Source organism: Delphinus delphis, chromosome 5 (genome assembly GCF_949987515.2).
Source record: "Delphinus delphis chromosome 5, mDelDel1.2, whole genome shotgun sequence".
Classification (NCBI taxonomy): domain Eukaryota; kingdom Metazoa; phylum Chordata; class Mammalia; order Artiodactyla; family Delphinidae; genus Delphinus; species Delphinus delphis.
In genome coordinates, this window is record NC_082687.1 from 123,922,132 (window position 1) to 124,066,310 (window position 144,179).

Consider the following 144,179-nt stretch of genomic DNA (forward strand, 5'->3'; position numbering starts at 1 on the left):
AGAAGGCAGAAACTGGTGAGCGGTAAACACACTGGCAGAAGGACATGAACAGCACTTGTCAAGTTTCCCATGTTTACAACTTTTTTCCTGAGGGAAGCTGCAGTCACCTCTGTGAAGACCAAATCTTTGATAGAAGCCTGATCTCTTACAGGCTTGAGGAGTCAGAGGAAAGACTTTGGGCCCCCTACAGCAGCTGCAAAGGGGAGGGGGAAATCCCAGGAGAAAGCAAGAGCGGCTGAGCCCGCGTGTCTAGCTGGTGCCTGAACCACGCATGCGCTGGCATGGTCCAGCCAGCCTAGCTAAGGTGAAAGAAGGAAGGGACCGTAGATTTCAGCTGCTGCCCATTGCAGGAGAGCGCGATTTGGAATTTAAGTTCGGTCAAGTTAACTGCCTGCTAAAACAAAAAAATCAGCACTGTTTTGGCCTGGGATTTATATTCATTACAAAAATGTCTCTGAAGAAGCAGCATTTATGTTGATACGTGAGATCTGTAGGAGCTAGGATGTTTATTCCGGAGAGAAGAAAAGCATGTGTGAATGTCCAATACTAGGAAACCTTAGCACATTTTGAAACACAACAAACACCAGTGTGGCTGATGCATAATAGAAAGGGAAGGAGAGGGTGGCAGGAGATAAATTTCTAATATTAAGCAGGGGGCAAACAATGTGGGGTCTTGTATGTCATGTTTACTTATTTTTACTTTATTCCAAGCACTTCCAAAGCCTTCAAAGGGTTTTAAGCAGGGTAATGGCATGATCAAATTTTGTTTCTAAAAGATCATTCTGGCTACAAGACGGAAAAAATATTGCTAGAGGGCAGAAGTGTATAAAGAAAAAAGAGTCTCTCGAAATTTTCCAGCTAAGGTGTGAGCTAGAGTAGAATAGAGAGACTTACACCCAGGTTTCTGGCCTGAATACTGGTAGTGCTGTTATCAAGATACAGAAAATTAGACGTGGAGAAAACTTGGGGAAAAGATTAAGAATTGGACATTTAACATGTTAATGATGTCACTTGACTAAGTCGGCTTAGTAATATAAATTTGGAAGTCATCAATGCAGAAATGGTATTTGAAGCCATGAAAGTAGAAGAGGGTGTCGTGGGAAAGTGGAAAGCAAGACACGAAGTGGACCCAAGCTCAATCCCTGAGTAACTTCAAATGATAATGAAGAATTCGGAGGTTCAGGGGAAAAAGGAGATGGCTTGCGGAGTGCGGTGTCACAAAAGCTAGGGGAAGACAGGGTTTCACAAAGGAGGGAGGAAGTCTGGCAGAGTAGTTGGTTGAATGCTCCTTCCTACAGATGACAATTATAAATTATTGACAATCTTTCTTAAAAATGTGACGGCGCTGGGAAGAAGCCCACTTCTGGAGGAGTCTATCCACAAAAGGCAGGGACTAAGCCTGTGAAAGGTGAATGATGAGCTCAAGACAGTCTACCATATTCTGATTACCTTACGTCTTTGAAGTTTTCAGTTATTTGTATATTTTTATGCATTTATACATTATTTTTAAAGATGGAATTATCTCATTATGTTTAAAAGCTGACTGAATTGATCCCTAGAGCATTGAGTTGAAATGGAGGAGAAAGAGGGAATAATGGATGTTCCCAGAAGAGTGAGGGTGCTAGCTAACTGGATTCTATCACGCAATGATTAGACAATACTTGTTAAAACACTGTATTTCTATTTACATTAAATTTACAAACTACAGGTGTCAACATATCAGCCAACTATCCAAAGGGAGCCCATAAAATTGGGTTAAAAAACCATAATAGCAACAACATAGGAAAGCTTGATGCAGTGTACAATGCAAACAGCAAAATTTCAGAGATTTATCGCAATTCTTTCACATATAAATATATAAAAATAAATGTTTATAGAGGATCATCCAGAGTAAGAAACTAAATAGCACTATCCTTAGGGATATCACCTGGGCAAATTACTTAACCTCTCAAGGTATCAATTTATTTCTAAAATTGTAATACTGCTAGCGCTTACCCACCTCCCAAGGCTTTTTCAATCTGAAATAATCTATCCAAATGCCTGATCATCGTGTTTAATAGACACTTCAGTGATGTTGAAGGTAACTGATAATGATAGCTCTGAGATAAAACAACAATTAAAAGGAAGATATTTCAAAATGCACACACACACACACACACACACACACACACATATACACTTGTACACACATATACTCACACACAAAAGACTGGGAGTGATAAGTAGCCCTGAAATAATCTGTTGAAGAAGCAATTATTTCCTTCTTGAGTTTGAAAAGAGTATAAAATAATGCCTAGTAAATAAAAGTAGTTTATGACTTAAATGACATTTAATTTGAACTTCAAGTCCATAATAATTAAATATTTGAGCTCTGGAAACCATCTTCCCAGCTTTAACACTCAGCTCTGCCATTTTCTCTTTGTAAAACCTGGGATGTGTATAAAACTCTGTGTGGCTCAGTTTTCTCATCTGTAAAATGGGGATAGTAATAGTGTCTATGTTGTGAGAATTAAACAAATAAATATTAATGTGGCACAGACTAGCTTAATATTCACCAACCCTATTCTTTCTTCAGAGGCTCTGAAGAATATTACACATCTCAGCTTCCCTTTCATTTAGGTTGGGGCAACACCACTGTGCTCCTGCCAGAGGAGTGTGATTTGAAGTGATGTATGCCCCTTCCAGGTCTTGCCATAATACCTTTGGTGTGATCTTTGTTCTCTCACTTTGCTTCTTGCCCATTTCCAGCAGAGTTGGAAAGAGCCAGCATCTTTGATCACCATGTGAAAGACCACCTCCTGAAAACCCAGTTAAACTATGACATGAACGAGAAACACACCTTTGTTGTTTTAAGTCACTGAGATTTGGCAATTGCTTTTTACAGCACTAGAAATAATATCCCCAAGTAATACCACAGCACTTAGAGCAGTAGCTAGCTAGCACATAGTAAGTGTTCAATAATTGCTAGCATTTAAAATATTGCTGGACTTCCAGGAAGCCAAAGGTCAGAAAATAGATTGACTATGGAAACGATACTTCAAATATCCAAAGTAAGATTTCTTAATTCTGAAAACAAAATTTGACCTTAAAACCGAGCATGGAAAATATTGGGTTGGCCAAACAGTTAATTCGGTTTTTTCCGTAAGATGGCTCTAGTTGGGCTTAGTCGTCTTTAACTTCATTTGAAACAATTTTGTTAGACTGTATTGTGACTGCTGTCATATCAGCATGCATTAAAAAAAAAAACCTATCAAAATTGGTGAATTTTTGTGTAGCCATTTTAATATTGAAGATGGAAGGAAAAAAGCAACATTTTCAACATATTATGCTTTATTATTTCAAGAAAGGTAAAAACATAACTGAAACGCAAATAAAAGATTTGTGCAGGGTATGAAGACAGTGCTGTGACTGACTGAACATAGTTTGCGAAGTTTCGTGCTGGAGATTTCTCACTGGATGGTGCTCCACAGTCCGGTAGACCAGTTGAAGTCGATAGTGATCAAATCGAGACATTAATTGAGAACAATCAACATTATACCACATGGGGCATAGCCGGCATGTTCAAAATATCCAAGTCAAACGGTGAAAATCATTTGCACCAGCTTCGTTATGTTCATTGCTTTGATGTTTGGGCTCCACATAAGTTGAGCAAAAAAAACCTTCTTGACTATATTTCTGCGTGCAATTTGCTACTTATATGTAATGAAAATGTTCCATTTTTAAAACAAATTGTGACTGGCGATGAAAAGTGGATACTGTACAATAATGTGGAACGGAAGAGATCGTGGGGCGAGTGGAATGAACCACCACCACCACCACCGCAGGCCGGTCTTCATCCAAAGAAGGTGATGTTGTGTACATGGTTGGATTGGAAGGGAGTCCTCTATTATGAGCTCCTTCCGGGAAACCAAACGATTAATTCCAACAAGTACTGCTCCCAGTTAGACCAACTGAAAGCAGCACTCGATGGAAAGTGTAGGAATTAATCTACAGAAAACGCATAATCTTCCATCAGGATAACCACGTGTTTCTTTGATGACCAGGCAAAAACTATTACAGCTTGGCTGGGAAGTTTTGATTCATCCGCCGTGCTCACCAGACATCGCACCTTCGGATTTCCATTTATTTCGGTCTTTACAAAATTCTCTTAATGGAAAAAAATTCTATTTCCTGGAAGACTGTAAAAGGCACCTGGAAGAGTTCTTTGCTCAAAAAGATAAAAAGTTTTGGGAAGACGGAATTATGAGGTGCCTGAAAAATGACAGAAGGTAGTGGAACAAAAGGGTGAATACATTGTTCAATAAAGTTCTTGGTGGAAGTGAAAAATGTGTCTTTTATTTTTACTTAAAAACCGAAGGAAATTTTTGGCCAACCCAACCTGTCATATCAGTAGCAGATTATTTCATTAAATCAAGGTTCCAATCACAGAGAAGTAAGCTTAAAAGCTAGTATTGTTAGATAATTTTGTGGCCTCTAAATGTTTTATTCTGTACGGTATGCTATATCACCTATTCTGTAGATTATCATCAATTTAGCAGCACTCTAGGCTACACATTTCGACTAGACAGTATTACCAATTCACTCATTTCTTTTCTGTTTGTCCAGGTGGAAGGAATATGTTTTCCATATATTTTATAAGCACTGAAAATTGTATTACATGCATGTATAAGTTACACATATATATGAAGATATAACAAAACACTGAAAAATGTGCTTGTTTGTACCATATTTAAAGAAAACATATTATGGTAGAAGGTCAGATATTTAAAAATAAAAATAATTACTCCACTTGGTATCATCCAACATCTTCCAAAGCAGCATATAAATTTTAAATAAACAGCTTGAACAGAAACTTTCAACTAGAACAGGGCTACACAAATACTTATATTTTTTCCATATGGGAAAAAATTATCTACATTACAGCCATTTTATTGTTCATTGCAGAGGGTTATGTGAAGCAGATTGCATTGAACTTTTTTATTTCCTTTAGAAAACCAAACCTAGAGTATTTTTCTGCAGAAACTGCATATAGATTTAGCACGTTCGCTGAATCCTGTTACAGGCATTTTTAAACCAGAGCCAATAACTGTGTACCTTTCCTAATCGTTCACTGACTACATGGTGTGTGTCAACACGAGAGACACAGAAGCCATAAAGGAAATCACCCCCAGCTGTCCATGACCTTGATATTCAGATATCCATGTTTCCATACCCTTTCCCAAAGCAGGGGTTCACATGTGGTTTTTATTCTTTTGTGTGGAAGCATCCAAACCAGTAACAGGATCTTAGAGTGATGTTCAGGTAATCATCAACTTCCTCATTAAAAGGGATCCCTCCTAGTGTTATATGTATTTCCATTCCATTTTGGTCTTTTTCTCCCAGATGAACATGTTGGAAGTATTCTAAGCACAGAGGAAAACCAGTCCTGAGTAATTCTACCTCAGAATCTCTGAGTTAAGCAATTTTTAATGACATCCCGTTACCTCAGTATGTTTTCCCCAATTCTAAAACAAAGGTTAGCAACAATGATAGGAAAAAATAAACCACAGGACCAGAATTAAATGTCCTTTACCTTTTCTCAAATATATGTCTGTGTACTGTATAAAAGTTTAAGTATTATTCACTTAATTTACTCCATTATTGAGTATGAATATCCTTCATATTTGGCTGCTCTATTAGGTACAAAAAACACAAATGTGAAAGACAGAATTCTGACCTTTATGGAGCTCACATTTGAATCAGGAAAAAACAGATGAAGAAATCAGTGGTGATTAATACTATTGGTTAATTAATAATGTATGATGAGAGTTATAATAAACATATATATATACATACATTTACTTTCTCTTCTGATAAGAGGAAACAAGAGGTCAGATAACAGTGATTCTTCAGATTTAAATTGGAGAAGAGAAAGGCATTATAAGTAGAAATAGAACAGCATGTGCGAATGCATGACAACAGGAATTGGAATGACACTCAATCCTGAAATCAGTATGGCTGGGTTAGAGTAGAGTGTAAGCAATGGGAAATAGGAAGAGGGGGTCTTACATGACATATGAGCATTCAAATTTAGATAAAAGAGATTTTCCTGAATGACTCATATTCATCCTGCTTTAAAGGAAACAAAAACAAAGGAACAAAGGAAGAAAACAAAGATATACCATATTTCTCTGGATAGAGCCTATTCTAGAAAAAGGAAGGAATGAGACAGAAACAGCAATTCTATTGGCTGGAATGATCCAAGGAAGAAATATTGGACTAGATACAAGGGAAATAGCATCCATTCCTGAGAACAGTGATAGAGGTAAAACAATATCTTTTAAAAGAATTTTGTATTCCTCTATTTCTCTGGGATTATGATAGTGTAAAGAGATCATCTGTGTGCATTGTTTTTAATTCCTTATAAAAAATGGGTTACATTTATTGCTTATTTCCATACATGACTTGTATTCCTTAGATTGCCACTGATGGGCTATACCTGCTCGAAACCAAAGGAGCTGACCTTTATGGAGCTCACAGTTGAATCAGGAAAAAACAGATGAAGAAATCAGTGGAGATTAATACTATTGGCTAATAATCAATAATGTTTGATGAGAGTTATAATAAACATATATATATATACACATACATATATTTTCAGCTTCTCCAGCTCTCATTTGGAGTCCAAGGCACACAAAGAAATATGGCCACTGGAAACTCCTCTCACATATTCAATTTATTAGCTTAAGTCTTTGTAAAATAAAGCAACCTGGGATGAAAACCATTTTCTCAAATTAATTTTACTACTATTTCTAGAGGTTTATATTAATGGGTTTACCTTATAATAAGAGAATGAAATAAAAACTAATTATGGTTATACTTCAGTGTGAAAGGTACTAAAGTGTCCTTTCACACGTTGCCTTAATAAACCTTCCCAAGCTGAGTTCATTTCCAGTCACTCAGCAGATTCCTCCAAACCAAGTCAAAAATCATGATGCTCATTTGCCGTGACTGTCCATGGAACAAGCATGGTAAGCAGTACAACTGTAGAAACCACAAAGAATGTTGATAAAAGGAGTTATTTGCTCAGTAATCTTTCAGAAAATAAATCTGGAACAAAATATGTAATACTCTACAAATATTTTTTCTTTCTTTTATCCTATTATATAGGGTGCCAGTCCTTTGAGAATTTTAAGGAGTTTTACCAAAGATGATTTGTGAAATAGGTATTATTATACCAGTGTTGGGAGAGGGCAGAGCATGCTTCTTAAAAATGTATAGAATTATAGTGCCGGAAGGAACATGAAATGTACTGGGTTCAAGTTCACTTTTATACACATGAGAAAACTGGCTATGAAAGTGAAATGACTTGCTCCAAGTCACAGAGCCAGCAAGCAGAGACAGTCATAGAACTCAGGTATCCAGGCCCCTAGTGCTATGTTCTTTATGTGTCACTAAATATTCAGAAGAAAATATAAATTAAAACACACGCACACAAACACACACATGACTATCTATACCCTAACCAATTTGAACTATTTTTCATACATAAAAGCATCTACCTAGGTCATAGAAACCATCTCTAAGGCATATACTTGCCCACAAATAGGCAGTTCCCAAAGTAGGATATTTTGCACAGTTGAAGAAATAATTATACCTTCAGATGGTTTCACCTGCATGAATTTAAGAGATTACCTTTAAAATTACTGAACAAAGACTGACTTCTGTTTCTTCTGATGACACAAAAGCATTCCAAAATTTAGCTTCTAGTGTCAGAGCATAGGATTGGAAGAAAATATGTTAGATTCCATGGAACTAAGTCATTTCATTTTACATATGAAAAAACTGAGGTCATTAAAATATAAGTGACTAGCACACGATCATATACTTATTAGCGAAATTATGCTTGACAAATAATCCTTATAAAGTATTCATGTAGCATAGATCTCTTGGACCTTAATCCAATGATTATTCCTCCAGGGAGTCACCAGTTGTTTCCCATCCTCCCACTTCCACAGAGAAAACATGAGAATGAAAATGAATGTAATTATTCAAGTGGAATTTAATCAAATCTAAATCAATTTTTAACAGGTGAAAATTAAATAGTTTTAGACATTTGCCCCTTGAAGCTTATTATACAATGACTTCTCTGCATGTTTGGTTACATTTTCCAGACTCAGCATGTTTTTTTCTGACAATCAGCAGCATTTCTAGAGTTCCCATGATATATAACACTTTAGGAATGCAGAAAACACACAATCACACACAGATACACACAAACCTAAGCAACTGAAATTAAACACACACACAGAGCAATTTCAAGAATGGAATTTGATTCTCTCCTAATTTGATGGGTAAATTAATCTCCCTGAATAATAATAACAACAACACTAAGGGGGGAGGAGGAAGAGGTAGAAGGGGGAAGAAGGGGAAGGGGAAGAAGAAGAAGTGAAGAAGCAGGAGGCCAAGAAATAATCCTAGAGTAGGCCAGTTGAGTTTCACTAATTTTCCCAAAATGTATTGAGAGAAACAAGATCTGTTTCTAAGAGCAATTACTTAAGATGTTCCTCAAAAATATTTCATGAGCAAATAACTTCACATTATATCAACTGTTTTGGAAATCCACAGTGAATTAGAATATCTGGGAAGTCACACATTGATAATAATGATGAATAAAAATTCTGTTTTTTTTTTTTTAAACTAACAGTTTCCTCAAATTTACTTTACCACAGAATGCTCTTCCTTAAACCTGTCATGAGACACCAATTGTGCCGTGGAGATTGTGACTGATAGAGGACATGGGCAATGCTACTCAATGAGAATGTCATACACTTGAAATTATACAAATGTCATACATTATGAAAACTTGACTTTGTAAAGAGTATTTCTCAAGTCTCTTTAACTTTTCCCTAAATCCTGTAATAAGACACAGGTAAGTGTCAACCATAGTTAACCAAATGTCTGATTGACAGAATTCCTAACCCATATGCAACGTAAAACAAAACACCTCAACTTGGATATTTAGGAAAAGATTAGGTGAAATAAGTGAAGGTGTGCATTTATTAATATTTGATTTGAGTATTAAGCTATTATGGGGTGATATTAAATCAGTTAAATAGAAGTCACTAAATAACATTTGAAGTGACACATAACAAAATATTACACTTCAGGGAGAACTGCAAGCATGGATTTAATTTAAATCTTAACTAGCTATACAGATTCAGATCCAAGTAAAAGAATTTCTTAGTCAATTTTGCCATTTTACATAACTGTGCTACATTCCATGAGAATTATAAAGAGATAAATTTTCAAACATTAAGTACACATCCAGATCATTAAATACCTAAAAAGGAAAACTATGCATTGACTAGATTACAAATATGATACAAATTATATATATATATATATATATATGTTATAGACACACACACACACACACACACACACACACACACACACACACCCAGTAAATCGCAAGTCTCCCAACTCTTCTATGGTATAAGCAGTAGAAGGATTAGAAGAAAGCAATCTGAAAACTGTAATGCAATAACTTCTTTAAAAACAAATACTTTTAAATTATACTTTCTCCTAAAGCAATCTATGCCTAAGTAGGATTGCTTACTCAGGACCTACTATGTTCTGGGCACTAGAGAAGGAAAGACAGAAAGATACAAAATACAGAATTTGATATAATACTCTAATTGACAAGTTCAAAAATGGATGAATAAACACCCTATAATGTGAAATATAAGAGAATCATTTGAAACAACTGCACAGGTGCACAGAGGTAGACGTCACTATGGTAGACTACGGAGGTAGAGAAGCTGCACAGGCATTGATATTTGAAGTGGGAGTTGAAGGCTGAGGACCCAAGTGAACAGAAGCTTTGAAGTGTAGTGATATTAGAAAGGAATTCTTTGTAGAGAGACTATCATTCCAGGAAAGATGGAAACAAAGATGGAACAAAGATCTGTGACAAATTCAGGGAACAGAAAGTGGTTGTGTGTGGCTAAAGTAGGTGAAACACCAGGGGATGAGGCTGCAAACACAGGATGGAGCCAGCTAAGAAAGAATGTGCCAGGCGAAGGAGATCTATATAGAGAAGCTAAGGACACTTTGTTTATAACCAATCAACTGCCCTTTCTTGGTAACACTACTAGAATGTTTCAGAGATCTGGGAATTTCAGATTTAGGTTGATGCTACTTTCCCAGATATCTCCTCTGTTTTTCTTTCCACCCTAGCATTATCCAAAATCTATTATAGATGATATGGAATAGGTGTCACATCCTTTCTATGCTTTTCAGTCATCAGAAATATCTTAACATCACTCTGAATAGTGTATTGAACTTTTGCCTTCCCTGAAAGATTAGAAAATCGAATTCTTTTTTAAAAGAAGTACAGTAATTGTCATCAAAGTCTAATACTTCAATGTTAATAGCTAATAGGTTGCAGGAAAAAGAAAATAATACCTCTTTCTTCATTTAGATTTTAGAAGTCAATTCTTGGGTTTTAGGAATGGAAAAGTTAGCCTGTATCATTTTGTCAAGCTTATTTAAGGCTCTTGAAAAAGCTATAAATGTCTTTAATTCCTCCTGAAATTTTCTTACTTAGCTGCAATGATACACAGTCTTAGACTTTTATATTTTAACTATTGCTAGATTCAGTTCGTCCCTGCTACTTTAAATTTTACCAAGTCTTTTGGGGCTAGATCTGGCTAAAGTCCCATAAAATGTCTTTACATGTATTTGCATTACTCTTTCACAGCTTTATATTAAGTTCTGCTCCTTTAAATCTGGGCAGGGAGACTGAATTCTAAGAAACATGGGGACAACTGTATGAATCTGGCATGACGTTAACAAGCAAACCAAGCTAGTCCCAGTTCCTCAAGTGGCAATATCTCTTCAGCTCAATAGCACAGGGCCTAGCTTAGGTCTTTGGCCTCAGAATCCTGTCCAATATATGAATAACTCAGACAGACATTCATGTGTACTCATTTTAATAAAGCAACTAAAATTAGAAGAAAAAAAATAACAGCTTTGTAATGGAAGATGATATAAAGCATCCTGTATCATGTGATTACTGATACTGACATGCAGATTTTGTTTTATATGGTATCTGGTCTTACACATATCATGAAATTCAAATGCTGTGCTCATTCTTTGCAAATATAGTGTGTAATTACATAATGGGCTTTGCTTGTTTTGAATTAACTAGAATTTTGCATTGAATATTTTAAAGAGAAACTGAAAAATTAAAAGCAAATAAAATTCAGAAGCTTTATACATTTGCATTTAGTCATTCACCATGATGGATGACTCATGACTCATGAGATATTTTAAAATACAAAACACTATAAGCCACACTGGTAAAAGGTACACTTCTCAGGTTGTTTCTCAGATTACTATTCCTTTTCTATAAATGTGAAAATAACTTGGGGTAATCTCTCTAAGAGAGCTTCAAATATTAAAATCTATCCTACAATTATTCAGTTTTGATAACTAATTATCATGCTCTCATGCTAGAGTAATTTTTGCCTCACTGATCAGAGAATAAGTGAGACCTCAACAGCAATAATCTCTATATTCATATATATATGAATATATATATATGAATATATACACACAGATATATATTATATATACATATATACAATATTCAACACACATATGAGAGCCACTATGTATAGATATCAGACAGATTTATAATACCTGTAGATTCAAGTTTGTTTTTCTGAGACTCTGCTTTTTGTTTTACAGTGTGTTTACCTCTTATCACTGAGGGTTGATGAGATCCAGTGCAGGAGACAGAAGTGGGAGAGGACTATGGAAGAGAATTGGCTGCTGCCTTCCCTGCATTCTCAGGATTACTATAATAGCAAGGTTCTTTGGGTAAATTAGTGAAGGGGCCTGGTTTAGAGTCAATAGACTTATATTGGAGAACTGCTTTTACCACTGACAAATTGTGTAATGCTGAGGAAATTTAATAGCCTCCTTGATCTTTATTTATTGCTTGAGAAATAAAGCATTTCTATAAGAGTCTATTGAAAATAATGCCTCCTAGTCACATGTTATATTGTTTTGATTATTGAAGCTTGGTACTATTTTCTGAGACAATAATTTCAGAGAGAACAGTTACCTTACTTTTAAAATTCTTCTGTTGAATCATCAAAAGCCAGAATTTTACCAAAATGCTGTGCTAGTCATATAAATTTCTCAGGCTATGAACTGCATATGAGTGTACAGCTGAAGACAAGTACAATAGGTGGAGTTCAGTTTCCTGCTACTTGGGAGGTGACATAACTGCGATTCAAGTGTTCTGGGTGGCCTTGTCTTACTCCATAGACTATTCTGTTTAACTATCAGGAAGTACAGTTGACAGACTTTTATTGAGTATTTAAAATAAACAGTGCACTGGCCTGAAGACTGAAATTTTCACAAGATCTACTATCATTCACTTGAAGAATTTATAATATTTCTAACAGAAAACTCTATACAAATCTGGAAAAGGTAGACTTCCATGCATCCATTCATTGAAATTATTTGTTCAGCAAATATTTCTTGAGGATCTTTCATATACCTGGCATGTGGAAAATAAAAATGAGAAAGAGAAAAGAGAGAAAGACATGTCCCTCTCCTCAAGAACATGGAGTTTCATGGGAAAGCTAGCAGGTAATGTAACAAATATAGACTAGCAAGAAGAGGCATTTTCAACAGAGTAATTATTTAGATAAGGACTGGATCCGTGAGGTCTCTTCCAATTCCAAGGTACACCCCTATTTGAATTACAGTTCAATGTTACTTCAGAATTTCTTATCCAAATTCCAAATTAAGTTTACGGTAAGCTGATGTACCCCCTCACGTGGCTCTCTACATAGAGAAAAAGTAGTAACGAAAACAAAGACATGACTTTGAATCACTTTATGTTTCTTATGCCTTGAAGTATGAATTTCTCTTTCTAGTTTCAAAATTAGTTTCATTATTTTTCTGATTATAAAAGTAATACATACACAAATATAAGTATTTCAATCTATTAAAATTTCAATACTCAAAATATTTCAGTATAAATACATTGAAAAATGAAAAGAAAAATAGCTGTCATCCATATGTCTAGTACCTAGAAACAATCACTGTGCATATTTTATATATATCCTTTCAGTCATACACACATACACACATGCCCCCCACACATTGCTAAATTGGAATGACTGTGTTATTTGGCCTAGACCTAAGGTACATGAGGGAGGGCAGAACTGCATGTTTGTAAGAAAAATATAGTAAAATTTCTCTGTCTTCCCTCTCCAAACCTGCTTATTAACACCATATTAAGAAAAGTTACAAAAGGGAAAAGTACCAATTTTTTTCTCTCACCCCCAACATGTATGAAAGTTGTTGGGGGGGGGGGCGGGTTTAACACTAATCTCAAGAGTAATACTACACATAACATGGTCCTGTTTACTGGGCAACTGATCATAATTTTATTTGGCCCCTTTTTATTTCTAGTCCAGCAAAAATTGCATAGATTTCTGGCAGATATCTGTGGTCAGCAAGTTTATACAGAAATATTTTGTTTTATGATCTGAAATAAATATATTTGACACATTTATTAAGCATGTAACCCCTTATCCCTTTTGGAAAGAGTCTAGGTTTAAACAAAAAGGATCAAAGTAAAACAGTGAAAAATGTATATCTCACTGGTCAATGTCAATGAATAAAAGAGAGTTTCCAGTAATTTCCCAAAGCAGGCCTGACCAACGACTGTGTCCGCTCTTTCAAAAGATCCATATTGAAATAACAATATTACAAATGAGTCTACTGTTGTCATTTGCTAGTGATGCACAAATGTAAAGGAGAAAAACAGATTAATGTTTTATAAAAACTGAACTTGAAAGAAACCTCAGCAGCATGAATTTAACCTGAACATCCTGGAGGTCAGACAAGCAGGAGAGAGAAAATAAAGAATTATTATTGCCCAGATGTTTTTTTCCAACCACAAATAGGCTTTAAGGTATATAGACCAGGACTTTAATCCCTATCAGCCCAAAATACAATGAGGTACAATTTTTCCAAGTAAACATGTAAAGCACATTAAAAGGTACCAATTATTTTTGTGAGGAATCTTTAATGATATACTTCCAGAAATATGTGTGTATACACACACACACACACATATAATAAACACACAAAAACAAGATAAATTATAACCTTCTCACAATGTTTTGGAATAAACTATCAGATTGAAATGGACTTTTGGAATAGAACCAACTGAAAGGTATAATCATAATTATCAGGATTAGCACATTATTAGTTATAAGGCTAGAGTAATCAACTTGTTACAAATGAGAGCTATAGTTAGTCTGACTAATTCAGCAACAAGACCAGATCTTTCAGCACAATCATTGATCCAAAGACAAGGTTCAATACAAGGTCTGGAAACATGAGATTTATCTGAGAGGAACCTGATCAAAATGAAAATATTGCATTGAGAATACATGCAGAGCACAAATGTAGGTAATTTAACCCCAAAATCCAGAGGCTAAGGAAATCCAGTAGAGAAAGGAGCAACAGATATGAAACAAAGCTACTTTGGGGAATGAGTAAATAAATTTATATTAAATTATGGGACACTAAGAAAATTCAGAGTTGGTTTGAAAGCTCACATTCTACCATCAAGGATAGAATAAAGGTCCTGAAAAGAGCTGTTGCAAAATGAGATGGAACAATAACCCAGAAAAAGGAACACATAACCCAACACATAACCAATGGGGCTATCAAATGTTGAGTTGTTTATAAGAGGTAGGTTGATATTACTAAGTACACATGTATAAATTATGATTGTTAAATGGTTAAATGATCTAACATTTTTAAATGCCTCGGCAAACTAAAATCAATCATGAAATCACACTAAAAATTAATTGAGTACATATATTTACATATCTGGGTATCAACAGTTTTTACACTAAAAAAATACACAAGGTTGGGTTTAGCAGATACAAACTACTATATATAAAATAGATAAACAACAAAGTCCTACTTGTATAACACAGGGAACTATATTCAATATCTTTTACTAAACTATAATGGAAAAGAAAAAATATACAAGGTGTATTTGTGTTCTTAGATTCATCCAGACAAGTTCCTGCTGAAACGTTTCCAAGGCACTAACCTTCTCTCTTACTACCTCTAATGTCCAATTCTTCTCAGACATTGTTTCTCAGATCCCTAAAATTTATCATCAAGCATCCAGAAATGACCACACTACAGTGAACTGATTTCAACATCATTCTTCAGATATCATCATGATATATTTCCAGACTATTCCGCTAGGGGAGGGGAAGCAGTCATAACACATAAAACTTTCAATCCTAAACTAGTTAGTTAGTAGCTTAGTTTGTCTCAAAAGCCTTCTCAAAAAGTCCACGACTGGTAAGACATTTCCTAAATTACTCCCCTTAAATATGGGTTTAAATTGCAATAGAATCTTATATAATGAAATATCAGAAAAATAAACGAAAGAAGTCAAGAGACACAGTACACTGTTTTGGAGATGTTAATGCACTTCTGTGCCTTTATCTCTGATTATGACATTATCCAGAAGTACCAAGGATTATACAGATTGCCAACTTTTTAAATGCTACGCCCTAGTGCAAAGGAAATGTGTTTTCCATACAAAACCACTATATTCAGATACACTGAGCCACATTTCCAGATACCCTTTACCGGCCCTACACTTTGGCTTAGTACTAAAACAAAATTTACTTAGAGGCCCCACAAATAATAGCCCTCCAGTGTCCAATTATTGCTTTACAATTCAAGGAAACATCTACTTATGAAAAGGCACTGGGCCAATCGCAAGTTCAAGTAATAGCCTTTGAAAATTCAGTCCTATATTTTGTTAGTTTTCCTATAAAAACATTCAGCAGGACACTATATATGTGTTTAAAAGTTGCACTGTTGTGTGCCAAAAAAATAAGTTTTAGCCACCTAAAACTCAGTGTCAATACTTCTAATATGTGTATGTGTATACACAATCATATATATATATATTGTGTGTATATATATATCATTGTATATAAACATACACACAGTGATAACTAACTGATAATGAGTTCTTGGAAGATGTGTTAAAATGAAACCTATGGACCTGGCTTCTAGCTCCTGACAAATGGAAAAATAGCTTGAGTTGCTGCCTCTCTCCTTAAAAATTAATCACAGAGAAATGTAAATGAATCAAAGGCATGAAGGCAGCATGGATTTGAGGAACAAATAAGAAAAACTGTGAGTATCCATCTGAAAAGGAAAGTCTAATTTTGAATTTGAAGGGATAAATGCATGCAGTTAACAGCATGGCCCAAAAAATAGTGTCAAAGAAGAAATAAACATATCAATACAATCACAGGCATTTAATAAACCACTCATTAAATGGCAGAACAAGCAGGCAATAAATAAGTTATATAGAATAGTTAAATAACATGATTAGTATACTTGATCTAGTTGACAGACAACCCAATAAATGTAAATGTTCTTTTCAAATGCATATAGATTTATAACATATTTCCCCGTAAGCTGAGTCATAATGCAAATCTCAAAAAAAACTCAGTATACTTAAATCACACAGAATATGCTCTCTAAACACCATGGAGTTCAACTAGGAAACAAAAGAAAATCAGAAAATCCTGTACATGTGGAAATTAAGGAAGGCAGTTCTTAAAGTAGAAGCTTAGATTATTGATTTGAGGTCTTGTTCTATTTTAACTGCATCCCACAAATTTTGATATGTTCAATTTTCATTTTCTGTTTAATATATATATTTTTTGTTTATTTCTCCTGAGACTTCCTCTTTGACCTATACGTTATTTAGATATGTACCTTTTTAATCTCCAAATATCCAGGAAGTTTTCAGATATGTTTCTGTTACTGATTTCTAATCAAATTTTATTAACATAGCTTTGTATCCTTTTCATTCTTTTATATTTAAGATTTGTTTTATAGCACAGAATATTACCTATCTTGGTGAAAATTCTACGTGCATTTAAGAATAGTGTTTTCTGTTTTGTTGGGTGTGTATTGGTCTATAAATATTAATTACATCAGTTGATTGATAGTGTTATTCAAGTCCTCTATATGCTTACTAATTTTCTATATACTTGTTCTATCAATTAATGATGGTGGAATGCTGAAGTCTCTAACTGTACATTTGTCAATTTTTTTTCAGTTTTATCTTTTCTTTTAGTATATTTTGAAGCTCTGTTGTTAGGTGCAAACCACTTAAGACTGCTATGTCTTCTTGGAAAATTGACCCCTTTATCATTATACAGTGACCCTATTTATCCCTGACAATATGTTTTGTTCTAAAATCTATTTTATCTAATATTAAAATAAGTACACCAGTTTTACTTTGACTAGGGCTTACATGGTGCAATCTTTTGCCATCCTTTCAACTTTTATCCTATCTATATCTTCACATTTAAAGATGATTTCTTGTGGATATTATATAGTCTGATCTCTTCTTATTTTAATACAATCTGACAATCTATCTTTTAATAGGTATGTTTAGGCCATTAACATTTAATATCATTATTGACATAGTTGGTTAAGATCTACCATGTTGAGAGTTGTATTCTATTTGTTCCATCTGGCTTTTTTTTTCCTTTATTTTCTGTTTTCCTTTTGGACTGATTGAGCAATATATATGATTCCATTTTATCACCTCTATTGACTTATCATTCTCTTTAAGAAAATTTAGTGGCTGACTTCACTTTTAAATAATATTTATACTGCTTCTCAAGTAGTGTAAAGATGTAAAGAAATTTTAAACCTTTGTTATAGAGCACGCCTGTAGCAGTAAATTCTATTAGTATCTGTCTGAAAATATCTCCCCTATCCTCATTTCTAAAAGATATTTTCCCTGGGCATAGAATTCTGACTTGACAGTATACATATATTGTTTCCTTTCAGCGTTTTATAAATGTTACTTCATTGCCTTCTAACTTAGAGGTCTTTTGGGGAAAAGAAGGTCATGTATTTTAAATAAGACATGGATCAATGGCCCAATGACTGAGTATTTAGTTGATGATGTATGAAAACTGGCTTACTGTATGGAGAAAACAAAACTGGATTTCTATCCCACTTCAAAGAAAAAAGGATACACCCCAAAGAATCAAAGATCAAATTGTGAAAGATAATTCTATGAAGTTATTAGAGGTTAACAAAAGGTTACAGAGATGAAAAGCTCATGGCTTCTACAGCATCTAATGGAGGCTCTGTGTCAATAAAAGGATATGATGGAGAAAGTTAATAGACTAATTGTTTATTATCCACAGAAAACACCTGCAATATTTATTACCAACAAAGGTCTAATATCTAGAATATACAAAGAACTCTTGCTAATCCACAGTGAAAATACAAGTCAAAATAAGAAAAAAATGGGCAAATGATGTGAACAAGCATTTCACAGGAGGAAAGACTCAAAGGATGGTCACTAAGACAAAGACATAATTTGAACTTCTTATAGTGAAAAGTACTAGAAAACTGGATAATGCAAGTGTTGCTGGGGAAGTGGAAATACAAAAAAATCTCATAAAATGCTTGTGGGAGTTTATGGCCCACAATGACATGGACCAGCCATTCCAGAAAGTAATGTGACAGTTTTAAGTTAAATTCAGTGTAGGTACACGCGATGATCTAGATAAAGTCATATCCTGGATGTATATCCCAGAGCAATTCTTGCCTAACTATGAAAAAGTATATATGAATGCTCATCCCAGTGTTGTTTTTAGTAGAAGCAACTTGAATGCAATCCAGGTGTTCTTCACTGGGAGGAGTGGACAATAAAATGTGGCACATGAACGTGACATAATACTGTGCAGCAGTTAGAAAAAGACTAGATCTAAACACAGATACATTAATAGATCTTTAAAAAATGGAGCTGGGTGGAAAAGAAATAGGATGAGTTTATAACAATAACAATTATGTAAATTAAATGTATGTGCACATAAAACAAAACATATGCAAATCAATTATGTATATCAAGTGTACCAGAATGATTACTAATGGTGGGAGAGGAATGTAAGGGGAAGGATTAGATGAGAAGGCAGGAAGGAGAAAAGGAAGAAAGGATGGGTTGAAGGAAAGGGGGAAACAAGGGAAGGCCTTGCATAAATCTCTAATAACAATGTCCTAAGAACTTGAGATTATGATTAATCAAACACTCCATCACAAGTTCCAAAATAAGTATCTATGAGTCCTTCTATTAATTTAAGTAGGTCTGTAGGTAAATAAGAGGTAGATCAATACATGTACTGGTAGGTAGGTAGGTAGATAAGAGAGAAAGAGAGGAGGGAGGGGTGGGTTGATGGAAGATTGATTGATGGATGGTAGGAAGGAAGGAAGAAAAACACATACCAGGAGATAAAAAGGAGACAAAACCTTCCTTGAAATTATATGCCCAAGTTAAAGGGAAAACGTAGTAAAACTTATTTTTTGAGGTATAAAGCATAGTAAAACTTGATGAATTGTGTCACTTATTGACATTTCTAAAATGTAAAATTTATTTGAAATATACATTCATTTAGAGCACTATGGGATAATTTCTCTCTAAAGGCTCAAGAATGCGTTTTTCAAGTAGGAGGTAAATTTCCTCCTTTATAACATTCCCATATTCCACCCTGCGTTCCACAAACTAACTCTTGAACAACTGGCTACAGCTTTTATCTACAAGTTGCTAGCATAAACCCTTCCTGGGACAAATACCAGTCCTTCAAAGAACAGCTTGACAATGTACATTTTGTAAACAAAAGAAAAACACTAAGTAATTCAACAAGTTGTATTTAGGGGACTTCCCTGGTGGCACAGTGGTTAAGAATCTGCCTGCCAATGCAAGGGACACGGGTTCGAGCCCTGCCCGGAAGATCCCACATGGCGCAGAGCAACTAAGCCCATGCACCACAACTACTGAGCCTGTGCTCTAGAGCCCATGAGCCACAACTAATGAGCCCATGTGCTGCAACTACTGAAGCGTGCTCACCTAGAGGCCATTCTCTGCAACAAGAGAAGCCACCGCAATGAGAAGCCGGTGCACCACAATGAAGAGTAGCCCCCACTCACCGCAACTAGAGAAAGCCCATATGCAGCAACAAAGACCCAACAAAGCCAAAAATAAAATAAATTTATTTAAAAAAATTAACTTGTATCTACACATGTTGCCTCAAGTGACCCTTCCAATGGCCTACCAAAATAGAAAGGCTTTATTTATTTATTTATTTATTTATTTTGCGGTACGCGGGCCTCTCACTGTTGTGGCCTCTCCCGTTGCCGAGCACAGGCTCCAGACGCGCAGGCTCAACGGCCATGGCTCACGGGCCCAGCTGCTCCGCGGCACGTGGGATCTTCCCCGACCGGGGCACAAACCCGTGTCCCCTGCATCGGCAGGTGGACTCTCAACCACTGCGCCACCAGGGAAGCCCGAAAGCCTTTATCTTTTCATTAAGAATATACTGTTTATCACCAATTTATATATGAAGATAGATTATTGTGGTATTTATAAGAAATGACTACTTTACTATATTGCCTTTATTATTCTTTCCCTTTGCCATGTTGGACAAATATTCAATTATTAAATATAAACATTATGAACATCTTATAAAGTTTCAACATATGTGAATATATTAATCATATGGATGATATAGAAAATTCTAATTCACAAAATTCCTTTTCTCCATAATGCCAGAGTCCCAAGTTTAACCAAAAATATTGTTGGATTATCCTGGTAAAATTACTTTAACAATGACTGTTCCAATTAATGCTACTTGTATTTTCTTTCAATGTGTTTTGTTTCTCTTTTCCTGTGCTGAACAAAACAAAATGATCCAATTTGAGCTGCCTGCCTGTTTAGCTAAATAAGATTATTCAGTGGTCTAGTTAATCTTGAGCCATTGCAGAGAGTGAAGTAATATATTCTGTCCCCACTAGCTTAGTCCTTTTAATTTTTTTCCAAAGAAGAAAGGTTTATGTTGTGGGAGAGGCAGAAGGTCTTAGATCATAACCATGAAGCGCTAGGGTAATAGGGGAGACTAGCCCGTCTGTATGTGTGAATGTGAAATCCTATCTGTGCAGGTCACTGCCAGCATTGAAGGAGACAGGGGCATGGAGTTTGTGCATGAACTTCACGTTTTACTTCATCCAAGTGAGGAAAGAAGGAGTAACCATTATGAACAATGCTACACATAAAATCATTGGTATTTTACTAATCTTTCTGCTGTGCAGATGCATTTTCCTTGACCAGCCAACAGGCTTTTAATGGTCATGCCATCTCCCTTCAAATCTCTTTCAAACTGTTAAAAATGTAGCCAGCATACTGCTTCCTATAATCGTCCCACCCCCCTTCTCATACCTTTATTCCTGATGAAAGCTAAATTTTAAGGGTTTCCTTAGTCAAGGGACAGTGCTTTCACGAAATACACACTGGCCTATATATGCATTTGATAAAAAACATTTGAAATGTGTACAAAAGCAGCCAAGTCAGAAAAAGAAAAGGACAGTTACATAAAGATGTCATAGCTATAAAAGAGTTAGTTGTAAAAAGCTTTGGTTAACTGGTTAAGTTAAACAAAGCACAATTATGGCTCTCCTGTACTCTTTCCCATTCCTTTCTCTCTATTTATGCACATTAAACTCACTAATTAGCATTGCATCATTGTTCTAAATTCTAATTTCACTTCATTTTCCTGACAATCCTGCTTTCGTGTCTGCTGATATAGGAAAAAAACTAATTTTAGAGTTCTTCCACTTTTCAAAATATTTTACCTACTCTTCTTCCAATGGTGTGCATTTTCACTATGAATAAATATAGAAAAATACACATTATATACCATAACATTGTTCTTCCTCAAAGAATTCACTGAGTTTTTAAAATGGGAAATCCAAAGATATTCAGAGATTGCTTTGAATAACTAATGACAGACTTACCATAAGTTATAATTTAGATATAAGCCGAAAGCAGCATTGTTCAACATTCTCTAGGTTTAAAAGGAGCAAACAAAACAAAACAATAATAGTTTAGCTAATTTGTCCATGAATGCCTTAAGGTCATATTACATTGCCTACTTGTGCATTCTAATCACTGACACACTCATTAGAGTAGCAATGGGCTATGTAGCATGCCAATCCCAAGGCAACAAGGAAGCATAAAAGTCTAGGTAGAATATCAGCAATTAAACACAATGAAGTATAAGAAGGAAAATACCAGTGGTAAGGCAAGATGTGATATAATAAGGTAACGCACATACTGATCAACAAGAAAAACACCTGGACCACCCATGTTAGGAAACCAAAGCACAAAAGCAATACAAGGGAATGACCTTGAGATCCAGTCAGTAAGGTCTCTAAATCTCAGTTGCTGCTGGACTCCTCTTTCTCCTGGTGAAAAACAATTCTGAATGACTAGCCATAAGCCTCTGTGAGAATGAGGGTAGATGGCTGGTAAGAGAATGGGTTTAGAAAGGTTTCTAGAAGGATTTCTCTAAAAAGAGTAATTAATATTGATTTCCAATATTTTAATTGGAGAAAGTTGAATACATAGAAGTTTTATAACACTCAGAGATTAAGGATATATTTGTATAAAATCTGTGAGTAAAATAATTATATACCCAAGATTTTCTCTCTCTCTCATTTATCTATCTATATAATTACTGTTAATTCAGTTTATTTTGAAAGGAATTCAGCAAATTTATGGGAAAAATAGCTCAAGAACAGAAATTATATGACTGTTTTATTTTATTATTCATATCATTAGCTCATATAACAGTTGAAAAAGACACATCGATGTGAGCACACAAAACACAGTTTCTATTCTTCTCCCAGTCTTATTCATGAAGATTTGATAGTGTCTCTAGTAAATCATCAAGTGACATTTAAATGTATAATCATTTTTATGTAGTTTTATTACTGTTTTTAATGTATATAAAATATTAACTCTATATTAAATATTTTAATGTCATATATAATGTAACCAGGTACATTGTGAAAACATGATAATATAATGTTTGCATTGTTCATTTGTGATAACAAATATTAAACCTTTTGAACGGACACTTAGTAAGCACTGGTGTTTCCTTTTATCTTCAATTTTTCATGTGTAGTTTTGCTTTGCTCTTAAGGAATATAATGTAAATTAGCTCTATCTTTTATTTCATTATTAAATATTAGAACAGTTAGTTAATTGGCTAATTACTATAAATGTAAAAATTTGGTTTCTAACAATATTAGGTTAGATGGTTAATCCATTTATTTTTCTATAATTGAGAAGAAATGTTATATTTATTTTTAATGATTTAAATAGTCTCTAAAATGCAAGAGTATTTGAATTATGTAAATTTTTCAAGGACTTAGGGGTTTTGATTAACATTTATAACTTATAAAATGATTTTTATTAAAATAATTAAAATCAAAGTTGTCTTCTCTCCTATTTGAGTCCTTTGGAGTTTTGGAGGTCTTACAGTGCCTTGGGGTTATCATTTGCTCCATCTTACAGTCTTATTTAGCATATGAGGTTTAATGTATGTTGACCAATAAATCTCTGCTACAGAGGTTTATTTTTCCAAAGTTGTATCTCTCTGGTAAAGAGAATGTCTGTGTCTGTACATGCACATACTAATGTATGCATAACCACCCTTATTCATATTTAGAGACAGAGATAATTTATGTCCTGGTTAGTTGGTTTCTAGATAAAAAAGGATTTACACTTGTACATCTTCTAATTGTATGTTATATACACCATCTACAACTATCATCGGATTTTTCCTAATTATGTACAAGCATACCTTGGAGATACTGTGGGTTCAGTTCCAGACTACAACAATAAAGTCAATAACACAACAAAGCAAGTCATGTGAATTTTTTGGTTTCCCAGTACATATAAAAGTTATATTTACAATATAGTCTACTTAGTGTGCAATAGCATTATGTCTAAAAAGGAAATGTACATTACTTAATTAAAAAATACTTTATTGCTAAAAATATGCTAACCATCATATGAGCCTTCAACAAGTCCTAATCTTTTTGTTGGTGCAGGATCTTGTCTCCATGTTGATGGCTACTAACCCATCATGGTGGTGGATGCTGAAGGTTGGTGGAGCAGTTTTTATTTCTTAAAATAAGACAGCAGTGAAGTTTTCCACATCAACTGATTTTTCCTTTCACAAATGATTTCTCTGTAGCACGCGATGCTGTTTGACAGCAATTTACCCACAGTAGAACTTTAAAAACTGAAGTCAATCCTTTCAAAACCTGCTGCTGCTTTATCAAATAAATTTATGTAATATTCTAAGTCCATTGTTGTCATTTCAACAATCTTCACAGCATCTTCACCAGGAGTAGATTCTATCTCAAGAAACTTTCTTTGCTCATCCATAGGAAGAAACTCCTCAACCATTTAAGTTTTATCATGAGATTGCAGCAATTCAGTCACATCTTCAGGCTCCAATTCTAATTCTAGTTCTCTTGCTATTTCCACCACATCTGCAGTTCCTTCCTCCACTGAAGTCTTGACTCCCTCAAAGTTAACCATGAGGATTAGAATCACCTTGTTCCAAACTCATGTTAATGTTGATATTTTGACTTCTTCCCATGAATCACAAATGTTCTTACTGGCATCTAAAATGGTGAATCCTTTCCAGAAGGTTTTCCATTTATTTTGCCCAGATCCATCAGAGGAATTACCTTCTTTGGCAGCAATAGCCTTACAAAATGTATTTCTTATGTAATAAGATTTGACAGTTGAAATGACTCCTTGATCCATGGGCCACAGAATGGATGTTGTGTTGGCAGGCATATAAACAACATGAATCTTGTTGTACATCTCCATCAGAGCTCTTGACCAGGTGCATTGTCAATGAGTAGCAATATTTTCAAAGGAATATTTTTTTTCTGAGCAGTAGGTCTTTACACTGGGCTTAAAATATTCAGTAAACCATTCTGTAAACAGATGTTATTGTTTTTTATTGTTCCATTTATAGATCACAGGAAGAGTTGACTTGACATCAGTCTTTAAGGGCCCTGGGTTTTTCAGAATGGTAAATGAACATTGGCTTCAAATTAAAGTCACCAGTTGCATAAGCCCCTAACAAGAGAATCAGCCTGTCCTTTAAAGCTTTGAAGCCAGGCATTGACTTCTCCTCTTTAGCTATGAAAGTACTAGATAGTATCTTCTTTCACTATAAGGCAGTTTCCTGTACATTGAAAATCTGTTGTTTAGTGCAGGCACCTACATTAACTATCTTGGTTAGATCTGGATAACTTGCTTCAGCTTCTACATCAGCACTTGTTTCTTCCTTTGCACTTTTTATGTTATGGAGATGGCTTCTTTCCTTAAACCTCATGAACCAACATCTGCTAGCTTCAAAGTTTTTTCTGCTGCTTCCTCACCCCTCTCAGCTTTCACAGAATTAAAGAAATGTTGTAGTTGTTTTGATCTTCTATCCAGACCACTGAAACTTTCTGCATATCAGCAATATGGTTGTTTCACTTTCTTATCATTCCTTTGTTCACTGGAGTAGTACTTTTAATTTCCTTGAAGAACTTTTGCTTTGTATTTGGTGCAAGAGGTCCAGCTTTTGGCCTATCTAGGCTTTAGACATGGCTTCCTCACTAAACTTAATCATTCCTAGCTTCTGATTTAAAATGAGAGACATGCGACTCTTCCTTCCCTTGAACACTCAGAGGCCAGTGCAGGATTATTCATGGGCCTAATTTCAATATCGTTGTGTCTCAGGGATAGGGAGGCTTGAGGAGAGGGAGAGAGATGGGCAGAGTTGCTCTGTGGTACATCAAAACAGTTACAATGTAGCACCAAAGATCACTCATCATAGAACACCATAACAAATATAATAAGTAAAAAGTTTGAACTATTGAGAGAATACCAAAATGCGACAAAGAGACAGGAAGTGAGCAAATGCTGTTAGAAAAATGGCACCAATAGACCTGATCTACACAGGGTTGCTGCCAACCTTCAATTTGTAAAAAATGCAGTATCTTCAAAACACAGTAAAACAAAGTGCAATAAAACGAGGTATGCCTGTACTACTGGTCTGATTCTAAGCAATCACCATATAGACTTTCCAGGTACCAAATAGTTGGTTTCATTCAAGAATCATAAAATGATCCCATGAATTAATAATGGTTGAATTAATGCTGTAAGCTACCTAGGATTTTTTCATTTTATATTCTGAATACTGAATGGGGAAAACTGATGCCCAGTCCTAGTTGGTGGTCACTTCTCTGTTGAGTTCAGGCTGGATTAAGTGATCACTATACTTGAGAGTTTTTCTTTTACTCATTTGTATTCTATATTTCAGAGAGTTTGTGATTTAAACTGTTAAACTTAATTATCCAAATTTAGTGATTTGAACTGCTTTCAATTAAAAAAATTTTAAGTATATGTGAACACATACATTATTCTTATAAAGTTCTAATATCACATTCATAATAGTTATTTTTAATTACTTCTTGTGCACCACTTTAAGAAGGAAAATAATCCTCTTGAGTTAACTCTATAGCTTGCTAAATAGTACTGGATAAAAATTAAAACTACACTGAAAAACCTCTGAGTGTCAGGCAAATACCTGGAAGGTCTGTCACCCCTATCTAGTGAGTGCCTTTGACAGATATCAACAAGCAGTTGCCACAGTTTTTGCCACAGAGTATATACTCAGCCTAAGGATCTGTCTCAACACTTTGCTACAGAAAATTACTATCAACTGAAAGCCCTTGGCATGGGATGTGAAACTTGATGGTCACCCAAGACACAGCAATTATGACTTCTGTGATGTGACCTCTTCTTAACTTTACAGATATAACATATCTCCAAGCTTGTTTCCATTATACCAAGTGTCTTACAGCCTCTTAGCACCCACCTCATGTTCAATGGCATATTACTTACAAAGCCTATACAGGTAAAGCCATTTACTACCTTGTTCTATTAATTAGTCATCTAACTCCCCAACTATACAATGAGCCTAGAAGGCACATATTATGAGAACCATTAAGTGAATGAAAAAGTTAATAACTAAATGGCATCTAATTTTCTTAAATTTAGGTAGGAGCTCTAGATTTATAATTTCCAGATAATGAAATTATGAGAACTTGAACTGAGTTTGATTAATTAAGAACATACTAATGAATTGTAGCATAACTACTACAAAAAATAATGTATATGTGAACAAACACATCCTTTGCTTCTACTAAGAAAAGCTATAGTTTTATTATAAAAGGAATAAACGAGGATTGTACCAGTTCCAATAAGAAAGAGATACAAATGAAAAGTTAATATTCCCCACTACAATTATACTTTTCTAAGGAAGCTTCTGTTAATAGTTCAGAGTGTATGATTCTATACATATATAATATATTCTTGTTTATCTGGTTATTTAAAAGTAGGAGATAGGTATATATATCTTCATTATATTGTAGTTATATTTTCCAGAGAATACATACATATAGAGAAGTCTCCTTTTTTTGGTTTGTTTTTTAACATTTTTATTGGAGTTTAATTGTTTTACAATGTTGTCTTAGTTTCTGCTGTATAACAAAGTGAATCAGCTATATGTATACATATATCCTCACATCCTCTCCCTCTTGTATCTCCCTCCCATCCTCCCTAACCCACCCCTCTAGGTGGTCACAAAGCACCAAGCTGATCTCCCTGTGCTATGTGGCTGCTTCCCACTAGCTATCTATTTTACATTTAGTGGTATATATTAGTCCATGCTACTCTCTCACTTCGTCCCAGCTTACCCTTCCCCCTCCCCGTGCCCTCAAGTCCATTCCCTACATCTGTGTCTTTATTCCTGTCCTGCCCTTAGGTTCTTCACAACCACTTTTTTTTTTTTTTTTTTTTTTAGATTCCATATATATGTGTTAGCATACGGTATTTGTTTTTCTCTTTCTGACTTACTTCACTCTGTATGACAGACTCTAGGTTCAGCCACCTCTATAATGGAGACTCTACGGACAAGTATCACAATTCCCTCAACCATTACACCTTGTTGAATATTGAGGTAGCTTGTTTTAGTTATTATAGGTTTTACTGTGTAATGACTATTACAAAAAAAGCAGCAATGACACGCTTCCATTTTGTAAGTGACACACTTCCATTTTGAAAGTGACACACTTCCATTTTGCTTTCATTTCTACTGAATAAATTCCTAGAAATGAGTTTGAAACACCAAAGAATATGTGCATACTAACATTTCAATAGTTACTGACTGAGAGTGCCCGTTCACATTTCCACTAAAATTATGTGGATTTGATTCCCAGACCTTGACAATTCCTGAATGCATTAATATTTTTTGTGTGGGAAGGGTATGTTTTTAATTTAATAAGTTTTAAAAATTTTAGAACAGTTTTAGATTTACCGAATTCTTGCAAAGATAGTACTGAGATTTACCCAGTTTTCCCTAATATTAACGTCTTATATTAGCACGGTATACTTGTTACAATTAATGAACCAATATTTTATATTATCATTAACTAAAATCCATATTTTATTTATATTTCCACAGTTCTTCCCGAATGTATTTTTTCAGTTCCAGAATCCCATCCAGGATATCACATCACATTTAGTTATGTCTCCTTAGGCAACTCTTGGCTATGAGAATTTCTCAGACTTCGTTTTTGTCATAAGTCCTTCATGATACATAAATGATGAGTAAGTAAATTAGGAAAAATAAACAAATCTCCTGTACAGAATTCCTTGTAATTTATGTAGACATTCTACCATCAAGTAAGAAGACCATAACTCCCTACACTTTCAGCATGGGCTTTTTCCAAAAAGGACTATGAAAAGGAAGGGAGGAAAAAAAAGGAAAAGAGTAACTTTACTGTGGTAAACTTGACAACAGTAAAGTTAGGTGATAAAAGGTAACATAAACAGTGATAAGTCATACTGATAGTATGTACCTTTGATATGATGTGATGAGAATGGCACTTTACCTCTGTAGCCTCCCCCCAAACCCATAACCGCAGCTTAATCATGAGGAAAAAATCAGACAAATCCCCACTGAGGGACATCATATGAAATGCCTGACCAGCAATCCTCAAACTGACAAATATTTTTAATGTTCCCTAATCTGATTAATGAAAAATGATGATGTTTTACTAAAGCACTTTCAATTTCCTAAAGCACTTAAGATCTGATAATTGGATTATTTATTCTCACAGTACTTTGTACATTGTATGAGCTGAAAATAATTGAATGAATGAATGAATGAATAAGCTGTTGCTTAGTGCTACTTAAGGAGCCCATATCTAAGGTTGTCAATTTGTAATGTTTCTTTTCTCATGTTACACCTGAACTTTTCTAGGTCCTTTAAGAAACAACCATTGGGGGAGAGGTGCTGCTCTTCATCCTAAAGGTTGTACACTTGATTCCCTTTTAATGGTAGCTGTGATATTTGGAACACTTTTTCATAAACTTCAAATTTTTATATCTATTTGGATATTTACGGGCTGTTCTAAATACAAGATACTTTGCTTAAGATCATGCACACATATTAAAAATCCCATAAACAAAATTTTCCAGTTTTACACATACCAAGACAAACAAAAATATCACATATGGGGTAACAAATGGAAAGAGCTTTTGCCAATGCCTGGAGTCTTTGGCAATATTAATACTTGGGACAATCTTTTGAAGAATTCCATAGCGTGTGACAAACTGTTCCCATACACATGTTACAGTCAGGGACAAAGCCGTACTGTAATGATGCATCACCTGAAATACATGTAACTCTGAACCAAGGTTTGGAAAGACCTGATTCCCCTCCTAACTCTTCTGATTTGCTAAGCAACTAGCAATCTTCCCTCCAATCTCCACTCAAATATCCTTCCATGAAAAGGATATTATAAAGATGAGTGAAATCTTTTCTGCAAAGTACTTGCACAAATACAGCACACTGCTATGTCCAAAGTCTCCAGCAAGTCACTAGCCAGATTCCATTGTAATATTTAAAACTTATATTTGACATAAGTTACACCACACTTCCCACCATCATAAACATGAGCTAGTCACTTATTTTTCAATATTATAAAGCCAAGCTTGTGCTCTATGCTAACATTTATACATTCATGAAAACAGTAACAAGCTTTTTGGTAAAGCATGCGCTGAAGAACTCTTTTTGTCACTTTGGCAGTTTCTAAGAGTTGCAAGTGGCTAACTTTCACTAGAACTTAATTGAAAACCGACTCTTTAGTCATGCATTGTGTGTGAACAACAATAACAAAAACAAACAAAAGACAAATGTTTAAACATGCTGCATAGAGGAATTTTAAAAGACAAGAGCTGTTTCCAGCATTTTCAAGAGTTAAAAATGATCTCTTTCGACTTGATGAAAACATCATTAATGGTTTTATAATTTTAGTAAAAACACATCCTACATAGTTGCTTCTTCCTTTTTTTCTTCTATTAGTTTGAAGAAAAGCCAAAGAAAATCTAGAAGCATAAGCCTATCATTGCTTTAAAATATGAAAAAGCATCTATTTCAGTTTAATGTCTTGAAGGTTTCTGTGCCAGAGAATAAATATACTGCCAGTTGGACAGTGAAGAAAAAGAAGATGTGCAAAGTTATGCTGAGTTTTTGTCTCTCTCAAAGGCCAGAATTGTGGAGTACAAGAAAGAGCTGAAGAAGATGAAGAATATAATTACATTTGATCAGATGACCATTGGGGACTTGAATAAAGTCTTTCCGGAAACTAAATTAGACAAGTAGAAGTATCTCTACTGACCTCACAAGCCAATTGAGAATTTATAAACTTCAGTCTGGGAGAAAGCTCTGGCCCTTATATTATATGTTTTAGACATTAAAATAATTATAAAGAAAATACATATATATTGCAAAATTATTACCACAATAAAGTTAGCTAACACATTCAGCTTAGTGTTGGAGGTTTTTCTCTTTTTTTTTCCTTTTTTTTTTTTTGAACAACATGAGGGATTCAGGGCCTGTTCCAGGTGGAGTTATGAGGTTTCCCAGGTAGTCAAACAGGGTGCAGCTGGAGCCTGCAGGGACACTATGTGACTTTGGGTGTGTGGAGAAAGTAAGTGTGGGTACTGATGGAGGGACAGATAAAGAATGAGCTCGAACCCCAGTGTTGGCTGAAAAATGGTGGGATCATCTCCTAGGCACTGTAGCCGTCACTACTCATTCCAGAGGAAGCTCAGTCTCATGGGATGTGGGGAATTTGAATAGATACCAATGGATCAGGATTAAGTTTCAAATAACACCTAAGATTCTTTAACCAATAAATTGAAGATGGCATGCTGAGTAATACAATCCATCTTAATCAGTAAATCACAATACTGTACCTGTGAAGACTATCCAGCATCACTGACAGATAAAGGAAGATGGTGTACTATAGAGTCTTTATGGTGACTGGATTCATAGTCTGTCTTTAACATGGAATAGCTCTCCACTTTCAACACCTTTTTTCTAACTACTAAAAACAAATGTTTTCAATAGTATTTCCATCCATGTTAGAGGCATTTGAGGGCATATAAGAAGATTACAAGCAGACCTGTATTAGTTCTGTGATCAATAAATTTGTTCATGATTCGTTTTCTCAATATGAACACCTCTATTCATCCTGTTAGTTGTTACCATTATTCATTTATATAATTCTCAGGCATATACCATGCAATTTTATTTCATAGTTATCTATTGCTTAAATGTTTAAAGCTAAAAATATAAGAAACAGTAATAAATGATTACTAGTTAATGAAAAAAATTAAAAAGTATTTTGAAAACTTAATCTCAAGATACTCTTCCATTCATACTACGTTCATGTAGTCAAAAATTTTATGCACTTAATGCATCAACTTACAAGGTGGAAATGGTAAACCTATATTTTCATAACTCTAAGTGTATTTTTATTTTGAATAAACAGAAAGAAGTTTCGGATTTCTATTTTTTTCTCTCCCTGACTCAAAGTGCATTGCCATTTCAAATAGCCTCTTTCTAAATATATGCTAGGGTTAAATTTGGTATAACACATAAAAATGTTTCTAGTATTTCAAAAGAACAAATGTAAATCTGAGCCAGAACAATTAGTCAAGAAAAAGAAATAAAAGGCACCCAAATTAAAAAGGAAGAGGTAAAATCCTCTGTCTTTAAGTGACATAATCTTATAAATAGAAAATCTGAAAGACTCCACCAAAAATACTGTTAGAACTAAAAAATTCAGTAAAGTTTCAGGGTACAAATCATATGAAAACGATTTGCATTTCTAAGTACAAACAATAAGCTACTCACAGAGGAAATTAAGAAAACAATACCATTTATCATAGGATCAAAAATAACATAATACTTCAGAATAAACATAACCAAGGAATAAAAGACTTGTATGCTGAAAACTAAATACATTGATGAAACAATTGACACAAATAAGCGTTGGAAGACTTAACATTGTTAAAACACACATACTGCCCAAAGCAATCTACAGATTCAATGCTATTCCCATAAAAATTCCAGTGGCATTTTTTACAGAAATAGAAAAAAAAATCTAAAAAGAACAAATCTGGAGGCATCACGCTTCCTGATTTCAATTTATAATGCAAAGCTACAGTAACTAAAACAGTATAGTACTGGCACAAAGATGGATATATAGGCCAATGGAACAGAATTGAAGGCCCAGAAATAAACCTATGTATATATGGGTCAACTGATCTTCAACAAGTGTGCCAAGAATACATAATGGAGAAAGGATAGTCTCTTCAACAAATGGTGCTCGAAAAACTGGATATCCCCATATAAAAGAATGAAATTGGACCTTTCTCACTCCATATGCAAAAAACAACTCAAAATGGATTAAAGATGCAAATGTAAGACCCTCACATTGTAAAACTCCAAGAAGAAAACATTGGGGGGAAAACTTTACAACATTGGTCTTGGCAATCCATGAAATCATGGATATGTCACCAAAAGAACAGGTAAGAAAAGTAAAAATAAACAAGTGGGACTGCATCAAACTAAAAAGCTTCTGTGCAGCAAAGGAAACTAACAGAGTGAAAAGGAAACTTGCAGAATGGGAGAAAATATTTGCAAACCGTATATCTGACAAGGGGTTAATATGAAAAAAATATATGGAACTCCTACAATTCAATAGCAAAAAAACCCCAAAAAACACAATTTAAATTGGGCAAAGGATTTGAATAGACATTTCTCCAAATAAGACATATAATGACCAAAAGGTATATGAAAAGATACCAAACATTACTAATCATCAGGAAAATGAAAATCAAACCCACAATGAGATATCACCTCACACCTGTCAGGATGATTATTATATATATATAAAAAAAAAGAAGAAGAAAAATTGGGACAAGTTTGTGGAAAATTGGGAATACTTTCACAAATGTTGCATCCTTTTCCATTTTAGTTATTTTTTGAAACTCTTGCTATTTTAATGTTGGACTCCTTGAATTAATAATATCTATGTTTTATATTTTCTCTCATATTTATTGTTGTGGCTTATTTTTGTTTGTTTTAATTGCAACATTCACTTGTTTATTTTCCATGAAGCTTCTCTAATTCTCTGATATTCTCTTTAGAGCATTCTGGGGTTTTCTTTAGGGAGAATCTCACTTAAAATCTCACTTAAAAATGAGACTAATTAGAGAACATTTAATATTTTTAAGAATTTTTGTTATTGTTCTCTTTTCTGTTATCTTAATAGTGTCTTCCTAAAATATCTGCTTCCTCCAGGTCATATTTCCCTATTTCTTTATCTTGATCATTCTCTCTTATGTTCCTAATTTCTTCAAATGAGTGGTTATCCTAAGTTGTTGATTCATATGTAATAATAAAGCAATAAAAATAAATGTGTATACATAATTTTGCCTTGTTTGCTGGTGGACATTACTTACTACTGGAAGTGTATAAGAATCTGCCCTCAATTCTGGTAGATTCCTAAATAAGACAACACTGAATTTTACTTTGGCCATTAAATAGTTGCACTAGATTTTACTAAAGTGTTAATAATTTTAAATGGAGAAGCATCTCTATTTGGATTTAGTTTCCATTTCTTCCACTTTTTTGTCTGAGGGGCAGTCTGCAAGCAGACGTGGGGGTCAACTATTCCTCAGACAGATTTTTCCAAAGACAATGTATTTTTCTTCGGTCTCGTGCATCATTTCCACTCCTCATATCTGAGAGCTCTGACACTTGAAAGCCTCCTGGGTTCTTTAGGACACATTAACTCCCTGCCCTCTCAGGCTTATAAGTGAGAGGGTAGTGCAGAACTTTTATGCCCTCTCAGAGCAGATCACCCTTGATGTGTTCACCAACTCAGAAACTCCCTGAACCCTAACATTTAGAGCTTTTATGAAGGTTTCATTATATAGGCATGATTGTCCATCAGTTACTAACCTCAAGTTTAGTCCTTCTTCCCTCCCTGGGGAGAGGACTGAAAGTTCTAGTCTGCTAATCATGGCTTACTTGGTCTTTCTGGTGACCAGCCTCCATCCTGAAGCTATCTAGAGGTCCAGTCACCAGTCATCTCATTAGCACACCAAAAAAAGAAAAAACAAAACTCATCATTCAGAAAATTCCAGGGCTTTTAGGAGCTCTGTGCCAGGGACAGGGGGGAAAGACCAAATATTTATTTTTTATAATACCAAAACATATATACACTCTTGAAGCAAAACTCAGATCAAGATATAAAATATTTTGGGGATTTGATTTCCTGATGTGGTGATAACTCTTTCAAGCCTGCTTCTCTCCCAGCTCCAACATCAACAATCCCAGTGGACCTATCAAGGATTCCCCTGACAACGCCAGACTGAGATTCTAGTGACAATTCAAAGACAAATTTGTGAGATGTTTGATCTATAAAACATCCTATAATATACACCCAATCTCCAAAAGATCTTTAGTTGTCTATATTTATCAGACCAAAGAGAATAACAAGAGAGATGTCTAAACCTGAGTTTACCCATTGTTAAGAAACAATCATTCTACACAAATATAAGAGCAGTGCAAAAGAACACTTGTCAACCAAAGATTTCAACCTTATCTCTTCAAGGCAAGTTGTTAAAGAGATATTTTTAAGCTTTCTCAAAGTTCTCTAGAATATTTTCTAAATATACTAAGATTTCCAAATATGTCAGATTCCCCAACCACTCTCCACTGGTCTCTTGAAGAAACTGAGGCTCTGATAATAATCCGTAAGGCATCCTTTCTCTCTCAGGTCAAACCATGAAAAAATTAACAGAAACCTCAATTAAGTAGAGTTGAGACACCAGAAAGGGGGAGCTCTCGTGCCCTATGAAGACAGCAGAATCCAGCAGGAAGAAGAAAGACTCCCTCTTCTTGCCTGGCAAGAGCTCAGCCAAGGAGAGATAGTCACAAGTCAACCAATGAAAAGCCTTGAACTCTTTGTTTACTCTAGTCCTCCTAACTCCTTTCTTCCCTCTTTAAAAGAGTTCTTCTCTCCATTTTTGCTGAGGAGTTGCACATGGCTTGCCATGGCTGCAGACCCCGAACTGCAATTATTTGTTTATCCCAAATAAGCCCACTTTTGCTAGAGAAATAACTGTCAGTCTCTCTGTTTTAGGTCAACAACCTAGAAAGGAAAATATTATTTTTAGTCAGACTTATCTGATAATATTCCCTCCACAGTCCCCATTGTGACTTTTAACATATTTGAGGATCCTAGAATTTGGGACAAACTGTTTCTATCAATCATGATCCCTTTTGTTCTCTATTACTATAGTACTTAATTCTTCATTTTTCCCCTGATTCATTCTCCACCTTTTGTTTTTGGCCTGCTCTGTGACTCGAGATGAGGAGGAGATAAACTTAAAGACTACTTCTCCCCAGTTTCACTGCCCTTGGACTTCTAGTTGGGTTCAGCTAATGAAAGTTTTGGCAGAGGATAAGAGAACAGATGAAAGAAGCCATGAGGGTTCCCTTAAATTGCTTGAGCTTTCATAGGCTCTAGTAACTTCTTTCCTTGTACTGTAATTTTAGTCTTAGTAATGGGTTTCCACTGTTGCTATTTCCTTGGTGTGTCAACTTCTTTTATTGGTTCCCTTAGCCCTTCCCAAATCTCTTTAAATAAAGCTAAATGTAACTTCTGTTTCCTGTGAGGAAACTGATGAATAGTTTAGCATACATTCAATTTTTTTCAAATTTCTTATACATCAACATAAGAAGAAATATTAATGAACCCTAAAACCAAGATAAAATGTCATTGATTAAGAGTTCCTTAACATGTCCCCTTATATCACTGGTTCTCAGAATGTTCTCTACAGAATTATACCCAAAGGTTCATGGATCCTGTAACTCAATCTGCTTCTCATTCTCAAAATCCACATCCCACTCGTAAAGAGGAAAAACTTTTCTCTTTCCTTGTGCCTTTTAACTTGTCTCTGCTTAGTGTGCTGTGTCCTCTCCTTTATGGCCCTAATTACTGAGGGAAGTCTGTGGGTGACTTCCTGGGCTTCCTGGTTTCCATCTCATGGGAAGCATAAACATAGAGAAAACTGCTTTCAATTAGTGAAACTATGCTGGACAGGATCTCTTAGATCCAACACATTCTTGCAACAAAACCAACTACCTTTCTGATCCTGACAACTGCCTTTGAAAATGTCTTCTCTGTGTTCAATTTACTGTTTGAATTTTTCCTCCCTCTCACAGGTTGTACATGCTTGGATAAGATTCCAGTCCTTGGTATGTTAACAACCAGCGCAGGTTGACTTCGTGTCAAATTAATGCACTATACCTTGGGATGGTGCATTTGATTCACAAGTTGACCAAGTCATATCAATTTCATCGTTGCTTATTATAAGGGCAAAGAGTTACCTAATGATTTTTCTGTAAACTCAGTGTATTACATTGTGAATTATATTATTTTGTTAGCCTAAGGAAGAGTGCATATAAACTGTTGTGTTGTTAAGTAGTTTTATTTCAGAATTCTTCCATGATAAGTAAGAGAGATCAAAGATTCTGTTACTGTAGAAAATAAACACAAAGTGACTGCTTGCAGGATGTCATGCACCTAAGCTTTCACATTTTTAGATAATGATTTATTTAACACATTGGAGGCTGAGGTTGCTTGGGACTGTGATGGACACAAAAGGATAGTGGGATAGGAATTGTGGCTGTTCTAATCTGCATAGAAGCTAAATATGACTGACATTTTTGCTGTATATTATTACCAGTTTATTTGAATGATAAATATAAATGGGTGAAAATATGTTTTCAGTATAACCCCTAGGCATCTTCCTCTCTCCATTAAAATTCAATTAGATGATTAGTAATGTAACTAAGAACTCACAATGACATTTTCTTTCCCATTGCGCTTATATTCTAAAACAAATTCTCGTTGCATTAAAAAATTGTGTTTTTTATAACTGAAACAGACATGCCTTCAGTATCCAAAAATGATAAGCCAGACCCAATATGAGGGGGAAAATGCAGAGCTACAGTGTAATGTGTAACTAACAAATGAGTAAAACATCCATCAACACGGGTTTTAGCTTTCTGTGTCAAAACTCTTCGGAATGTGTATTCATACAAACAATCTGAATTTCCAGTCCAAATGAAGTAGTTCACCAAGACTCTAGCCCAGGCACCTGTGACCCAGATAAGTCAAAGACAGTGTCCGACCAACACTGGACCTAATTTCAATGATTCCATGAGTCAATATTTTATCATTTCCAGTCTTCTTTTGGCTATTTTTTCCAAAGCAATCTGAAAGAGAGCTGCCTATGTTTATGAGATGGGTATGGATTAGCTCTTGCTAATTAATATGGTATGCAACAGTATTCTATGCACAGGGAAGACAGTAACATTAGAACTTTTCATGAGGGCAAGAATGTTGCCTCAGAAACTGTACTCATAACTAACGAATCTCAACAGGTAGAATACACTTGTGTTTAAATAACATTTCATTTTCTCTAAGAAATCAATGTCTTATAAGGTTGGCATATTTTAAGAACATAAAGTATATTATATATTTTAGAAAAATGTGTCACCACACATTCATGCTGAAACAAACTCTAATAATTTTTCATCCACTCGTTATTTCTTATTAGTTGTTTTCTCTTTTGGAACACTATTTCATTTTTCTCCACATGATTGTTCTACAGATTGCCTCAGAGCAAGAGAACCTTGAAGTAGTAAAGGACATAGTGAAATTTAAGCTCTATCCTAAAATAGTCAGCCAACCATACCATGGAGGGGGTCTTGGAATTCTTTCTCAAAGTTGTGTTTTAGAACTCCTTTGGGAACCCTTTAAGCAACTTGACACTAAACTAACTTTTATTTATTAATTTTCCAAGATTTTGTGGATCATGTTTTAATATAATACTTTCTATGGTTAGAATAGACCACAGAACCAGAATTCTAGGTCTGTTGTTTCACATCCTAGTGATCTCTAAATATGTGTAGAACTTATCCTATGAATTTTTCTAGCTGTAAGCCTAGGTTTAAGAATGCTGGCTGGGCTTCCCTGGTGGCACAGTGGTTGAGAGTCCGCCTGCTGATGCGGGGGATGTGGGTTCGTGCCCCGGTCCGGGAAGATCCCACATGCCACGGAGCGGCTAGGCCCGTGAGCCATGGCTGCTGAGCCTGCGCGTCCGGAGCCTGTGCTCCGCAACGGGAGAGGCCACGACAGTGAGAGGCCCGTGTACCGCAAAAAAAAAAAAAAAGAATGCTGGCTAACATCTGCTAAGCACTCACTACACTATGTGTCAGGCTCTGTTATAAGTGTTTATTTAACCCTCACAACAACTCTAGGAGATTACTACTATTATCACATACATTTTATAAGTAAGAAAACTGAAGATTCTTAGCTAGTAAATGTATAGCCAGACTCACGATCATGTAATCTTGTCCAGGATTGTAAACCACTACCCTCTCTAATTACATAAGTTTCTGGACAAGTAAAAATGTTATTATATCTAAGATTTTCTGGGGTATTCAAATAAAAATAATAAATATAAAAATATAAGTTTTAGTATTTATTTGTTATTTCTGACATAGCATGAGTCATTTCTTTCAGCCACTTTTTCAGAGTACATAATTCCAGATGGAAAAGTATGCATTACACTGTACCAACACATTCAGAAATACAGCAAGTAAAATTATTTAAACACATTGTATTCAGAAGAGACTAAAGCATTTATGGGCCAAGAATTTCCCATCATACAGTTTGGTTCATACCAGCTTTTCCAAGCTGTCTTGTCCATTGAAAAAGTATCTGTGAATAGTACATAGTGAATAGAAAATATTTTTGCAGATGTTCAGTGGTGTTCATAAGTTCCTGCAAACACCCGCAGACACCCACAAATTTTCCCCTGAGTCTTGGTTAATTTTCACTTCATAGATCTGTGAAATATTTTAAAATAAAAGAAGCATGTCAGGAAATCTTTGATTGTCTGGTTCCTTTCTTCTTGGCTCCTGGTATTTTATCTCTTACCCTGTTTTTCTGTACTTTTGTGCAAAAAATATGTATATATTCAATTTATTCAACATTTTCTCATGAAAAAAATTCCAACACACAAGAAAGTCAAAAGAATTTTAGAGGGAATATCCTTAAATTCTTCATCATATTCTGCCGTTAACATTTTATTATATTTGTTTCATCACATTTTTTTCATCTATCTGTCCATCTATTCATCAATCTTTTTTTTGATGCAAAGTAAACTATAGGTATATGTAGCTTGTCTCTAAATATTTCAGTATGCATATTATTAATTATAATTCAATATTATTTATAAAGTTTTTCATTTTATGTAAAATTTACATCCAATAAATGCAGAAATCTGAATTGTATACTTGCTTAAGTTTTGACAATACATACATTTGCACATTCCGAAATTCTATCAAGAAAGAGATCATTGCCTTCACCCTACGTTCAATATCTTTTAAATAATTTTAACCTATATTCTTTTCTGTCTGCCTTGTAGGGCCTATAACTAATAACTCTTAGATAATCTATGATCCTCTTTTGTCAACTTTAGAATACTGTGCCTAATCAAATTGAGAATTATCTTAAGAATTCTATTGTTTCTCATATAGAAAGTTATTCAAAGAAATATGAAGACTAAGTTTTTTGTTTTGGGGCAGTTTCCAACTTACAGAAAAGAAGGGAGTATCCAAATGCTGCTCACTGGTCTCACCAATCAGAGGAAAAAGAGACATTAGAGGTGTGAAGAACAAAGTGACTAGGATTTGTGTGGCAAGAAAGCAGGGAGTTACAGAGATAGTGAGAGCTCCAGGAATCTGCAGAGAGGTCCAACCAATCATTTGGTGGAGTACTAATCTGTACATATATGAGAGAAAAATTCCCAAGACTGTGAAAAGAACCAGTGAAAAATAATAAGCTGAATAATTCTAGGAGTTCACTAGGGTAGAGAATACCTTCTTTTCCCACCAGTCAGAATAGAAAGATTTTCCAATACATCAGGCATGAAGTAGGAGTCTCAGAAGGGTATCACCTTACTAGCTCAGCTAAATCAGCCTGAGACTAAAGGCTGCTCTAGGCTCATCTTAACAAAGCTAAAAGACAAGTCATGAAAAGGGTCAAACTGATCTCAAGTAATTTAAACTCTATTCCAGAAAAGAAAATTATTTAAATAAACAAAATCCAGCACCTAACATCTTAAATTTATAATGTTTGGCATACAATTAAAAATCATCATTCATGCACAGAAACATAACCAAGAGAAAAAAACTCAACCAATTGAAACGAAACCAGAAATGACAAAGATGGTGGAAATAGGAGAAAAAGACATTAGAACAGCTATTATAAATATGTTCCATATGATCAAGAAGGTTGAAGAAATTCTGGATATAATAAAAGAAATGAAATACATCAACAGAGCCCAAATAAAATTTATGGAGATGAAAAATACAATATATGAAAAAAAAATACTGGATGCGATTAAGAGCAGATAAGACAATGCAAAAAAAAAAAGATCAGTGAACTTAAAGACATTGCAATGGGACTATTCAAAATAATGCCCAGCAAGGATAAAAAGGTTGAATAGAAAATGAACAGTATATCAGAGACCTGTGTGCTAGTATTATGTGTAATATAATTAATACCTGTAACTGAAATTCTAGAACCATGGAAGAGCTCAAGTTTAATTTTTGGTCTTTTTGCTGTTGTTGTTAGAAAATATTTAATCCTCATTGACTAGTGACCTCAGATAAAGCCACTTCATGGCTCTGAGTATCAATTTCCCTATTTGAGTTGAGACTGTCATTAATGATCTCATTTAGTCTTCACAAATGACTCTGCCTAAAGTGAAATAAACATTCAATGAGGGAGACAAGATAGCAGAGTAGAAAGACCTTGAGCTCACCTCCCCTTATGAGCACACCAAAATCACAACTAACTGTTGCATAACCATTGATTAAAAAAAGACTGAAACCTACCAAAAAAGATATGCTACATCCAAATACATAAAGAAGAAACCACAATGAGATGGTAAGAGGGGTGCACACGTGATATAATCAAATCCCATAACACTCAGGTGGATGACCCACAAACTGAAGAATAATTATATTGCAGAAGTTTTCCCACAAGAGTGAGAGCTCTGAGCCCCATGTCAGGCACCCTAACCTAGGGGTCCAGCATTGGGAGTAGGAACCCCCAGAGCATGTGGCTTTGAAGGCCAGTGGGGTTTGATTTCAGGAGCCCCACAGGACTGGGGGAACTAGAGACTCCACTGTTGGAGGGTGCACACAAGTTCTCACGTGCACTGGGACCCAGAGAAAAATCAGTGACTTCATAGGAGCCTGGTCCAGACATGCCTGCTGGTCTTGGAGGGTCTCCTGGGTAGGTGAGGGGTGGCTGTGACTCACACTGGGGATTTGGACACTGGTGGTGGAGATATCAGGGAGTGTTCATTACTTGAACTCTTGATGGACGCATACATCTTGCTTGGGTCACTAGCACTAAGACCTGCCCCCACCTAACAGCCTGTAGGCTTCAGTGCTGGGATGCCTCAGTCCAAACAACTAACAGGGTAGGAACACAACTCCACCCATCAGCACACAGTCTGCCTGAAGACTTCCTGAGCCTACAGTCAATTCTAGGTATGCCCCTTAACACGACACTGTCCCCCAGAGGGCCAAGACCCAGCTCCACACACAAGTGGGCAATCAACAGCCCCTACCACCAGGAAGCCTGCACAAGCCTCTAGGTCAGCCTCACCCACCAAGGGGCAGACATCAGAAACAAGAAAACTACAATCCCACAGCCTTCAGAACTGAGTCCAAAAACACAGGTCAGAACATACTCTGGGACCAGCTGGTCCCTGGCCCTTGGGTGATGAGAGGGGAGTGTAGTGCTGTGATACATAGGACATCCCCTACAGAGGGCCACTTCTCCATGGTTGAGAAATGTAACTAATCTAATACATACATAAAAATACAAATAGAAATTTAAACAAAATGAGACAGCAAAGGAATATGTTCCAGGTGAAGAAACAAGATAAAATCCCAGAATAACAACTGTGAAGTGGAGATAGACAATCTACCCGAGAAAGAGTTCAGAGTAATGATCATAAAGATGATCCAAGAACTCAGGAAAAGAATGGATGCACCAACATTCATATTACAGGGGTCTCAGATGGAGGAGAGAGAGAAAAAGGGCCTGAGAAAACATTTGAAGAGCTAATAGCTGAAAACTTCCCTAACATGGAAAAGAAAACAGTCACCCAAGTCCAGGAAGCACAGAGAGTCCCATACAGGACTAACCCAAGGAGGAACACACTGAGACACATGGTAATCAAATTGACAAAAGTTAAAGACAAAGAAAACATTAAAAGCAACAAGGGAAAAGCAACAAATAACATACAAGGGAATCCCCATGAGATGAGGGGACTATCAGCCAATTCTTCAGCAGAAACTCTGCAGGGCAGAAGGAAGTGGCACTATATATTTAAAGTGATGAAAGGGAAAACCCTACAACCCAGAAAGACTCTCATTCACATTTGATGGGGAAATCAAAAGCTTTACAGACAAGCAAAAGGTAAAAGATTCAGCACCACAAAACTTTACAAAAATGCTTTACAGCAAATGCTAAAGGAACTTACGCAGGCAGAAAAGAAAAGGCTACAACTATAAACAAGAAAATTATGAAATGGGAAAGTTCACCAATAAAGGCAAACAAACAGTAAAGATAGGAAATCATCCACACACAAATATGATATCAAACCCAGTAACTGTGACAGGAGGAGAGTACAAATAAAGAATATCTAAAATGCATTTGAAATTAAGAGATCAGCAACTTAAAACAATCATGTATATACAGACCGCTATACAAATCTCATGGTAACCACAAAGCAAAAATCTATATTATAGATACACACACACACACACACACACACACACACAAAGGAATCCAAACACAACACTAAAGATATTCACCAAATCATAAGAGAAGAGAACATAAGAGGTAAGGAAGAAAAAGACCTACAAAAGCAAATCCAAAATTATTAACAAAGTGACAGTAAGGCCATACATACCGGTAATTACCTCAAATGTAAATAGATTAAATGTTCCAACCAAAAGACACAAACTGGCTGAATGGATACAAAAATAAGACCCATATATATGCTGTCTACAAGAGACCCACTTCAGATTTAGAGACACATACAGACTGAAAGTGAGGGGCTAGAAAATGGTATTCTATGCAGATAGAAATCAGAAGAAAGCTGGAGTATTAATACTCATATTGGACAAAATAGACTTTAAAGTAAAGACAAGAGGCAAAGAAGGACACTACATAATTATCAAAGGGTCAAATCAAGAAGAAGGTAAAACAATTATAAATACATATGTGCTCAACATAGGAACAACTCAATATATAAGGCAAATGTTAACAGACATAAAAGGAGAAATCAGTAGTAATACAATAATCGTAGGGGATTTTAACACCCTGATTACATCCATGGAAAGATCATTCAGAAAGAAAATCAATAAGGAAACTCAGAGCTTTATATAACACATTAGGCCTAATGGCCTTAATTGATACTCATAGAGCATTCCATCTGAAAGCAGAATACACATTCTTGTCAAGTTCACATGGAACACTCTCCAGGATAGATCACATGCTAGGCTACAAAAGAGCCTAAATTTAAGAAAATTGAAATCATATCCAGTATCTTTTCCAACCACAACACTATGAGACTAGAAATCAACTACAAGAAAAAAACTGCAAAAAACACAAACATGTGGGGCCTGAACAACATGCTACTAAAACAACCAACCAATCACTGAATAAGTCAAAGAGGAAGTCAAATGAAAATATGACAATCCAAAACCTATGGGATGCAGCAAAAGAAGTTCTAAGAGGGAAGTTTATAGCAATAAAAGCTTACCTCAAGAAACAAGAAAAATTTCAAATAAACAGTCTAACTCTACACCTAAAGCAACTAGAGAAAGAAGGAAAAGGGAAAAGGCCCAAATCAACAAAATTAGAAATGAAAAAGGAGAAGTTACAACTGACATCACAGAAATACAAAGGACCATAAGAGAATACTATAAGCAACTGTATGCCAATAAAATGGACAATCTAGAAGAAATGGACAAATTCTTAGGAAGGTACAATCTCCCAAGACTGAACCAGGAAGAAATAGAAAATATGAACAAACCAATTACAAGTACTGAAATTGAAACTGTGATTTAAAAACTCCCAACAAACAGAAGTCTAGGACCAGATAGCTTCACAGGCAAATTCTACCAAACATTTAGAGAAGAGTTAATACCTATCCTTCTGAAACTATTCCAAAGTTACAGAGGAAGAAACACTTCCAAACTCATTCTATGCCACCATCGCCCTAATACCAAACCAAAGATATCACAAGAAAAAGAAAATTACAGGACAATATCACTGATGAACATAGTTGCAAAAATTCTTAACAAAATACTAGCAAACCAAATCCAACAACACATTAAAAGGATCATACACCATGATTGAGTGGGATTTATCCCAGGAGGCAAGGATTTATCAATATCCACAATTCAATGAGTGATTGACTGTCACATTATCAAATTGAATGAAAACTATATGATTATCTCAGTAGATGCAGAGAAAGCTTTTGATAAAATCAACACCAATTTATGATAAAATCCCTTCAGAAAGTAAGTATAGAGGGAACACACCTCAACATAATAAAAGCCATATATGACAAACCCATGGCTAACATCATACTCAACAGTGAAAAGCTGAAAGCATTTCCCCTAAGATCAGGAATAAGAAAAGAATGCTCACTCTCACCACTTTTATTCAGTCCTACCCACAACAATCAGAGAAGAAAAAGAAATAAAGGAATCCAAATTGGAAAAGAAGAAAAACTGTCACTGTTTGCAGATGACATGATAATATACATAGAAAATCCTAAAGACGCAACCAGAAAACTACTAGAGCTCATCAATGAATCTGGAAAAGTTGCAGCATACAAAATTAATACACAGAAATCTGTTGCATTTCTATACACTAACAACAAAAGATCAGAAACAGAAATTAAGGAAACAATCCCATTTACCATCACATCAGAAATAAAATACCTAGAAATAAACCTACTTAAGGAGGCAAAAGACCTGTACTCTGAAAACTAGAAGACAATGAAGAAAGAAATCAAAGAAGACACAAACAGATAGAAAGATATACCATGCTCTTGGATTGGAAGAATCAATACTGTCAAAATGACTAAACTACCCAAGGGAATCTACAGATTCAATGCAATCCCAATCAAATTACCAATGGCATTTTTCACAGAATTAGAACAAAACATCATAAAATTTGTATGGAGACACAAAAGAATCTGAATAGCCAAAGCAATCTTGAGAAAAAAAAATGGAGCTGGAGGAATCAGGCTCCCTGACTTCAGACTATACTACAAAGTTACAGTAATCAAAACAGTATGGTATGGGCACAAAAACAAAAATATAAATCAATGGAACAGGATAGAAAGCCCAGAAATAAACTCATGCACCTATGGTCAAATAATCTATGACAAAAGAGCCAAGAATATACAATGGAGAAAAGACAGTCTCTTCAATAAGTGGTGCTGGGAAAACTGGACAGCTACATGTAAAAGAATGAAATTAGAACATTCTCTAATACCATACACAAAAATAAACTCAAAAGGGATCAAAGATCTCAATGTAAGGTCGGACACTATAAAACTTAGAGGAAAATATAGGCAGAACACACTTTGAAATAAATCGCAGCAATATCTTTTTTGATCCACCTCCTAGAGTAATGGAAATAAAAACAAAAATAAACAAATGGGACCTAATTAAACTTAAAACTTTTGCACAGAAAAGGAAACTACAAACAAATGAAAAGACAACCCACACAGTGGGAGAAAATATTTGCAAATGATGCAACCAACAAGGGATTAATTTCTAAAATATACAAACAACTCACTTACATGTATAATCTGAAAAAGCTGAACTGTAGAAACAGAGAGTAAAATGGTGCTTGCCAAGGGCAGTGGGGTGGTAGAATTAGGAGATAATATTGGTCAAAGGACACACACTTGCAGTTATAAGAGGAGTAAGTTCTGGAGCTCTAATGCACAACATTGTGATTATAGTCAACAGTACTGTATTATACACTTCAAGCTGCTAAGAGACTAGATTTTAAATGTTCTTACCACCAGAAAGAAATGTTAATTATGTGGGGTAATGGAGGTGTTAGCTAATATTACAGTGGTAATCATATTGTAATATATGAATGTATCAAATCAACGTGTTGTACACCTTAGACTTACACAACTTTATGTCAATTGGATTTCAATTTTTTAAAAACTTCCATTATCTAAACAAAATTATAAATAATAAAATTCAAAAATTCAATGGGTTAGGAACACTATAAATATTTAATAAACCTTAGTTTTTTCAGAGTCACCAGTGTTTCCATCATTAACTTATTTTAATTTTAACAGTATCAGTTAAGCTCAAATGCATTACAGTATTATACTTTGAGATGGGAAATCCTTGCTCATATAGATACCAAAGTCCCATAATTTCTATACATTATAATATATTACATTTTTTTTTCAAATGGTAGAAAGAAAAAGTCTATGGTTTACTTTCCCAGTACCTAGAAGGGGACTATATATAGCAATGTATCATTTATATTGATTTTGCCTTTAAAAAACAAGATCCTTGAATTTTAAATTATAAATATCTATTGTCATGCTTTTTTACTGTATCTCATATTCAAGTTATGAAAGAGAATTGTCCTGACACTTTAAACTCATTTCTCCACTTAATAAGGTAATTGCATAAGATACTTTGAGGACATGTATAAATGATAAAAGCAAGTTTTACTGGGGAAATGTTAAAATAATGAGAAATCATTCTGTATTTTAAACAAAATCTTATTGCTCCTAGAATAGGAAATGAATTGTCTGTAGAAAATGTATACTATTTGAAAATAAACAACAAAGTTAAATATTTATTATTTTAATTTGAAATAATTTCAAAAATTATTTAAATAGCACCAAAAATTTTCCCTAAGGTTGTGACAAATATTGAAAGTTATCAACCTGTACAAGACATAAAAATCGTAGTTAAACCATTAATATTAAATTTTTGACTATCACATACCAACCTTATTCAAAAACTAGTTTTCACATATTTAGTTCATTATTTTTAGCATATTAAATTTTAATAATAAAAGTAGGGCACAAATAACCTTCTTGTATCTCTAAATGGTTCCTCAACTTCAGCTACGATAGACTCTAATTACAATGCCACATACTAGGATTAAAATCTTTTTTGCAAGATTTATTGGATAATAGAAGTGAATTATGGTGTTCTGTTCAGTCTCACTTATCTGTGCTTCCCTTGGTCATGAATAATGGTTATCAGTCATTGCAAGCAAAATGCTCCAAGTACTACTTCTGGTGTGCTTGGCTTTAGAGAAGAACAACCCCACTACATAGCTGTACCATGATGAATGAGGAAAGTTCTTTCAGTGCTTGCTTTTCTCACACCTTCTCTACCCCTAGAAGTGTTCCCACATGTAATAATTTCATACAAGTGACCTGAACCCAAGAGTTGTATTATTTTCCAGGATGACTATAATTTTATAATTGTCAAAATTGATTTTAGAAATCAAAACAAAAACTGGAAAACAAATTACAACAAAACATTGAAGTGGTTTTAATTTTAAAATATTTATTCTAAGATTTTGCTGTTGTTATATTAAAAAAAAAAAAAACACAGGTTTTCACATAAATGCAATTTTTCTACCAAGCAAATTGCAAAGGAGACATCTCTGTGTGGGACTGCCATCTAGTGGGAAGTCCAGTGGGGCTATCTAATGATAGTAGTGAACTTGGTTTGATATTGATGAGCCAAGCCAGTTTGTTCCACAAGTATTTACTGAGCACCTGCTACAGTAAGGCACTTTCTTATAAAGTTGTGGGAGATTTTTTTAATGATTAAAATGTAAAATTTTAGACCCTGAGTTTCTGTCCTGTATAATTTTAAAGCCACAACGTGCCACAGTCCCATTTAATCTCAATGACTTGATTGTATTTTAAAGGTCCTAGTTGCCTTCTCAATCCTATCCCCTCCTCCTATCACCCAGTCTGTTATGAATATAAAGGAAATTATGAAAGAATATATGATGAGTTGTTTTGAATCAAGTCAGAGCTTTGGAGAATCTATTTGTAATGAAAATGCTATAAATACTGTAATTTCTACTAGTACCTTTTGTTAACAGCTAGCAAATTTCCTCAAGAAAAGTTAGTTTTCCCTAAGCAACAAAATCATATATGACATTTATTGTGTAGGCTCAAGATTCATTTTATCTATTGAGTTTAAATGATGTTTTAAAGAAAACTCAAATTAGACCACTCTGTATGAAAATGTATAAACTTTGTAAGGTTAGTAAAAGCTAAAAGGTAAAATAGGTGTATAAATGAATTCCACATAAATGATAATAATGTTGAAGAACCATTAAAAAGCTTTTGTTTAAGCTAATATTTTAGAGAAAATAGTATCACCAGTGGTTTTTATAATAGTTTGCTAAAATTAAAAAACTAAAATTTTAAAGAGGCATAGACATTTATTTTAAAATTAACCTAATTATGAAAACAGTATGACATACCCTTGTACACCTTAATTTTATTTGTTGCAGAATTGGCAACAAATAAACTGGCAATTGCAAAAACAAAACCCCAAAACTCTTTAAGACTAAAACAAGAACATTTAGAGGACTCAGAATGAATAATTTAAAATTCTTACAATTATTTATGGGATTATAATGATATATTTCTGAGGTCATTAGAAAAACAATTTCTAGTATCTTTCAATATCACAGTTAACTAAAAATAATGGTTGCAATTTGAATAGTGCTTTGCAGTGCATAAAAGGTTTGATTCTACAGACATTTTATTCATACATCTGTGAGCAGATAACTTGTCTCCAATTTGACACATGAGGTGCTTAGATTTCACAAAGTTGGCAGACAGGTAATTCTGTCTAGTCAATCACACGCTTTTATTTTGAAAACTGTTGTGAGATTTTCTGTGACTAGAAGACATGATCAATCCTCTTTTTAGTGTAGTCAAAGAACTTAAGAATCAGAGGGAAAATCCAAATTTAATTTTAAGTGCATTTTTCTACTATATATTTGATAGGAACCCATACTTTACTGTCCTAAGTTGTACATATTGTACAGAAGAGGAAAGTTAGCTTTGGGGATGATTTACTTCTTATTGCAAATCCCTCTTTCATCTTTATTTAGTCCGATGTGTGGCTAAAAGATGTTTTGTTTTGTTTTGTTTTGCGGTACGTGGGCCTCTCACTGTTGCGGCCTCTCCCGCTGCGGAGCACAGGCTCTGGACGCGCAGGCTCCGGACGCGCAGGCTCAGCGGCCATGGCTCACGGGCCCAGCCGCTCCGTGGCATGTGGGATCTTCCCGGACCGGGGCACGAACCCGTGTCCCCTGCATCGGCAGGCGGACTCTCAACCACTGCGCCACCAGGGAAGCCCTAAAAGATTTTTATAAATACATTTCACCTGAATTTCCTGACATACTTTTGTCATTCCAAACTTACTAAGTCTCTCCTTTGAAAGACTTTGTTTGCAATTCAAGTCCATGCACAGTTAAATCCAGCACATCAAATAGCATTAGTTTTCTAACATACACCTACATTTGTTTTGTTTTTTTTAGGGTTTCGGGCTTTTTTGTTTCTTGGGTTTTTGGGGGTTTTTTTGTTGTTTTTTTTTCCCAGTTTTCTGCATGTTCCAGCATGAATTTTAGGTGGTACATGATCGTGCATGGTTTTTCTAGTATACTAGCAGTTAGTGTTTCCACATCACTACCACTATCACTAGAAAACTACAAGTTTTATGAAAACACTGTAAAAGACTTTAGTTTATGTTAAAGTTCTTTCAGATATGAATACAGTGATAGTAACACAGTATTTTCTTTGCCATTTAAAACATCCTGGCACTGTTTAATCGAGTTAAAAAAGTTTGGTGTCTGGAGATGTTCTCACTGTCTGTGTGGTTTATTTTAAGTCATTTTTAGCTCTGCTAGTCACAGGTCCCTCATTTATGAATAGAAGATAAAACATTGGATTTATATGAGATAAAATTGAAAAACTGTTTTAATGCATATAATAAAGCATAAAATAATATACAAAATTCACCCTTACAAGATAAGTTTATATAAGACATTGCATATTGTTCAGAAAGCTTTACTATTTGTGCACACAATTAATTTGCTCAGTTTATGTTACCCTTCAAGGTAAATTATTTAACACAAATAACAAACATTGTATAATTTGTGAAAATATTTATGACACTTGCATTGTGATTTCGGAAAGAAATGGAGTTTCAAGTTTATGTGTATATAGCCTTTACTTTGGTTCTTTTGAATTATTCTTAAGGTATAATGATTTCTTCTTAATAATCAAGCATTCCTTTCTTCTTGCTCAAAAATGATAGTCTACTTTGAAAGTAAAGAGTTATATAGCAAACTCTTCATTTAAACCTTACGTAAGGAAATAAAATCTCTATGTCCACACATTTTGAGTTTCTACCTTCATGCATTTATTGTGTGTTACATTTCCCAGCTTTATCATATTTAATGTTTTATGACCTGTTCTCCAGATTCAGTAGTAAAAGGTTAGAAGTTACATTTAAATAGACAGAAGGGGTGAAGAAATATATATTTTAATTAAAAATAGCTTGGAATAGAAATCTTTGCCCAGTTTCAATATAGGTTGCACCAAAAGCTAATGAGCAAGTAGGAGATCTGATCTGTTCTCCAATGAAGCCTGGTTATGGTATGCATGTACTGTTGCATATTGACCTAAAAATGTGGAATTCAGATAAATTCAGCAGTTTTCCATTTACATAAAGGAAAAACAGTGAAAGCAAAATATAACTCAAGCCAGTATGTTAGGATGAACAAAGTAAGACTGAACACTGGAAGAAAAAATTCTGAAAAATCTTTAGCAGAAGTTATATATTGCATCAGTTCATTCTCTTCTTTAACATATTAGCCTTCTTCTCTACTCAGATATCTTTTGGCAAGTTTCACAGGTGATTGCACAAACAAATGAGAAGTGTGTCTCAGAATGGGTACAGAACTAGATAGTTTATATGCCCTGGCCCATATTTACCTGTATTAGATGCTTAGAGACCAAAATATTAGGTATTTAATTGCTCCTGTCACATGCGCGTAGCCATTCCTCTACTGATATTATGAAGTTATAGCCTCTCCATCATATTAATGATTTGGGGCTGTCTAGTATATGAAGTTAAGCCATTTTAATAGGAAACTATATCACATTTTGGGTAATTACTCCAAACCTCCTGCAAGGATGTCTCCTGTCCTGAGAGATGGGTTGGTGACTCACTAATGGGAGATTAGATAGCCAGCAAGTTCAAGTGGAGTATATAATAGGCTTGTTGTTTGAATGTTGTTTGAATAAAAGCTTGGGATTTGAGGGCAGCCATTTTATGCCCTGTGAACCAAGTAATAGAGAAAACTCATCCGCAGAGAGAAAATTAAGCAGTAATGCACGAGAGAGAAGAATAGAGGAAAGTCACAGGGTGTATATTTTATATCCCATGTGGGTTTTTTGTTCCTGTTCCTGGTTCTACTTCCTGTCAATTATGCCCAGTTGCACTTCTGTACTTGAGTTCCACTTAAAAACTACAAACAAAAACTGCATCCTTAAAGCATATTTCTTTGTTGGTATGTTTGTTTAAGCTAGCTTGAGTTGATCTCTTCTATTTTCAGTGAAAAAAACTTTATACACAAAAACATGAAATGGAATTGTGAAGGTCTGGGGAATTAAATAGTCTATTCTAGAATTTAAAATTCCTTTGTAAAAGTAAATCATCTGTAGCATAAGGAATTTTAAAGAACACAAGGTTTTCTCAAGAAATTCATATTAGTTTGAGATCCTTCTTCCAACTACAGTTGTAGTTTTTCTTTTTTACCCTCTGTAAAGGCTCCACTTTCTTCTCATTCTTATCCCACCAAAATCCCATTTAACATTTCTACTTTGTAAGTAGTACATTTTAAATTATTAAGTAGATGACCAATATTAATTATTAATATAATATTATATCAATTTGGGTTAAACAGAGCAAATTATTCACTTACTCGACTGCTAATATTAGCAAATATTTTGGCATCTGTGTGACCTGTGTAGTAGCTAGATAGTACTAGAAGTACTGGCTTTTGCAGACCCAGGAATATGATCTGGCAATATTGCATAAAGCAATCTTTTGTGAAAGGACATTCAAAAGTAATGGAATTTACTTGAACTTAATGCCCAAGAAAACTGAATACCCAGTATACTAAGGCTCGATATTTACATTTTTGTTTTAATCCAAATGAACATCAATTATACATGTGTCTTGTGCACTGTCAAACTTAATTGAAGAATGTGCATCATTTATTATAACATTTAGATTTTTCAAATGACTGAAATTTCCAATAATATAATTCACCTTCAAGAAATATAAAGCCTTCTTTTATTTAAAAACATCACTACAGCTATATCATCTGGCAAGAGAAATTCTGTCCTATTCTTTATGTAGAACATTAGATTTTTTTTTTCAAATAATCAAGAATTCTAGAAACATTCTGGGAAACAATCCTATTGCTTAAGTTTGCCTTCCAGTATACGTGTATATTTTTTCATTGAATTTAATTATTTCAATCTTGTCTTCTACAATTGTCCCTTTTTAGTGTTAAAATCTAAATTTGGGAAGTCCAGATTTCAAAATATGCATTTAAAAATAAATTTTAGACAATGGGGTTTTCAGTAATGTGCTTTCACATACAGAAATACATACAGATACAAATATTTTTTATTGTCGAAATAAATTTGATGTAATATGAGTATTTGTTTTCATATTCATCAAAAATGTGTCAGGAAAACTATTGATTCTGGAGCAGTGGATTCTATATTCAATAATAAATGCATATTTCACATAAAAAAGCAAACTTTTATTCATGGAATCTCATTTGAAAATTGGTCTTACATAGCACTCTCTAATAGAATTTTCTGTGATGATGGAAATTTTCTATATCTGCACAGTCTAATATAGTAGCTGTTAGCCACATGTAGTTATTGAGCATTTAAAATGTCTAGTGTGGCTGATTAATTTTATATCTAAATTATTTAAAATTATGTGAAATTAAAAATTCAGTTTAATAGATACAATTTAATGAGAATTGGGAACATGGAGAGAATACAGAAAATGCGATCAATAATTTTAGATCATTCAAAGACAAATAAAAAGTTTGGAAAGAACTTTGGAAGGAAAGCAAGGCCCGTGGTCTATAAAATTTATGTGTGTGTATGAAAGATAATTATATTTATAATGTTTAGAGGAGAGAAGAATATAAAAGAATCCATTAGAAGGAAATAAAAAATATTGTATGTATAAAAGACACTATATTCCTAATGTGGCAAAAATCTAGAGTTGCCAGGAAGCAACAGATTCTACAGTAAAATAAGATTTTCCCTTGGAATCGTCTGAATTCTTCTTCCTTAATGCATGAACAGTAAGAATAAAAAGATTATGGCATGAGTTTTTTAAGATAGAGGGAAGGTAGTGGAGGAGAATTCATGTTGGATACTTCTAGCTTCTTCTAAGATTGAGGAAACTAAGACTGGCATCAACAATTTAAGAACTGCATTCAATAAACCTGTTAGTGTCTATATTCTGGGGATTGTACCTGGGTGTGGAAGATAAAGAAAGCCTTCTTATTGCTATTCAGCGACTCATGGTTCAATGATGAGACAGATAAACAGCAAAATACATTGAGAATAACTATAGTAAAAGCACATATAAAGTGTGATATGGGCACAGAAGAAGATGTAACTTTCCTTTGGGGAAATGAAATTAGGTTGATGGTTAGGATTAAGAAAGTTTGACAGAAGAGGTGACATAAAGCTTCCTTGAAAGACAAATCAATAACAATTCTTATACTAGTATTAAATAACATGCACAAGGCATTGTACAAAGATTCTTAAATTTTGTGTAACAAGAAGTATCTGTAGAGGTTGTGCCCAAATGTTCTATACATAAAACAATCATTCAAATTTCAGAACATAAAAGAGGTCAACCATGGGTCCGAATATTCATGGTGTAGAAAGTTTGACTTAAGGAAGACTTAAAATCAGTGGACTTTAGGTAGGCTGATAAATTCAGGCAGGTCATTTTATTCACTGAGAGTAATTATGACAATGATAGCCATAAAGAAACTGGTTTGGTAAAAATAACTGGTTATTTAGAACCTAAAATACATACACACAAAATAACAGAAGAAAATTTGGGGTTGATAGATTGAGCACAGATTGTGAGGTGCTTTGAATGTAAGGCTGAAGAATTATGACATCTTCCAATCACACATAAGCACAGAGACCAAAATCTTAAAGCCATAGTTACAACACATTTTTTCAAAGAGTGTGTTTAGTTAGAGATAACTCAATATTAGGGATAAACAAATATTATTGGAAGTATATACTAACTTTGGTGCACTGCCCATTTCCAATCTCCAAGCAGTCTATACTCTAATTCTTCGCCTGCCTACTGTCTACAGAACCTGTGACTGAGGGCTTTTTCTGACAACTGATCTTTTCTGGCCTTCACATGGAGTAGGCCAGGAGGTCAAGGAGTGAACTCCTTGTAAATCAATTACAGAAAGAAATTGGTAGATGAAAATCCCAGCTTCTATAACCCTCAGGAGGAACAATTTTGAACTGTATTCAGTACATTTTCAACAGAAAGACCCAGATCAATGGATGCTTTAATGCTCACCGTGGTAACCTGCTCAATAATGTACCCTGTATTGGACTTCAACCCTAAACTATCACACTTCCTCAACCCCATCTAGGTGCCTTCTGAGACAAACTACAATATGAACTGTTTTCACTCAAACTCTTACCTCATGGCCAGCTTCTAGGGGAACTGAGCCTACCACTTATTACCAGAAGTGGTTCTAAGAAGCAGATTCTAATGACAGGATTGTGGAACTGGACCCACTTATCGCTCATACAGCCACAAGTACCCAATTGCTGGTGATAAGTGGGGTAGAAAACACAGAGACAATGTGTTTTAACCATCTCTATTAAGTCATTGAGGATTTCACACCAGCCATTTTGTATAGAACCTTACGTATTAGTCAAGTTAGGCTAGATTTTGCTATGGTAACAGGCAATCCCAACTCGCAGTGATTTAAAGCAGCCAAACTTAATTTTCCACTCCTGCTACATCTATAGCAGGACATCGTTTTGGCAATAGAGTGATAAGGCATTCAGTATCACAAGGTTGCTGGTCACCATGACAGAGGGAAAGAAAGAGTAGAGAAATACTTGGTGGCTTTTACAGCTTTCTCTTAGAAATAAGAAATGTCAGTTGTTCTCACATTTCATTGACCAAATTAATTCATCTGCCCATACTTAACTTCAGGAAGGTATGAAAGTACAGTCCTATTAGGTGCCCTGTGGAAGAATCAAAACTATTTTTTGGATGGCACCAGTGACCATAATGCCTCACCCCTGACTTCACGATATTTTTCTTTTGTTTAATCCCACCTTGCCTCTGTTTAATCATTTACCTCTTCTTTTATATCATTAACAATTTAAAAATCTTTAACGTATTATTTTCAGTCATTTTCCAATTGGGGTTTAATTCTTTCCAAAATGAGGCTTGGTGAAGAAAACATAGAAAGATGTCAAACATATCACTTTGATATTCATCTAGTTTTCCCATGTATTAACAAGCAAAGATAATATTTACCTACTTGTTTTCTTTCTCTATACATTTCACTTCAAATTCTTTTTCCAACTCCAATCTTGAGCAGTAAATGTAAGAGGTTATTTTTCTCCTAGGAATTGACCTCCTCAGTAAGAAGGTATCAAGCAGTGATGCTAGCACAATGGTTATATCACAGAGTTAGGGCTTGTTCACATAATTTGACAATCTCTTGTCATACATATTGAGATCTATTAACCAGCAACTTTTTATTTACAGGCCTTGCTCAATACAGAAATAAAATGTTTAGATGTATGTTTCTAAAAGTAATAATGGGATGATTTGCATTTGTGTCAATAATGAATACATTACCTGAGGGAAAGAGACAGGCAGTCTTTTTGATTTTGCTTTGTTGTTTTGCTTTTGTTTTATTGTTCACTTGGACTCCATTTTATTCATCTTTACTAAAGGAATTCAAATGCAAATTTTAAATTGCAGCTCTTTCTATTAAAAGCTGGCTTGACTCCATGCTTAGGTTAATAAAGAACTTGGGGTGATAAATACACAAAAATTTAGAGTACTTGCTATGATGGGTTGGAGTTGATTATTTCATTTTACCCTTAAGACATATGAGGTGGGCACTGGTAAATGGTGGAACCAGGATTCAAACCAATGTTATGACTCCTGCTTCTCAAATTCACAGCATTTTCCCTCACCATTTAGGTAGTTCTCAAGGCAGGATGTAATTTGTTGTCCATATACTACTGGGGTAATACACTCATATAATTCTCTATTCTTTAGTAAAGCACTTCTAATAATAAATAATAGTAGGAAGAGAAGCGAAAACATGATAGATAAAAGCACAATATAAATTGCCAAAGTTATTCATAGTTTAAGATTTAAATGATAAAATAGAGGGAAAATTTTGCTCTGCAGATGTTTTATAAGTTTTATAATTTCATTACTGCCTTATGCTAACAGGATGATTGCAAGGACTGTAGTTATCATTCAAAGGGTAAATGAACACATATGATAGGACTGAGTGTATATGGTGACAATTACAAAACGTGTGTGTTGGATTGGGGTGTAGCTGAGGAGTTAGAAATAAGCAATCAAGGAACCAATGCATTATGTTGACAGTAATGGCAAGAGTTTGAAGCTTCAAAAGAACATATTTTGCCAGAACTTACAAATGCACATAAGCACTGATGTTTACCAATCAGCTGATTAAACAATAAGCACATGAAGACAAGTAATAGAGAAAGGGGAGCTCCCAAATTCTGACAAGGCTCTCAGACATAAAAGAAAAGTAAGTATTCCAGAAAACTAATTTCAAATTATATTTTAGTATTTTAGTTTTGATCCACAATTTTGTTCTCAAGCATTGTATAGGAATTTTCAGTTCACCCACTATGGGATACAATTATGTTCAGCTAGATCACAGTGAAAAACAAATGAAAATGGCTGTTGGTATTTCACAGGCAAATTCAAGGTCCAAAGGGAGCCAGCTGTGTAACAGGAACATTATGTTCTCAAGAGAATGGAACTTCTACCGCATTTAGGTGTCCAAGTAGTGTGCATAACATTTAAATGAAAGAAGAAACCAGGTTTCTTTTTAAGGTTCAATGTTCAGGATATCCCATTTTTGCTGAAGATGTCAAGAATCCCTTCATGTCTTCAGAGTAGTTTCATATTATGTTTCATCGCTTACTAAAATGAGTCTTCAAAAGAAAAAATTATTTGTATAACAACACTTTATGTTAATCTTATGGCTTTTACAGCATCTTATCTTTCCCTTGTGAATGAGGCACATATGGGAAACTCAAATGCAAGTAATTATTTAAATAACATCATATACATACATTATTCATTATTGTCTTAGCTATTATGCATAATATTTCTTCACTGATTACACTTCCTCTTGTCTTTTAGATTCACACATACCTAATTTCTAGCAAAGATGTTTTAACACATATGGCAATCTGTCTACTATAGTTAGGGTCTTTCCAGGCCTCCAGAGAAATTTTAATAATGGCATTTTAAAATTAAAATTTATGCCATAAGATTCTGCAACATTTTTAGAAAAACAGGATATCTGTTGATGGATACTCTTCTAAAGTCTCAGTGAGGTAGTTTTGTGAATTCTAAAAAAGCCAATCAAAAGTCAGCTATAAATATAGTCTTGGAGCTGGTGAGTCAAGTGTGTGTGTGTGTGTGTTCTTAACTTATGAAAATTTAATGGAGAACTCTGGATGTACGCATTGAAGGCATTAACTCTGTTCTGGTTTGGTTTGGCCTTGCTAACTACCTCCCCATCTGCATTTCTTCAGTGAGCTCCCATGGGCTAACATCCTATACCTTCAGACTTTTAAAAGCTGACAAAGCCTCTGCTGCCCACTACAAAAAGAGAAAATATGTTCAGTTTGCTCTTCCTCTCTGGCATTCCTATACACTAACAATGAAAAATCAGAAAAAGAAATTAAGGAAACAATCCCATTTACCAGTACAACAAAAAGAATAAAATACCTAGGAAAAAACCTACCTAAGGAGGTGAAGACTTGTACTCAGAAAACTAAAGAACACTGAAGAAAGAAATCAAAGATGACATAAACAGATGGAGAAATATACCATGTTCTTGGATTAGAAGAATCAATATTATAAAAATGACTATACTACCCAAAGCAATCTACAGATTCAGTGCAATCCCTATCAAACTACCAATGGCATTCATCACAGATATGAACAAAAAAATTTACAATTTGTATGAAAACACAAAGACCCCAAATAGCCAAAGCAATCTTGAGAAAGAAAAATGGAGCTGGAGGAATCAGGTTCACCAAATTCAAACTATACTACAAAGCTACAGTAATCAAGACAGTATGGTACTGGCACAAAAAAACAGAAATATAGGTCAATGGTACAGGATAGAAATCCCAGAGGTAAACCCACACACATATAGTCACCTAATTTATGACAAAGGAGGCAAGAACATACAATGGAGAAAAGACAGCCCCTGCAATAAGTGGTGCTGGGACAACTGGACAGCTACATGTAAAAGAATGAAATTAGAACACTCCGTAACACCATACAGGAAAATAAACTCCAAATGAATTAAATACCTAAATGTAAGACCATACACTATAAAAGTCTTAGAGGAAAACGTAGGAAAAACACTCTTTGACATAAACCACAGCAAGATCTTTTTTGACCCACCTCCTAGAGTAATGAAAATAAAAACAAAAATAAACAAATGGGACCTAATTAAACTTAAAAGCTTTTGTACAGCAAAGGAAACCATAAATAAGACAAAAAGACAACCCTCAGAATGGGAGAAAATAATTGCAAATGAAACAACTGACAAGGGATTAATCTCCAAAATACACAAACAGCTGATGGAGCTCAATATCAAAAAAAATCCAACCCAATTAAAAAATGGGCAGAAGACCTAAGTAGACATTTCTCCAAAGAAGACATGAAAAGATGCTCAACATCTGTAATTATTAGAGAAATGCAAATCAAGACTACAATGAGGTATCACCTCACACCAGTCAGAATGGCCATCATCAAAAAATCTACAAACAATAAATGCTGGAAAGGGTGTGGAGAAAAGGGAACCCTCTTGCACTGCTGGTGGGAATGTAAATTGATACAACCACTATGGAGAACAGTATGGATGTTCCTTAAAAAACTAAAAATAGAACTACCATACGACCCAGCAATCCCACTACTGGGCATATACCCTGAGAAAACCATAATTCAAAAAGATTCATGTACCAAAATGTTCATTGTAGCTCTATTCACAATAGCCAGGATATGGAAGCAACCTAAGTGTCCATCAACAGGTGAATGGATAAAGAAGATGTGGCACATATATACAATGGAATATTACTCAGCCATAAAAAGAAATGAAATTGAGTTATTTGTAGTGAGGTGGATGGACCTAGAGTCTGTCATACAGAGTGAAGTAAGTCAGAAAGAGAAAAGCAAATACCATAGGCTAATGCATATATATTGAATCTAAAAAAAAAATGGTACTGATGAAACTAGTGGCAGGGCAGGAATAAAGACATAGATGTAGAGAATGGACTTGAGGTCATGGACAGGGCAGGGGGAAGCTAGGGCAAAGTGAGAGTGGCATCGACACATATACACTACCAAATGTAAAATAGCTAGCTAGTGAGAAGTAGCAGCATAGCACAGGGAGATCAGCTCAGTGCTTTGTGACAACCTAGAGGGCTGGGATAGGGAGGGCGGGAGGGAGGCTCACGAGGGAGGGGATATGGGGATATATGTATGCATATGGTTGATTCACTTTGTTGTACAACAGAAACTAACATAGCATTGTGAAGCAATTATACTCCAATAAAGATGTATTAAGAAAAAAAGAGAAAAGATGTTCAGTTTGCTCCTCCCTGCTGAAAAACTATGCAAAGACCAAGGACTGAACACATCCTCTTTTCATCTGAAGTTACATACTGGTTTACGTAGTTATAAAATGTAAAGCCCTCAAAAAATGCTTGGTGCATTACTGTTAAACATTTTGTCTATTATTAAAGTCACTGTACCTAGGTTAAAAAAGTCAATCCTTTGGGAATTAAACTGGTGAAGTTCTCCCCAATACACAACTGCATATTATCTCTACCACATGCTGTCTCTTCTCAGGGCTGGTAGAGTCCCAACAAATCCTCATGGTTGTTAACAGTGATACTTCATGGTAATATCGCGTTTCCCTCATCTCAACCTTCACCAGAAGGTGGTGAGGAGAAATTTCTTTGCTGCTCTCCAGATTGTTCCAGGTATGCAAAGAGAAATTGGCTGCTATTTCCACAGGCCTATCCCAAAATTCATGACAATGTGTAGCAAAAGTGTCCTTTATATTACCGTATGAGTCCACCTATGAAATGTTCAAAAACAGGCAAAGGAAACCCATATTTTTTAGTGATGTATACATAGATATTAAACTATTTTTAAAATAAAATGAGTTTTTACAGGAGTCAGTATAAGAGCTGGGATCCTAAAGACTTTTGAGGCTCTTCTAAGTATTTTTAACTTGGGTAGTATTTAGGGAGGTATTTTCTCTATAATTTTTCTTTTAAGTATATATATATGTTCCATGAAGTCTTCAATTTCTATGTTACATTTCACAGTAAAAAAGTAATAATGTGGAAAAAAATATTACTTAATCACCACTTCTCTCTCAAATCCTACTTGCTAGAAAGATTAGACAATCTGTCTCCGTGGACCCATACTCTTTGTCCATGCTCCAACCACAAAACTCTCACCTTACACTGTAATTCATTCTCTTTTCATTAGACTGTGAGCTTCTCCTAGGAAATATTCTATTTGGGCACCTTCCTAACTCAGCAGCCAAGGGCAGAGAATGGTATATTGTAGTTCCTAAACAATTGCATCCTGTTAAGTACATTAGTCGACCAAGAAATCATTCAGTTTAAAGGACACAGAGTGATCACAGGTTAGTGAAAAGATCTGAGAGTCAATTCTTCCCACCACCTCTATCACAATTAACCCCAAATTCTGAGCAGCTTTTGGCAAGTTATTTATCTTCTGAGGCTAGCTTTTCTCACAAGTAAAATATATGTAGTAACGACTGACTCATCAAGTCTAGCATTTTCAAATGACTGTATAGTCACCCTATTTTTGAATGTTATTTTTTATCCATATCAGGACACTTTTGATGGTAAAGGGGACGACTGAAACAATTATAATATTTTGAAATATTTATTAAAATATTTAGTATAGTTGTTTTATAATATAGTTATATTCAGAAACTATTTTTAAAATAAAAATTGTATGCATCCATGCACATTAAAGTAAAATTTTAAGACCTATTTTTATTTTCTATCACAAAATAACGTAAGGAGAATACTTATCCCTTGTAATATATTTATTTATTTTAATAAGTTTCTTAGCCGCCTGTCTTTAATACTGTCACTAACATTATTTTGAAAATGCATTACTTCCTAGTAGGACAAGTGTCATTTTTATCAGATAATATGTATGCATTTTAATATAACTAATATTCATTGGGCACTTAGTATTTTCTTTTGATGAAGGGTAATTTGCATACAGGAAATGTGCAAATATTAATTGTACAGCTCAATATGGACATATGTATACAACATATGTACCCTCCTCCACATCAAGATACAGAATATTCCCATCACTCTCTTTGCCTCTGTCTAGTCAATCTCCCTTTCAAACCAGAGTTTGACACTATTCTGATTTATTTGTATCACCAGAGATTAGTGCTTTCTGTTCTTGAGCTTCATAACAATGGAATCATACTCTTTCATGTCTATATTTATGTACTCTTTTATGTTTGGCTCCGTTCACCCAGGATTATGTCTATGATATTTACCCATATTGTTACTTCTCTCATTCACTCACCATTTTTTTAATTGCAGAGAGGAATTTCTATGTCTGATGTACCACACTTTTATTTTTACCCATTCTTTTGCTGATAGACACTTAGGTTGTTTGCAGTTTCAGCTCTTATGAATAAAGTTGTTGTTTTGAAAGTCTTTTGGGTAACATATCACACTCCCTCATTTCTCTTAGATATACACTCAGAATGGAATTGCTGGGTCATAGGGCAGGTATTTGTTTAACATTGTTAGAAACTACAAACAATTTTTTACAAAGAGGTTGGATCATTTTATACTTCACAAATAATGTATGAGTGCCAGTTGCTCCACATTTTTCAAACTATGCTTACCAAAATCATATTTAGTCTGAATATTTATATAACAGTATTGATGCATTTTGACAAGTAGAGTTGTTTTTGACTGGTAGACTATTATAACTTGTTTGGCAAAAATTATGAATTTTGTGCTCAACAAAACCAACTCCAAGTTTTCCAATTTAGTAAGAACATGATTTTCACTCTAATGCCATGCTCTGCCATATATGTATTTATATGATCACTGCAAACACATATAATTTATACTAATGTTAAATCTTTAATTGAATTTTAATGGCATACACAATAATGTCAAATGTTTTACCTTCAGTAGAATGATACAGTAAAAGGAAAGCTTTAATTCTATGATTTGGAATGGGAAAAATTTAATTATTCTTTGAAATAATTATCTGATTTGCTATTGGAAGCACCTGATGATGCAGATATAAAACTGTTTGCAAGTTCTTTTTTTAATAAGTGCACAGTTATTGAATCAATTTCTGTACATCCATGTACACACAAAAAAACCAAATAGAAAATGAATAAAACTAATTCGTAGAAAGTCACTTGATATACACCAAAAATCATGCAGACAGAATGCTATTTAAATATAGCTTCTGTAGCATGCCATGTCAAATTATTGTTATGCCTGTCTAAAAGTAATTACTAACATTTAAAGTACTGGCTGATGCTTTTTCGGCACTACACTGATTTTTATGTTGTTTATTCAGCCCATATATTTGTTGATTAATGTCAGTGAATATTTTATCAAGTTATACAAATCATCATCAACTCCCTTGAAAAACTGAATTCTGACTATTAAGTTTTTCATTAAATGTGCACTTTTGATTTTGTGCATCTTATTATGGAAAGGGTGTATTACAACATTAAGAAACATTACTAAGTTTCATTATATATGTCACAAATACATATAATTCTAGGTCTACCTTATTCAATATATAACTACACGACTATAGCTCAAAGTATTCTTTGTAAGCTCAACAGCAGAACTGCTGAACCCCCATTTATCACACCTATTTCATACATATTTAATCTAAAATTTCTCATGTTTCCCAATCACTCTGATTACTGGCAAACTGACAGCTTCATGATCCCTTATGCAACGGCACACACTCATACTCTCAGGAAATGCCTTTACACCATATTCTTTAGAAATTTAAAACTGAGTGTCATGGCAGCCCTGGTCCCCTTCATCTTGGATCTTTGGTGACTGTGGAGTGTACTGGCTTCTTCTCCCCAGGCATCTGGATGGGCCTTTGCTCATGTTCCCCTACACCCTTCATATGATCCTCAGCCTCTAGATTAGGGACTGTTTTAATGACCAGAAAGGCCTCACCATTGCTTTGACCCAGATAGTGTAACCCTGTGCCAGGGGATTAAGGTATGTGCTGATGTCCATCCAGGCTGTCCCTTTCTCACCTTGGGTCACAGGGTACCAAAGGGCAACCAGGCCAGCTTCTAGTCTGGTTTCCAATCTTCCTACAGTAGTACAAATTCCATACACACACTACTACATATAAGGTATATAACCAACAAGGACATACTGTATAGCACAGGGAACGCTAACGACATGTTAAAATAACTCTGTTTACTGCCCATGCATGTCATATACTACCAGTCAAAACTATAACAGAAGCTCAAAGCACAGTTTGGGAGTCGCCAAGCTTATCTAAGTTTACTTCAATACAAATTAATACTTTATTAAAGTTGAAAAATTTAGGACAAATGATAAACCAAATACCAGGAAGGATGACTGGCAAAAATAGCTGTGACCAGGGCAAACATAGTTTTAAAGTTACCCTATACATAGAGCATCTAGCATCTGCCTGGTAAAAAGCTAGTAGTGCTCTCTTTCTGTTTTCTATAGGTACATAAAATAGTCCTCATTAATGAAAACCTATGTTGACTAGCTCCCCTAATGCGCCAGAGAAAAAGGTACTAGTATGTTAAATAACTTGCTTTAAAAAATATATCTTGAATTAATGTGACTAAGAAATGAAAAGTCTAAATAGCCAGTTTAATATCTGACCATTGTAATGGAATGGAGGGGTGGATGCATGCATGAACAGTCTTAGAGCCAGATTAAAAACTAATCACAGGTTGTTGCTCTGTTTGAAAATGGCCCAGATACAGCACATGAACTGTCCAGAATGGGAGGTCCATGAAGACTAGAGGTGGAATGATCTCTGGCAATTTTCAACATGAGCCTGGACCACATAAGCCTTTTCTGTTGAACAGAGCCACAAAGCAAAGTTTACCATTTGCCAGAAGTTACACCCATTGGGAATATCATTCTGAATGTTCTAACGTTGCGAGGAATCTGTTGTATTTTTTTTAAAGTTATTTTCAACTAGTCCTTCCAACTGGCCAAGGAGATCTGTGATGCATCAGAGCTTCCCCATCATGTTCAGGATGTGCAGACAGCTCTCCACAAATCTTTGGCAGCAGCCTGTGAATCTGTGCTGAAGGGGGGTTTGTTGTATAAGTAGGTGTCTCTTTATATTTGTTGTTGTCTCTCCAAATACTCAGTTTGCAGCCGCATCTGCTATCTCAGCCCAGACAGTCCAAACAGATGTGCCATTACCTCATGTGATGAGCAAGCCCCTTGAACAAAGTGCTGTTCCTCCTTGGCAGGTAGTCCTAGACGCTTTATTTAAACCCAGTTGTAAAAATAGCCTGAATCCACCAGGGAATGGGAACTAATGAGAGGCAATTTCTCTGCAAACTTGGTGAGGCGGATAATGGACTCCTTCTGAGTCCCCAGTTTTATTAGTATTTCCATTTCAGCAAAATGTGCTTTTGACACAGCTTTCAAATTATCACTGAATTTATCAAGCCCATTTTACTTGATGTTAATGCTCTTGGTGAAGCAGATCAGGACATGATGACTTCAACGTTTCTAAATACATAGTAAGTGTGAAGCGCGAGCATTCAAACTGTGGTGTCTTCAGCCTCCGTGTCCTGTTGCATAAAGTAAGCAAGCAAGCAAGCAGGGCCCCAGACACATGCACTGGTCACAGGAAGCAACTTGACACTAAAGGCGCTGCGTTGCTCATAGAATTCTGCGCCTCATGCCAGAGAAGGGCATGTAAACAAGCACAATGACAGGTTTTCACTTGTACTAACTGTTGAAGAAATAATCTATTACCAGCATGTTTTCTCCTATCTGGGTGTGAGCCTTTCTCACAAAGTTCCTCAGTATACTAGGAAGATAAACCTATTGGCTCATCCTTTCGAAGGCGGGGTAGTTGGACTCGGGCATTATGAGAAGATGGTTTACTCTCGGTAGGCAAGGTATTTGTGGCTTTATACGCACTTTCTCATGTAAATTTTATACAACCTAAGTTATATATTAGTATCTGAAGTTTACTGATGTGAAAACTGATATTAAGCATCATCTACAAGTTCACATATAGAAATTGGCAGAGAAATATTAAAACTCGGTTATATCTCATTCCAAGTTATATTTTCTTTCTCCTGAGCCAAGCAAATAACTTTTGGCATATTACTTACAAACTGAGCTTCAGTTTTGTGTCTCCATAAACTGGCTATTTTATAGACTGAAAGAAAATGCAAACACACACAAACACACGCACACACAAATGCAGAAACCACAGGCTGACACTCATGCATATGCTCATATTGCATATTATAGAGTCCAGAGCATAAGTGATCAATACATGGTACTTGACTTCCTTTTTATAATATTTGGCAAGTGTTAATAACTATTAACTGCTTAACACTTATCCATCCTAAGGGTTATCTGAACTTAAAGCAAGTGGCCTAGAACGAGCATTATTCACCCTAAATGATACCTTAATGATGGTCTCTCTGAACACTTGATAATTGAGTGCATAAGTTTTTTGGAATAGGAATGCTTCCCTCTACAGGGCCAATAGGATACATCACCACAATGGCCTTCACACTGACAGAGCACCAACAAGGGCCTTACACACTGAGGCTCATTCTGGATGTGTTAATGGAGGCTGCCTCAGGTCGATGATATGGTAGATAACTTATTTTCTGCTTTGTTTGTCTAGCATGGTGATTTTGATCATGCGCTCCAAAGCAATTTAGGTGCTCTATAATCTTGAGAAAGTTATTTAACCATGCTAACTCAAAGCTCCTCCTTTTTAAATAGATGAAATAATTATTTGCCCATATTAAATGTCTAACATAACAGTACCTCAAAAAATAATAAGTATTCAATAAATGTTTGCTACTACCTTTGTTTACTAATTCTATTATCACTACTACTAATGATATAACTATTATTTTGATTTCAATGATATTTTTTCCTCTTACAGCTGTGAAAATTTCAAAGCAGATCAAATATTTATAATAATTAACTAAAAACTGCCTAAAAAAGACAGAAATAAATTTTTTTTACAGCAATCAATTGAGACATATAATGTTATGTCTGCTTATACTGTTTTAAAATTATATATCCTGTGGAAAAAGGCAGGGTCAAAGGTTAAACACTGTTGGAAGCAACAGATAAAAATCACATCATAGCACATATATTCAAGAGTGAGAATCTTTTAAATTAAAGTTATTATATGTGGGGATTTTCCCCTTCAGTTGTCCTGTTTCATAGAGGGAAAGGAAAGAGTAACGGAGGAAGGAGAGAAAGAAGTAGAGAAAGGAGGAAAAAAAAATCTGTAAATAAACTTCTCTTTTCTTCATATTTCTTTGATGTTTGCTTGACAATGTGTTCTGAATGATTTGCAGCTGAGTCTTCTAGAACTTTAGAATTGGAAGGTGTCTGAATAATAATACATTTCAAGACAGTTTGTTTGTGAAAATATGACACAACTGAAGCTTAAGGAACTAATTGATTAGCCAAAGGTATTTGTTTAGGGGACGGGAAAGAGAAAGAGACATTTATCAGGGTGAAGACATTTGGGGTGAGTCTAATTTTTTAGATGACTTTCAAAGCCATATGCGGATTTTTGTGTCTTCATTATCAGAGGAAAGAGTGACATGCATAGCCAGTTTGAATGTAAATTGTCATACAGACACTGCTGAGATCATTGGAGTTCAACTGAAAAAATACAGGGTTTGGGTTTTTTTTTTCAGATTAAGATAATAGGATACTTATCCCTGCCAATAATTCCATTCAGTGCAGAGACTAGCGCAAAACCAATGTTTTGGGTTTTGTTTTACAACGTCTCTGGGGCAGGTTTTTTTCCATATACAATAATTTAAAATATTGTCAAAATTTGTCAGGGGCCAGCAGACAATTTCACACATCAAAAAGATTTTTTACTTAAAGCATTTTCCCCAGTTGAATACACCCAGTTATCCCTTTTCTAGCCACAGTGGTATGCAGATTTATGGACATGGAGCATAATCACAATGTTTATAAAATGACTGTGTTCAATGAAGCATATCATACAAAGCACCTGTTTTTCTTCATTGTGGTATGCAAAGTCTGCCATCCCCTTCAGAAATAAATAAGAGAAAAAGAATTGACCAATAATATGTTTTTTTACAAAGAATCCTAATATAAAGAAATGGTTTTACCAAGATGTATTTCATGAAGACTTTTTAAGTTGATTTTTTTTAATTTTATTTATTTTTTTATACAGCAGGTTCTTATTAGTCATCAATTTTGTATACATCAGTGTATACATGTCAGTCCCAATCACCCATTCATCACACCACCACCACCACCCCTTGCCGCTTTCCCCCCTTGGTGTACATACGTTTGTTCTCTACATCTGTGTCTCAATTTCAGCCCTGCAAACCAGTTCATCTGTACCATTTTTCTAGGTTCCACATATATGTGTTAATATATGATATTTCTTTTTCTCCTTCTGACTTACTTCACTCTGTATGACAGTCTAGATCCATCCACGTCTCAAGAAATGACCCAATTTCGTTCCTTTTTATGGCTGAGTAATATTCCATTGTATATATGTACCACCACTTCTTTATCCATTCGTCTGTCGATGGGCATTTAGGTTACTTCCATGACCTGGATACTGTAAATAGGGCTGCAATGAACATTGGGGTGCATGTGTCTTTTTGAATTATGGTTTTCTCTGAGTATATGCCCAGTAGTGGAATTGTTGGATCATATGGTAATTCTGTTTTTAGTTTTTTAAGGAACATCCATACTGCTCTCCATAGTGGCTGTATCAATTTACATTCCCACCAACAGTGCAAGAGGGCTCCCTTTTCTCCACACCCTCTCCAGCATTTACCTGTTTGTAGATTTTCTGATGATGCGCATTCTAACTGGTGTGAGGTGGTGATACTTCATTGTAGTTTTGATTTGCATTTCTCTAATAATTAGTGATGTTGAGCAGCTTTTCATGTGCTTCTTGGCCATCTGTACGTCTTCTTTGGAGAATGTCTATTTAGGTCTTCTGCCCATTTTTGGATTGGGTTGTTTGTTTTTTTAATATTGAACTGCATGAGCTGTTTATATATTTGGAGATTAATCCTTTGTCCGTTGATTTGTCTGCAAATATTTTCTCCCATTCTGAGGGTTGTCTTTCTGTCTTGTTTATGGTTTCCTTTGCTGTGCAAAAGCTTTGAAGTTTCATTAGGTCCCATTTGTTTATTTTTGTTTTTATTTCCATTTCTCTAGGAGGTGGATCAAAAAAGATCTTGCTGTGATCTATGTCAAAGAGTGTTCTTCCTATGTTTTCCTCTAAGAGTTTTATAGTGTCTGGTCTTACATTTAGGTCTTGAATACATTTTGAGTTTATTTTCCTGTATGGTGTTAGGGAGTGTTCTAATTTCATTCTTTTTCATGTAGCTGTCCAGTTTTCCCAGCACCACTTACTGAAGAGACTGTCTTTTCTCCACTGTATATCCTTGCCTCCTTTGTCATAGATTAGTTGACCACAGGTGCATGGGTTTACCTCTGGGCTTTCTACCTTGTTCCATTGATCTATGTTTCTGTTTTTGTGCCAGTACCATATTGCCTTGATTACTGTAGCTCTGTAGCATAGTCTGAAGTCTGGGAGTCTGTTTCCTCCAGCTCCATTTTTTTCCCTCAAGACTGCTTTGGCTATTCGGGGTCTTTTGTGTCTCCATACATATTTTAAGATTTTTTTGTTCTAGTTCCGTAAAAAATGCCATTGGTAATTTGATAGGGATTGCATTGAATCTGTAGATTGCTTTGGGTAGTATAGTCATTTTCACAGTATTGATTCTTCCAATCGAAAAACATGGTATATCTCTCCATCTGTTGGTATTACCTTTAATTTCGTTTATCAGTGTCTTATAGTGTTCTGCATATAGGTTTTTTATCTCCCTAGGTAGGTTTATTCCTAGGTATTTTATTCTTTTTGTTGCAATGGAAATGGGAGTGTTTCCTTAATTTATCTTTCAGATTTTTCATCATCAGTGTATAGGAAAGCAAGAGATTTCTGTGCATTAACTTTGTATCCTGCAACTTTACCAAATTCATTGATTAGCTCTAGCAGTTTTCTGGTGGCATCTTTAGGATTCTTTACGTATAGTATCATGTCATCTGCAAACAGTGACAGTTTTACTTCTTCTTTTCCAATTTGTATTCTTTTTATTTCTTTTTCTTCTCTGATTGCCACGGCTAGGACTTCCAAAAGTATGCTGAATAATAGTGGTAAGAGTGGACATCCTTGTCACATTCCTGATCTTAGAGGAAATGCTTTCAGTTTTTCACCATTGAGAATGGTGTTTGCTGTGGATTTGTCATATATGGCCTTTATTATGTTGAGGTAGGTTCCCTCTATGCCCTCTTTCTGGAGAGTTTTTATCATAAATGGGTGTTGAATTTTGTCAAAAGCTTTTTCTGCATCTATTGAGATGATCATATGGTTTTTCTTCTTCAGTTTGTTAATATGGTGTACCACATTGATTGATTTGCATATATTGAAGAATCCTTGCATCCCTGGGATAAATCCCACTTGATCATGGTGTATGATCCTTTTACTGTGTTGTTAGATTCTGTTTTCTAGTATTTTTTTGAGGATTTTTGCCTCTATATTCATCAGTGAAATTGGTCTGTAATTTTCTTTTTTTGTAGTATCTTTGTCTGGTTTTGGTATCAGGGTGATGGTGGCCTCATAGAATGAGTTTGGGAGTGTTCCTTCCTCTGCAATTTTTGCATTTACATTACCTCCCTATAATTACAAGTAAAGTTATAAAGGTGAGGAACTTGTCATCTCAAAAATAGAGCATTTTGTCACTCAGATTTCAGTACACAAGACTCAAGACTGATAGCTTGTACTTTTGTTCATAAGCTTTTACCCTGATGCAATAATGAAAACATATTTATTTAATGTATGTATTCATATTTGTATAAACACAATACCCCCCTTCCTCTAACAGAGAATTTCAAAACTTAGTTTGGTCATGGATCTTGCTCATTATGAGCAAAAATTAAAAAGCCAAAACTTGCGTTCAGTTCAAAACAAAAATGTAAAACATTTAACATTAACTGATCTGTGTCATCTTATTTAAGAAATTTAAAAGGAAAATGTAGATTAAATAAGCAAAAAGAATAAACATGATAGGAATAAAAAAAATAAAAGAGGGCTTCCCTGGTGGCACAGTGGTTGAGAGTCTGCCTGCTGATGCAGGGGACACGGGTTCATGCCCCAGTCCAGGAAGATCCCACATGCCGCGGAGCAGCTGGGCCCGTGAGCCATGGCCACTGAGCCTGCGCATCCGGAGCCTGTGCTCTGCAACGGGAGAGGCCACAGCAGTTAGAGGCCCGCGTACCGCAAAAAAAAAAAAAAAAGAATGAGAGACTGTTGAGGAAATTTAAATGTTATAGTCAAAATTAAGAAAGGGAGGGCTTCCCTGGTGGCACAGTGGTTGAGGGTCTGCCTGCCGATGCAGGGAACACGGGTTCGTGCCCCGGTCCGGGAAGATCCCACGTGCCGCGCGAGCGGCTGGGCCCGTGGGCCATGGCCACTGAACCTGTGCGTCTGGAGTCTGCGCTCCACAGCGGGAGAGGCCACAGCAGTTAGAGGCCCGCGTACCACAAAAAAAAAAAAAAAATTAAGAAAGGGCAAAGGCCTGGCTGATCTTTTGGTGGCAAGTGAATGGATATGACACATTTTCTAAACAGTCTATATTACAAGGAATAATAAACCTTGAAGGAACAACAGCTGTTGAGATTTTTCTCTTCTAGGATTTGATGGTGGTGGAAAGCTTTCCTTCTCCTAGCAGCTTGCTGATTTAGTCATGAAAATAATTAGTTGCCAGTTATCATGTAGAGCACCTTCTTTGTGAAAAGAGCATAAGACTCCCTAGCCCATTTTTACCAGCACACTTGGGACTTTCTCTTTCACTGGTCCTCCCTAAGGCTCTATGTGCGGCCATCCTTGTCCTTCTATTGATAATTCCTCTTTTCCCCACTGCTCTGCCTTCCATAAATGAGTACTCTCCTTCAGCAATTAAGGATCCCTTCCTGGCATTAAACCATTTTTTATGTAATAGCCTATAACAAGCTACCAAGATTTTCCTTCAGAAGTAAACATGGGCTAAAACAAAGTTGTCATGATGTAATGGTAAGTTAGCAAGACTTATGTTGATTCCAGTTTCAGAACTGGCCATCTGTGTGATTGTGGGTTTGATATTCAACTTCTAAGTTTTAACTTTCTTCTCTGAAAATTAAGGATTCTACCTGAAAATACACATGAAGGCCTAGTACAGTGTATATCATAACATAGTTTCTCAATAAGCAGTAACTGCTACTAATATTGCTATTACTACTACCAACACAAACACTACTAATAACAAAATTTTATGAAATAAGAGAAATAATATTTCCCTGACTTGTGACTATATAACTCTAATTTCTGCCCTCTTTTCCACATGAACTTATCCTCCAAGTCTACATTTTCTCCTCTTCTGTCTCCTATAAGGGCATTTGTCATTGGATCTTGGACCCACCTGGATAATCCAGGATGGTCCCATCTCAAGATGCTCAACTTGATTATACCTGGAAAGAGGCTATTTCCAAATAAGGTCACATTCAGATATTCTGTAAGTTAGGACATAAATATGTTGGGGAGCCACCATTCAACCCACTACAGCAAATCAGATAATATTGCAGAAGTGGAAAACTGATCCTCATAGAACTGTCATGAGTTTTTATAGCTTAAGGTAACATGGTTAGTAAATAGTGAAAATGGGGCTAGAATCCAGGTTATAATTACTAGATATTCATGTGTGCTGGGAAAGGGCCTTGATGTAAGTCAAGAGATAGATGCTGTTGTAAACAACTCAACCTTTCCCCAAAAGGCGTTTTATGACATAATTGTTCTATAAGATGTTACGGAAAAATTGTACAGGTGAACCAGTTTGCAGGGCAGAAATAGAGACACAGATGTAGAGAACAATTGTACGAACACCAAGGGGGGAAAGCGGGGGGTAGGGTGGGGTGGTGGTGGGATGAACTGGGAGACTGGGATTGACATATACACACTAATAGGTATAAAACAGATAACTAATAAGAACCTGCTATATAAAAATAAATAAAATAAAATTTGAAAAATAAAATAAAATACCAAAAAAACCCCAGATGTAATGGAAAAGTCATGAGGAAGGGGCTTTAAGTTCTAGTAAGCCTATATAAAATGACAGGTTAAATAAGGTTAAGTGGTTTTCTTTATCACAGAATGTAAAGCCTTTGACATGTTAAAGTATACTTTTTACTAAAAAACAAACAATAAAGAATACTAGATAGTACACAGCATTTCCAAAATCTGTTTAACCCTAGATTTTTCTTCTTGCCAGAATATCTTTTAAGACTAATTTTTGTAGCACACATTTTGGGGACAAGTTGGTCTAACCTAAAAAGAAATGTAGGACTGTAATGTCTGAAATTTGGGGCCAGGTAAGATAAAGAAGTCCTCAGTGAGAAAAGATGTGTGAGGGGAGAGCACCCACTAGAGACAATAGAGCAAATACTTACTGACCATTTACGCTGTTTACTAAAGTGCTACATTCTGAATACAACTGATGTGCTCCCTGCCTTCCTGTAGCTTACAATGTAGGTAGGAAGACAGTCATTAAGCAATTAATTTGAAGTAAGTATGATGAACTTTATGCCAGCAAAACACTGAAGTATGTATTAAATGTCACTACTTTAATTCCTAGAGTTGGTAATGGGTAATGCTCCCCATTACCTACTCTAGGAATTGAGGAAGTGGCATTTAAGCTAACCCCTGGAAAAAGGACTGAATATAATAAAGTAAAGGGGAAAAGAACCAAGTTCCTCTTTGCCAAATTCAGAGCTAAGAAAGGTATCTATACCCTCACTCAAGTCCAGGATAAAATAATTTCATATGACTCTTTGATTTGGGAGATATTAACACAACTTAAAAAATTAAAATTTCAAATTCAGTTTTATTTTAACCAATGAATGAGACAGAATCTTCACTTAATCCTTGGGCCATTACCCCTTCCTGACTGCCATGGCATCTCTCTCCCCACTTCTTGATTCAAATTATCCTTCACCATGTTCCTAAATCTTACCTCTCCTTTCTCAACTATTAATTTCTTATTGTAGTTGGATACAGTTTCTTAAGTAAAACAAGAGGTTTTTATAAAAATTACTAAGAACTTGCATTACAATTTACACTCACACTCACAACTGCAATTCTTCTGTCCATACAAACTGTTACGAAAAACAGAAAGAAAAGCCCTAGTTCTCTTAAAGAATTATACAGTTATACGCATTCCGTTGGTATGTTTTGTTTGGGGGTAGCCAGGTTGAAAAGTGACAGTAAGATACAAGGTATACATTCATAGTAGGGGACTTTAACACCCCACTTTCACCAATGGACAGATAGTCCAAAATGAAAATAAATAAGGAAACACAAGCTTTAAATGATACACTAAACAAGATGGACTTAATTGATATTTATAGGACATTCCATCCAAAAACAACAGAATACACATTTTTCTCAAGTGCTCATAGAACATTCTCCAGGATAGATCATATATTGGGTCACAAATCAAGCCTTGGTAAATTTAAGAAAATTGAAATTGTATCAAGTACCTTTTCTGACCATGACACTATGAGACTAGATATCAATTACAGGAAAAGATCTGTAAAAAATGCAAACACATGGAGGCTAAACAATACACTACTTAATAACGAACTGATCACTAAAGAAATCAAAGAAATAAAAAAATACCTAGAAACAAATGACAATGGAGACACGATGACCCAAAACCTATGGGATGCAGAAAAAGCAGTTCTAAGGGGGAAGTTTATAGCAAAACAATCCTACCGTAAGAAACAGGATACATCTCGAATAAACAACCTAACCTTGCACCTAAAGCAATTAGAGAAAGAAGAACCAAAAAAACCCAAAGTTAGCAGAAGGAAAGAAATCATAAAAATCAGATCAGAAATAAATGAAAAAGATGAAGGAAACGCTAGCAAAGACCAATAAAATTAAAGCTGGTTCTTTGAGAAGATAAACAAAATTGATAAACCATTAGCCAGACTCATCAAGAAAAAAACGGAGAAGACTCAAATCAATAGAATTAGAAATGAAAAAGGAGAAGTAAGAACTGACACTGCAGAAATACAAAACATCATGAGAGATTACTACAAGCCACTCTATGCCAATAAAATGGACAACCTGGAAGAAATGGACAAATCCTTAGAAATGCACAACCTGCCAAGACTGAATCAGGAAGAAATAGAAAATATGAACAGACCAATCACAAGCACTGAAATTGAAAGTGTGATTAAAATCTTCCAACAAACAAAGCCCAGGACCAGATGGCTTCACAGGTGAATTCTATCAAACATTTAGAGAAGAGCTAACACCAATCCTTCTCAAACTCTTCCAAAATATAGCAGAGGGAGGAACACTCCCAAACTCATTCTACGAGGCCACCATCACCTTCATACCAAAAGCAGACAAGGATGTCACAAAGAAAGAAAACTACAGGCCAATATCACTGATGAACATAGATGCAAAATTTCTCAACAAAATACTAGCAAACAGAATCAGACAGCACATTAAAAGGACCATACACCATGATCAAGTGGGGTTTATTCCAGGCATGCAAGGATTCTTCAGTACATGTGAATCAATCAACGTGATACACCATATTAACAAATTGAAGGAGAAAAACCATATGATCAACTCAATAGATGCAGAGAAAGCTTTCAACAAAATTCAACACCCATTTATGATAAAAACCCTCCAGAGAGTAGGCACAGAGGGAACTTTCCTAAACATAATAAAGGCTGTATATGACAAACCCACAGCCAACATCGTCCTCAATGGTGAAAAACTGAAAGCATTTCCACTAAGATCAGGAACAAGACAAGGTTGCCCACTCTCACCACTATTATTCAACATAGTTTTGGAAGTTTTAGCCACAGCAATCAGAGAAGAAAAGGAAATAAAAGGTATCCAAATTGGAAAAGAAGAAGTAAAGCTGTCACTGATTGCACATGACATGATACTATACATAGAGAATCCTAAACATGCTACCAGAAAACTACTAGAGCTAATCAATGAATTCGGTAAAGTAGCAGGATACAAAAGTAATGCACAGAAATCTCTGGCATTCCTATACACTAATGATGAAAAATCTGAAAGTGAAATTAAGAAAACACTCCCATTTACCACTGCAACAAAAAGAATAAAATATCTAGGAATAAACCTACCTAAGGAGACAAAAGACCTGTATGCAGAAAATCATAAAACACTGATGAAAGAAATTAAAGATGATACAAATAGATGGAGAGATATACCATGTTCTTGGATTGGAAGAATCAACATTGTGAAAGTGACTCTACTACCCAAAGCAATCTACGGGTTCAATGCAATCCCTATCAAACTACCACTGGCATTTTTCACAGAACTAGAACAAAAAATCTCACAATTTGTATGGAAACACAAAAGACCCCGAATAGCCAAAGCAATCTTGAAAAACGGAGCTGGAGGAATCAGGCTCCCTGACATCAGACTATACTACAAAGCTACAGTAATAAAAACAGCATGGTACTGGCACAAAAACAGAAATATAGATCAATGGAACAGAATAGAAAGCTCAAAGATAAACCCATGCACAAATGGTCACCTTATCTTTGATAAAGAAGGCAGGAATGTACAGTGGAGAAAGGACAGCCTCTTCAATAAGTGGTGCTGGGAAAACTGGACAGGCACATGTAAAAGTATGAGATTAGATCACTCTCTAACACCATACACAAAAATAAGCTCAAAATGGATTAAAGACCTAAATGTAAGGCCAGAAACTATCAAACTCTTAGAGGAAAACATAGGCAGAACACTCTATGACATAAATCACAGCAAGATCCTTTTTGACCCACCTCCTAGAGAAATGGAAATAAAAACAAAAATAAACAAATGGGACCTAATGAAACTACAAAGCTTTTGCATAGCAAAGGAAACCATAAACAAGACCAAAAGACAACCCTCAGAATGGGAGAAAATATTTTCAAATGAAGCAACTGACAAAGGATTAATCTCCAAAATTTATAAGCAGCTCATGCAGTTCAATAACAAAAAAACAAACAACCCAATCCAAAAATGGGCAGAAGACTTAAATAGACATTTCTCCAAAGAAGATATACAGATTGCTAACAAACACATGAAAGAATGCTCAACATCATTAATCATTAGAGAAATGCAAATCAAAACTATAATGAGGTATCATCTCACACCAGTTAGAATGGCCATCATCAAAAAATCTACAAACAATAAATGCTGGAGACGGTGTGGAGAAAAGGGAACACTCTTGCACTGCTGGTGGGAATGTGAATTGGTACAGCCACTATGGAGAACAGTATGGAGGTTCCTTAAAAAACTAAAAATAGAATTACCATATGACCCAGCAATCCCACTGCTGGGCATATACCCTGAGAAAACCATAATTCAAAAAGAGTCATGTACCAAAATGTTCATTGCAGCTCTATTTACAATAGCCCAGAGATGGAAACAACCTAAGTGTCCATCATCGGATGAATAGATAAAGAAGATGTGGCACATATATACAATGGAATATTACTCAGCCATAAAAAGAAATGAAATTGATCTATTTGTATTGAGGTAGATGGACCTAGAGTCTGTCATACAGAGTGAAGTCAGAAGGAGAAAGACAAATACCGTATGCTAACACATATATATGGAATTTAAGGGAAAAAAATGCCATGAAGAACCTAGGGGTAAGACAGGAATAAAGATAAAGACCTACTAGAGAATGGACTTGAGGATTTGGGGAGGGGGAACAGTAAGCTGTGACAAAGCAAGAGAGTGGCATGGACATATATATACTACCAAACGTAGAATAGATAGCTAGTGGGAAGCAGCCACATAGCACAGGGAGATCAGCTCAGTGGTTTGTGACCACCTAGAGGGATGGGATAGGGAGGATGGGCAGGAGGGAGATGCAAGAGGGAAGAGACATGGGAACATATGTATATGTATAAGTGATTCACTTTGTTATAAAGCAAAAACTAACACACCATTGTAAAGCAATTATACTCCAATAAAGATGTTAAAACAAATAAATAAATAAAAAACAATGCACTAGGTTGGGTGGTATAGGGAGAGTGGAAGGGAGGGAGACGCAAGAGGGAAGAGATATGGGAACATATGTATAACTGATTCACTTTGTTATAAAGCAGAAACTAACACACCATTGTAAAGCAATTATACTCCAATAAAGATGTAATAAAAAAAAAGCTTGTGAATTCACAACTAACTCAGAAGATTAAGTGACTTTTTTCTCAAATTGTAAATATATAAATCAATCAGATTTAAGATTAAATCATGATTTTTTAAATTCTAAAAGAGCCCAGTATGGTTTTTTTTTTCTTTAACATTCTTTCACTCCACTTTGCTTACTGTTTTCTCTATTATCATGCCAGCATGGTTTACTGCCTACATGTTTTTTTCCCAGGTTCATATATACTGCTGCTGAGCAATTTCGACTTTCCCACTTTTAGTATAAGCCAAGATTTGACATCAATAAGAACTCCAGGCCAAAAATATTACTCCCAGTGAAAGTATACAGCCAAATGATATTTTCCAAAAATTCTCAGCTTGGAAAACCAAGAAAAATGCAAAGTAATTTATGTAAAGAAAAATCTCCTGTACTTGACAGTGAACATTTTAATTAGAAATGCATATGGACCATATGTTAATACTGCATTTCAATGTCTATCCAGAGAAACCACAGTATCTACCAGGATATAAGTTGAAAAGAGGGATAAGTTGTCTTTGCATCTTTTAAAAATTCTTTAGAATCTCCAGAGAGGATATATACAGTCCAAATAGATTTGGGTTGATTTTCTTGGACTCTTACATCTATTTATTATCTCCAGCTTTCTTGTTGCAAGTAAGGAACTTGTATTCATATCTCCTGGAGGTTACAAAAGAATGTATAGAGCAAAATTCTTTCATGTGCAAGGGTTTTTAAAGAGACATGTAATGATATTACTGCCTATCAAAGCATCATTCAGAATACTAAGAATCTATGTTAATATATTTATGTCAACATAGTCACATGGAATCATTTAAAGTGCAAAAGATCTGGCTTTTTCATGAGCATCATAGTAAAACTTACTAAATTCAGTAAGGTTTTTAAATCTGAATTCTGTCACACCAACCTTGCATCTGTACATGCTAGTTAGGAGGTGATGATGGAAAGAGCAGTGGCTTGGGTTCTGGCAGTGACTTCAAAGTGGAAGAGTTTGGGATAATCTTTAAACTCAAATTCTAGTTTATCATCTCCTTCCAACAATTTCAACCAATTTATGAACCAAAAAGTTTTTTGTCATAACTTTCTAACTAATGACTGCTCACCACTTGCACCAGAATTATCTAGCATGGTTGCTAAAAATTCTTGAACCCCACCCAAACCTACTAAATTGGAGTCTTGAGAAATGGGACCAAGACATCTACAATTATATAAACATTCCAGAGGATTCTTTTTTATTGTTTGATAAGCACTAATATATAGTGGATTATTTTGATAGTTATGTATCATTCCATTATCAGTATCATATTTATTTTACAAATTGAATTAATAATAAGAACAATAATAGCTTTCATTTGTATAGAGGCTTATAATTACAACTTCAAAAAAAACTTCCATTCTTTTCTTCATGCCAGGCACTGTTTTCCACTTCACACTAGAAATGTCAAAGAAGAAACGGGCCACAGATCCTCCTGAAGCCCATCAGGGATATTTGCATTAGCAAATTAGGAACAGATGTCATTAGAATAGAAACTCAGGTGAGAAAGATTTTGTTCTTAGGTCTAATCTTGAAGTAGGCATTGTCAGAGAAAATGATGTTTTTGCAATTAGTATAAAGCATTCGACTCATTGAATATCCCAATCTGGTGCAAACCAGCGTGGATTATGGCATGGTGTGAAACAGGAAATAATACGTGGGCATGAAAGAAGGGAGTGGATCACCAAGCACGAACAGAGACTCTTCCATTCATCTTATTTGACTGAAAGTTTTACCAATTTATAGTGAAGCAATAGTTCTCCAAAAGGTATTTTAATGATAGGCTGCATTGTGTGCATTTTATGACTAGCATGTGGATAAAATTATAATATCCTAATCTGCAAAATTAGGCAATAGTTCCCCCTCGTGATCCTGTCTTTGCACCAACAAATGAGCCTATTATGTGCCAAAAAAATCTTCAGGACTCTTAACTGTCATGAAATATTGGGGAACACATAACTCAGGTATCTGGTCATAATCTTTGATTTTCAAAGCCTTATAATAAAATTAAAAAAACATAAACACTGAACCCGCAAATGGGGTGTTAGATGTGCAACAAATATGACAGAATACAGTGTTATGTGTACGTACTGGGGAGATGGTAGGAGAGCAGTTTGTAAATCAGACCATGTGTGGCGTTAACTCCACAGCGGGGACAAGTGAGAGAAGCCAGAGAGATTTGGCTCAGCTGATAGCTGGGTGAGGTCAGGATGTCAAAAATGAGCTATGGCTGTATGAAGTGTGACACCGGCTGACCCCTCACACACGAGCACACACAGGAACACATACTCAAGTACACAGGCATGTGCTAAAATGGAACCTGTGCACTCTGGGAATCAATGTGTTGGGAGGGCTTGTGTCTGAAGAAGCCCAATCATCCTTTCTCTGCATCTCCCCTTTGAAAGGCCCTGGGTGCTAAAAGGGAAAGCTATTTCCTTTCTTGATGGAGAGATATGGAAGGGTATTAAAGACTCAGTGCAGAGTTTAATATACAGAAAGGCACTGGTGGTGACGTGAGCAGTAGCTTAAACCCCCAAAATGCACACTTTACCAAAAGGAAGGGAACTCCTGAGAAGAGAGCCCTGAGACTTTGCGTTAGAGAGGGTGACAGGGAGCTGAGATCCATGGGCTAGAGCCACGTACCTCGCCAAATCCCCCCACCCTGGGATGAGCTCTACAGCTGAGTGCTACCGGAGTAAACACTCAGACCCAGAGGCCCTCCTCCTGGTATTGATGGCAGGAAGCCCAGCTGGCTGCTGTTAGACTTGGAGGCCCTGCCAGCCTCACTGCTGTACCTGGATGGGGAGTATGGGATGCACTGTGCACAGAAGTGGTGGCACCTGGCCAGGCACCAGCAGGCTTTAAGAGGAGCCAGCCCCGCCGGTATCCCCACGTGCGTGCTTCTGGCTCCAAGGGCATGGCACCCTGTACACGAGTGCCCCTTCCAGTGGCATGAGTGTGAGAGGCGCTAGAGCTGAAAGGAGAACCTGATCAACCGCCTGCAGCTCCACACCAGGAAGAGGCCCTTCCACGCTGCAAAGCGCAGCCTCAGCTTCATGCTCAAGAAAAGTTTTGTCTACCACCAGCAGAAGCTCACTAGGGAGGTGGAGAAGCTCACTGTCTCTCTCCCAGCCTCCTGGACCACAGGCAAAATGTGACCAAGAGCAGCGTGGGGCTCTCTGTGCAAAAGCCACTTAGTAGGGCATAACCTGATCCTCGGTGACCTCAAGCAGGGGGTCACTGGGGCCTTGGGCCTGTCAGCAGAAGCTGCCAGAGGCATAACAGAGCACCCAGAGAACCACACAGGGTCCCTTAGAGACATCTCCACACCTCACATCAGGATCAGAAGTGCTGGGCCTCATGGTAATGACCAAGGTGTGGTTACCCAAGGCCTGTGTCAGCTAGACTGAGAACCTGAGGGTCACTGAGTCACTTGTACTTTGTTGCTTGTACTGACTTTTCATTAAAATGGCTGATGTGAAGATGAAAAGAAAAAAAAGTCTCCCTTCTCGGGAAGTACTCCCTGGCAACCTATGATAATCAATGACAGTGGTTTTGATGGACATAGAAGTGCACTTCCTAAATCTCATTAAAAGGGAGAATTTGTTGCCCTGGCTGCTGGGAATGTCAAACCCTTTAGGGATTGCCTCAGCTGCAGAGAGCTGTCTCAGCCAAGGTCACATCATTGCCAGCGTGAATTATATCCGATGACTGTTGAGGCAAGCATGAAAATGCCCAGCCAGTTGAACTGGCTGTTCATTAAAAATGACTGATGTGAAGATCAAACAAACTTCTGCTTTCCTAGAAAGTACTCACAGTAACCTATGATAATCAGTAATATCTGCTTTGATGGACACTGTAAAGGGCCATTTTTATCTTCAGAGCTTCCTGTGATGGGGCTAAGCTATCAGACCCATGTTACTGCTCATTTTCTTCTGCCCAACTCTACTTCTTTTACCTCCCTTCCATAAGTATTCATTTCTAGGACTCTCCCTAGAAAAGGTCTGCACGTTTAACTTCTTCTCAGAGTCTGCTTCCTAGAGATCCAAACTGTGACAGTTGATGTCAAGAGTGGGTCCAAGAAAGCAGGCATGAGATCAATCTTGGAGCTGGATCACTCATCGCCAGCTGGCATGCAGGACACCATCACCTGTGGTTAGGTGAGCATAGGATATTCCCTGGCACGAGGTGTTGGTCCAGTTGTTAAGAATTCACTCATAAATCAGAATAATCTACCAGTGAAAAGGAATGTGCAATTTACCAGTTGTTTGAAACATATGGAGGAAATAGTTAAGTTTAGGAAAAATAGCATTGAATGAACTAAACTCAATTATGCTTTACAAGAAGACAACAAAAAGCTGGGATCAATTAACAATTACCTGAAAGCCAAGAGGCAGCATCTGAAACTATCCCTCACAACACCACCCCACCGCCATTCCTCAGCGCTTAGAGTACATCAAAAACAGTATAAACAGTATTGCCTTGGAGGAGGACTGTGATAGAAATTGTCTCCAATAAAGATTTTAGAAATGCAGGAGTGTAGGTTCTTACACATCTCTATTTCCTACATAAATTAGATCCTAGTGAAAATAGACCACTGCAAACTTAACCAAGCAATAGCTCCAACTGCAGCCACCTTGCCAGGTATAGTATCTTTTTCAGAGTAGGTTAATAGAGTCTTCTGCACATAGCATGTGTACATTGATTTAGTGAATGTAATCTTTTCTATGTATAATGGTACCAGTAAAAAAAAAAGTCTCACTAAAAGTTTACAATTACCTGAAACAGACAACAGAATGCATTTACAGTTTTGCCCCAGGGCTGCATTAACTCCCCCACGGTGTGTCATAATATAGTCCAAAGAGATCAGAACTCCCTGGACATTTGGCAGGATATCACATTGATCCACTCCAGGGGACTTTGTTACAGAGACACCTATATTAGAGGTGAGATAGATAAACTCTGTGACGATTCAGGCATCTGACACATAAGTATTATTTTTAAGGATCCAGTGGTCATGGGCATGTCAGGTAAAAAACCATTTCGTCTTGCACCTCTCCATTTAAAATCTTCTTTTATCTTCCCATAGCACTAAGAATAAAATCCAAACTCCATCCTCTGACTTAAGACTTACGTGATCTACAGCCTGCTTTTAGTAGTCTGAATCTCTCTTAAGAACTCCTCCTTGCTTCAGAACACCATATTAATTTTCTACTTCCGTGTAACAAATTACCACACACTTAGCTACATAAAACAATACCCATTTATTAACTCACAGTTTCTGCAGGGCAGAAGTCTTGGTGTGGCGTAACTAGGTTCGCTGCTCAGGGCCTCCCAAAGCTGAAATCAAGGTGTCAGCCGGGGCCGTGTTCTCTTCTGGAGCTTGGGTCCTCTATCAAATTCGTTCAAGTTGTTGGTAGTGTCTACGGTTAAAGGACGTAAGTCCCCATTTCTTGGTGGCTGGCGCTTGGGGTCACTCTCAGCCTCCAGAAGCCACTCTCAGCTCCTACTCATGTGACCCCTGCCTGCAGAGGAAGCTCACAACATGGCTGCTTACTTGCTTTCAGGTCAGTAAGAGAACCCGTGCTGCTTTTGTAAAATCCCTCTGGATTCTTTTAACAGCCCATTTAATTAGCTCAGGCCCATCTAGGATACTCTCCCTTTATTAGGGTCTGATTAGGGAGTTCAAAGCAGCACCTGCTTTAGTGTTTGATTGAATAACTGGGAAAAGGTGTGTATACACCATGGGGTAGAATCTTGGCAGATATCTTAGGATGTTGCCTATCCCAATACCAAGGCCAAGGCTTGCCTGAGACCGTCTTCATTTTAGCCTTGAAAAATCTTACATTCCAGGACCCCCTCCTCAATCCTGGGCAAACCTTGCCCTACTAAACTTCCATTATGCTTGGCCTCCTTTGGTTCCTCAGAAACAGCTACTCCATTTCTCTTTAGGGATCTGACATTAGCATTTCTACCAGGAATGTATTTTCATCTTCTCATTCACATTTCATATTAAACATCATCTTCAGAGCTTACATTCTCTTGAGAGGAGGCAGTAAAAGAAGAACAGTTGTAATAAATTAGGGAAGCACACTTGTATGTTAGAAGATGAGAAGTCTTATGGGAAAAAAGATGAAACAAGCTAATGAGAACAGGAGTTCTAAACAGAGTGCCAGAGTATATCTCTTTGAAAAGGTGATGTCTGAGCAAATACCTGAGGGGAGTGAGGGCATTAGCCAGGTAAATATCTGAGGGGAGGGTATTCCCTAGAGAGGGAACTAGTGCTAGTTCCTTAAGGTGGAAAATGTCTGGCATATTCAAGAATATGCAGAGAAAATACAACAGGAATGCAGTGAGGGAAAGTGTACTAGGAGATGAGTTCAGAGAAGGAATGGGCAACCAGATCATGTAAGGCCTTGTAGAGCATTATAAGACCTTGCCTGCTGAGACGGAAATATACTGGGGAATTTTGAGCAGAAGAGGGGCACAATCTGACTTAAATTTTATAAGATTCCCTCTGTTGTGTTGAGAATAGGCTGGGGGTGGGGTAAAGGGGGAAGTAGGGAGAACATTTAGGAGGTTTACAGAGGTCTATGTGAGTGATTATGGTGACTGAGTGCTATGTTAACAGTATAAGCAGTTAAGAGAAGTGATGAATGCAGATATACTGACAAATTGATGCAATATAAACAAGAGAAAATTGCTGGAGTAATATATTTAAGTAAGTGAGGGGGATAGAATCTATTGCAAATGTGGAGGGATTGGCTTTAAATAGAAGCACTGAGAGTTCCTACAGCATAAAAGGCAGGGCATAAAAGGCAACATCCCTCCCTAACCTGCCTGGAGAAGTGCTGGGCCTTATAAGTGATGAAATAGACTATCCAACCAGAGTTTTAAGAATTAGCTAGCTTGTACAAATAGGAGTCAGGAAAACACTCCTAGGGTTGGAATTTAAGGATGAGTGATTAAGGGGGCTACACTGGACAAACAAGAATTTATTCACTTGGGCTGATAGTTTTCGGGACACAGGGTTTAACACCCTGGTCCTGGAAAGAAGCCCAGGAAATGGAGCAAACTCCCTGCAGGGTGGTTCTCGGAGTCTGAGAAAAAACAAAGGCCTATGCTCAGTGAAGTGGAAACCCCTGAGTTATCCTAACAGATGGCAGACAAAGGAATAAAGAAGCTGAGGTCAGTGGATATTCTGGAATGGAGGTATAAGAAAGACACGGAGACCCACCTGAGGCTGGGTTCCACAGGAGGGATGCGAGAACACACCATTCACTAAGGACGTTAGGCCTCCTCTGGTGAGAGGGGAGACTCACCTCCTTCTGTTGACAATGCTCGGTATCATTAAGAAGTTCACCAGTAGCTCATCTCTGCAGGCTGGGGTGAAGACAGTTGTAGCTGCCATGGAGCTAAGATCATTAACTTCCAGGATGATGATGCCCCCCCACCAATAGAAGCCAGGTGGCACTGTTTAATCACCAGAAGCCAGGAGGCTGCAATTACATTAATTGCAAGGCAAGGTCAGTGGAGAAGCCAAGGGGGCTTTTATCCTCAGGGAGTTGTGCAGATGGTTAATAGAGCACAGCAAACCTGGGGGCAAAACCTATGAGCTGTCAAGAAGGGTGCTGCTTAACCAAAACAGGCAAAAATACAGGGGCAGAGGCATGAGGGCAAGTGCTCCAATAAAAAGTAACGAGCTCTTACTCATTTCTCTGAGCCAGTTTTCAAATCTGGAACCCATTGAGTAACAAAGTGGCCTGGTCCCTGGAAGAGAGAACCTTGCAGCTATTACAAGACTGTAATGATTTTTCAGTCTTTCCCTCGGGGGGCGCTATGGCCATTTACTCAGGTCACTGTGCACTGAGGTAGGAGGAACACTGAAATAGCCGGAGAACTGGGGTCTGAGTTGACATTAAGGCATCATCATGGCCCTCGAGTAAAGTCAGGTGTTACTGGCTCCCTGTAATAAATGAAGCCCTGGCTAAAGTCCAGCTCACAGTGGACAAATGGAATTGATTCAGTGTTCATTTCTCCAGTACTCAGGTACATAATCTGAATTGTTATACTTTGCAGTTAGAACGATCCCTCACATACGTAGCCTATAGGGAAGAGCTTTATAGCAGGTAAGGCCAGGTGGAAACCTATGAAACTAACCTCCCCCAACCAAGGTAGTAACTGAAAAATAATATTACATCCCAGGCGTAGAGAGGGATGGGATGGTAGAAATTAGCACCACTATTAATGACCTAAAGAATTGAGTGGTGATGTTCTCAGTCTTCTCTGCATTAGATTAGCCAGTCTGGCCCCTGGAAAAAAACTGGATATATTCTTGAGAATGATTTTAGACGAGGGCAGGCTGAATCAGGCAACATCCTTGGTCACTGCCATTGTGCCAAATAAAGCAGATTAATAAGGCCTCAGTTACTTCGTATCTGAGCATTTCTGGTGAATGTGTTGTTTTCCATTTCAATTAAAAAGAGAATCAGAAACAACTCGTGTTTAAGTAGAATGAATTCATTTACTGTTTTCCTCAGAGCTGTGTTAACCTCCTGCCCTCCATCACAAAATAGTACAAAGAGGTCTGAACAACATAAATATCCCCACAGTATCACATTAATCACTTATGTCGATGACATCATGCCAACTGGACAGGAGAAGCAAGAGACAGCTAGTACACTAGAGACCTTGGTAACACATGCATGCTTCGTGAACTGAGTGTTAAGACGTGTAAAGATTTGAGAGACATGCCAATTTAGAGAAAAATTAGGGATGCAATAGGCAGGGGCCTACTCAGATATCACTTCCAAAATAAGAGGCAAATTATTGCATTTTATGTCCCCTAGCACAAAAAGAAAGCACAGTGCCTGGTAGGCCTCTTTGGATCTTAAAACATCACATGCCACACCTAGGAATACTACTCCAGCCCTGGGTGAAATGGAGGCTGCCAAATCTGAGACTTATGGCACATAGCAGCAAGAGGATCATGATACAGGCCCCTGAGAATCTGGAGCAAGGCCACAGGAGAGAACTGTAAACCTTGTGAGAAACTGCTCCAGGTGTGCTACTGATCCGTGGTAGAGATGGGCGCTTGACTGTGGGAAAGCCTTCGCTGCCAAGTCATACTGTCAGACGGCCCCAGCAATACATCATAAAATGGAAATGGTACGTCTGAGATTAAGCCCAAGTCATATCTAATATCAGATTTTCTTATAGGTTAAAAGCTTCAGTTTTTATTTTCTTGTACATGCAACAAATAGTATAAGATTTTTCATTACTGATAATGATCATCTCATTATCTTTTAGAAGGTGTTAAACATAATTGTATTAATTAAACTTAGTGAATTTTAAAAATACCTATGTTATCTATATTGTCCAGAAGTACATTAGAAATATTTCAGCATCAGGGTTTGAAGTAAGAATTTCCTTATAATTTTTTAACATGATTTTTTTCATAGTTTGTTATATTTTAATCTTTAACTTTTAATCTAGTTTTCCCAATAATATTCTGGAATCATAGTCAAAGAAAAATTATCTCTAACATATAGGTCTTTACTGTGGTATGCCTTGGCAAAATACACAAGAAAATTATCAACAAGGTATTTGTCAACACAAAATATGAAACAGTAATAGCATGTAGAGTTCTTAACACACTGTTCTAAATTGATAAATTTATAAATTTGGTACTTTGCACAATCTCATAATAGCTCTGTTAAGGTCTAAGTACTTGTTTAACGGAAATCATTCTCCCAAATTCCAAGATACCCAAGAATAAAGAAGTATTTACACTTCAGGATAGTTTATACAATGAAATATTATGTAAACATTTGAAAATATGTTTTCAAAGAAAATTAAATGGCATGAATAATTCTCATGATACCATATCACATTAAAATAATCTAAACATGCAACTTACATAATTATACTGTGCTTAAATATCTTTCTTGTCCATATGTTTTAAAATAAATATAATTTTATAATGTGAAAAACAAATATATATTATATAAATATAAAATGAATGATTTTCTTTAAAACTACTATATTATTGAAGCTGTAGAATATCATCACTTATATTCATAAATCATAAAGTTTTATCTCCTATCTAAAACCTGACAGACAGCAAATGACATCATAACTTTCTCCATGTTGTTTTATCAAATATCCATTTTCTCAAATGGTCTCCACGATTACAACATATAATATATAATAATAACACTGTAGTAAGGCCAGACACTATAAAACTCTTAGAGGAAAACATAGGCAGAACACTCTATGACATAAATCACAGCAAGATCCTTTTTGACCCACCTCCTAGAGTAATGGAAATAAAAACAAAAATAAACAAATGGGACCTAATGAAACTTCAAAGCTTTTGCACAGCAAAGGAAACCATAAACAAGACCAAAAGACAACCCTCAGAATGGGAGAAAATATTTGCTAATGAAGCAACTGGCACAGGATTAATCTCCAAAATATACAAGCAGTTCATGCAGCTCAATATCAAAAAAATAAACAACCCAGTCCAAAAATGGGCAGAAGACTTAAATAGACATTTCTCCAAAGAAGATATACAGATTGCCAACAAACACATGAAAGAATGCTCAATATCATTAATCATTAGAGAAATGCAAATCAAAACTACAATGAGATATCATCTCACACCGGTCAGAATGGCCATCATCAAAAAATCTACAAACAATAAATGCTGGAGAGGGTGTGGAGAAAAGGGAACACTCTCACACTGCTGGTGGGAATGTAAATTGATACAGCCACTATGGATAACAGTAGGGAGGTTCCTTAAAAAGCTAAAAATTGAACTACCATATGACCCAGCAATCCCACTGCTGGGCATATGCCCTGAGAAAACCATAACTCAAAAAGAGACATGTACCACAATGTTCATTGCAGCACTATCTACAATAGCCAGGACGTGGAAGCAACCTAAGTGTCCATCGACAGATGAATGGATAAAGAAGATGTGGCACATATGTACAGTGTAATATTACTCAGCCATAAAAAGAAAAGAAATTGAGTTATTTGTAGTGAGGTGGATCGATCTAGAATCTGTCATACAGAGTAAAGTAAGTCAGAAAGAGAAAAACAAATACCGTATGCTAACACATATGTATGGAATCCAAAAAAAAAAAAAAAGGTTCTGAGGAACCTAGGGGCAGGACAGGAATAAAGTCACAGACATAGAGAATGGCCTTGAGGACACAGGGAGGGAGAAGCATAAGCTGGGACAAAGTGAGAGAGTGGCATGGACATATATACACTACCAAATGTAAAATAGATAGCTAGTGAGAAGCAGCTGCATAGCACAGGGAGATCAGCTCGGTGCTTTGCGACCACCTAGAGGGGTGGTATAGGGATGGTGGGAGGGAGGGAGATGCAAGAGGGAGGGGATATGGAGATATATGTATACGTATAGCTGATTCATTTTGTCATACAGCAGAAACTAACACAACATTTTAAAGCAATTATACTCCAATAAAGATGTTTAAAAAATAATAATAAAAGAATTTTTTTAAAAAAATAATAATGACACTGTGTATATTTATTCAAACAGAAGTGTTGTGCTAAGAATACCCAAAGTATTGTGATCATACAAAAGTTAGCACCAAGAACTTATTGTCAAATGATAGGCACTTCCTGCCCCAAAACAAAATAATGCCATAAATAAAGCAAATGTCCACAGAATTAAAAGATTAATGTATCTTTCACATATATGTGTATATATATATATATATACACACACACATATATATCGCAAATCTCTACTTAACATATTCATTCTTCTCTGTTTTTGTACTTGTGTAATACAATTAACATGCCTATTTTAATATTCTTGTCTATTAATTGTAATGTCTGTGTCAGTTATGCACTGGTTTCAAATGTTTAATTTTCCTCCTTAGTGTGGTTCATATTTTCCTGCCTTTTTGCCTGGTAATTTGGACTGGCTGCCAGATATTGTAAATTTTACCTTGTTTAGTGCTAAATATTTTCTATTTCCCTAAACATAGTTTTGAGTTTTGTTCTGGGACACAGTTAAGTTAGAAAGAGTTTGATTCTTTTGATATTTCTTTCAAAGTTTGTTAGGTAGAATTAGAGCAGTATTTATTCTAAAGCTGATTATTACCCTTTACTAAGGTATTATGGGTTTAATTTTGTCCTCTCCAAAAAAAGATACGTTGAAGTCCTAACCATTATTTGGATGTACAGTTATTGCAGGTTTAAGCAATTTAAGATGAGGTCACTTATGGGCCCTCATATGACTGGTGTCATTATAAAAAGGGGACTTTGTACCAACATACACAGGAATAAGATGGTCATATGAAAATAGAGCAGAAATTAGAGTTACGTTGCCACAAACCAAGAAATCAGGGCCACCAGGATTTAGGAGAGAGATATGAAGCCATCTCTCTCATAACCCTCAGAAGGGACCAACTCTGCCAACACCTTGATTTCAGACTTCTAGCTTCCAGAACTGTGAGACAATACACTTCTCTTGTTTCATCTACCTAGCCTGTGGTACCTTATTACTGCAGCCCTAGGAAATTACTACCTGAGGCAAACTTTTCTGAGCACTCTTCCTAGTGCCCTATGAACAATGAGGTTTTCCAATCTGACTGTGGTGATAGGCATTATTCTTAGCTCTCCAGGAGACCTGAAGAGTACTGTTATCACAAATCCTTTGACCGGGTTCTTTCTATACCCTTGGGTAGTTTCCTCTTGTGCACACGCTGATCAGTATTCTGCTGACCTCCATATCTTTGAACAGTTTTTTTCCTCCCTCATATCTTCTGTCCTGCCATCTATGGCAGGCTCATTTTCCTCCTAACTCTCAGCTCTGTCTCCTCAACTAATAAAATCCACTGTGCTCAACCTGGTTTTCTGCACTGCAGCCTACAAACTCTCACAAGACCATAAACTCAAAATGGGCAATTATAAGGCTCATCCCATTATCTCTCAGGGATTACTGCTCTTCAGTACCTCATGTCCAATGTCTTGAAAACCATCGTTTCATATATTTTGTCAAGTTTTTCTCATTCTTTCAGGTGTATGGGTAAATCCACTTTCTGTTACTCATCTTGGGCAAAGTGGAAGTCTATTCTCTTATATGTATTATTTCTTTTTATGACTGACATATTTTTATAAGTTTCTCTGGCAGTAATTTCCCCCATAATACCCAGAATGAAGTTTTAAAGATATTTTAGGACATACCACTGCTCCACTTTAAGAGACTCAAGATAAAATCCGAAATCTATTCCATACCATATAAGCTCTCTTTCTTGGACCAGTCCATGACTATTTATTTGACCTCATCTCCACTTCATTAGCTATGCATCACTCACTGACCTTCTTTGATTTCTTCACATGCACAAGGACCTTTATCCTCAGAGGTTTTACACTTGCTGTTCTCTGTGCCTGGAAAGCATTTCCCAGAGATTTTTTCATAATTGCCTGTCTTTCGTCATTTAGGTGTCAGCCCAAATGTCTCTTCCTCAGAAAGGATCTCCCTAATTCTATCTAAAATAGCTTACCTACCTAGAGGCTCTGTCACCCTGTTTTATTTTATTTATACCACTTTTCCCTATCTGAAATATCTCAGCTGCCCATACTTCCTTAGAATATAAGTTCCATGAGAAATATAAATTTTACTTTATTGTTCATAGCTACATCTTCAGTGTGTAGATCAGTGTCTATGGAATAGTAGTGCTCGTTAAATGCTTTTGGGCACTGGGTAAGTTAATTTAAGAAAAGAATGTAAGCAGGTAAACATCTTCTATTCCCCAGAGCTATTAATAATTTAATGATGTTTTGCTTTATCTCTTATTTGTAATTTAGAGAGGTAACTTACATGCTTATAAAGTATTTTACATTGCACACCCTTAAACAAAATGATACAATGCTACTGTAAAATAGTTATGTTTATGTTACCTGTTCTTGTTATAGTAGAAAAGAAATAACATGCCTAGTCTATAAGGACTAAAAATAGCATTTTCTTTTGCTCTACTTAAAAATGCGTCTCTGGCATTAAAGAGTGGGATAATCAGAAACTTCACGTTTATATGAGAGTAAGTATTTATAATTCCCCATCATTTCTCATTTATATAACTATAATTTCTCCTATTCTCTAAGGACAAACCAATCTTCCAATATGACACTTGAGAAGGAAGTGTAACTATAATCTTTTATTACTTTAAAAATTATAATGGGGCTTCCCTGGTGGCGCAGTGGTTGAGAGTCTGCCTGCCGATGCACGGCACATGGGTTCGTGCCCTGGTTCAGGAAGATCCCATATGCCGTGGAGCGGCTGGGCCCATGAGCCATGGCCACTGAGCCTGCATGTCCAGAGCCTGTGCTCCGCAATGGGAGAGGCCACAACAGTGAGAGGTCCGCGTACCGCAAAAAAAAAAAAAATTATGATGATTGAAAAACTCCAATCAGCATATTCATCCAAATAAATTCTTAGTATTATATAAAAAGAGCTGTAGCTACAGTATAGCAGTCTTACAGAAATATTTTTCTTACCTTGTGGAAATAAGGGAAATGTGAAACAAGACAATAGAAAGAGAAGTATGCGTACATGTGTGCTTTTAGCTGAAATTTTGAGTTGGAAAGTCTTTCTTAATATAGAATAATGGTTTTTACATTGGAGGAGGGGAGCACTTTTATATCCTTTTATGCAAATCAAATTCCATAATGTGGACAGACATCAGTTGAATAAGGCTTCTTTCAACTCATTATAAAGTAACATTAAAAAAGTAACTTTAGACATCACAGACTGCAAAAAGATTTCTGTTACAACCAACCAGGGTCGTCTTTGTCCTCAGGTTTACTAAGCATCAGCCCTAAATTTAATGCAGCAGGCATAATTTTCTATATATTGAATTTTGCATGTTCCATGTTTAGCAAAAAGTATATGTATGGGACTTCCCTGGTGGCGCAGTGGTTAAGAATCCTGCCAATGCAAGGGACACGGGTTCGATCCCTGATCCGGGAAGATCCCACATGCCGCGGAGCAACTAAGCCCATGCGTCACAACTACTGAGCCTGTGCTCCAGAGCCCACGAGCCACAACTACTGAGCCCGCACGCCTAGAGCCCACGCTCCACAACAAGAGAAGCCACCAAAATGGGAAGCGCTTGCACTGCAACAGGGAGTAGCCCCTGCTTGCAGCAACTAGAGAAAGCCTGTGTGCAGCAGTGAAGACCCAACGCAGCCCAAAATAAATAAATAAAATTTTTTTTAAAGTATATATATGTTCACTGACAATTTCACTGTGTGTATTTATATTTGATTATTTTTTCAAAGACACTGTTTACTTTTCCAGAGGAGGAAAATGGTGTAGACGGAAATATTTTTCATGGCTAGATGACATCCATACTTAACAAACATGGAAACTGGAGTTTTAGAAAGGGGCAACCCACATCAAAACTCATTAACTGTATGAACAACCTGGTTTTTGAGGAAAGGGCTTATTGCTGTGGGCAAGTATTTCTAAATACTGAACTCCAGAATTGTATGTCCTTACATTACAGGAAGTTAAATTCAAATCAAAATGCTGTTTGATGATTATAAATTGTGGCCAGGAAAGGCTGATATATGATTTAAAATGCTAAGTGCTGTCAGGTTAAAACAATTTCATGCCAAAGTCTTTTTGTTAAGGCTGTAGACCATGAGGGCAAACAGATTTGGTTCTAGGGCTTGATCAGGCCGGTTTCTTCCCAGACAGGATTAAGAAAGGATGGGTCATACCAATATTTATAACTTTAATCATTTGTAAAGGCTCTCTTCCTAAACAAACCTCCTCCTTTTAATTTTTTATTTGTTCTACTCTTCCCTTAGCTGTGCTAAAATCCTTCACTCAGATTATGGTCTAGTCTTCCTGGTGTGGAAACCACTTTTTCCTAAGTGCTTTAGAGATTCTGTTTATCTCTACTCTCTTTCAAAATAAGTTGATCCTATGTTTTAACTCAGTGAGGACATTCTTTTTTTGCTTATGTGAACATTCCTTTGATATGATTCCCTAAGAAAGTTGCCTACTGAATATACAAGTGTATTAAAATATTCAAACGTCACTGGAAACTTATTTGTCAAATTCTTTTTCTTATATACCTTGAACTTTCTTTTGACCATTTCTTATAGATAGCATAATTTAAGAAAAAAAAATAACAGCTTCTTTAAAAAATTGTAGTTTAAGCCATGCATTCCTACAGAGCTGTGGTTCTTTTAATTTTCAACTGAGGGTTGGGGGGAATTTAATGAAAGGCCTTGATCATTTCCTAAGAAAGCCACACATACATGTGTTAGCACATGGTTTCAGAGACCGATTCCCATCTTAATACTAAGTATAAGCAAAATGTTTCCCAAAATTTTTTTTCTTTTCTCTAACTAAAATCTCATTTTGGCCATCCTGTTTATCTATGATCTCTAAGTAGATATCTAAAATCTTAGTCTCAAATCTTTGCCTCTTTGATTTGCTTACAAACATCTCCTACATGATGTCAGGGATCATTTCCTCTGTTTCCTCAGAACCTTCATAGCATTATTCTTCACCGTTCTTGAGGAGCACACCACTTTTACCTTTGTATTAGTGTCATCTCATTCAAAAGACTGAAACTTTCAGTATTTGCAGGCAAATATCTAGATGGGAATTTCCTATTCAAGTTCACTAAGCAATTTCTGACTGGAAAACAAACAAAAAACAGGGAAGATCTATTTTCCATTTTTTTGTTTGTTTCTGTTCACTGTTTCCAGACTGTCCATTCTCCTGCAGCTTTATCCTGCCAAATCAGCACCCATCCCAGCGCTGTACCTTCTTCTGCTGAGCCACACCCTCAGCATCAGGCTATTTTCCATTTTTTAATGGAAAATGTATAATTCAAATATCAACCAAAACTCTCAACCAGTTTCCAAAATGTAACTAAAACATTGTGAGGTAGCATTGTATTAGAATGTTAAATGCTTAAACATTTCTTCCAGAACAATTAAAGTGGCTTTGTGTAGTCATGACCTCTTTTAGCACCAGCTATATCAAAGATGCACATTCCCGGGCTTCCCTGGTGGCGCAGTGGTTGAGAGTCCGCCTGCCGATGCAGGGGACGTGGGTTCGTGCCCCGGTCCGGGAAGATCCCACATGCCGCGGAGCAGCTGGGCCCGTGAGCCATGGCCGCTGGACCTGCGCGTCCGGAGCCTGTGCTCCACAACGGGAGAGGCCACAGCAGTGAGAGGCCCGCGTACCGCAAAAAAAAAAAAAAAAAAAAAAAAGATGCACATTCCCATTTTTGACACTAGACATGCTTTTCAAAATGTCTACACATGACTTGGATGGTCTAGCAACTGAATTTAGAATGTATTTCTAGAATTTTCTTAGACATAATTTTGTTAAAAATATGTGTACCATTTGGAGGTGAATACATATTTTTTTATTTAAACATCACTCAAAACATTGTATTAAGAGGTATGTATGTTTTATGATGCTTTGATATTAAAAAGATTAAGAGGTGTACCAGGGAAAATGTTAAACAGGGAGACTTTCTGTTAAGGTTCTTTCAGTTGCAAGTACCAGAAACTAATTTGTGGTAATATAATTAGGAAAATTATTGAAAGGAGACTGGGTAACAGAATCCAAGGAAGAGCTGATCTACTAAGCTTCAGAAAGGGTAGAAATAAGGGTCATTTTAGAGATCTTAGCTATTAAAAGTCCTATACTTTCCCTTAGTAGATGGATCATAGGCCTGTTTAGCCAGGAATGAGATGGCTCTGCAGATCAAAACTCCAAACTCATGGGAGAAAGAATTAGATTGGCTCTGCTTGATTCAGGTGTCCACAGCTGGGCAAATCCACTTGGACTGGGGAGGCTCGTGCAGCATAAACATGGCTGCTTATAGATCAGCCATATGGATCAGGTGGCTGGTTCTTAGATTCAGGAGATTTAGCATAACAGTGCTAAAGCTGTTCTCTGTTATTTGCATCTGATCCACCTATCAATCTCTACTGAAGCTAGCCTAGTACCATTTTAAACTGTAGTCATGCTGAATTCATTTTGTGTCCCTTGCTTCCATTATTTCCTAAAGACCTATAATATATCACACAGTCACCTCTCAAACATAGAACTTGGAAACATCTATTGTGCTGTTTCATTATAGAAAAAATTTAAAATCAATTAAAGTTAAATAAATCCAATGCACTTTGATACTACTGTTATTCAAAAAACTGTTGAGTTTATTTTTCAAGTTAAAGTGAGTTGAAGTCATAATCCTCTTATGAACTTATTAAAATACTACTATTCTGAGTGAAAGGTCGCGAAATTTAGCTTAAATGTTATGAAAAGAGTTTGTTCTTTGTTTTGTGCTCCGTTTTGAAAGATTCTAATTATACCCGTTCAGTTCTCTTTGTCTGCCTCTCGGCAGGAATATCATAAGTTGTGTAAAATATGGATGAGACCTGCCACATGTGACTTAAAATACACAAATATTTATTTTAATTTTTGAAGTAGCTTTATTTCTTTGGCTTTCATGCTTTAAAAAAATCTAATTTTGTTCAGAAATACATTTTCTAAACGCCGATATGTTATAAAACAGTAAGCTTCTTAGAATCAAATGTAAAGCATAGCCTCATCAGAAAATATTCTTTACAATATTCTCTAAAGAATATACAAAATATATAGCTAACGTTTCCTAAACACTGCCCACAATATTATTACTAAAGGTAAATGTGAAACCTTACGCTGTCCTTCCCTGTCTGTCTTCCCCAACTCACGACACTCTATATTTTCAAAGTGAAATAGTTTAATTTGAATTGCAAATCTTATCACATATATAGTTTTCTTCTTTTCTATCTGGATGAATGACAATAGTATATAAGAGTTAACAAACCTTATCCAGTTTTAAATACATTTCTGGTATTGAAAGCTAACAGAGCTGAAAGTTGAATGGGAGAAAGCTCAGCTCCTGTATTCATTCTTTTATTTGTGTTCTGAAAGGGCCTTATGGAGAAAACCTGATAGAAATGTTACGGCATTACTAAATAGATCTAAGTGCAAGGTGAGAAAATAAAAGGTTGGGTTTGCTGCTTCTTTTGTCATTTTATAAGGAATGGATAGTGCTTTCAAAATGAGGGCCTGAGGCTATGCATGTCCTTTAATTTCTCAGACCCTGAGAAGAAGTCCATCCCTCAATGGCCTACTGAAAGAAATCTTTAAAGAAACTCCATGTTCTAAGAACACACACCCCTTGTAAGGATGACAACAAAATGAGGGAGGGGGAATCTAAACTAAGGAGGCATATATCCCCGTACACAGGAATATCCAACACCCACTTGAGAATCTGGGAAGATTATCATTATGACTGCAATGGAACTTATTTTCTGTGACTTGTTGTGCTTCGTTTCACTGGAATATGGGGTTTATCTTTAAATGGTGTGTGAAGTACAGTAATCATTTGGGTGACATGGGAGCTTACAACTAGCTACATTGCTAACATATGACAGTCCAACAAATAAAAATACTTTACTCTGAGAAGCTCCCAGAAAACTTAGCAATTTGTTTCCCATTTGAGGCCACAAAGTATTATTTATGGAAAAGCAAGGTCTTTGGAGTGATGCAGTCTTGAATTTATATCCTCATTCACTTCATTTCTAACTTCCTACCTTAGGCAGATTAGTTAACTTTGGGTCTCAGTGTCTAGCCTTGTTAAACGAGGGTAGTACTATGGGATATACTGAGCTCTCTGGAGGATTAACTGAAATAACATAGGTAAAACATCAGTACAAATTAAGCTCACAGTGGGGTTAATTTCCTTCCCCATTGAAGTTAACTTGGCTTTAATGTGGATGGGGGCATTTAGTTTTTCTTTAACTGATGACAACAACTATAGAAGAGTTTCAAGAAGTATATAAAATTTCTTGCAATATGGAATAATTAAAGATGATTAATCATTTCTCTTTACAGAGAATTAATTGTTAATGATTAAGTAAAAATAAAAATCTGGAGCTCAAATCTTAGGCAGTATAAATAAATAAACCTAATACTTTCTTTAATCAGTGAATCTTTATGGGCCAGCATATGCTTAATAAACATTTGTCCCACTATATGATAATACATGGAAATACAGCATTACTTTGCTTACTAGCATAGCACTGCCATTGATAACAGAATGATAAAATGATTAGACTGAGAAAACCGAATAGCTATAGCTTTAATCTAAAATTACACACCACTGCATCAAAAAGAATAAAATACCTGGGAATAAACATAGCTAAGGAGGCAAAAGACCTGTACTCTGAAAACTGTAAGACACTGATGAAAGAAATAGAAGATGACACAAACAGGTGAAAAGATATACCATGTTCTTAGATTAGAAGAATCAGTATTGTCAAAATGATTATACTATCCAAGGCAATCTACAGTTTCAGTGCAATCCCTATCAAACTATCAATGGCATTTTTCACAGAACTAGAACAAAAAAATTTACAGTTTGTATGGAAACTAAAAAGACCCCAAATAGCCAAAGCAATCCTGAGAAAGAAAAATGGAGCTGGAGGAATCAGGCTCCTTGACTTCAAACTACACTACAAAGCTACAATAATCAAAACAGTATGGTACTGGCACAAAAACAGAAATATACATCAATGGAACAGGATAGAAAGCCGAGAAATAAACCCATGCACCTATGGCCAATTAATCTACAACACAGGAGGCAAAAATATACAAGGGAGAAAAAGACAGTCTCTTCAATAAGTGGTGCTGTGTAAACAGGACCTCTACATGTGAAAGAATGACATGAGAACATTCTCTGACACTACACACAAAAATAAACTCAAAATGGATTAAAGACTTAAAGGTAAGACCAGATACCATAAAATTCTTAGAGGAAGACATAGGCAGAACACTCTCTGACATAAATCACAGCAATATCTTTTTGGATCCACCTCCTAGAGTAATGAAAATAAAAACAAAAATAAACAAGTGGGACCTAATTAAGCTTAAAAGGTTTTGCACAGCAATGTAAACCTTAAACAAAACAAAAAGACAACCCTCAGAATGGGAGAAAATATTTGCAAATAAAGCGACCATCGTTGCTTTGGATTAATCTCCAAAATATACAAACAGCTCATGCAGCTCAGTATCAAAAAAATACACAGCCCACTCAAAAAATTGGTGGACAATCTAAATAGACATTTCTCCAAAGAAGACATACATATGGACAAGAGGCACATGAAAAGATGCTCAACATCACTAATTATTAGGGAAATGCAAATCCAAACTACAATGAGGTATCACCTCATACTGGTCAGAATGACCATCATCAAAAAATCTACAAACAATAAATGCTGGAGAGGGTGTGGAGAAAAGGGAACCCTCTTGAACTGTTGGTGGGAATGTATATTGGTACAACCACTATGGAGAACAGTATGGAGGTTCCTTAAAAAACTAAAAATAGAATTACCATATGACCCAGCAATCCCATTCCTGGGTGTATACCTGGAGAAAACCATAATTCCAAAAGACCCATGCACCCCAAAATTCATTGCAGCACTATTTACAATAGCTAGGACATGGAAGCAACCTAAATATCCATAGATAGAGGAATGCATAAAGAAGATGTGGTACATATATACAATGGAGTATTACTCAGCCATAAAGAAGAATGAAATAATGCCATTTGCAGCAACATGAATGGAGCGAGAAATTATCATACTAAGTAAAGTAAGTCAGCCAGAGAAAGACAAATATCATATGATATCACTTATATGTGGAATCTAAAAAGATGATACAAATGAACTTATTTACAAAACAGAAACAGACTCACAGACTTCAAAAACAAACTTATGGTTACCAAAGGGGAAAGGGCGGGAGGAGGGATAAATTAGGAGTTTGAGATTAACATACACACATTACTATATATGAAATAGATAATAAACAAGGACCTATTTATAGCACAGGGAACTCTACTCAGTATTCTGTAATAACCTATATGGGAAAAGAATCTGAAAAAAATGGATATATGTATATGTATTAAATGAACGATATTGCTGTACCCCTGAAAGTAACACCACACTGTAAATCAACTATACCCCAATATAAAGTAAAAATTACATTAAAAAAAAAGAAAATTCCATAAGAAAATTAAATAAATAATGCAGATGTTAGCTATATAGTTTAAATGAGATAATACTTATAACAAGTAACTATATGTCCCCGTTTTACTGGGACAGTCCTGGGTTACATTCCAAATACCAATAATTTTATTAATATGGCCAGTTTCACTTTTGAAAGAGAACTATTGCTGTAATTATTGTAAGAAAACGTATTTTTTTTCTTTTTACAAGCTGGTTTTTGGGAAAACCAGCAGTAAAATAAAATATTGATAAATTCAAATACATAAAAAATCTATCATATGGAAAAATCATGAGTAAAGTTAAAGGAAAAATGATAAACTGGAAAAAAATATCTGTAACATATATTACAGGTAAGGACTAATATATAAAGGACTCTTGAAAACTGAAGAAAAGAGACCAAATCCTCAATTCATTATAAAAGCATAGTAATGAACAGTTTATGGAAAAAAATATACAAAAGATCCTTATATATGTTAAAATATGCTCATTTTCACTCTTATTAAGAGAAACACAAATTAAAAGTACCACAAGATATCACTTTTCACCTGTGAAATATGTGAAAGTTCAAAAGCTGTGGGGAAACAGACCCTTTCATACACTGCTAAGTGAAAGAGCCAACTGGCACAATTCCGGTTCTAGGGTTTAACTGAAGATACAACTCTACAAATATAAAATATCACAGGAACAGACTTATTCACTGAGGTGTTATCTATAATAACAAAATACTGGAAACCACCTAACACACTGGATTTCTATGGAAGCGTAAACAAACAAGGGTGCCGAATCTCTGTAAACCACTATTGAGTGGTTTCCGTGATTTATTAAGTGAAAACATAAGGTGCAAATAATGTTTCATACTCCACTATTTTGTAAGGAAGAAAAAGAAATCAGAAGGCAATGTGTGCACTTGCTATTTTTGTGGAAAGAAACCTAGGAAGAATAAATCAGGATAATAAAAATTATCACCCAGAGAGAGTAAGAGGTAATGGTATTAATGTGACAGCTCTGTGAGTGAGAAATCCTTGAGTTCAACTTTTTATATGGTTTGATTTTTGAACCATTAATACTTTACATATTCAAAAATGAAATCACAAAAATAAAATAGGTCAACTCCAAACTGCATCTAAATGAAAAGAAATAAAACAAATTTTTTTCAAATTAATAACATACACAAGAAACAGAATGAATTTGAGTAACTTTTGGACCCAGTCCTCTGACAGAACACACTTAGTAGATATTCCAAGGACAAAAATAACTGCAAAGGAATTACTTAGTTGGTTTCTTTATTGTTGTGGAATAAATGTAGTTGAATCTAAAACAACTTTGTGGGTGATGTAGGATAGAGCACATAGGTAAATACATTGATATTCTCAGGAACCAGGGGACTCTATGGAAGAAAGAATACACAAATATCTAATGCGAATGGTGAGGAAGAACTCTGTGGAAGACTGTGTGTGTGTGTGTGTGTGTGTGTGTGTGTGTGTGTGTTTTCTAGATCTTTAGAAAGAACCAGAATAGACTGGAAGAGCCTAGAAGCAATGACACACCATTAGCAATATGTACATCTTGATTTTTAAGTATCATTTCCCATTAAAAGAAACTAAAAAGACTCCTTGAAGAAATGGCTGATTTCAACTTAATAAGTAAATAGAGTCTATCGGCTTGAGTTTATATTTTAGGTACACATTTTAAGCTGTGTGACTTTGAGCAAGTTATATAGTATATATCTGCCACAATTTCCTCCATTATAAAAATGAGAATCATGCTAATAGCTAATACTTAAATAGCCTTTTACTATTTTCCAGGCCCTGTTCTAAGATCATTTCTGTTGTATAAGCTTTTTGTGAGAAAGTTGGTAACATGAAATGGACAAATTATACATTAAAATGATATATTTTACTTATATATTTAAATATATTACAAACATAATTTAAAGAAAAATATACAAAAATTATGACAGGTAGATAATATATTCATTTTCTTATACTTCAAAGGGATTTTGCAAATCAAGTAAACACTATTAAGTCCACAGAAGAAAAATAGCAAAGGACATGAAAGGAACTTTACATAAAATAAATAAAAATGGGACTTCCGGGAAGATGGCGGAAGAGTAAGACGCGGAGATCACCTTCCTCTCCACAGATACACCAGAAATACATCTACGCATGGAACAACTACTACGGAGCACCTACTGAACGCTGGCAGAAGACCTCAGACCTCCCAAAAGGAGAGGGGATTAAGAACGCTGCTTGAGAGAGCTCCAGGGACGGGCGCGAGCCGCGGCTAAGAGTGCGGACCCCAGAGACGGACATGGGACGCTAAGGCCGCTGCTGCCGCCGCCAGGAGGCCTGTGTGCGAACACAGGTCACTAGCCACACGCCCTTCCGGGGAGCCTGTGCAGCCCGCCACTGCCAGGGTCCCAGGATCCAGGGACGGCTCCCCCAGGAGAGCGCACGGCGCGCCTCAGGCTGCAGCGTCACGCCGGCCTCTGCCGCTGCAGGCCCGCCCCGCACTCCGTGACCCTCCCTACCCCCCGGCCTGGGTGAGCCAGAGCCTCCGAATCAGCGGCTCCTTTAACCCCGTCCTGTCTGAGCAAAGAACAGACGCCCTCCGGCGACCTACACGCACAGGCGGGGCCAAATCCAAAGCTGAGCCCCTGGGAACTGTGAGAACAAAGAAGAGAAAGGGAAATCTCTCCCAGCAGCCTCAGAAGCAGCGGATTAAAGCTCTACAATCAACTTGATATACCCTGCATCTGTGGAATACCTGAATAGACAACGAATCATCCCAAATTAAGGAGCCCTGTGGATGAAAGGCTCTTGGTGCTGCAGCCAGGACTCAGTGCTGTGCCTCTGAGGTGGGAGAGCCAACTTCAGGACACTGGTCCACAAGAGGCCTCCCAGCTGCACATAATATCAAACAGCAAAAATCTCCCAGAGATCTCCATCTCAACGCCAGCACCCAGCTTCACTCAACGACCAGCAAGCTACAGTGCTGGACATCCTATGCCAAACAACTAGCAAGACAGGAACACAACCCCACCCATTAGCAGAGAGGCTGCCCAAAATCATAATAAGTCTACAGACACCCCAAAACACACCACCAGACGTGGACCTGCCCACCAGAAAGACAAGATCCAGCCTCATACACCAGAACACAGGCACTAGTACCCTCCACCAGGAAGCCTACACAACCCACTGAACCAACCTTAGCCACTGGGGACAGACACAAAAAACAACAGGAACTACGAACCTTCAGCCTGCAAAAAAAAAAAAGGAGACCCCAAACACAGTAAGATAAGCAAAATGAAAAGACAGAAAAACACACAGCAGATGAAGGAGCAAGATAAAAACCCACCAGACCTAACAAATGAAGAGGAAATAGGCAGTCTACCTGAAAAAGAATTCAGAATAATGATAGTAAGGTTGATCCGAAATCTTGGAGATAGAATGGACAATAGAATGGACAAATTGCAAGAATCAGTTAACAAGGACCTAGAAGAACTAAAGATGAAACAAGCAACGATGAACAACACAATAAATGAAATTAAAAGTACTCTAGATGGGATCAATAGCAGAATAACTGAGGCAGAAGAACGGATAAGTGACCTGGAAGATAAAATAGTGGAAATAACTACTGCAGAGCAGAATAAAGAAAAAAGAATGAAAAGAACTGAGGACAGTCTCAGAGACCTCTGGGACAACATTAAACACACCAACATTCGAATTATAGGGGTTCCAGAAGAAGAAGAGAAAAAGAAAGAGATTATAGTTGAAAACTTCCCTAATATGGGAAAGGAAATAGTTAATCAAGTCCAGGAAGGACAGAGAGTCCCATACAGGATAAGTCCAAGGAGAAATACGCCAAGACACATATTAATCAAACTGTCAAAAATTAAATACAAAGAAAACATATTAAAAGCAGCAAGGGAAAAACAACAAATAACACACAAGGGAATCCCCATAAGGTTAACAGCTGATCTTTCAGCAGAAACTCTGCAAGCCAGAAGGGAGTGGCAGGACATATTGAAAGTGCTGAAGGAGAAAAACCTGCAACCAAGATTACTCTACCCAGCAAGGATCTCATTCAGATTTGATGGAGAAATTAAAACCTTTACAGACAAGCAAAAGCTGAGAGAGTTCAGCACCACCAAACCAGCTCTACAACAACTGCTAAAGGAACTTCTCTAGGCAAGAAACACAAAAGAAGGAAAGGACCTACAATGACGAACCCAAAACAATTAAGAAAATGGGAATAGGAACACACATATCGATAATTACCTTAAATGTAAATGGACTAAATGCTCCCACCAAAAGACACAGATTGGCTGAATGGATACAAAAACAAGACCCATATATTTGCTGTCTACAAGAGACCCACTTCAGACCTAGAGACACATACAGACTGAAAGTAAGGGGATGGAAAAAGGTATTTCATGCAAATGGAAACCAAAAGAAAGCTGGAGTAGGAATTCTCATATCAGACAAAATAGACTTTAAAACAAAGACTATTAGAAGAGACAAAGAAGGACACTACATAATGATCAAGGGATCGATCCAAGAGGAAGATATAACAATTGTAAATATTTATGCACCCAACATAGGTGCACCTCAATACATAAGGCAAATACTGACAACCATAAAAGGGGAAATCGACAGTAACACATTCATAGTAGGGGACTTTAACACCCCACTTTCACCAATGGACAGATCATCCAAAATGAAAATAAATAAGGAAACACAAGCTTTAAATGATACATTAAACGAGATGGAGTTAATTGATATTTATAGGACATTCCATCCAAAAACAACAGAATACACATTTTTCTCAAGTGCTCATGGAACATTCTCCAGGATAGATCATATCTTGGGTCACAAATCAAGCCTTGGTAAATTTAAGAAAATTGAAATTGTATCAAGTATCTTTTCTGACCACAATGCCATGAGACTAGATATCAATTACAGTAAAAGATCTGTAAAAAATACAAACACATGGAGGCTAAACAATACACTACTTAATAATGAAGTGATCACTGAAGAAATCAAAGAGGAAATCAAAAAATACCTAGAGACAAATGACAATGGAGACACAACGACCCAAAACCTGTGGGATGCAGCAAAAGCAGTTCTAAGGGGGAAGTTTATAGCAATACAAGCCCACCTTACGAAGCAGGAAACATCTCGAATAAACAACCTAACCTTGCACCTCAAGCAATTAGAGAAAGAAGAACAAAAAAAACCCCAAAGCTAGCAGAAGGAAAGAAATCATAAAAATCAGATCAGAAATAAATGAAGGAAACAATAGCAAAGATCAATAAAACTAAAAGCTGGTTCTTTGAGAAGATAAACAAAATAGATAAACCACTAGCCAGACTCATCAAGAAAAAAAGGGAGAAGACTCAAATCAATAGAATTAGAAATGAAAAAGGAGAGGTAGCAACTGACACTGCAGAAATAAAAGAGATCATGAGAGATTACTACAAGCAACTCTATGCCAATAAAATGGACAATCTGGAAGAAATGGACAAATTCTTAGAAATGCACAACCTGTCAAGACTGAATCAGGAAGAAATAGAAAATATGAACAGACCAATCACAAGCACTGAAATTGAAACTGTGATTAAAAATCTTCCAACAAAGAAAAGCCCAGGACCAGATGGCTTCACAGGTGAATTCTATCAAACATTTAGAGAAGAGCTAACACCTATCCTTCTCAAACTCTTCCAATATATAGCAGAGGGAGGAACACTCCCAAACTCCTTCTACGAGGCCACCATCACCTTGATACCAAAACCAGACAAGGATGTCACAAAGAAAGAAAACTACAGGCCAATATCACTGATGAACATAGATGCAAAAATCCTCAACAAAATACTAGCAAACAGAATCCAACAGCACATTAAAAGGATCATACACCATGATCAAGTCGGGTTTATTCCAGGAATGCAAGGATTCTTCAATATACGCAAATCTATCAATGTGATAAACCATATTAACAAACTGAAGGAGAAAAACCATATGATCATCTCAATAGATGCAGAGAAAGCTTTTGACAAAATTCAACACCCATTTATGATAAAAACCCTGCAGAAAGTAGGCATAGAGGGAACTTTCCTCAACATAATAAAGGCCATATATGACAAGCCCACAGCAAACATCATCCTCAATGGTGAAAAACTGAAAGCATTTCCACTAAGATCAGGAACAAGACAAGGTTGCCCACTCTCACCACTCTTATTCAACATAGTTTTGGAAGTATTAGCCACAGCAATCAGAGAAGAAAAGGAAATAAAAGGAATCCAAATCGGAAAAGAAGAAGTAAAGCTGTCACTGTGTGCAGATGACATGATCCTATACATAGAGAACCCTAAAGATGCTACCAGAAAACTACTAGAGCTAATCAATGAATTTGGTAAAGTGGCAGGATACAAAATTAATGCACAGAAATCTCTGGCATTCCTATATACTAATGATGAAAAATCTGAAAGTGAAATCAAGAAAACACTCCCATTTACCATTGCAACAAAAAGAATAAAATATCTAGGAATAAACCTACCTAAGGAGACAAAAGATCTGTATGCAGAAAATTATAAGACACTGATGAAAGAAATTAAAGATGGTACAAATAGATGGAGAGATATACCATGTTCTTGGATTGGAAGAATCAACATTGTGAAAATGACTCTACTACCGAAAGCAATCTATAGATTCAATGCAATCCCTATCAAACTACCGCTGGCATTTTTCACAGAACTAGAACAAAAAATTTTGCAATTTGTATGGAAACACAAAAGACCCCGAATAGCCAAAGCAATCTTGAGAACGAAAGAAGGAACTGGAGGAATCAGGCTCCCAGACTTCAGACTATACTACAAAGCTACAGTTATCAAGACGGTATGGTACTGGCACAAAAACAGAAAGATAGATCAATGGAACAGGATAGAAAGCCCAGAGATAAACCCACGCACATATGGTCACCTTATCTTTGACAAAGGAGGCAGAAATGTACAGTGGAGAAAGGACAGCCTATTCAATAAGTGGTGCTGGGAAAACTGGACAGCTACATGTAAAAGTATGAAATTAGATCACTCCCTAACACCATACACAAAAATAAGCTCAAAATGGATTAAAGACCTAAATGTAAGACCAGAAACTATCAAACTCTTAGAGGAAAACATAGGCAGAACACTCTATGACATAAATCACAGCAAGGACCTTTTTGACCCACCTCCTAGAGAAATGGAAATAAAAACAAGAGTAAACAAATGGGACCTAATGAAACTTAAAAGCTTTTGCGCAGCAAAGGAAACCATAAAGAAGACCAAAAGACAACCCTCAGAATGGGAGAAAATATTTGCAAATGAAGCAACTGACAAAGGATTGATCTCCAAAATTTATAAGCAGCTCATGCAGCTTAATAACAAAAAAACAAACAACCCAATCCAAAAATGGGCAGAAGACCTACATAGACATTTCTCCAAAGAAGATATACAGAGTGCCAACAAACACATGAAAGAATGCTCAACATCACTAATCATGAGAGAAATGCAAATCAAAACTACAATGAGATATCATCTCACACCAGTCAGAATGGCCATCATCAAGAAATCTAGAAACAATAAATGCTGGAGAGGGTGTGGAGAAAAGGGAACCCTCTTACACTGTTGGTGGGAATGTAAATTGATACAGCCACTGTGGAGAACAGTATGGAGGTTCCTTAAAAAGCTACAAATAGAACTACCATATGACCCAGCAATCCCACTACTGGGCATATACCCTGAGAAAACCATAATTCAAAAAGAGTCATGTACCAAAATGTTCATTGCAGCTCTATTTACAATAGCCCAGAGATGGAAACAACCTAAGTGTCCATCATCGGATGAATGGATAAAGAAGATGTGGCACATATATACAATGGAATATTACTCAGCCATAAAAAGAGACGAAATTGAGCTATTTGTAATGAGGTGGATAGACCTAGAGTCTGTCATACAGAGTGAAGTAAGTCAGAAAGAGAGAGACAAATACCGTATGCTAACACATATATATGGAATCTAAGAAAAAAAAATGTCATGAAAAACCTAGGGGTGAAACAGGAATAAAGACACAGACTTACTAGAGAATGGACTTGAGGCTATGGGGAGGGGGAAGGGTAAACGGTGACAAAGCGATAAAGAGGCATGGACATATATACACTACCAAACGTAAGGTAGATAGCTAGTGGCAAGCAGCCGCATAGCACAGGGAGATCAGCTCGGTGCTTTGGGACCGCCTGGAGGGGTGGGATAGGGAGGGTGGGAGGGAGGGAGACGCAAGCGGGAAGAGATATGGGAACATATGTATATATATAACTGATTCATTTTGTTGTGAAGCTGAAACTAACATACCATTGTAAAGCAATTATACTCCAATAAAGATGTTAAAAAAAAAAAAAAGATGATGGCATTGAGTCATTTGAGTATAGACTGGAATAACAGATATGCTTTTGGTTCTAAACCTATTTCATGACTGGCCTTCTGGGATTGCATCTTTGCCTCTTTCTTTGTGTTCTAAGATATATTTAGACAGAAATTTTTTTGTTGATAAATGGGAATTGTGTGTTTGTGTGTACTTACATTCTTATTGCAAACCTTTACTGTCATAGGAAGAGTTTTGGAATCTATTAAACAATATCATCAAAAAAAATAAAATAAAATAAAATAAATAAATAAAAATGACTAAAATAAGTAGGGGGAACATTTAAACTGACTAAAAATCAAAGGAAGACAATTAAAAATTAGTTTAAATGTGCCATTTTCAACTTAATAAATATTAAAACAGAGTAATAAAAATAAAAAGCTAGTCAGTGTTAATGATGGTCCTTGCTAACAGTATGTTAAATATTATATAGGATTCTAAATTGGTATAAATTTCAAAGCAATTCATATGGGGACTTCAAAAATGTGTATATAACTTTGACTAAGTACTTCCATTTCTTAGAATTTATCATAAGTAAATAATCATGGTTTGTACAAAGACATAGTTACAATGGTGTTTTTCCCAGCATTGTTTGTATTATCAAAAAACTGTAAACAACCCGAAGTTCCACAATGAAGGCAAACTAATGATTAACCACCTGTGCAGTGGAACCCCATGCAACCATTACCAATTACGCTAAAGAAATTACATTCATTGTACATTTTAACATTTTAAAATACTATGTTAAATTTAAAAAATATAATCCCATTAAAAATATGTGTTTTATAATATAAAAACAATAGAATTCTAAACATCACAAAGTCAAAGAACTTATCTCTAGATCATAGTTTAAGAATGACTTTTCCTTTTGGGTATGTGCATTTTTTAAATGTTTGTTGTATTCCTTTTCTATTGTAATGGATGTATAACTTTTGACATGAAGAAGAAAAGAAGGTACAAAAATAGGTTCAAATTATTAATACTATTCTAGAAGCAAGAGTCTTCAGAAAAACATACTTGCGATTCTAATATTTCCTCTTCTTAATCATAATACAATTAACTTGCTCTGTAAACTTAAAATTGTATTAGAACATCTTTTCAGAGAGCTACCTTAATTGAAGAAAAGGAACTGAATAGCTTGAAATCAATTTTCATGTATTCTAAGGAGAACTCAGTCTATTTCAGTGTTTGAGCCAAACAAAACTGTTCCTGAAGATTAGAGAAGCTATTCTGGAGTTGCTATTTTCTAAATCCTGCAATCATAACAGGTCACTATGCTTGCATCATTAGAAATCACCTTTATCTAACTTGAAAATTTTATGAATAAGCAACTGATGAGTTTTAAAATGAGACAAATGAGCAATGAAAGTCAGACCATATTACTACTTTTCTGAAAAACTACTCTAGTGATTGGATAAATTTAGCTCAGTATAATGAAAGTTTATAACCCAACATAAGGATTTGTTTGTTTTTTCAGCTAAATGAATTTGCATTGCCTACTTGTGGAAGTTTTCAAAAGGGTTGAAGAATTGGAAAAACAGATATAAACAAAATGTATGATAAATAGCATTATAACAAGCTGGGATGAGAGAGATTCTAGAGAGAGCCAAAGAGATTAAGAGTGGATCTGGTTTTATTTAGCATCTTCAGTAATTATTTGAAACCAATATAAAATATGGTATAACTGAAAGTTTCTGAGAATATACAAAATATACAAGTATTTAAAAATATATGAATAACATATAAATACATATTCATATGCAAGTATGTATAGGGAGGTATGCTAAGATATAAAGGAGACACATAAATTTAAAGGAAACAATGTTTTAAAGAAGACTAGCAGCTGGGGAAGCTTGAAAATTTAATCATCCTAATAAATAATATCCTATTATAATTTGTCCTTTGTTTATAAATATCTTATCTTAAGCTTTTCTTTGCTACTTAAAGAGATGGCTGTTTGATTTCTCATATTTTTACAAGGCATCATATCAGGTATCTTGGGTAATGAGATTGTTCCATTGAGAAAATGCCAGAGTTCATGGTCATTAATTCCAAATCCCTAATATAAGTCCTCCATTAAAAAAATTAAGAATTCTAAGCAGGATTTACTATATGTACCAGAATATAGCTCCATGATGACAGGGGTTTTGGCTTTTGCTCACTGCCATAGGCCTAGTAGAATTTGATATTCTGTTTTACACATTACTTTATAACATTACTTTTCTGCTAGATAATTGTGTTACTCTCTGTTCCTCTTCTCCTGTAGCTTAATCTTTCTTTATAGTTTTTGTTATAAAGCAAAGCAATGAAATATATGAGAAGAAATTTAAATTTTAACGTTTTAATACCCTTTATTCTTGAAATACTCCTAAACATATATAGTTACAAGGCTATCTAGTATTTTAATGTAGGATCTAATAACTTTAATAATGCCTACAAATTTCAAAATACCTGAATGACCAAAACAATGAGTAGCAGAATATTGGGCAAGTTTAACATATGACTACTGATGATGTTTCAAACTATATCCAACTAGTGATATTTTTCTGACTAAAAAAAATAAGGCGGACTTTTATCTCAGAGAAACAAAAAGGGTACAGCCTAAAAAACTGACCCTTCTTGGTCTGTGAAAAATAACAAACTTCATCATTAAGAGTGATGATGCCAACAAGAATGTAAATCACAGCATCCACGTATAGAAACGCTCCTAGGTTCTGGACACACTGCTCAGTCCTGGTACCATCCCCAATTCTCTCAACATGAAGACTGGGTACAATGAATCCCATTTTGAAGATGAATAACCCAAGAAAAGATTATATAATTCACTCAGGTATGGAATGGAGACAAGTATAAAATTTGGACATGTTTAATTCCAAAGCCCATATCCTTTCACTCTTTATCCTACCAGCAGAATTAAGAATGTTAGATGAGTAATAGTGGTATTTTCAAGTTTTTGCAAAATCTACAACAATAAAAATAATAACTAAAAAGAACTTAGGGAAGCTTACACTTTCAGTCAGATTAAGTCCCGCTGCATGCTTTTAGATTCAGTTTAGAATAGTGGTCAGTATTTTTCTGGGAAGACAAACTAGATATACAGTTTCTTATAGTGAGATCACATGCATTTTGATTTAAGAACGTCCTGACTTCAGAAACAATGATTAATCCTTCTTAGCTTATTTACATAATCTTTATTTACTTTCAGTAATTAAATGTAAATTCCTTTTAAAAAGTCTTTGTTTAAATAACTCTTAAAATTTGTACATAAAGCCTTAGAGTCTCTAATCTTGACTCCATAATAATTTATGCAGCTACTGATCAATAATTACAATTAACAGGAAGCAAAATTATCTTTAAAACATCTCTATACCATTTGTTTTATATGCTTCCACAGTAAATCAAAATAATGTTATTTCATGTCATTCATGGATTAGTTTTCCTAAATATTGAAAACTAGTTTTTAAAAGCTAGTCAAAAAAGTCAAAATAGAGATATTAGTCATATCTTGAAAAAAAAGTTAACATTTATGAAATATTTCATAATATTGTTCTTTCAAAATTTATTAGGCTCTATTATCCTATACTTTCCCATAATCTAGGCCTACATTTATTATAATAAAATTAGAATTTATTATTAATTAGAAGAGAAAAACAAACCAAGTCATCTGGTGTGAGTTTTTAATTTGCACTCTCATGTCCATTTCGGTAAAATATTGCTGAATAAAAACTCTAAAGTCAGTCACACTGTCATTTCTTCCAAAAAAGTACAAACAGAGGAAGCATAATAATTCTTTAAAGAACAGAGTAAATATAAACTTATATCATTATTAATGCAATAAAAATCTCCCAACTCCAAGAATCTATTTTAACATTATAATGTACCTTACCTTGACTTTATTGTTAATTTTAATGAATTCTAAAAAGAAAAAAAGTATCATCATTTTAAACTGTTACTGATTATTATATGGTCATAGTCTGGATTTCTGATTCATCTATTTTGCTCCCATATTTGAAAATTTACAGTAACACAGGTTTACACTTCTCTGCTTTCTAACGCCCTAAAAGATGAACAGATCACCTTGCTTGTATACAGTGCATCTCACTTTAAAATGATGATGTGGCCGGGAGTTCCCTGGTGGTCCAGTGGTTAAGACTCTGCGCTTCAAATGTAGGAGGCATGGGTTTGATCCCTGGTCAGGGAACTAGGATCCCATATGCCATATGGTGTGGCCAAAAAATTTTTTTAAAAAATGGTGATGGGGGCCAACTACCTGTCCCAAGGAAATGGTCTTATAAGGCAGACCACATACATGCAATATTTTTTTACATGATGCTTGTTTCTTCTCCCAATAAATATGATGATTTTTTGATCAATCTTCCAGATGAAAGAAAGTTGAAATACATTTCAACATTTCCTTCTCCAGGTTAAATGTAAAATGATAATTTACATTTTAACTTGTTTCAGTAATCCTGTCTAATTGGTTGAAAATAAGAACAGCCTCTTAGAAATACAAATCCATGTTATGGGACAGGAAATCACCCTGGGAGAGATTTTCCCAAGAAACACCAAAACACTCCCAAAAGTTTAGAGGAAGATAGATCCGGAGGGAGGGATTTACAGCACAGAATCTATCAACTCCTCACTTGTGACATATTGGGAAAATTACTTGATCTGGTGCCTCAGATTCTTTATCAACAAAATAAGAATACCTACTCAGTTAGCTTTATATTGCAATAATGAATTACCACAAACTTAGCAGCTTAAACAATACCCATTTTAGTACATTATCTGGCACATATAAGGTGATTAATAAATATAAACAGTTATTATTTCTATTACTATTAAAGGTTTATTTGGATTTAGGTACTGAAAAGGAAGTAAAAATAGACAAGCAGTCATGGTGTGTAAGCATAATTCATGTAATCAATGATGTGGTATGAGATTTATTTTCTGAAACAGTAGTTTGGAAACTTTTTCTTTAAAGGGCCAGATAGTATAGTAAATATTTTAGGCTTTGTAGGCCATATGGTCTTTCTCGTAATTCCTTAATTATTCTATGGTTGAAGCATGAAAGCAGCCTTAGTAAATACATAAATGAATAGGGATGGCTGTGTTCCAACAAAACTTTATTTACAAAAACAGGCAACAGACCAGATTTGGCCCTAGGACTGTAGGTTGCCCATCCCTCTTCTAAAAGAAAGGACAACAGGGCAATGTCTTTACTAGTTCCTGGTTTTACATGTACCAATTCGTCTTTTATGGAAAGACTACTCTATTGTTACTTCACCACATAACCAATAATCTAAAGCAGCAGGGGCTTTGTAATTCCTGTTTCTATCACAATTAGTTGGGGGGAAATAGTATCTGAGGAGAAAAAAAAAAGAACATGAGAAGCTCAGAGATGTTAGTTTTCACTCCATTTTCTGGCCAAAAATAAATTACTAAATTCCACTGAGGCATTTTTTTCCCACCTAGAAGCTGTAGATAAAAAGTTGTCTTTTATATTTCTTCCTAAGGTGTTGCAATCATGAATCATTGGCACTGTTTGACATCTAAAGAAGAACAAAATTACACCAAAAACAGAACCAAAGCCATGCTCTCATTCTATGCTAGAATCCTCTGCACGCACACAAAAATGTTCTGTGGTTTCCAGGCCACTTTTCCTTGAATACTCTTGTTGATTATGAACTATGATTGGATGATGTTGTTCAAAACGAAAATTAGTAAACCAGAGAAGGAATCACTTCAATATGTATTATTCGACTTATTTGACATTGATACATGTATTTACTGCTTCTATAAACTTGATTTGACTAATTGAAACTTTTTGTTTAGGTTTTTTTCCTGCTTCTTTCTTAGCATTTAGCAAAGTCCAAGGCAGAGTGGGGATAATGAAAAATGAAGTGAGCATTAAACTTAATTTTGTCAGATGTTTGCAAGTCTGTGTTCAAGTCTGTGTTTATAGCACAGGAAAATTGAGGCTAAATTCCATCATGTTTAAAATCACTAAAAACATTACATTAGTTTGTTCTGTAGGAACGGAAAGCTTTTAATTGACAGCATTAAAAGTAGTACTCTCTTAGGATTCCTTATATGTTCATTTAATTGTAGAAAAAAGGGCCTTTTTTCAAAAAATCGTGTTTTTTTCCCAAAACTTATGTCAATTGGCACATGAATTGTTAAAATATAATTGTAAACATTTTCATCATAGACACAGCAGATTTTTATTTACCCTCTTTATTTATTCTAAAACAGTTACTCTTACAATAGCTTATGTAATTAAAGTGCTCTTCTGTTAAGTATACATAAAACAGTGGTTCCCTAAGCACCTCAGGCCTCAAAATAGGGAACAGTCTTTTGGTAAAATCACTGAAAAGTCTAGAAAAATATTAGTGAGGAATGAAAAATAACCCTAAGAAGTGAGATTTGGTAGGCAAAAATCAAAGGTCTATTTTCCTTTATTTTTCTAACAAACAGAAACAAAGATATACAGACAATGGCATTGCAAGGGATCAGGGATGGGGAAAAGAAAAGGAAGACCTAGACCTGTTAACAAAAGAGCTACATGTTTTATGGAAAGTTTTAGGCCTGATTCCTGTACTATTTTTTTTTAACCTCTGACACAAATAAAATGCATGACATGCAATCCCCCTAACCCTTTAGCCACATATCCAAATACTGTAGTGATACTTTGAAAAACGATATGGAGTGTCCTATGCAACCCACCAACTTGAAAGGACTGTTATTTCACAATGTTTTCTTTTGTTCTAAGCTAAAAATAATAAAATAATGGACGGAGCACAGTTTCAAATTGAACTGAACCATCAGGAGACTGTTTCAAATTAAACATGAACCGCTCCAAATGCAGCCAGCATGGAGAGATAAGAGTCCATGCACCTCTGTGAGAGCGTTCACACACAACAAACCCGTTCTGGTTTACATGCCTATTAAGAGTTCCCAGCAGCTGAAATTATTTCACTCAATTTGATTCTGTCCTCATTCTCCATGGCTCATTTACCAATTCCTATACAGGGCTATTCATGTGCCTTGGGAGAAAGTGAAGGTGAATATTGTATTTACAAAGGCTTAAGCCAAACAAAAAGGATTTCAACAATTCCTGCTACAACTCAGATTCCACAGTTCCCCTTAAGACTATCGTCTCTATCTGAAGCTAAGCATTTGAGTTCCTTATTTCAAATTCCCAATGACCAGTGTCAAAGTGTGTCAAGGATAAAACTTCAAGCAGGGCAAGGAGGCCAGATTCCCAGGTCTGAGTTTCTATTATCAGAAGTGAGACTAATGACGAATCACACCAGTATTTTCAGTTATATATGATAAGAATATTTGGCATATTTTAGTATTGCTTCCAACTTTTATTACCTAGTCCTTGCTTATTTCTTAGCTACTTGCAGAATCTTACTGGCTTTGATGAAGAATTTGCTTTATTACTAAAGCATAACGTTCCTTATCATATAAGTAAATGTAGTTAAATCAATAGCTGCTTTTGGCAAAACTAATATATACTGTTAAAAATCAGAGTAGTGGGGGCTTCCCTGGTGGCGCAGTGGTTGAGAATCTGCCTGCCAATGTAGGGGACGCAGGTTCGAGCCCTCGTCTGGGAAGATCCCACATGCCGTGGAGCAACTGGGCCCGTGAGCCACAATTACTGAGCCTGCGCGTCTGGAGCCTATGCTCCGCAGAGAACAAGAGAGGTAGTGATAGTGAGAGGCCCGCGCACCATGATGAAGAGTGGCCCCCGCTTGCCACAACTAGAGAAAGCCCTCGCACAGAAATGAAGACCCAACACAGCCATAAATAAACTAATTAATTAAAAAAAAAATCAGGGTAGTGTATAAACTTTGGGGGTGAGTAGTACCTAGAAAAGAATACCAGGGAGACCACTGAGGACTTGAACACGGTGCTGACATCAGGGGTGTATGCTCAGAAAATGTATCCTTCTGGACACTTTGATTTGTGCATTTTCTACATTCATGTTTTACCATAATAAAAAGTTTATTTAAAAATTAATAGATCATTTAACTTAAGTCAGAACAGATTACATAATGTTCTGGAGAATAAAAAGTATAATTGTATGTTATGTCACCTGTAGTCCACTTCCAAATTTTGATGGTGACAGAAGACATGCCTGTCTCCCTATGAAAGTCCTTCCAACATTTTGCCTTTAAGTAGGATGTAGGCTTTTAGATTAAGATAGACTGATTGAAGAATTACCCTTTGGTTCTTGTTTTTAAAAATGAGATATATGTAGTTACAGGATATTACAAATAAATCAAGGTGTTTACATATATAATATATTCACATATAAACATATTATATATTTTAAATATTTTATATTATATATACACATATGTATCTATGTATATACATACATATAAACATATATCTATAACATACATATAAACATATGTATACAATGTTACCTATATACTGTTTCTCACACACACACACACACACACACACACACACACACACACACACACACACACACACATATTTCTCCAAGCATAGACAAGTCCCTGTAACTCAGGTTTTGCATATATCTTTTTGGTGCAGCATAGTACATCTCATAAATGTATATAATGATCATATCTATGTTAGGGATTACAACTTTTCTCAAAATAAAGTTACCCATCTGTCTCAATTAAAGCTAACAACCTTCAATTTTGCTTAACTCTCACTCAGTCATTTGGGCTTAGTTAGAAATTGAGGTATTAATAGAGCAGAAGCAGACATTAACATTGAAGTCATTACTGAACTGGGACAGTGGTGAGAGACACTTGATGTACAGAAGGCTCTTGAAAGGGACTTTCTATAAATTTCAAGGAAATATTCCAAAATATACAACTTTTCTCCAAAAAAAATGATAGTTATAGAAATATAATGATTTGCAAAGAATATTTAACTCCTAAATAACAAAAAGCAGTTATATCATTAATGGTGAATCCTGTGTATCTCTATATTCAATCGAATTTCTATAACATTTAAAACGTCTTTAAAAGATGACATAAAATTGTTCAGCTTTTGTAGTTCTTTTCTGAAATATAATAAAAGGAAATTTGTAAAGCATGCCTTGCTAAATGAAACAACTGCTTAAATTTAAAATGAAAAATGCTTTCTTTATTCCTTAATTTGTATCATTGAATGTGGAATATCCAGAATCATTGTGACAAAAATGTTATAAATGTACTAGCAAATTGAATACATTTATTCATTTAACATGAGAATGAAATATAATGAAACCATCATGGAAGGAAGTATGACTGAAAAGTGAAATTACAGCTCTAAAATTTTATATATTTAACTTGGAAAAAAGGCAATCCATATTAACCCAACCTTTCACAAAGAGTGCTGTTGTACTAAACAAATATTTTACAGTAGAACTTTTCCTCTAAAATTCTTATTCACATTAAATGTGAATTCTTATTCACATTCTTATTCACATTAATGTGAATTCTTATTCACATTAAAGGTTAATTTGGTGTTTTCATGACAATAAGCCTATGCATCTGTTAAAGTCTCTAATATTTACTGAGAAAACTCATAGGCTACCCAAAAGTAAAGCAGCCCAGTGTCGTCCAGAATAGAAAAATATCTCTACATTTTGCTTCTGTTAGGTAAAATAATGCAAATATTTACTACCATTGAGTAAATACTCACTCACTCACTCCATTGAGTGAGTAAATACTCCAGTGAGTAAATACTCACTCCATGGAGTGAGTAAATACTCACTCACTCCATGGAGTGAGTATTTACTACCATTGAGTGTGTAAAACTCAATAAATAATGTGTTTTAAATCAATCTATAAGGCTGGTATGAATTAACTCATAATTTAAATAAAACATTGAAGAAACTTAAAAATAAAAATATTTATTGAGTGCTCATTACTTGTCAGGAAGCTTGATGGTCATTTTGCACGCATCATGATTTGTCCTCACAATGAACCATGAGTTTGGCACTATTATTTTTCCCTTATTCTACACAAGAAAACAAAGGGTTAGAAAGATTAGGTATTTTACCCATGCTTACAAAAAAAGTAATTTTTAGTGTCTGAATTTGAACCCAGGCAGTCTAACTTTACAGCTTTTGCTTTCAACTCTATTTCAAGATGTATTCAAACTTTGCTATGACAAGATCAAGTTTTCTTCAAACTATCTGACTGTATTTACACACTCAGCAATAAAAATGCTCTAGAACAATTTTGTCTAATTTTATGTTTTCGGTCAAAGAAATAGTTAATCATAAGAGAATCTGGAGGTATAGAATTCAACAGCTGTCTTGTATAAACTATATAAAATAACACAAAAAAATACATTATTTATACGTCAATTCATTTTTAATAATGTACTGAAAAAGAAAAAATAAATAATTGAAAATACACAGTTTCTAGCTTTTAATTCTACCGAAAGAAAATAAAGAATGAAGATATTTAAAAGCCCAACTTATCCTATGATTCCACGAGAGCTAATTTAAGGAGAAAAATAAGAACTACACATGGAAGAAACTTCTTCCTTCTTAAAAAAAAAAAAGATGATTGAAAAGAGCAATTTATAAATGTTGCCAAATCTAATGTAATATTGCAGTCAATGAAAAATAAATGGAAGACAAAAAAAATCAACAAAACTCTTTACATAATGTTATTGTCCAATTCCTAAATTTTTATCTTTCAATTATTCTAATGTCTTTATATGCACAGCTTATTTTTCTGAACTAGAAAAATAAAAGTATTTAGCAAACACCACAAGCAAATAAAAAGGATTTGAGATTTTAACCTAAGTAGCATTACAGTCCTGCTTTACCTGATTTGGTAAAATTCATGTATTTTGGGGTTTTTTTTTTACAAACTATAGTTTTTTTTGCACTTATTTTTCTGCTCTGGAATTATTTTTCTTAAATAAACCTGAGATACATCACAGTCCTCTCCCATAAGCTGAATACTTACATTTGTCTTTCAAACTGTAATGAACTGACTAGATGGTAGAATATCAATGCTAGTCATGTACGTGCAGGTAAATTAAATTTGATAAAGAATTTAGCATTCATGCAAAGATTTTTATTCCTTTTAAACACTCCTGGCAATTTTCAACATTAAAGCATTGTGAAAGGATAAAGCATGTTTTATTTCAAAACTAAATATAGAAACGAGTCTCCAGTTCATCAGTAACACTTTCCAGATTATTTAATTGGTATTTTGTTTTGAGGGCAAGATTGTGCTGTGCACTTTTTTCACTTAGTATTAGCAGTACAAAGACTGAGGTATGAAACAGGGACTTTTCATCATATTCTGGATACAGATGTGCCTGATTTAGTTTAATTAAAAAATAATGAGTTACAAATGTAAACATCTTAGAAAAGAAGACTACTTAAGCAGACCTCATTAACAGATAATCCTGAAAACTCAGTTAATGTTTTACACATTTTACCCTGGCTTTTCATAATATATATGGTACAGTTAAGAACTTTTTCAAATAGTGTGTATTACCTATTCTCAAATTTGTAAACTTGTAAAGTAAAATAAAATGTGGCTTGCTGCCTCTTTCAGAATTTCTAAATACATAATATGGTTTAATTTTATTTCCCAGTAAAAGAAAGAATAACCATATACTGATGGGTTCTCTGTTTGATTAGTTTCCTACTTTAATACATTACATGAAAATTAATTTTGCACAACTGATTTTTAAAAAAAACATGAGTCCTTGAGAATTAAAGGTTGAAAAAACAATTAATTTTTAGAAAAAGAATGCAACATCAACAAAGTAAGATATATGATGCAGAGATTTTTATACTTATCCAAATTAGCAGGCCTTGTTTAAACCTGAACCAAATCATTATATAATTAAGGGCAATCACAGAAATTGTTACACGTCTCAAAAAATCAGTCCTTTCTCATTTAGGAGAAGTTTTCTTATCTTCTTACAGTAAAAAAGCATAAATATGAAAGAGAATGATAAGTAATATGCAAATGTTAGTTCTTCCTTTTTTAAAAATCAAACTCTGTAGACTACATTATACTCTTAACCTATGATTAAGAATTGGTCATTATCTAGTAAACTCAAATTGAAAAATTAGGATCTGTATTTTATTTTATATTTTTTACACGAAACATAAATTTCAGAGGCTGTGACTAAAAGAAAAACTCTTCATTTAAATTGCCTTTTATGCAAATATTTGTCTTAGCCTATTATTCAAAGAAGAAATAAAGTGTGAATATATAAGTGGGGTACTCTGGGTAAGTACTAAGTTCATTCAAAGCATTGTTCCTCAGAGAGTGGTGCCAACCTAGTCACCTCCTTTAGGTATGTGTTGGTAGCAACACTAAAATCAGGATATCACGGACTGTGTTTGTCTTTGTTTCCCCCAAAATGGAGCAGAATGCCAGGGACACATTTCTCAAGAAACATATATTTTCAATTCACCTCTATTAAAGATGCTCATTTAATTCAGCATTTATAAAGATAATAATATGGATTGTTTTGAATAACTAATCAATATCCATAATGTGAATTGTGTATGTGTAATTTACTACACCACTACCAAACACAACAAATTTTAGATAGTATATAATAACACAAAATATAGATCTAATATCAACTTATAATTAATTTTTTAAGAAAAAGAAACTGGTGTGGCTGAGGGAAATGTTTTTCTCCTGGCCTAGACTTCCTTCTTTATCCTGTAGTCTGTCTAGGCTATTCTGTATTTAACTCAGGTCATAAACTATATTAGTTTGCTAGGGCTGCCATAACAAAGTACCACAGATTGAGTGGCTTAAATAACAGAAATTTATTATCCCACAGTTTTGGAAACTAAAAATCCAAAATCAAGGAGTTAACAGGATTGGTTTCTTCTGAGGGCTATGAGGGAAGGACCTATCACAGGCTTCTCCTTGGCTTATAGACGTTGTGTTCTTTCTGTGCCTCTTCACATACTCTTCACTCTATGAGGATCTGTGTGTCCAAATCCCCCCTTTTATGATGACACCAGTCATATTGGATTAGGGATCACCCTATTGACCTCCCTTTAGCTTGATTACCAAGTTACAAAACATTTCTCCAAATAAGGTCACAGTCTGAGGTACTGGAGGTTAGGATTTTGACATACGAATTTTGAGGGAACACAATTCAACCTGACACCAGCTGGTCATCTAACACTTGAGCAATAGCTTCTGTATAAGAAAGTTTTTAATGGCAATGAAAAAAATTAAAATCTCTCTGCTTGCAATTATTTTAAGTTCCTTATAAGTACAAAGATTTCTGGCATCATTTTTTTATGAGTTCCACCCACCCCCTCTCCTCTCCATTTTGAGCCATCTCTGAAACCTGGGCTTCAGATAATTTCCAGAAATGGAAGTTAGCAGATCTTCCCACCTCTAGGTATGCTCTGTATTTCTTTCTGAGCTGTGCTCTGGGGAGGTAGACAGTGTTTATAGATTGAAGTTTTCATATTGAATATGACCTCAGACACCATTACTGAAAAGAAGTCATGGATTTGCATATCCCTATCACAGAATTTTAAATTTCTCTTTGTTTATATTGCCTGGTAATATATGATTTTCATGCCAATATTACAGCAACATAAAGTAAAAGTACTATATCATCAGAATCAACATTGGCCAGCTAAGATTTAATAAACTCTAATGTGTTATGTAGCTCATATATCATTAGTTTGGAAGATAGCTATTAATTTTGTAAATTTAGTTGTCAATGACTTAAAATTTTTCAAATAGTTCCTAAATTCATATCAATCTAATGTACATTAATGATCAAATATGTTTTACTTTCTCTGAAATAAAGGGTGGTGGTTTTGTCCCTCTTACTCCACTTCCTGTTTCATATTAGTATAGTCAAATATTATAATCTCTTTTGTTTTTGGGTAATGAGTACATTAAAAAAACATGCTTTGTTCTTGATGTGAATATTTTTTGGTTTTTGCCTACTTATAATCCATCTCTTTCCACAAATGACAACACTCCTGCGTTCTTTGAGAAACAATTTATCCCACTCTCATTCCACATTGTTCCAGATAATCTCAACCATCCATATGGCTTTAAGGCTTTGGTCAGAATACTCCATACTTAAGTCAGGAATGAGCACAGGGTCCAAGCCAGTTCAATGATAACTAATCCTAGATTTTTTTCTGGAAATTTTAGGGCAAAAACTGTTCTCTTTCTGCTGAGGTCACTACTTTATAGGATGATAAGCCTTGAGGTAATGGTAGCCAACATGTGGAGAAATCCTGCCTGAAAATCAAGCCAACATAACAAAAGCAGACTGGGGATATGAATACAGGGAGACTGAATTTTAAGTATGTTCTTATAGTACATGGATTTAACCATGTTTGAAGTTTATCTTACCACTGGAATTTTCACTGGTATAAATCAATAAATTTACTTAAATTTTTTTTCAAAAAATTTTTTTTTACTTACCATTAGTGAGTTCAGTATTTAATGTTGATTCTTTGTGGTCATGTTATATTCATTTTTAATTATTTATTTTTATTTCTTTTCCTGACAAATGAAATGTGTATTTGAACAAATTTTTCAGGAATTCTACTGGATATTTTTTTCTATGACATTTTTTACCTGAGCTTGTTTTCTTTATTTGGACATTTTCATGAGGGTTTTTAATAAAAATCTTAGATAAGAGCTTATTCTAGGATGTGGCTATTCAGTAGTAAATAAAACAAACATATGAAACTTACATTCTAATGAGTAATAGAGATAATAAGTAAATATGTAGAGCAATTAATCTCTGGTAGTAAGAATTCACATGAAGAAACTAGTATATGACAATATCCTAGAAAGTGGCTTTCTATTTGAAGGTTATAAGAACACTATCTGGAGAGGTGATAGAGTTGAAGAAGGAGTTGGCTGTGACAAGATCCAGGCCAGGAGTTTCTCAGGTCAACGGAATAGTTAGTGCAATGGTGCTAGGCAAGAAATATAGAGGGGAGGAAAGAGCATATCTGAAGCTTAGAGAGTAAGTTTATGAGACAAGGTATTCAAAGTTAGGAGCTGGGCTTTTATTCTTTAAGCTATATGGGGAGTCCTCTGAGTGTTTTTTATGTTGTTCTTGTTGTTGTTTTGCGGTATGCAGGCCTCTCACTGTTGTGGCCTCTCCTGTTGCAGAGCACAGGCTCTGGATGTGCAGGCTCAGCGGCCATGGCTCACGGGCCCAGCCACTCCACGGCATGTTTGATCCTTCTGGACCGGGGCACGAACCCGTGTCCCCTGCATCGGCAGGTGGACTCTCAACCACTGCACCACCAGGGAAGCCCCGTCTGAATGTTTAATGCTGCAGAATGACATGATATAGATTTTACAAGATCCTTCTCTATGGAGAATATTAGAAGGGTAGCAAGAGGAGAAATAGAGAGACCAAATAATAGGTCATCAACTCCATAATTCTTCCTTCTTTCATTTAGTCCTCCTGTCTATTTTTATTCTCATCTTTTCAGAAAGAAAAGTAAGAGAAAACTCTCAGAAAAGAAGATCCTCTCAAACAACAATATAAGTTTCTGAGAACAGAGACCTCAATTTTTAATTTTTCTTTAGCTAAGGCCTAGCAAGCTACCTGGTATATAACTGATGTTTAATAGCTACTTTTAAATGCTGAAGACAAGTTGAAACATGAGTCATAAAGTAAGAGTTAAGTCAAATATATAATTTTCTACAATTTCAGAGTCTATCATTCTTTCTCCATATATTATGTACTAGAAATACAATGATGAAAAATATATAAGATGTTTTCATACCCGGACTTGCCCTAGGTTATAATAACAATATTTTAAAGCAAAAATATAGAATTATTTTATTAGTACCTAAAAGTCTAGATTATGTCACTTTTTTATTTTTTTACTTTTTAATTGAAGCATAGTGGAGGTACAATATTATGTTAGTTTCAGGTGTACTACATAATGATTTGACATTTGCATACATTATGAAATGATCACTACGATGAGTCTATAGCCGAGCAGGACCCTATGGCACCTTCCCAGAACAGTCTCTGCCACCTGCCCAAGTCCTTCACCTGCCTCTTGTCTGTAGAAAAACTGTAGCCTCCTAGGCTTCCCTGAGTTCCAGAGAGTTGCTTTGCAAAAGCTTTTAGTTTGATGTAGTCCCACTTGCTTGTTCTTGCTTTTGTTTCCCTTTGTTAAAGAGATATATAAAAAAAAATACTGCTAAGACTAATGTCAAAGAGCCAACTTCTTATGATTTGTTCTAGGAGTTTTATGGTTTCAGAACTTACACTTAAGTCTTTAAACCATTTTGAGTTTATTTTTGAATATGGTATGAGAAAGGAGTTCAGTTTGATTTTTTTACATGTAGCTCTCCAGTTTTCCCAACATCATTTATTGAAGAGACTGTCTTTTCCCCATTGTATATTGCTGCCTCCTTTGTTGTAGATTAATTGACCATGTAAATGTGTGTTTATTTCTGAGTTCTGTTCTGTTTCATTTATCTATGTGTCTGTTTTTGTGCAATACTGTTTTGATTACTGTAGCTTTGTAACAAAGTTTGAAATCAAGGAGCATGATACCTCCAGCCTTGTTCTTTCTCAAGATTGTTTTGGCTATTTGAGGTCTTTTTTGTGGTTCCATACACATTTTAGAATTATTTGTTCTAGTTCTCTGAAAAAATGCCATTAGCATTTTGATAGGAATTGCATTGACTTGGAGAGTATGGTTATTGCCTTGGAGAGTATGGTTATTTTAACAATATTAATTCTTCCAATCCAAGAACACAGTATATCTTTCCATCTATCTGTATTGTCTTCAGTTCAATCTCTTTATCGGTGTCACAGTTTTTAGAGTACAAGTCTTTTACCTCCTTGGTTAGATTTATTCCTAGACATTTTATTCTTTGTGATGCAATTGGAAATGGGATTATTTTCTTAACTTCCCCTACTGATATTTTGTTGTTAGTGAATAGAAATACAACAGATTTCTGTAGTATATTAATTTCATGTATTGCAATGTCACTGAATTCATTTCATACTTCTAATGGTCTTTTGATGTCATCTTTATTATTTTCTTTTTTTAATTGAATAATAATTTATTTACAATAGTGTATTAATTTCAGGTGTGCAGCAAAGTAATTCAGTAATTCAGTTATATGTATTATTCATATTATTTTCCACTCTAGGTTATTACATGATATTGAATATAGTTCCCTGTGCTATACAGTAAATCCTCCTTGCTTATCTATTTTATGTATAGTAGTCTGTATCCATTAATCACATACTCCTAATTTATTCCTCCTCCATTCTCTTTCCCCTTTGGTAACCTTGTTTGTTTTCTATGTCTGTGAGTCTGTTTTGCTTTGTACATAGCTTCGTTTATATTATTTTTTAGATTCCATGATAAGTGATATCATATAGTATTTGTCTTTCTATATCTGACTTACTTCACTAGTATAATATTCTCTAAGAACATCCATGTTGCTGTAAATGGCAATATTTCATTCTTTCTTTATGGCTGAGTAATATTCCATTGTATGCATGTACCACAACTTCTTTTTTTTTTTTTCACAACTCACACACACACACTGTATTTTATTTTTACAAGAGATAAATAGACACCAAGCATTGTAAATGGATGACCACAACAAAAGCAACAATGATTGTAATTACCAAACATGAAACACACTTTTACTATGTCATAATATTGACATTCAGTCCAGTAATCCTCCACTGTAACAGCTCCTTTACTTTGCAGTACCACATCTTCTTAAGCCAATCATCTACTGATGGACATTTGGGTTGTTTCCATGTCTGGTTATTGTGAATAGCGCTGCCATGAGCACTGGGGTGCATGTACCTCTTCAAATTAGAATTTTTATCTTTTCCAAATATATACCCAGTAGTGGAATTGCTGGATCATATGATAGTTCTGTTTTTAGCTTTTAAGGAAGCTCCATACTGTTTTCCACAGTGGATGTACCAATTTACATTCCCACCAACAGTGTAGGAGGGTTCTCTTTTCTCCATACTCACTCCAGCATTTATTATTTGTAGACTTTTTGATGATAGCCATTCTGAGCAGCATAAGGTGATACCTCATGTGGATTCGATTTGCATTTCTTTAATAGTTAGTGATGCTGAGCATTTTTTCACATGCCTGTTGACTATTTGTATGTCTTCTTTGGAGAAGTGTCTATTTAGGTGTTCTGCACATTTTTGATTGGTTTGTTTTTTTGATATTGAGTTGTATGAGTGGATTTATATTTTGGAAATTAACCCCTTGTTGGTCACATCCTTTACAAATATTTTCTCTGTAGGTTGTCTTTTCATTTTGTTGATGGTTTCCTTTGCTCTGTAAAAGCTTTCAAGTTTGATTGGGTCACATTTGTTTGTTTTTTATTTTATATCTTTTGCCCTGTGAGACTGATCTAAGAAAATATTGCTACGATTATGTCAGAGGATGTTTTGCCTTTGTTCTCTTCTAGTAGTTTTATGGTGTCATGTCTTATTAGGATTTTCTATATACAATATCATGTCATTTGAGAATAGTGACAGTTTTACTTCTTCCTTTCCAGTTTGGATTCCTTTTATTTCTTTTTTTGTTTGATTGCTGTGGCTAGGACTTCCAATACTATGGTTGAATAAAAGTGGTGAGAGTGGGCATCCTTGTCTTTTTTCTGGTCTTAGAGGAAATGCTTACAGCTTTTCAACGTTGAGTAGATGTTGGCTTGGGTTTGTCATATATGACCTTTATTATGTTGAGGTATGTTTCTTCTATATCTACTTTTTGCAAGTCTTTATAAATGAATGTGGTATCTTTGTCTGGTTTTGACATCAGGATGATGTTGGCCTCATGGAAGGCGTTCAGAAGCATTCCTTCCTCTTCAGTTTTTGGGATTATTTTGAGAAGGATAGGTGCCTTAACTTTTCTTTAAATATTTGGTAGAATTCACATGTGAAGCCATCTGGTCCTGTACTTTTTTTTGTTGGGAGTTTTATTTTTTTTTTTATTACTGATTCAAAGTCATTACTCATCAGTTCATATTTTTCATTTCTTTCTGCTACAGTCTTGGGGGATTATACGTTTCTAGGAGTTTGTCTATTTCCTCTAGGTTATCCATTTTATCAGTGTATAATTAGTCATAGTACTCTCTTATGATTCTTTGTATTTCTGTGATGTCAGTTAGAATTTCTCTTCTTTCACTTCAGATTTTATTTATTTATGCCCTCTCTTTTTTCCTTGATAAGTCTGGCTAAAGGTTTATCAACTTTGTTTATCTTTTCAAAGAGCCAGTTCTTTGTTTCATTGATCTTTTCTATTGCTTTTTAGTCTCTATTGCATTTATTTCTGCCCTGCTCTTTATTATTTCTTTCCTTCTATAAACTTTGGGTTTTATTTAGTCTTTTCCTAGTTCCATTAGGTGTAAGTCTAGGGTGTTTATTTGAAAATTTTCTTGTTTCCTTAGGTGGGTTTGAATCTCTATGATCTTCCCTCTCAGAACGGCTTTTGCTGCATTTCAAAGATGTGCATTGTGTGTTTCCATTTTCATTTGTCTCCAGGTACTTTTTATTTCTTCTTTGATTTCTTCAATGACCCGTTAGTGTTTTTTAGCATATTGTTTAGCTTCCATGTGTTTTTGTTTTTTGCAGTTTTTTTCTTGTAGTTGATTTCTGGTCTTACACCTTTGTGGTCAGAAAAGACACATGATATAATTTCAGCCTTCTTAAATTTATTGGGACTTTTTTGTGGCTTAGCATGTGATCTATCCTGGGGAATGTTCAATGTGTACTTGAAAAGAATGTATATTCTGCTAAGTTTGGATGGAAGTTTCTATATATATCTATTAAGTTCATCTGGCCTAACGTACCATTTAAGACCAGTATTTTCTTGTAGATTTTCCATCTGGATGATATATCCATTGATGTAAGTGCAGTGTTAAACTCCCCCACTATTATTGTGTTGCTGTCAATTTCTTCCTTTATGCTTGTTAATATTTACTGTATATATTTATGTGCACCTATGTTGGGTGCATATATATTTATAATTGTTATATCTTCTTTTTGGATTGATCCATTTATCATTATGGAATGTCCTCTTTGTGTCTTATTACAGTATTTGTTTTAAAGTATTTTTTTGTCTGATATAAGTATTGCTGTCCCAGATTGCTTTTTGTTCCATTTGCAAAGATACCTTTCTTGAAAGAGCTGATGGATAGGGCCGAGTCCCAGAACTGCTGTCTACAAGGGCCAAGGGGTTCTAGGGCTAGTGCAGGCCCACTGGTGGGTGGGGCTGGGTCCCAGGTCAGCTGGATACACAGCCTAGGGAAGCTGGAGCTCGTGCTGGCCCATTGGTGGGCAGAGCCAGGTTCTGAGATGACTGGCTGTGGGTGCTGAGGGGGCCAGGGCTTGTGCCAGCCCACTGGTGTGCAGGGCCAAGTCCCAGGTGGTTGGTTGTGGGGCCCAGGTGAAGCTGGGATGGTGCTGGCCTACTGTTAAATGGGTAAGGGCCGCAGCACTAATAAGTTAGAAGGAAGGCTCCAAACTGTTGCTTGCCATCACCATTATCCTCGTGGTAGAACAAGCTCCCCAAAATGGCTGCTACTGGCAGCTATGTTCCCAGTGAGAGTCTCAGTTGCCTTCTGCCTCTCTGGGAGGTTTCCAAGATTAGCAAGTGGGTCTGACCCAAGGTCTTTTCAAATTACTGCCTTGGCACTGGGACTCAATAGTGTGTGAGATTTTGCACACATCCATTAAGAGCCGAGTCCATTTCCTGCAACCTTGTGGCTCTCCTGAAAGTAAGCCCGGCTAGTCTCAAAACCAGATGTTCTGGGGGCTCATCTTCCCAGGGTAGCACCCTGGGCTAGGGAGCATGATGTGGGGCTCAGACCCTTTGCTTCTCAGGGAGAAGCTTTGTAATTGTGATAATCCTCCTGTTTGTGGGTCACCTACCTGGGGGTTTGGGTCTTGACTATACCACATCTCTTTATATCTTTAGTTGTGGGAAATCTTTTCTTCTAGTCTTCAGGTCATTCCCATAGATAATTGCCCTGGAAATAGTTGTAATTTTGGTGTGCCTCTGGGAGAAGGTGAGCTCAGGGTCTTCCTACTCCAAAATCTTGGTCACACCTCTTTGTTACTTCATGATAGCAGTTGAAAACAGCATTTCTTTAGCTTCATCCCAAATCACTCTGTAGATACTCTAACTCACATAACAACCCTCCAAAGCCCAGGATTGACTGATGACTATGCCTCAGCATCATCTTATACCATTGCCAAAGTCTGGGGATCCCCCCTCTCCAGTTAAAGTAACACCAATGGTGCTCCTGAAATCTGTTACAAAAGAGCTACTGTATCAAGCTCCTAGCTTAGAACCAGCCAGACTTGGATTGGATAGACTAGGTCACTACCATAACATCGGGAGATCCACCTCTTTCTGCTTACCCTTCTGTAGTTTTCTGAACCTGATTTTTGTGCCTCAACCATCTTTCCTTTATGTTTGCTAAATTCTTCCTCAAGCGTCTATTTGGTTTTGCCCCAATATTTCAGACATATATGATTTGAAACATTCAAAACCCCTATATCAGTCACCATTCTTCTTTACCATAAGCTACAGCTCAGTTTCTTTCACCTGTTATTTCCTGACAATTATCTACATCCAACTGCTAGGACTCCATTACTTTTATTTTCCCTGCTGACTGGAAAGCATGTTCTATTCATTCAACACTATATATGCCTTCACAATGTATATAAAATATTTAAGATTTTCACAGACAAATGAAAACTTGGCCAATTAATTTGAGTAGTAAAATAAAAAAATCAGCTGTAATTACACTATAAAGGCTAGACTCGCTGTTTTGTTGATGTTTGTCCTTTAAATTTTAGAAATCGTTGAAACAGTATCAAAAGTATTTTTCTCCTTTATAACCTTAAAAAACAAAAATCTGATTACTCTATTTTTAATCAAGAAATATTTCCATGGAGACAGATGAAAAGTATCAGAGTTATCATTACTTTTCTTGTCTTAATTGGAAAATAAATGTGAGGTCATGGTCATATAATATTTTACAATCTCTTCTCCTCTTTTGTTCTGAAATATTCTTGGATACAGTTGAAAGAAAATGGCAACATATGGTCCATTAGTTTAAAGGAGGTGGGGGAAGAACAGGGTGGATTATTAATGATAATAATTTATACTTCCTCTGTATCTATAAGCTATTGCCTTGTAGAGAACTTGGCAGCCCTCACAGTAAAATGAAGTTTAAGGTTAAAGTTTGAAGTATGACAAAAGACTGTTTTGAGCAAAAAGAAAAGCAAAGGAAAATTGTCCACATTGGATATTTATGGACTTCCTATCTGTACTTCTATAATACAATTCTTCTGCTAGTAAGTAACATTTCTTACATGACTTTTCAAATATTGAACTAAAATTATTTTTTTGGAAATTCTTAACTTCACCTTACGGTAATTCAGTGGTTGCTCCAATTTTTAGAAATTTAAGATGAAAATCAGGTATTTTCTTCTGGGTATTTAGACTTGAATAGTCTTTCAACTACTGACGGAACATTTATGGGTGATTCACTATCTAGGTGTATATATATCTTGGACAATTCTTAAGAATAATGACCAACTGGATGTTCACAGACTTCCTTGCAGAATAGAAATTCCAGTGTCCTTACATCCTCACACACAAAAAAATACATGAAATAATATGTTCCTTTTGTGAATTTTCAGCCTTGTCATTTTCCTAAAACTTTTATTCCCTATTAGAAGCTCTAAAAGTCCATGGTTAAGTCATCATACTTATTTTTAATGTTGTTTCCTGACACAGTATACCTCAATATCAGTTCATTTAAAAACATTGTTGTGCAAATATCACCTGCAAAAAACTAGAGGACTTCAAACTTGTGTTGCTGTTTTAGCAGCGGAATTCTTATTTTTCTAATAACAAAATAAATATTATAAAGTATCCCCTACTCAGATTGAGATAGGAGTGGAAAACCCATAACTAATGCCACTCATTCCCCCTCCACAATTCTCTCCCCACTGCTGCAGCAGCCCTGAGGCACATCCCAATGACCCTACGAATCCTGGGAACTCATTTTGAAATCCACTATTTCATGAAGTATGAGAATGCATCCATCCTTTAGAGAAGTAAAAACCGTTCTCAACAATTAATTTAAAAACATAAATAAAACATTACCAGATCTTACAGGGACTTGTTTCTTTTTCTTTTTTCTCCTAAAATTTTTCATTGTAAATAGAAATACAAGAAAGTGTTTTGTCAGTGCAAAAGAGACTTAGCCAATAATATGAAACTGTGGTCCTTGATTCAGCGAGCCTGAATAGCAGTTTAATTTGTCTGTTTACAGAGCTATGAAAAAATATCTCTATTTGTGTACTCTAAAATAAAATGTATATAATTCATACAGCTGGGAAATAGAATGTGTGTTCTCAAGAAGACCTGGCAAAACAACTGAGCATTTTAATTGTTAAAACTATGAATTTCCCCTTTCCCAGTCTTATACTTAGGCAAGATGAAGAAGCCAAAAAATATTAAAGCGGATTAGAGTGCCTTACTGGAAAACCCAAAAGATATAAATTGTTCTTAGCTAAGTGTGACATTTGGAAAATGCACTACAAATTTGTCAACTCTTTTCAAGTGTAATAGAAGTATGACCAATTTGACAGAATTAAGACAAAGATATGGGCCCTACTTTCTTCTTGGCTTGCAGATTTGGTTCAGTGTTGATGTTCCCCATTGATCGTGAACAAGCTGTCCTGGTAGCATGAGATTAAATGACCTATCCAGAGTCAGTTAATAATTTGAACAGTAGCACGGTGTCCTGCTCTTAAAACATAAAAAGCAGTTTAAGTTATAAAAGTAGATTTAAGAACAAGTTTATGAAAAATAAAATAATTGGATCATGGGACTTTTCTGTAATTTAATAACTGATTCCTTATTCCATGTAATAATTACTTCCTTTGTCAAGTTGGAAATCTATAATAGCTGGATGCTAACTTGTAGACTGATGGCAAATACACATAGCAAAGCATTTGGTAACAAAAGCAGACATAAATGTAGAATATTGTAAACTACTGACAATTACACAGGCCTGGAAAGTAAGCTCTAATTACAGTTCACCACAGGTATTAAATCTAATATAATACTTGTGAAATCTTTAGTGATTCTACATAGCATGCACACATTTAAAATGAAGTGAAAATTGGGACAATTATACAGTAACTCAATTTCCTTCAAAATATTCACCCTGGTTTTCTTAGGTATTGTGAACAGAAATGCTGGTTAGACTTGCATTTTCCATATAATTGCCATCATGTTATAAGTGTTGAGATTTTTAAGGTGCATTTCAGCAGAAAAAAAAAAAAAAAACAATAATTAAACCGCAGCTCTGCACAGAGAGTGCTAAAGGAAGATTAAAGACTAAAAGGAAAATAGTTTTTAATTCTCATTTTCACTATTTTCTCTCAAATAAAATGGGATACCACTTAGACTACAACATGAATATGGTTGAGAGGTCATTAAAATCTGCTGAGGCAGTACAGGATATGGAATAATCACTATACGTAGGGCCAGAAGGCATAGACTAAAGTTCTAGTTCAGCTAGTTACTGGTGAAATTTTGGCAAGGCAATGAAGTCCTTATAAAATGAGAAATGCAATGTCTGCTCAAACTATCTCAGAGGATTATGATGATCAGAATAAAAAGTATAGTGATGGACATCAATATAATTATAAGTTCACAATGGAGATATATAAGTTATCCTCACTGTAGACCGCTCATTAAACATACATAACACCCATAGAGGACTTAACTATGTACCACATACTATTCTAAGGAATCACCATTAAATAACTTATTAATGTGATAAGAGTCTATTTTTATCTCTATTTCACAAGTGAGGGAATTAACTCAGAGAGTGGATAAGTAACTTGCTAAAGGTCAGCCTCTAGTAAGTGATGGAGCTAGTTTTCAAAAACATGCAGGTTAACTATAAGAATCTATGCCCAAAGCATCTCATATCTTCTTGGCATCTCTGAGGAAGAAACTTTTAAGAGGAGACCTGAAAATGAGAGAATGAAGAGAATTGGGAGCAGAATAGAAACCAGACGCAAATATCCTAAGATGGGGAAGACGTTCCTATACTATTTATGAACTACATGAATTTTGTAAACTTTCCTTAATCTTAAACTTTTTCTGATCACTAAAAACAAAGGAGCAGATTATAGCTCCAATTTGTAAAGAGCTTAGGAGTCATCACTCCTGTTTATGCAACATCAACAACAAAAGCTGGACAAACTGAAGATCAATGACTTTTCTTGGAGTAATCAAGAAATGAGGTTGTAGGGCAAACTACCACCCTGGAATTTGGAGAGACAGAATTATCCAGAGAGATACAACCAAGATCAATATATCTGGAGTGGAAACTACTGGATCCATGAACTAGTAGGAACACCTAACTGGTAATTTTGATGAGTTTCTGAAGGCCAAGTGTGGACTAGTTTGAGCAGAAAAAACTACTAGGCACTGGAAACTTAAGGGAAGCTCTCACCATCTTGTTGGCTTTACCTCCAGAACCCTATCTGAGAAAGACCCTTTGTGGCTCTGGCAGGGATAAAAGAATAATCATTGTGAAATGTATGGAACCTTCTCCATAATAAAGGCCTACTCTCCAAGGAAAAAGATTTGGCTATAGTCTTCACCCAGGTCAAAAAAGGACATTCTCTCACTCTAGCCCTCTGTAGGGAAAAAAGGGAAACATAGGGAAAAAAGAAAACATAGTTATTAACAGGGGTTAAGCCTTCAAAGAAATGGATTGGAAATGCTGACATCAGAGTAGGGTATATGGGGGTTGGGGGAAAAAGCTGTGTCACTGAAGAAACACTTGTCAAGATCAGTCTTGAGAAACAGGTATACTAAAACACTTATACATAGGTGGAAGATCATAGAATGCTCCTATTCCTCCAAACCTTACTACCACACTAACAGGAATCCAATATAAAAATAGTGGATTAGAGATGAAGAAGCTTCAATCACACTGATTAGGAAGCCCAAAGTTCAGACGGGGGACAAAAACAAAGACACTAGAGAGATTCAACATCTCTAGCACGTATAACTATAGCAAATATTAAACGTAGTCTAACTCCTAGCCAGAGTAACATAAATCCCTATACCAAAGATCTATATACCTCAGTTTCTATTATCCAATAAAACATGCCTGGTTTTCAACAAAAAATAATGCAAGAAATTTCAAAAGCAAGTAAAAATAGAGTCTAAAGAGGCAAAGCAATTATCAGAAATAGACTCAGAGAATGATACAGATGTTGGAATTACCAGAGAATTTAAAACAAGAATGATTAATATGTTTAAGGGCTAATGGAAAAATAAAACAACATGAAAAAGCAGATGGGTAATGTAAGTAGATAGATGGAAACTCTAAAAAGAATTTTTTTATGTGTTTCCTTGGACCATTCTATACTTTTTGTTTTAAATTAACGTACAGTTGCTGTATGATAGTATACAAGTTACAGGTGTACAATATAATGATTCACAATTTTTAAAGGCTATATTCCATTTATAGTTATTGTAAAATATTGGCTATATTCCCTGTGTTATACAATATGTCCTTCTAAGAAAGAATTTTTTAACTGCTAGAAATCCAAAACACTGTAACAGAAATGAAGAATGCTTTTGATAGGCTCAGCAGACTTGATGTGGTTGAGGAAGAACTCAGTGGCTTGAAGATAGGTCAGTAGAAATCTCTTAACTGAAATACAAATAGAAAAAAAAAATGAAAAAAAAAACACAACAGAACAACCAAAACAGAAATTTCAAAAGTTGTGGGCTTCCCTGGTGGCGCAGTGGTTGGGAGTCCGCCTGCCGATGCAGGGGATGCAGGTTCGTGCCCTGGTCCATGAGGATCCCACGTGCCATGGAGCGGCTGGGCCTGTGGGCCATGGCCACTGGGCCTGCGCATCCGGAGCCTGTGCTCGGCGGCGGGAGAGGCCACAGCGGTGAGAGAGCCACATACCACAAAAAACAAAAACAAAAACAAAACAAAACAAACAAACAAAAAGTTGTAATGTACACACACACACAGTTGAATACCAGAAAAAGAGAATGGACCAAAAAAAAAAGGATATAATATAATAATGAGTCTAACTCCATTGTTTGATTTCTGACATCTTTTAAGCCTGACCCTTCCCTCTTTCTCTTTTTACCCCACATCTAGACAAGCCAAGGTGCTCCTTCCTTTGGGGTTAGTAGGAAGTTCACACCATGTACAGGAACCCTCATCCTTGCTCTATCCCCTAACCCCCATAAAAACTCCAAGGCAATCTCTTTTCCCAGCTCTAACAAGGCTGGGAAAATGCTACATTTGCTTGGGAGTTCTCCTCTCTACTTTTGTATCAGATTTTGACTTGGCTCCATCCTATCTCTGAGGATTGGTCATGAAAAGTAACAATGACGGAGAAATTTCCAAAATAAATGACAGACACCAAATCACAGATCTAGAAAGCTCAGAGAGTACCTAGGGGTATAAATACCACCCCACCAATAAAACCCAAAACCCACACCTAAATATATCACATTCAAATATCAGAAAGACAAAGACAAAAAGGAGATCCTAAAAAAAAGACAGAGGGGGTTAAAATCTTACCTAGAGAGGAAGAAGGATAAGAATTAGAGTGTAATTCTCATAACAATGGAAGCAGGAATAGTAGAAAAAATATTTAAAGTGTTAGAAGAAAATAAATCATCAACTCAGAATTCTATATCCTGTAAAATGATTCTCCAAAACTAGAGAAGAAGTAAAACTTTTCTCTAAAAGTAAAAGTTGAGGGAATTCATCACCAGCAGAATTGCCTTGCAAGAAATGCTTAAAAAATTCTTCCAGGAAAATGAAAATGATATAGAAACTTAGGTCTACATAAAGAAATGAAGAGCGTTAGAGAAGGAATAAATGAAGGTAATATAAAATTCTTCATTTTTTCATTTGTAAATGATCAAAACCATAACTGTTTAAAGTAAAAACAGTAAAAATGTATTGGGTGATTATAGCATATGGATAAATGAAATGAATAACAGTAAAGTCACAAGGAATGGGAGGGAGAAAATAGGAACAGTATTTCACAGGATACTTGCAATACATGGAAGTGTTATAGGATTATTTTAAAGTTGACTTAGATTAGTTTAAAAGGTATATTGCAAATTTGTGGGCAACCACTAAGAATTTTATAAACAGAATTATAATTTATATACTATGAGAGATCATAAACTGAAACTATAGCAAATGTTCAAAACAGCAGAAAAATAGTAAGGGGGAAGAAAAACAACATAAAAAGGCAACAAATAGAAAACAGTTACAAACATGATAGATATTAATCCAAATATATCCATAATCATTTAAAATTTGAATGATCTATATACACCAATTAAAAGACAAGGTTGTCAGAGTGGATTACAAGGCAAGACCCAGCTGTATGTTGCCTACAAGAAATGACTTTATATGTAACTGTCCAGTTTTCCCAGCACAACCTATTGAAGAGGCTGTCTTTTCTCCATTGTATATTCTTGCCTACTTTGTCATGGATTAGGTGACCTTATGTGCATGGGTTTATCTCTGGGCTTTCTATACTGTTCCATTGGTCTATATTTCTGTTTTTGTGCCAGTGCCATACTGTCTTGATTACTATAGCTTTGTAGTATAGACTGAAGTCAGGGAGCCTGATTCCTCCAGCTCCATTTTTCTTTCTCAAGGTTGCTTTGGCTATTCAGGGTCTTTTGTGTTTCCATACAAATTGTAAAATTTTCTGTTCTGGTTCTGTGAAAAATGCCATTGGTAACTTGATAGGGATTGCATTGAATCTGTAGGTTGCTTTGGGTAGTATAGTCATTTTCACAGTATTGATTCTTCCAATCCAAGAACATGGACTATCTCTCCATCTGTTTGTGTCATCTTTGATTTCTTTCTTCAGCATCTCATAGTTTTCTGTGTACAGGTCTTTTGCCTCCTTAGGTAGGTTTATTCCTAGGTATTTTACTCTTTTTGTTGCAATGGGAAATGGGAGTGTTTCCTTAATTCAACACTTCCTAAGACCATACATAAAAATAAACTCAGTATGGATTAAAGACCTGAATGTAAGGCCAGACACTATAACACTCTAAGAGGAAAACATAGGAAGAACACTCTTTGACATAAATTGCAGCAGGATCTTTTTTGATCCACCTCATAGAGTAATGAAAATACAAACAAAAATTCACAAATGGGACTTAATTAAACTTAAAGGCTTTTGCACAGGAAAGGAAACCATAAACAAGATGAAAAGACAACACTCAGAATGGGAGAAAATATTTGTAAATGAAGAAAGTGACAAAGGATTAATCTCCAAAATATACAAACAGCTCACGCAGCTCAATATCAAAAAAACAAACAACCCAATCAAAAAGTGGGCAGAAGACCTAAATAGATATTTCTCCAAAGAAGACATACAGATGGCCAAAAAACACATAAAAAGATGCTCAACATCACTAATTATTGGAGAAATGCAAATCAAAACTACAATGAGGTATCACCTCACACCCGTAAGAATGGCCATAATTAAAAAATCTACAAACAATAAATGCTGGAGAGGGTATGGAGAAAAGGGAACCCTCTTGCACTGTTGGCAGGAATGTAAATTCATACAGCCACTATGGAGAACAGTAGGGAGGATCCTTAAAAAACTAAAAATAGAACTACCATATGACCCAGCAATCCCACTACTGAGCATATACCCAGAGAAAACCATAATTCGAAAAGACACATGCACCCCAATGTTCACTGCAGCACTAGTTACAATAGCCAGGACATGGAAGCAACCTAAGTGTCTGTCAACCGAAGAATGGCTAAAGAAGATGTGATATATATATATCCAATAAAATATTACTCAGCCATAAAAAGGAACAAAATTGGGTCATTTGTAGAGATGTGGATGGACCTAGAGACTGCCATACAGAGTGAAGGAAGTCAGAAAGAGAAAATCAAATACCGTATATTAACGCATATATGTGGAATCTAGAAAAATGGTATAGATGATCTTACTTGCAAAACAGAAAGAGAGACACAGACATAGAGAACAAATCTATGGACACCAAGGGGGTTGGGGGGGGTGGGATGAACTGGGAGATTTGGATTGACATATATACACTATTGATACTATGTATGAAATATGTAACGAGAACCTAAAAGAAAACTTCATCTTTTTCAGGTATACTATATAGAATTGGTAAAATAGAATGTTAATGGTAATTTCAATAAAGCTAGGTGGCAAACATTTGTTCAGGAATATTAACTCATTATCCACTTTATTCTAATGAGAAAATAAATGTTCAACTCCAAAAATAAGTTAATTAATTAAAAAAGAAATTACTTTAAATAGGTTAAAAGTAAACAGATGGAGAAATATATACCATAATAACACTAATCAAAAGAAAGTCAGAGTAACTATTAATTTCAGACAAAGTTGACTTCAATACAAGGAATATCATCAAGAATAAAGACAGGGATGACATAATGACAAAGAGGTCAACGTGTCAAGAAGACATAACAATCCTATACCTGCATCCATCTAACAAGTGAGCATCAAAATATATGTGTCAAAAACTTATAGCATTAAAATAAATAGACAAATTCAGTACTATAGTTGGAGACTTCAACACCCCTCTGTCAGTAGTGATAGATTCAGTAGGCAGAAAATGAGTAAGGATAGGGGACTTTAGTTTTTAAGGACTGGCTAGAATGTAAAATCTTACCCTTGAAGACTTATTGAATTTTATTTTAAATGAATTGTCTAGGTCATTTGTGATGAAATTGTTTGTATGATTGTACTACTTGATACATGGGAAATATTTTTTTAATAAAGCCCATATTTATTTTTTTTTCTTTTAAATAAATAAATAAATAAATAAGTGTGTAAATGATCTAAACTATCAATCAACTGGGTCTAATTGCCATAGCCCATCCATTAATGGCAGAATATGAATTCTTAATTTCACACAGAATTGTCACCAAGATAGACCACATCCTGGACCATAAAACACACTTTAAGAAATTTAAAAGAATAGAAATTATACAACGTATGTTCTCATACCACAAAGGGAAATACAATGCAATTTCACAAAGCATTTCTTTCAGTTTTAGGATTATTTTAATTTACTGAATGTCATTTTTTAAATTAAAATCTGTTTCCCTGTGCATTTCCTTTATTCTTAGTTCCCTCAGCCTTTTGGAGTTGTAAACAGTAAGTCTAATCTTCACCTAAATTGGCAGCCCTCCAGATATTTGAAGACATGCCTTACAAGAAGTTTTATCAACAAGAAATGTGTTCAGTTTCTTTGATTATTAAATATAATCTAGTCTCTAAATCCCTTAACTTCTTCCTTACTTTGTATATATTTTCCAGTTTGCTCATATCCCCTTAAAATGTTCTAAATGTCTAGAACAACTGATGGATGAGATTTCCAGTTAAGATGGCAACTGAACCTATAAGTCTACAACCCTTCCAAATTAAATAACAGAAATAATGCAGTAGAAGAGGCCTATTTGTCCAAAGAGATCATTTTTCTGTAAAATTTAAATTGAATAAAACTAGATGGTTTCTTAGAAGTTGTTTGATGATTTAATGCTAAAGCCAAAGGAAAGCATGTTCAGTACTTTATTCACCCAATTACTCATCAATTTTTTTCCAATTATTACATGGATTTCTCATAAAATTTTAAGAGTCCACTTACACATGAGGTACACAGTAGGTCATCAGAAATTATTGCTTGGAAAACCAAACCACTTGTTTATGGTATCAATGTAGATTCATCAGTCATAACAAATGTACCCTCACGTGAAGCATGTTTATAATGGGAGAGGCTGTGCTTGTGTCGGGGCAGAAAATAGATGGGAAATCTCTGTACCTTTTGCTCAATTTTGCTGTGAACCTAAAACTGCTTTAAAAGAATAAAAATAATAAAGTCTTAAAAAGAAGGGAAAAAATGAATTACTCAATGAATTCTGATTTCATTTACATATATAGTCGTCCCTCTGTATCTAAGGGAGATTGGTCCAGGGCACCCCCACAGATACCAAAATCTGTGTACGTTCAAGTCCCTTACATAAAATGGTACAGCGTTTGCATGTAACCTAGGCACACCCTCCCTATACTTTAAATCATCTCTACATTTCTTAGAGTACTTAATACGATGCCTATGCTACGTAAATAGTTGTAAATACAATGTAAATGTTATGTAAATAGTTGCCAGCAAGTACAAGTTCAAGCTTTGCTTTTTGGAACTTTCTGGATTTTTAAAAAATGTTTTGATCCAAGGTTTGTTGAATCCGCTGATGGGAAACCTGCAGATACCGAGGGCCAACTCTACACTGTTTGAACATTTTGATTAAATTAGTAGACAAATAAATAGAAAATTCTGGGGAGAAAAAAAAGAAACAGCTTGTTTCCTGACAAACAGTCTCCCTTCTCATCCTGTGTCAATTCAGTCAATACGGCCTCATGAAGTATGCACATAGATATGTGTACAGTCTTGATTTTTCTGTCCAAATTGACGAAGGTAAAGCACAAAAAAGGCAGTAAGCTGTCTAGCTGTACTTGGTACAGCTTTAATGACAAAGATTTTGGCCGCTTGTCCAAATCATTCAGAAATTTCAAGTATGTAAGATTTTTCCTGGTAATTTAATCATATCTTTGGAGAAATTTCCAGTTACTTTGTAGTTACTGAAAATTTTCATGCAGATAAAATTCTTAAGACAACTTTAAGAAATTAACTTGTGGATGGAAATGGAATGTGTTTTGCAGGACTGCAGATGAAAAAACAAAACCTAAGAACTGATAGGTATTATATTTTATTTTAAGTTATATGTTTTCCCTTCCAAGGTCATATTTATCTGGATCATAAAACAGAATTATAGAATTTTAAGAGAGCCAAATTTAAATTAACAAAATAATCTGAATTTTAAGCCCTCCAGTAATCGTTATTAATATCTGTGTGCAAAAATAAACATTTCTCTGCCATATATCTAGGTGCTAGAAAGACCGAAGGAGGTTTTAGATGTATAACTGAGCATTAAGTGTTCTAGGGGATTTAACCAGAGTTGATATGAAATATCTGTGTGTGCATTTAAGTTTCATACTGAAGGTGTGTAAAAATATTTTACAATTGTTTTGTTTATCCTAACCAATTTTTTTAGCCCTTTAGGCTGAAAAAATTTTTTAAAGAAATTGTTTATATGAGAGTGATATACTTTTTTAAAAGACTTAAGCTGGAATCCCCACTGACATGATTACTTTGAGCCCATTCATCCCTCACCACACCACATCCATCCACTTCTTTTAAGGTCAGAGAATGGATTCACACACTTGTAAGTTCCCCTCATTGCCTGTCCTTTCCACTCATGTGAGTGGAAATGGAAAGCTCAACCTTACAGCACAGGGAGGACTCTGAACCAGGATGCCGAAAACCTCACCATTTCTGTTTGCTGTGAGGCAGTACTATGGGTCCTCTCATGACACAGAAGTTTCTTCACCTTCCTTGCCTGCCATGCACAGTTCAGATTCCCTATTTTGCAGATTTCACACAATGACCTTTGAAAAGTGTACTTTTGAAACCTCTGAAAGTCTACTCTGGCGCTCTATGAACAACCATCACTGTGACTTGGAACACTGGGTTAGGCAACAGGTATTTAATAAGTTAATATTGGGTATTTAGAAACAACTGAATCACTAATAACTGTCGTATTTGAGATCAGACATTGGTAAGATCATTGTAAAAGGAAGTTAAATCTGGAAATCATAAGTGATATAATTATAACTTTAACATTTAATTTTAATTTAAAACAGAAATGCTTGCTCACTCTCCATTGAGGAAAAGGGACATTTCTTGAAGAATTGGTCTACAATTTGCAGTTTCTTTATCATTTTTCTTACATCACTTATATGTAAAATGCACCATTTACTGTTGCCATTTGAAAGAGAAACTAGAATTTATAAAAATAAATGCAAAGCAGCTTGAATGCAAAGGCCTTCCAGCACTTTATAATGCCCCTCGCCCAAGAATCATAAGTTTTCAGGTACACACTAAATTTTATTGCAACTAACCTTGATTTAACCTTTCAAACCATGTCACTTAGTTTTCATAGAAGTAATTATTTTTCTGTTCACTTTCGGGTTATGCAATATTCAGTTAATACAACAGATGCAACTGGTACAAAGAATTTTGAAAAGACACTACTGGCTCATACCCAGCATACAATTAAAGTGGTAGGAGCAGAAATGCAGAGGTTTCAGTATGCTATGGGCTCTAATCAGTACGTTATAGAGAAAATGGAGACCTTCAGTTAACACAGCAGTTGTTTAAGGGTGATTTAAGCCAATTTCTATTGCACTTATCAAAGTCATTAGTTTAGGTAAAGATTTGACAAGGGCTTAAATTGTTTGCAATATGATCAGATCTCCTAGGGGAGACCTGATACATTTTTAAACCCCTGGATTGAAGTAACTATTATTTTTTGAGTTCTGAATTGAAGGAGAAGGAGTGAAGTGTAGTAGAAAGCTAGAACAGAAAATAGAAAAAAAATTTGAAATACCATCTCCAGCCATTACCAGCCTTGGGAATAATAAAATAAAAATGATGATCTATTTCACAAAGTTGGTGTGAAAATATAAAGATGTAATATATGCTAAAGTGTTTTAAATCTTCCAAATATTGTCCATATACATTTTAAAAAATTATTATGCTATTTTGTCTGTTACTTAAGTTTCCTAGCAGATTATAGTAAATGGTTGGTTTAAAATATTTATTCTATCAATAAATCTAACAATTTGAAATATGGTACTCTATACATATG